The following is a 144,179-nucleotide window of genomic DNA, read 5'->3' as shown; positions in this document are numbered from 1 at the left end:
CTGGTGTGCAAGCAGTCCGGGATTGGCCTTCTATCTATCTTCAGCTGCACGTGCCACTTCAAGGAGTGGCAGGGTGTGGCAAGCAGGACTGAGCTAGTGGCCGTGATCTTCAGAGCTCAGCTATAAAAGCAAGCCCAACCCAAAGGCACACGCTTGCATTGATCTGCATTTGAATGCAGTGTAATGCTCACCGCCGACTGGGTTAACTAGCACTTACCTTGAGAACCCAGTCTTGTGTCCCTACGCTTACCTCTTGGTGTCAGTTTACACCTGCATCCATCACTGCTGAGCCTGGCATCCATTCTTCATCTTCCGGATCGCAGGACTTCAGCCCTGGGCACGACATATTCTTCACCTCCGGCATGCAGAACTCCAGCTCCCGGCACCGCAGTACGACATCTTCTTCATCTCCAGCATGCAGAACTCCAGCTCTGGACTCCACAGCACGACATCTTCTTCCTCCACGAAGACAGACCCTGTAAAAGGACAAAAGACAAGGTTAGACATACGAACCTACAGTTTTAAATACGCGTTTGCAAAATTATTTGTGCTTGTCCTGAAAAGCACACTTACCAGCTGCCGGACCGCCGCAGAATCCTCTGCTCCTCATCAGGAGTCCCTTTGGGCTCTGTTCCTCTGCTGGACCGCAATCACATCTATATGGGGAGAAAGATAGACATTGTTACAGAGCTGACAATAGGCTGAGAACAAGACAATGCCAATACTTCATGACAAACATAAGATAGAAAGACACCTACCAGAAAGGCGTGGAATCGTCGCAGCTGGACTGGACACCACGTATAAAGGACCAGTGAAGGAACTCAGTCCTCATCCTACATGCACCCCTGCCAGAAGTAGCAGGACGGAGAGTTTGCCCTTAATAATCTACAGGCGATCCTTAATGGGATGATGCATGCTCGCAACCCTTTGGGAGAAAGGTTTTGAGAGGGAATTTACTCGCCGGCCATTAAACTTACATCCTCTCATATTTACACAGGAGCAGGGTTCCAATTCATCGCAGCAGCAGCGGGAGGAAGCAGATTCGGGGGGTCCTACTTCCTGGGAGGGCAGCAACCGTGCCCCAACATCCCCGCAGAGGCCAGGTGAGCCTAACAGAATGCAAAGCCTCTACGAATCTCTGCCTGGGCGTTATGGATACCTCAGAGACTGACTTATTGGCCCAACTTTTGGGTGAATTACAGGCTGAAGTTCATGCTTCCAGGCACGAAACCAATGCCTTAATATGTGACCTTATTGTGAACCGAGAGCGTACTGATGGTTTGGAAAGACATTTACTCCAGGCCCAAGCTGGCCAGACACCAGTAACCACCAGTCCAGGTGGTTCTTCCGGGTGCAGTTTCTCTGACCCTATGGAACGTTTCACAGGCGACCCCAACAAGTACGTCATATTCATGAACCAATGCTGCTTACATTTTTTCTGCAGACCTGGGGCCTTCCCCAATGACCAAGCCAGAGTGGCATTCATACTCTCATATTTGGGAGGCATTGCAGCAGAATGGTCTGTACCTTTGGTAAATCAAGTTGATCCTTTGATTCAAGACCTAGGGGCTTTCCAGCATGAAATGGAGAAATTGTTTGCATGACACACTCAAGGACAGGCCCTGGACAACGAATTACCTTTATTCAGCCAGGAAAATCATGATTTGTTTACCTACATCCCATGCTTCAATCGTCTTATAGCTCAAACACATTGGCCAGAAGGGAAGAGGACTACGCTCTTTTACCGCAAATTGCGTGGAGAACTCAAGGACGTTTTAGCTCAAGTGGTAAATCCCCCAGAGGGCTGTGCTGAATACATCAACCTAATTGTACAACTCGATCACAGGCTGCTGGATCGAAAGATGGATCAAACTAGGGCGGAAAGACGATCGGTCTATGTGCGGCCTCGTGATAATCCACCCAAGTCACACGAACAGGCTGAACCCATGCAATTTGGGGGCCTACGGAGACCTCTCACCAAAGCAGAATGAGACAAAGGGAGTCAACAACAACTCTGCTTGTATTGTGGAAAAACAGGCCATTTTCTTCAAGAATGCCCGGTGAAACCAGCCAGGAAGATAGTTGTAGCAACCGACAAAGATAAAGAAAGAGAACAAGACTCGGAAAACTCCAATGTCCGGGAAGCGTAGGGGTCAACTTGTCGAGCAGTAAAAAGGAACCTGTGCAGACCTCACACCTACTCATGCTCTTGGTAAACCACAAGCAAACGTCAAAAGTACATGCTCTGGAAGCGTACATCGACAGCGGAGCTGTGGGAAACTACATCAACCAAGATCTGGCTATCCGAATAGGCCTTCCTCTCCGGCAAAAGCTGAAATCGGAAAATGTCACAGCGGTAGATCAATCTCAACTTTCATCTGGCCCAGTAACACATTATACCAAAAAAGAAAAGCTCTTGTGTCAGGACGGCCACCAAGAGGACATTACCTTCGATCTCATTCGTGCTCCTCAGTTCCAGATGATATTAGGAATGCTTTGGTTGGAGACCTATAACCCTAAGATTGACTGGCGGAAACAAGTTCTGACCTTTCCCCAAGACTGTTTTGATACCTGTTATGCTCAAAGGCACATCAACCCGAAGACTAAGAAAGGAACCGTACTGGGTGTTAATGGCTCCTTGCCACTCGAATACCTAGTATACCAGGGTGTCTTTCAAAAGGAACAAGCAAACATCCTTCCTCCGCACGGGTCCTATGACTGCCAAATTGATCTTGTACCCGGAGACCAGATACCCTGCAGTCAAATTTATGCTCTAACTGAGCAGGAAAAACAACACCTAAAGTCTTACCTAGATCAGTACCTAGCCAATGGCTTCATCCGTCCATCTAAATCACCTGCCTCCTCAGTGCTCTTTATTGTGCCTAAAAAGGAGGGCGACTTAAGAACTTGCATTGATTATAGAGCAATAAACCAGATAACGGTGAAAAATAGATACCCATTACCACTTATCCCAGAACTCTTAGATCAAGTAGAAAACACTTAGATCTACACCAAACTGGACTTACGAGGGGCCTACCACCAAAGAAGGAGACGAGTGGAAGACAGTGTTTGTACTAAATATGGTCTCTTTGAATACCAGGTCATGCCCTTTGGGTTATGTAATCCCACCCAAGGCATTCATGTTCTTTATGAATGATGTGCTCCGTGAGTTACTGGACGTTTGCGCACTTCTCTATATTGGTGACATTCTCATCTATTCAACTTCCAAAGAAGAGCATATTGGTCATGTTCGGGCAGTGTTAGAGCTTCGGCAACATCGACTATTTGCCAAGTTGGAGAAGTGTTTTTTTCCAAGTAACAGAGGTCGGATTTCTTGGCTTTGTTCTCACACCACGAGGCGTTTGCATGGATACATGCAAAGTGGACACTATCCTTCAATGGCGCTCACCAACGTCTATAAAAGGAGTACAAAGTGTGCTCGAATTCGCCAACTTCTATCATCGGTTCATGCCCGGTGTCTCTCAGATCGTCCATCCCATTACCACCCTGCTGCGAAAAAACAAACAATTCTGCTGGTCACCAGAGGCTGAGGAAGCCTTTCAGAAACTAAAAAGAGCATTTACCACAGCACCCGTTCTATGACACCCGCAACCAGATTTGCTGTATGTGGTTGAAACTGATGCCTCTAACATAACAATGGGAGCTGTATTGTCACAACAGAACCCGGAAACCGGAGAATTGCACCTGTGGCATTCTGGTCCCATAAGTTTTCTCCTCCCGAATTGAACTACGCAATCACTGACAAAGAATTGTTAGCAATCAAGACAGAGTTTAAAGCATGGAGACATTATCTTCTCTGTGTCAGACATACAGTCACTGTCATCACGGATCACCGCAACCTACACTACCTAAAGTCTGCTAAAGCGCAATCTTCGCGGCAACTTCGTTGGGCCCTCTTCTTTGCAGAATATGACTTTTCATTACCTATAGACCAGGAGTTCGTAATGGTAAAGTGGATTCCCTCTCGCGCATGAGCGAGGAAAAGGAAGCTTTCAATACACCGGACCCTGTGGCTATCATTCCTGAAGAGTGGATCCACAATATGATTGTCGCGACAACCTGTCTGGGTGATCTACATTCCAATTTACGACGCCAAATGAATCAATCTGCCCAACAGGAATGGCTTTGAAAAGGAGACTGATATACTGTTAAAGATGATCTACCCTATTTCCAAGGGCCACTGTACATTTCGGATAAGAAACTACAAAAACAGATCATCGCCAACTATCATGATTCCTTGGTGGAAAGTCATCCAGGAATAGCAAAAACTCAAGCTAAAGTAAGGAAACACTATTGGTGGCCCACTTGGAGGAAGGTCATCATCCACTAAATAATTGTGACATGTGGTGTTTGCGCTCAACACAAACCTCATTTTAGGAATAGACACAACTTTGACAGTGAGGTGGCCACCCATCAAAAAAAGCTTAGGGTGGATATTCCAAAGCTTAACTCTTTTCCATTACAGTCCAAAAACTTGGGAAGCATAAAAGTAAAAACAAATACATACATTGGTTAATTTCACACACAACTATTATGTATTAACAAGATACAGAAAATATACTTAAACTGTTTAACAATAGAGATTCCAGAAGTGTATGGCAGACCATAAATAACAGGAAAACACTGCAACAAGCTTTAACAAATAACATATCTGAGGAAGCATCGGTATGTCATTTTGAATCAGTGTCGGGAGGCAAAAACAAACAAATTGAGACACTAGAGTACATTAATGTTCAAGATTGGGACATAAAATTCGACAGAGAGAGCCTGATATTATCAAAACGGTAGTAACTCATGAGCCAGAGGGACTGACGAACTACATGCTAAAGCTTGCCCCAAAAGAAAGGGCTGACTTTAGCGGAACTTTATTCATAGAGATTGTGAAACAGAAACGGGAACATCATGGAAAAATGCGTTATTGGTACCAATATATAAAAAGGGGAACCGTTAGGACCCCAACAATTATCGCCCGCAATGTGCTGGGTAAAATGCTTGCATTGATACTGTTAAACTGTCTAAAAACTGGGTGGGCGGCTTCAAATCCTTTGATACCAGACAAACGGGTTTTGTTAAAGGAGTGGGCTGCAACTTGAACCTTTTCCTGATTATTCTCTTGAACGTTAGAGCCATCAAATCGAAAACAATGATATTCCTTGCTTTCATAGACCTACAGCAAACCTTTGACAGTGTGGAGAGGTATTTACTGTGGGGAAAAATGAAAAAACTGGAAAGTCTGGATGACTTGATTGATGTCATTAGAGCTTTGTACTCAGAGATGGACATTAAATCCATTCCGACGGCCACATCCATTCCGACTCCTGAGGTGGAGAGGGCAGGAGCCCCCACCACCCTGCCTTTTTCAGCCTCATCGACCATCTCATGATCCCACGTGGCACCCGCCGCCACCAACCGACGTCCACGCAGCCATCCAGCCCAATGATTCTGAATGTTGCTGGGTGAGGCTTCAGTAAATTGGCCCCAGATTGGCTATATTACATTGATTGCAGGTGGAAACACTGGCCCTGCAAAGGCCTGCAAAAGGCTCTGTTTGCCCCTGTTCGCCATGGTGCACCCCTCGCCCTTGGCGTTATTGTACTTTTTGCATGTTCTGGGCCTGCCCGCTGCCATCGTGCCTTGAAGCCGGATACACTGGTTCTGCCGCCTCCGCTACCCCGCGAATACAAAAATGTGCCTATCATTACCCGAGCCGTGCAACCTCTGTGTCCAGTGGCCTTACAAGCGCCCCCAAGCCACACTCAAAGCGTTGCCACTGCCACTCTTCCACAGAAGACATTGTCAAAGAATCTGACGCATCATCCACCCGCTCCAGCTAAGTTGGGTTACATGTGCACAACACGTATGCTACTCTCTTACTCCGGCATCCTAAGCAGCACTACCCATACTAACTACTGACCCCACCAATCTTCGCTCGTCAAAAACAGTACATCCACTGTACTTGTCGACTCACACTCCACGCTGAACTCATATGATAGGATATGTATGATGCAGCTGTAATCAGATCTATAAGGACTACATTGCCTTAGCCTCTACCTATCATTAGCCGTAGGAATTTGCCAAACACTAGCCCTCTGTTGATGACTGATCTGCCCCAAATGTCTGTATTTCTGTCGAGCACTAGCACACTCTATTAATGCATTGCCTCAAGCCTGCCTAGCATAAATCCATTGCATCTGACTGATCTGCCTGTATTTCTGTCTAGCATTAGCGCACTATATCAATGCATTGCCTCAAGCATGTCTAGCATAAGTCCATTGCATCTGACTGATCTGCCTGCATTTCTGCCTAGGATTAGCCCATTGCATTTGATTGACCTACCTCAACTGATGCCTAAACAAAAGCCCACTTCTTTTGACTGCATCACCTCCAGTCCTGACCTTATGCTCATGTCTAGCATTAGCCTATTTTTACTCAATGCATCATCTTGAGTCATGGTTAGCATCATCCTAAAGTCTTTGACTGTCATTGCTCCTTTGTTCTTGCTCAGCAGTAGTCTTTTGTAATTGACTGCACCACTGCAATTCCTGCTCACTACTAGGCCACTGTGATGGACTTGCACTGTCATAGTTCAACCTAATACTAGCTCATCTAATTGTCGTGAACTGCTCCTGTATCACATTAGTAGCACCGCTCTCACAATATGTCGCCCACATTGCCCTGCTCCTATGATATACCACCCACACCCTTCCTGCCTGCACTTTTTACAGGCATACCCAAGCCACCTGCAACGATTGCCACATCAGCTACCACCCTAGCACCTAGCCACACCATCACAATGCCCAATGCACCTCAGGATGACCGTACATACCCCTGACCTCTCTATATGAGAAATCTAAGGCTAGGTACCCGCACTGTGTACATCTCAGCTACCCTCAAAAAGCACCTAGCAAGGCAACCTCATCACTTGCCCTCTTCTGGCTCTACCCCCATGCCAAAAACCCCTAGGACCATCACCAACAACAACAACACCTCCACAAAACCAAATTTAGCACTAGCCCTACCACCCAAATCCAATGTGCCCTCATTAATGCACGGCCCCTGCCAGCTCATGCCACAGAGATTCATGACCTTATCATGGACCTGGATCTAGATGTTCTAGCCTTAACAGAGACGTGGTTACATGAAGCTTCCGGACCAGCCATCTGCCAAACGCTACCATCAGGCTACATAGTCTTCCGCCAAGATAGAACCTCCAGCAAAGGAGGAGGTGTCGCCCTTATTCTCAAGGAGTCCCTCAACTCCAGAAAAATAAAAAGCACTAAAGCAGACATCTTTGACGCTCTAGCAGTAAAAATATCCCTCTCGCCAAATGACACCATAACATTACATGTAGTCTACTGCCCTTGAGGCCCTCCCCGTGACTTCCAAGCTAACATCACACATCTCCTAGGCGACAACCTCAAATCTAACCCAAGAGTGGTCCTCCTCGGAGACCTAAATCATGGCTTCAAAGACCCCAAAGACAAGAAAGGCAAATCCCTCGCCAAAGCCCTTCTGGAACTAGGCTTTACCCAACTAGTCAACAGCACAACCCACATTAAAGGCCACATATCAGACAGGATAGCGGACCACAACTGTGATGCTGACATCAGTTCCAATGCTCCACGCCCAAGGACCGACCACCATCTATTGCATTTCCCCATACTATCTAAAATTAGAGGTAAACCTAGCCAACCTGTGCCAGCTACCATGGCAAGGTGGAATAAACTACTCACTAAGGACAGAATTCTACCTTTCCTTGAAACATCAGCTCTAGTACACCCCACATCAAACAAGCCCTCCGAACTAGTAGAGTTCTACAATGCCACATTTATGGAGGTAGTGGATGCTGTAGCCCCACTGGAAAAAAAGAGTGCTAAGCATATACTATATGCTAATTCATGATTCACTCAAGAATTTCTAGATATACGAACCGCCAAACGGGCAGCACTGACCACATGGCAAACAAGCCCCTCCATGTCCACACGAGATGCCTACCTGGCAGTTGCAAAACAATACAAAAAGGCTATCTCCACAGCCAAAGCATCTGCATATAACACTAGAATTGGGAAAGCGAACTCCCAATCTAAAGAGTTGTTCGCCATTTATAATGAGCTGACTATCCCCCTAACTTCCACACAAGCCACAGAGAAAAATGAGACATGGTGTAATTACATTCAACATGCAATGCTAGATAAAATTATAACACTCCAGAAAAAATCAAGACACAATTCGACAACTTGCCCAAGATAGCATCACCTACATCAAAGCTCACCGCCACTCTGCCAGCCTCAGATGGCCTACATGGCACTAACACACCCAAACCCTTTGCCTTTAGGGAAGTAACAATACCTGAAGTCCTACAAATCATGAACCACATTAAACCATCGCTCTGTAAAGTTGGCATCTGCCCAGCTATTCTAGTTAAAGATTGTGCGGAAGCTCTTGCCCCTTTTGTCACTACCTTTATGAATGCATCCTTTGCCTCGAACACCGTCCCACACTCCCTTAAGGAAGCCTGGGTTCAGCCATTGCTAAAGAAACCTACCCTTGATGCCGACTCTCCCAATAACTACCGACCAATCACCACCATCTCATTTCTGCTGAAAATTCTGGACAAGGCTGCGTATCTGCAGATCCAGTCCTACCTTGAAGCACACGATATCCTCGGTAAAAGACAATCGGGCTTCTGCCCTTGTCACGGCACAGTCAGCCCTGCTTGGTCTCAAGAATCAGCTACTGGATTCCATGGACAAAGGCAAATGCTCACTCCTCCTACTCCTTGATCTCTCAGCTGCTTTTGACCTGGTGGACCACAAGATCCTGTGCAAACACCTTTCGAACACTGCACATTTCTCCCATGAAGCAACCACTTGGATCACCTCCTTCCTGGAGGGCCAAGCCATGAGGGTCTTCTCCGATCAGGCATCAGCTATTCCATCCCCCATTGGATGTGGAGTCCCACAAGGATCTTGCACATCCCCCACTCTCTATAACCTCTTCACACTACCCCTGTTCAGTGACCTAGAAAAGTTCGGCATAGTGTTCACCAACTATGCCGTCGATACACAAATTCTTCTCCCGCTATCAGGTGACTATGAGCAAGACCTCAACACTCTCCAGAAAACATATGCTTGCATCCATGCTTGGATGGCAGCGAATGGCCTCTGTCTAAATGGGGAAAAAAACAAAATCCTACTGGTAGGCCCCAAAGTGTCCCTGAAAAAAACTAGATACAGCTCCTTCAGCATTGAGAACTCTTTATCACAGTCTCTGCTGCAGTAAAAACCTTGGGTGTATACTTGGACTCCACCTTATCAATGGAAAGGCAATTCAGTGCCATCTCTTCATCTGCTGCTCTCACCACAAAAATCATCAATGCTGTGAAACCTCACCTATCGTCAAAAAACTGCCTTAACATTGCAAGATTGGATTACTGTAACATCCTTCTCCTAGGCACCTCTGCCAATAACCTCAACAAACTGCAAACTATGCAAACAACGTTCTCAGAGCTGCCCTAAGTATCCCTAAGAGAGAGCAGATCTCTCAGGCTAGAAAAGATGCTCACTGTCTGCCAATCAAAGAGAGCATATTGTTCAAGGCCCTCACTATTACACACAGATGCTTCTCTCAGTCCGCCCCCTCCTACCTAACTGAACGAATACATCAGGTGCCCGTCCACAGACCAAAATGAGATCAATACTCTAACCTACTCTCAGTCCCGGCATTCAATAGAGCCAAGGCCGGCAGCACTAGATTCAAAGTATTAGCCCTGAAAGCCTAGAACGCCCTCCCACTCAGCCTAAGAAAGGAAAACTCTCTCACTGCATTCAGAAAGGTGCTAAAAAAACAAGTTATTCAACTTGACTGCACTTGAATGCTTCCAATGATGTTCGCGTGTAACCATGGAACACCTCCACAACACTGTTGAACCCTTGCAAGTCTGCTTCTAAGAATCTGTTTTAAGCTGCATCTAAGTGAATGTACTGTAACAGCGCCATGATGCCCGAGGACCATTGTGCAATTTATATATTAAAAAACATAAATAAATAAATAAATTAAAATAAGGCTGAGCCAGGCAGTACAGCTATTGAAAGATATTAGAACCAGCAGGGGATTGAAGCAGGGATGCCCTTTAGCATTGACCCTCTTCACCCTCTTCATATTTGACCTAAAAGTTGCTATGGAACCAGAAGTGGCTTTTCCACAAAAAATAAACAGGATTCCCATTGGATGGATGTTATATGTGGATAACTTAGTCGTCCTCGACCAGACACCATTCAGAGTCCAACGGAGGCTGAATGCTGTACAAGACTATGTTGACCGCAATGGACTCAGGATTAATGTTTCTAAGACTGAAACACTAGTTCTACAGAATCTAAAAGTGAAAAAGAACAAAAGAAATCAGTGGTGAATTAAATCTGTACGCATACATTTGTTAGAATCTATAAAATACTTTGGAGTGAAAATCAACTTCAGTGTGAACGATGCCCCACAAATAAAAGAGTTAAAAATGAAAGCTATTCCCCCGAATAGGAATAGTGGGAGCCATATTACATGGAGTGTGGTTCTTTTGGAAACTTTATAAACAAAAAGTTGTCCCTATCCTCTCTTATGGAGCCGAAACCATGATATGTCTGCTGTGGGAAACATGGACGGTTTTGTAGGGTTCCTTTTGGAGGAAAATCCTTAGACTCCCGAATTGTCTCTCAAGTGCTGCAATAAGGCATGAATTGGGCCTTCTTTCAATTTATGCAATAGTGGCTTGGAATTTGTTTGCCTTATTTCGTAAACTGATTATGAATGGAAGCCCCAAACATTGTGACATCTTGAAAATAGTTAACGACATCGAACAAGATTGGGTATTGGAAATGTGGGTGCAAGGTGTAGGATGTTAGACCAACTGAACACGACAGAACTTACCCAAACAAATAATCCCAGCTCAGTTAAAAAAAATATATCGGCTGAAGACTGGATCGAAAACAATTTAAAAAAAGAATGCAGGTATCCTATTAAAACATCTAAACATTGAGGCACAAGCTGTTAACATGCTACCCTTGTACTTAGAATAATTCCCTCGCCTGCATTATAGAGAGCAGTTTCTGAGATTTCAAATGAATTTGTTCCACACAAAGGACGTTCTTCTGTCCAGGAAATCAGAAATGATCACAGAGGGAAGTTGAAGATGGTGTTGCAATGAAAAAGAAATGCTAAAACATCTAATTATTGCATGTGGGGTCCATAGTAGGGTAAGATCAAAGCATTTGCTGGTCCACAGATTGAAAGTGACATCAGCAAGTGAAGAGGATTGTCAGAACTTATTATGTGGAGGAGAAGATTTTAAGAGGGCATTAAATATAAAATATATAGATAAAATATATCGCTGAACATTGGGCCTCATTACGAATGGGGCGGATAGGCAACAACGGCGCCGGTAGTGCTACCAGCGCCATTGTTACCTCTCCACCACATTACAAGTTCTGCTTGCGGGTCCCGCTAAGAACGTCTGGTAAAACCGGCATCCTTAGTGGGACCCGCTAGCAGACCAGGATGTTAACAACAGGCCCGTCATTAACAGGCCTGTTGTTAGCATCCTCCCCATTCCCATTGAGCCCTTTGGGGACTCAAATGGGAATGGGGATGTACCGGGTCCGGGTCCCAGTAAAGGGACTTACCGGCCCTCCAAAGTCAGAAATGGCCCGGTAATTCCCTATTCCTGGAACCCGGACCCTGAACCCGATATGGGGGTAGCCATGACGCTAAAGGCGGCATGGCTTCATCCATACTCGTAATGTGGCTCATTTTACAATTTATTTTTAATAAGGAAAAATTACGAGGATGATGGTGTATGAATTACTTGGTGTCATCCTGTATCTACCAAGAGTATGACACCTTTCTGCGTGTATTCAATGTTTGTCGATTGTTCTTTTTACTTGTGGAGTATTAGAGGAAATGTAATATGTAATAGGTGTTGGTAAAGGTTTTTGTGAAACTACACACCAAATAAAAAAAATTAAAAAAAATAAAAAATAAAAAAATTATGCTGGCACTGAGACTAAGAAGATGCCCAGGAGGAGAAGGATCACTCGGGAGGGACTGACTGAGCAGTCTGTTTCCCAATGGCCGAAGAGGAATAGTAGGAGCCATATCCGAATGTGAGACGATGCACAGAAGAGACAGATCATGCAGCCGAAGTTAAGCCCCAGTCTGCAGGCCCACTGCAGACACCGCTGGATATTCAGATGTTACCATGGCCTCCAGGAAGAATACAGCTGCCTAGGAACAGCCAGTACAGGCAAGAAGAAGGCAGACAGGTACGCAGGTTGCCTGGAAGCTGTGAGAGGTCTGGAGAGCTCTGGAACTGGAGAGAGAGGGTCTGAGACCCTGAATCAAATCAGAGGCAGTTGGATACTTGGCAGGAGAGTACACCAAGCAGATACAACACAACTGCGTGAGTCTGGGAAAACACTCAAAAAATAAGAGGTCCTGGGAATCTAATGAAAGACAGAGTCTTGGAACCTGAAGAGAATCAGAGACAGTTGTATACTTGGCTTGGAAAGTGAACCAGGCAGAAACGACACAACCGTGCGATTCTGGGAGCCACACCCAAAAGCAAGAGGGTCTGGAACCTTAACCAATTTGAAGGTCTGGGACCCTGAAGTAAATCAGAGACAGTGTTATACTTGCAGGAGAGTGAACCATCTAGATACAACACAACCGTGCAAATCTGGTACCCAAACCCAGAAGCAAGAGGGTCTGGAACCCTGATAAAAGAGAGGATCTGGGACCCTGGGACAAATGAAAAAGAGAGAGAGTTATATACTTGGCAGAAGTGTGAACCAACTAGACACAATGCAACATTGTGAGGGGCTTGCATCCATATGTGAAGCCAAAGTTAAAACAAAGAGTGTCTGGGACCCTGAGAGAAGCAAAGAGACACCCCAACATAGATCACATGTTTGGCAAGAGAGTGAATCAATCTAGATAAAGAAGCTGCGATTCTGAGACATGCACTCACATAAGAGAATGAGAATAAGAGGGTCAAGAACCCTGTAATGGAAAAGAGCCTACGCTTGTTAGCAGATGTGTCAAGATGATAGGATATAAGAACTGAGATGCTAAGAAATAATTCCTCCTGAATTGTATAGTGATTTAAAGAAGGCTCGGAGAAAGGAGCACAACCCTAGCATTGGAATTATAAATAGTCTAGGGAATTGGAGCACCACCTCAAAATTTGTGATCCTATGTTTGTTAATCGAGCACACCAAATTGGTCATGTACAAGAACTGTGAAAACAAACAACAGTTGCTTGACAGTTATCCAAACACTTAAGATACGAAGAAGTCTAGTGTAAAGGAGCACAACCCTAGCATTTGGAATCTTGTATTTTGCAACCTTAGTTTGCATAATGTTTTACTACTAGTGAACCTGGGAATGTTTCTGTTCTTTGAAGACACAAGGAACACTTCTTGCTTTGAGAAGATACCATCCTTGCACAGTTGTCTAATTATATTGGTGTTAGAGGGAGTAGTAGGTGTTTGGACACAACAGTGACAGACCTTTTAGTTTCGGACTTCCTGACTAATTCACTAGTTTGCCTTGAGGTAGGGAAACCCCTTGCAGCTTTATGGATAGAGAGGCCTTTTCCCAACCCCATTATTATCAATAAAAGACTTTATCCACAAACATTGTGTCAGAGATTACTTCTTCACCCTTACAGTAGCTACATGCTTATGGCAGAAGTTTGTGCAAAGTGTCATTCGAGTTGTATGTGAAAGAAAATGTGTGCGGGAGTGTTGCCACGCCTTTGGGTAATTCCAAAAGTGTGGAGTGCAAGAAGGAAAATGCATTGGTTATAATCAAATGGAAGCCTAGAAATGGTACATTCTGCAAATTCTAATACATCTAGGTTGATAGCTTACGGTGGATATATTCTGCATGCTTCCTGCTACATTCAAGACTCCACTTAACAGTAAAGGGAGCATTCTGCACACACATGTATTCCCTGTAGTGGAACAGATTCTGCAAACATAAAATGGCCACCTTCATGGACTAGACTATCTGCAACACCCATGTAAAATGCCCAACCATTCCAAGTGCTGAACAATGGCTATCACAGGAGCTGCTCTGGTGCAAAGGCTACAATCTGTACAATACATACAAGGCTATGCTTACAGAATCCTCTGAGAGCAACACACAGTTCACCCTCCTGAATTATTCCAAGTGCATCACATTGGCTAACTGCACAAGTCTTCTAAGTGTAACATGGTGGCTGCCCTAGTGGATATTTACAGAGCAAAACTTTGGCTACACTTAAAGATCATCTAATAGCAGAAGCAATGGCCACCTTTCTAATGATGTGGTTCAACACTTTGGCTACCTTCACCAATGCATCCAGTGCAATATATTCCCAAACCCCCACAATCCCTCTAAGTGAAGTACATTGGCCATCCCAGAATCCATCTAAGTGCAATACATTGCCAACCGCAAAATCCATTTAAATGCAATAAATTGCCTACCCCTAAATCCATCTAAGTGCAATACATTGCGCACCTCCAAAATACATCTAAGTGCAATACATTGCCTACGCCCAGAATCCATTTAAGTACAATACATTGCCTGCCCCCAAAATCCATCTAAGCGCAATACATTGCCTAACCCAGAATCCTTCTCTAAGTGCAATACATTCCCAACCCCCAGAATCCATCTAAGTGCAATACATTGCAAACACACAGAATCTATCTAAGTGCAATTTATTACATTGGGTAAGGAAGGCACGGTATCAAACATTGAAGACCGACATAAGTGATCACAGTTCAAGGGTATTTATTGAACTTCATTGGGTTGGTTAAGCGCCTATCTAACCTCTAAATCTAAGGATGGGAGCAAGCTACGACCATCAAAAAATAATAACGGAGTCCTAGTGGAGTCTCTGTCAAAATAAAAGGGCCTATACAAATAAACCTATTGCCAAACCTAACTTCTAAATACAAATAGCGAGGCACAACAATGTATGTTCGAGAAATTCTATCAGATTAGTTAGCAGTCGGCTTCCCTTCCCCATGTTTTCAGCATGGGACAAGGTGGCACGCTCGAGCTTCACAAACACTGTGGCTTTTCTGCCATGTGGATACAGTTCAAAGCATAGGTATCAGGGCCTTGTGCCAAAGTCTTTTTCCCAATTACAGTCTCTTTTTGCAGAGGGTCTGACACAAAAAAACAAGCAGCAAAGTTCCCTTCTTGTCAGGATTTTCACATTCACAAGTTCTTGGGTCCACTGTTCACCACGACTCCCCCTCCTTCAGGCTAGGACCCCCTTCTAACACAATGTTAACAATTGGTCACCCTGGTTCAGGCTCGGACAGAGGATCTCCCTCGTTCTGGCCCAGACCTCTTAGGCACAATGTACACAATTGGTATCCCTCGTTCGGGCTCAGACCACGGATCTCCCTCGTATGGGCTCAGACCGCTTAAGCAAAATGTTCACAAGTGGTCTCTTTCGTTCAGGCTTGGACCCATTAAGCACAATGTTCACAATTGGTCTCCCTCGTTCAAGCTCAGATCATGTAATCTCACTTTCTAAGCTTTCCTCGTTCTATCAAAAATCAAAGGCTTTTGATTGTGTGATGGATTTTTCTTAAACTGTCGTAGGACCACTTCGATTCACTTATTTTCTCATTCTCATCTTTTACCTTCGCTTCTGCAACTTCTTGGTTGGATACCTTACAGAGACCGTCGAATTAGCACACTCGCGGTGCCGGACCACTCAGTCACTTGTATTGTGTCTTTCTCTGTTAAAGTTCAAGCAACCATCAGCAGTTAAGCTTTCCTCATGTCTTTCATCACACACATTACTAATCTTTGTTCTTATGCTCTTTATACAATGTTGCTGCTTGCAATCTTGACTTCAACAAAGACAGGTCTTACATCGGTCTCCCCAACTTACTGACTGTGTTGATCTCTCTGCCGTTGCTTTTATCCTGGTCTGAAGACTGTACCACGGTGGCTGCTGCTCATCCCTGACTCGGTCAGCCATGCAGGAGGGTCCCGGGTATCTCTGACACACAATGCAGGATTCTTCAGTCTGGTTTCCTGGCCTTACGCTTTTTATTCTGAAGATGTCTGGAAAGTAGCGGTTTCTCGCCGGAAAGATCAAGGGTATCTGCCTCCTTGCACACCCTTCTTGGTTTGCCATCTTTCTTCCCTCATTCAGCTGTCCTCTGGAAAATGCTGTTCCTTCATCTACTTTGCCTCGCTCAGAGTGTGCTCTCGTGCTCCACCCTTTATCTGTGTGGGGAAGCTTATTGGAAGTCTGGTGTGAGTGGTAACCAGTAATTGCCTCACATTGCCTGACCGTGATAGTGGGGCATGTCAGGTACAATGCCTAGGTGTGAGTCTGTTTTCTCCCAGAGCGGGCTGTCCATGTGAAAGTGTTCATGAAGGGAAAGGAGGAGAGTAAAGTTCCCAAATATCCTACCGGGTGGGATGGTGTAAAGGTGTTACAGGGAGGGGGATACCACGTCTCACCATCAGGTGTCCCACTCCCCGTATGCCCCTCACCCAGGTGATCCTCCTACCATGGTCGATCCCCGCTTTTGGATTCAAAGGCGATGGCTGTGCCATGGCCACCTGAGAGAGAGAGACCCCTGGGGACTAGCAGGTGAGACACCTTCTGGTTTCTCACAATTGCACATATCAGAATACATCTCAGTGCAATACATTGCCAATCCCAGAATCCATCTAAGTGCAATACATTGCCCATGCCAAGAATCCATCTATGTGCAATGCATTGCCCACCCCCAGAATCTCTCTAAATTCAATACTAAGCCTCCTTGCACACCCTTCTTGATTTGCCATCTTTCATCCCTCATTCAGCTGCCCTCTGGAAAATGCTGTTCCTTCATCTACTTTGCCTCGCTCAGAGTGTGCTCTTGTGCTCCACTCGTTATCCGTGTGGGAAAGCTTAATGGAAGTCTGGTGTGAGTGGTAACCAATAATTGCCTGACCTTGCCTGACCATGATAGTGGGACATGTCAGGTACAATGCCCAGGTGTGAGTCTGTTTTCTCCCAGAGCGGGCTGTCCATGTGAAAGTGTTTGTGAAGGGAAAGGAGGATAGTAAAGTTCCCAAATATCCTACTGGGTAGGATGGTGTAAAGGTGTTAAAGGGAGGGGGACACCACGTCTCACCATCAGGTGTCCTACTCCCCATAGACCCCTCACCCAGGTGATCCTCCTACACTGTTCCATCCCCAGGTTTTGGATCCAAAGGCGATGGCCGTGGCATGGCCAGCTGAGAGAGAGACCCCCGGAGACTAGCAGGTGAGACACCTTCTGGTTTCTCACAATTGCTCATACCAGAATACATTTAAGTGCAATACATTGCCCACACCAGAATCCATCTAAGTGCAATACATTACCCATGCAAAGAATCCATCTATGTGCAATGAATTGCCCACCCCAGAATCTCTCTAAGTTCAATACATTGCTTACCCCCAGAATCCATCTAAGTGCAATACAATGCCCACCCCCAGAATCCCTCAAAGTGCAATACACTGGCCACCCCCAGAATCCATCGAAGTGCAGTACATTGCCCATCCCCAGAAACCATCGAATTGCAATACACATCCCACTTCTAACTATGACGTCCTGTATGATGTATTTTGGACTTTAAAGCTTGTGTTCTACATTGTAAGGTTGAGAATGCTTTTTTGTGTTTTCCAAGCTGATTCTTGTTTGAATAAAGGTGGGTTTTCTTGGGCACTTCTATTTACTAAATTTTCTTGTGTCTGTTTCTTTATTGATTATTGTTTATTGATTGGGACCACCTTAACAAAACAGCTTAGCTTTAACAAGAGTATTCTACTTGATTGTGTATCCAAGAAGTGACTTCAATTACTTCAATTGTCTAGGTATGCACACAGTGAGGTGTATTATGCTTGTCTGTGCTTGTCCATTGCACAGACAAGGAGTCAAAGGATCTCCCTGTATCCAGACCATAGGCGCTATGTCATTGATCTATAATTCCAGAAGCACATATGCTTATGAAATATTTACTTATTTCCTAGGTTTTACAGTCAGTTTCTAAACCCCCGGCCCTCTGTACTTACAAATAACAGTACCTGGATTGGATCTATTTCTGTTTATAGTATCTAATGATTGTTTCCCCTTTAGATCACACTCATATATGAATTTATTTTGGCTTTCTCACAGACAGGTGGGCACCCTCATAAGGACTTGTTCAATTTTCCGCCTCTAAGAACAGGTGGGCCATGAGTCAACTAAATGGGTCAGCTTTCCTCCACAACCTCTCTGCTGTATCTTCCACTGAATGAGGACTGGGAACTTAACTCCCGCTAGGCCTCACTTTCAGGGCACTGGTATGAATCCAAAATGGGTTCAAAAGGAGTGCAATCTATTCCTACTTTAACCTGTTGTTATCAATTCATCTTTCTCTTGATCTGTCAGTGCGCAAGCAAGTGAGTTTGTCAGTGTTCCCTGATGCAAGTGTGTGTTTAATCTTATATAAAACGGTAACCCCAACATTTTGAGGTGTGTATGCTTTCCCCAATCTAATTGTTCAATATATGCGACAGGACAGTGTTCCAAATGTGACATCAAAGCAGACATACCCCTCCGCAGTCATTGGGCATTTTAAAAAAGGAGGCAGTCTGATGGGAGTAACTTCTACACCCAGTTTTCCTCCCATTTAAATATTGCAACATTCTCAGATAATGAATTCCACACAATTACCACTTTACTAATTTGCTCACCAGATTCCTCTTCCTGGCAAAAATCAAGTAGTGCAATTTTTATCATGATAATACCATTGGCTAATTACTTACAAATTTTGACTCATAACTAAATGAGTCAAAAAATGGGAATTTTTTCCATCTCAAAGGGAAAGACTCATCCCTGTAGACGCTGTGAAACATGACACACCAGCGTGCACCATTTATTTGCAACAAAAATGCCAATGTGCCTAATTTGCATACTTAAAATGACCTGGCACACATTTAATTGTTCATATAGCATTTCTAGATGAACATTGCAAAATAAAAACATTCTTTCTACAAGTTTCTGTTTAAGACTGATGGGCTCACATCTGCAGTTGTGTCTGTTATCAATCGAGCATATGGAGTCTTCAATTCTTTAGGTGGTAGCTCAAGGCTAATATTTATGACCCAGAGGCTTTGTGATGATAAGGTCTTTGAAGCTTGGTTCTTCTTTTGCTTTGTGATTTTTATTGCTGCTCCCCTTGGCCAATTTCCAGGTCTGAAAACTTTTCAGATTAACCTTTGTTTCTCCAGGTATTTTCTTTTTCTGCCTTCATGAGGGCCTCAGTGTCAAAAGTGAAATTATATCGTGCCTCCTATTGCAATAAATATATGACTATTGGCCTAGGCCAAGCTGCTCGAAGTCGCTTGCAAAAGAATCCGTGTTGCGAGGTCCTGACCTTAAATCAATGTAAGCCACCATTTTAGGTCAATCCGCCATTTTAGGATTCGATTTGTAAAAGTCACCCTGTGAGTTAAAATGGTGGACGATGTCATTCCAGAATACAACATGGCCGTCTTGACCCCTGTACATAGCTAATATGTAACTTGCCTGCAGGCCACTTGTTGAGGTCGTGAACTGAGACCTCGTCCTTCGTTGACCTGTGTGTAAAATGATTACTCGTGCAATGAAACTAATTCGCGAGCATATGTTGAAACAATGTATTCAAATACTGAACGTAGAACATCTGTTTAATTAAACTGTATTAATGTTGAGAAGGCCTGCATGGAAAATCTTACAATACACAGTTATTGCATAGGCTTGTTGATACATGTATTAAAGGCAAACCAGTTATATGCGGTTGTTCGAGGCATGGCACGAACCCTAGATCGGTGATGTATTAAATGGAATATTAACCCGAAGTGGGGCTGGACATCGTGCACACCAAGTGTATAAAAAGTGAATGCATTCTAATGTACAACGTCTCTCACTGAACACACTGAACCACATTGGAGTTCGTTGTGTTGTACTGAGGGCCGATAGCTATCTGATTTTGCTCTGTTTTTGTAACTAGATTCAGTATAAAATAAAGTACTTTGTATGTTCCTTTGTAACCCGTGTTCGGTCTATTTCCTTTTGGGGTACTCAGCCTCAACATTTTGATTTTGTTTTCACATCAGGGGATTGGAATGTAGATTGGGCCCCCTAATTATAGGCTTAATATCAGGTCTAGCCTCCCCATGACTAAGTTGCTGACCAGTTGTTATCTTTATGGCTGAGCATACACCAGTTTATCCCCTTGAGAAATCATGCCATCTGTTTTCACATCTCATTTTGGGGGTGATGGCATGCTTGATTCAGGTTGCTTTGTCTCCATTGCCATTTTTAAAGTACATTTTTCTGTGTCCTTAGATGTTACATTTTCTATGAATGCAGTTTATCCATTTTTAGAAGTGTTGCTGTATGGTTTCTGATATGTGGACATCTTCATCTACAGCCTTATAAATTATAGTTTTATGTGAGGACTGCAAAACCTATCACATGTGTGTTCACGTGTGTTTCCCAACTGCTGTAAGCAAGCTGTAGCGTATGTGTTGTTTTTAAAATTACACATTGTTCTGCATCTTTTCTTATGTGTTCGACTTCCCTACAGGTTGCCCCATTTAGCATGTCAGGTGGGGACAGGAGTGGGAATGAAAATACATCTGGCCATGAGGAAGAATATCAAGAAGATGCGAGAGACCTATATATTCACAAAATGATTCTGAAGAGAAATCACCTAGTCCACTAGGCCGAGATAGAAAGACACAATCCTCAGCCCGGGAAGAGCATTCTAAAAGTCTCTTCACAAGAGGGAGACTGAGAGGATTCATCTAGGTCATCTTGGAGAAGAGAAAGTGTTTTGTTGCATTCCTCAGAGGAAGAGACCCGCTGTTATATGACCACTAAGGAGGTAACCTGGGAAAATAACCTTGAGAAGTTCCAGGGAAAAGAAAATAAAGAAGGGCCTGTGTCCTGTGCATCGCCTGTGTCCTGTGCATCTAGAATGCATTCCCAAAATCAGTACAGTAAGGGGGGTCCATATGACAATAGGGAATGGGGTTCAAGCAGAAGCTCTAACTCTGAGGATGAGTGGACTCAGGTTAAAAGACCCACAAAGGTTAGATCCCAAAAGAGTTTTATCAAAGACCCCATAAAGGAAGTAAAAGGCATGAATGGTTGTATCACCCCTTATCACGAAAACTCAAAATATTCGATGTGGGACCATCTAGACTTGTATGAAAAAATGATTTCCTCATTTAAAATAAGGAATGATGTCCCGTGACCTTTCCACCCTCTTTGCAGGGTGGGAGGATTAAAGCCACCATATATGGTCTACCTATAAGACGGTCATTTTAAAACACTTTCTTACACATAGATTCCCAAAGTGGCCCATAAATCTATTTACAATATGGTGTCTGGTGAGGACCAATAAGCAAATAAAAGGTCCTAGATTTGCTTCATGCATTTAAATGGACTTCTTAACGAGTAAACGCCAACAGTAGGTGTTTCACCTTCCAAAATACAATCACTAAATTACTGACGGACTCCGATGATACACAAAGTCTCAAATGGGTGATTTCCAAAACTACAGGCAGTTATGAGGTAAAAAAAACCTCCAGAAAGTAAGAATAATCCCAAAACTCACAAACCATTCACAATATCTACCACCACGAAAGTGACAGAGGTGAAGAGCACTTCTCCTTTGAATCTGGAGTTGGGAGTTAAAACATGCTCCTCTCACTACCAGATTTAATGACAGAGGAGGTCCTCTGCACAGGCCCAATCAAGTGGTAATCAACATGTGTTACACAATACAGACCCCTCATACTACAGTACATATATAAGTTCATGGTATTTGGTTTCTAGGCCCATCATGGTCTACAGATGCACTCGACCACAGCAGGGGGAAATCAAATTCAAGGAACAGCTGCGCTGGAGAATCCTATTCAGATTTTCTAGTGGGAAAGAAATCTAACACCCCCTCCTAATTAATATTTCCAAAATACCATCCTAATTCAAATTTCCAAAACAACGTTCCTCTTTCTTTTCCTAGATTCCAGGACAGTAAAGTCCAGCATTATGGAGAGTGGAGACCCATAACAAAGGGTTACAGCAGTAATTCTCAACAATACATGAGCTACCTGGCTAGGAGGGATAGCTACCATTCCAAGAAGCAACAAATGTATGACCAAACACCTCCCTACCGTTCAGAGGGAGGAAAAAAAGATCTCTCAACTTGAGCGACAGTTCAAACTATTGACAGAGGACATTGGACAGATGTTGGAGGTCCAACAGAACCCTCATACTGCCTATGTTCCCCAAAATGTCCAAAAGTCTGGGTCAGGTGCCCCATGTAGACAATGACAAGAGGCAAACAATCATGAAATCAGTGTCATAGAGGAAGAAGTAAAGGGGGATTTGTAGGAAAAGGTGTGCCAAGCCTTTGAGAAACTTCCTTTCTGACCTATAAAAAGAGCCCTAAATTAAATAACGAAATGTTGGAAACTAGCAGTGGCAACTCTTCCCACAGGGAAGGTGAAGCAAAAGACAAGAGAATAAGAGTGAAATTCCCAGAAAATAACATTAGAAATAGTCACCATTGATAGAGAAGAAATACCAGAAATGAACGTCTTTTCTTTCAGAGATACTATGACCCCCCCCAAAAGAAAAGTACATAAAAGAAAAGACCCAGATTCGGATAGAGACAGAAATTAAGAACTGCAAAGAATCCCCTAGGCACAAATGCCAATTTGAAAAAATAAACACTATAAACCGCGAAAGTCCAGAAACAGTAGACGTACCATCCATCCTAAAGGATTCTGAGGACTGTCCGCTTAAAAGAGAAGACAGTGTTTGGAACGTGGGTACACCTACACCATATTTAATTTCCAAGTGCTTGTTTATTTTGACAGTTTGCCAAGCCAACTCACATGAACTTGATGTAAAAGAAGGATGTGCATACATGATTGCGACCTGAGGTGAAGTTGAAGAAATAAATGACATCAACAAAATTCATGCCGATCTATCCAATAACTCAAACAAGGTCGATTTTGCACTCCTGTCTAGGTTCAAGGTAAGTGTGATTTATCAGCTCTGGTAGACACAGGGTCACAGGCGACCTTTATTTCAAATCAAACTTTTCACCATATCAATCTAGGAAGGGGAAGAGTAATACAACTCCTCTCAAACCTCTTCTAGGAGAACTCCATAATGTTGATGCAAATGATATTTTTGTCAATGGGATTATGTATATAGAGATCAAAATTGAGTGACACCATTTAAAATATTTGGTGTTTTTGACTCCAGAGGGCACATCCTCTTTACTGGGGAATTTCCTTCGGAGTCTGTGGCTTCTGATTGGATGTGTGTAGAAGGTTTTCTAGACACAGGCAAACCGTCCCATCAAGTTAAAGAGGAGTGCTAATTATGTCAGCCTGAATGTCACTTGTCACTTGATTGGACTATACCCCAACCAGATTGAATTCCATTTTCAGAACAATCAAGTTCATGAGATCACCATTATCTCCGTAGAGGAACAGCGTGGTAAGGGGACCTCATCTCAACTCCAAAACATGAGTCACACTCCCAACAACAAGTAGTCTTCCAAGTTGGAAGGTGATACCTTGAAGTTCTACTTTCAGGAGGACTCCCCAACAAATCCAAAGTTCTCCTGCAAAGAGTCCAGAAAAACATATTCACGATCTGACTGATATTCAGAAGAGGGACTTCCCCATTCAGATAAACAGAGGGGAAGATCATGAGCTTGCCAGAGTCTGTTTTAGCAATGGAAAAAGCTCCATAAGTGAAGCCATGTTTAGATGACTCAAAAAAGATCAGACAATTCCCCCTTTACATTAGTTATGAAATCTACTCTTGACTCCTTTGTTCTATCTAACTACCACCCTATTTCTCTTCACCCTTGTCTCTTTAAACTTGTGTAACATGCTGTTTATTCTCAATTCTTTGCCTATCTAGATCACAACTCTCTTCTTTCGCCTTTGCAATCTGGCTTCTGTCCTCTTCATAATGTTTTTTGAGTGAACAACTGTAAGAGATACAGTCTAATTGGAATATGTCCAAGTTCTTAAAATCATGAATTGTTTTAGGATTTGAATAGTATGAATGAATGTATGAATGCATGACTTTAGTATGTTTTTTATAGATTTAATAATTAAAAAATGTTAATCTATTTTTATTTTTATACTTCAGAATGAAATAAAAATAATGATTTAATATTTGCAGTCCAATCTCGCTCTCACCAATTTTTCTTAACATCCTGGCACCACCTCTGTTCTATAATATTGTTCTACCTCAAGTGCCAGCGATAGGTGAGGTTCCCACCCTTTGGGTTTGTTTTTTCTGTCCTCTTCACTCCACATAATCTGCCTTAGTAGCTGTTTTTGATTCCCTCCTTTCTGCTGTCACTAAACACTCTGCTCCATTTTCGGACTACTTGATCTTTCTGCAACCTTTGACACAGTGGATCATTCTCTTCTCTCTTCCCTCTCTACTCTTGGCAATACTGGGTCTGATCTTAACTGGTTTTGCTCCTACATTACGGATCATTCTTTTGCTGTATCTTAGACTTCTTCACCAGCGAGGATATGTTCTTGGCCCTTTCTTATTCTCTCTCTACACTGCCCCACTTTCCCATATAATTGAACCCTTTGTTCTATCTTTTCATTTGTACGTGGATGATAATCAGATTTGTTTCTCATTTTCAGCTTTCTTTGATTCCAACCATAACAATATCTCAGAATGCCTCCAGGCTGTTCAAGCTTGGGTGCACTTGTGGTTTCTCCATCTTAACCCTAAACAAACACAACTCATCTTTGTCCCATCCTCTTCAATTGCGCGTTTACCTTCTCCCTCCTCTATTCTATTTCCTCTTTCGGACATCCCTCTGACCTCCTTAGCTTGCATTATTGGAGTGATCTTTGATTCTAATATGACTTTTAACTCCCAAATGTGTTCTACTGCTAAAGCCTGTTGCTTTCAGGTTTTTAACATTCGAAAAAATGCACTCTTTCCAAACCTTTGCACTTCCAAACTCCTTATCTCTTCCTTGGTTCTCTCTAGACTAGAGTGCTGCTCTGCTCTCCTCATTGGTCTTCCTGCTAACCATCTTGCTCCCTTGCGCTCTATCATTAATCCCGCTATTCATATTTTGTTCAGTCTTCCTCCTCGTACTTTTAGCTCTGCAACTTTGCATTCTGTTGCTTTCACTTATTACCTATTGTTTTCAAAAGTACACATGGTCTTGCTCTGCGTTATTTTGCTACCCTGGTCTCATTCTATACTCATTCCTGTGCTCTTCATTCCTAATCTCTCTATCTTTTGGTTACCCCTATCCCCCACCTGTACTGCTTTTCTTTGCCATTCTTTCTCTCCTCGCCCAATCATCTTTCCGCTCCTCCCTTAAATCTCATTTATTGGCATCATAATTTTATGACAGTATAATCCTTCCTTTGCTTAATATATTGTACCGTATTTATATGTTCAGCACTTTGGTTGAAAGCACTTTATCAATTCAATAAATGAAATGAAAGCGTCAATCCCCAGAAAAAGAAGGTTCAGGCGTTACCTAAATCAAAGAACCCACAACTCTGTATGAGTTGCAAAACCTCCTTAGACTGACTAATTATAGAACAAATGAATTGAGGAGTATGGGGAGATCACCCTGTCTTTGGTTCACTTATTGAAGGCAAGAACGAAGTGGGAATGGAGTGAAGCACAATCCGAGGTAGTAAAGCTCCTTGTTTGCTTATCCCATTAAGAATAAGGAGTTTGTCTTAGAGAATGGTTTATCAGACACCTGCCTGATGGCGTGTTATAACAAAAACATGACAAACGCCAAAAGTTAATTTCCTATTCAAGTAAAACATTATACTCAACAGAAGAAATGTTTAATGATTCTGAGAAAGTGCTACTGGCAATGATGTGGGGATTAAAATCCACTGTCATTGTATCCAGGTGGAGCACATCAGAGTAGAGACTGCCCAGCAACCGCCCGCATGCATGAATCAAAATCCCTGTATTATCAGGGAACTAAGGGTGAATCAGGCATATCTGCACAGCAAGAATAGTGTGCCCAACTGATGACACCTGGGATACTATAGAGAGAGAGATATCAAGTTCAAGTTTCCTTATCATCACCTAGTACTCTTGGGGGAAGTTTTGAGGTCATCTGTCAGTGGTTAATGATCAAGACTGACATCAGTGATGTTTCCATAGAAATGAGGACTTCTGTGTCCTATGTGGTGGACACTTGAGTGAAACTAAGCAGATTTCGAAAGGCTCTGTGATATGTTGTTCCAGACCTAGTCTGGATAAACACTCAAAGGGTGCTGATGATGATGGTAATAGCAGGTAGATCCCAAAACCACATAACTAACAATGGAATACAGACAAATTGAAAGTGTTTCTGAAACAATTTTAAATAAAACACTGCACAAAATCACTCTCTCATCTGCAGGCCAATAGACTAGTGGAGAGATATGATTAAGTATTGAAAAGTATTTACAGGCAGCTGCGGTTGGTCACCCAGACACTGTAAAAGAGGTTGTCAAGAAGTTAGAAGCTTATAGAACCAGAGCCCATTCACTTAGTGGGTCTGTGTCTTTCATCCTGATGAGGGGGAGAATTGAGGATCAATTAAAAGACCATGGTGGTTGTTCCATAGAAACATTTATTTTAAATAAAAAGCAACATATCATGTGCTTGATTACAAAGGAGCAGTCAAAGACTCCCTATTTCAAAAGTATATCCTTAAAATAAAGCACACTGTGAATGAGACCTCAGAAAGCAGTCAAATTATGATGGGTTTGAAAATGTTGAGGTAGGCCATGAAATGCACATGGAGTGGCACCATATTCAGGAGTCTTAGAAGTATTGGCATGGGGCCAAGGGAACTGTGACCTTCTGCAATCAGGACAATCAAACCCATGTCACAGTTGAACTGTGCATGTCAGTTAAGTGTTGAACAGAGATCTGGACCACATGATTGCATAAAGGGTCAAGGACTGGCAATATTTTCCAATTGTACTGCAACCATTTGAACAGCAGGAAGTAACTATATATCATGCAATTAATGTTTTAGTTGATTTGGCTCATAGATTTATTTGCAAATTATTTATATATTAATATTTGCACTCTTTCAGTTTGTTACTGGTCATTTTTGTTATCATTAGGGTTAGGAGTGGTCACCCCATCTACCCAGATCCAGTTTCCTTAGACATGTGTATGTATCAGCTGTTCCATTTGACTGAGTATAGTGAAAGTAAGACGTAGTTTTATATATTGACAAAGAAAAGGTCTTCCTGCTCACTTTAATGAACTCTCTTGTGCTCCCTGGATGCAGAACGCAACAAACTTTCTGTCTCAAAGGTTAAAAAGAATGGACAATCGTAAAGCAATTTGTTGATGAAAAGAGATAATAAGAGATGTTTTAATCTGATTTCCACTACTCATATCATCCCATCTATTGTTCATTGTTGTAAACGATGTTAAACATATGTCATGCCGGTTCACAAAGGTCCAGGGTAAGCAAAATATCGGCACATGCACGTGCAGACTGTAAATGGGTAGTGACATTTCTGTATATACAGTTGATCCCAATTATTGCAATAACATTCTCATTTTGAAATGTATTTAAGAAAATCTAGGGCCTGATTTCTGGTTGCAGTTTAAATCTACCACCTGGATGAAACACAATAAAGATATGTGGCCCGTTTATATGGGCCAGACATGCGCTTTAAATGAGTCTGTACAGATGCAGCTACAACCTTCTCCTCACACTGTGCCCTTTCTCTACACTTGGCATCCGCCTCGTTGACCTTAACTGTCAGTCTTCACTATGCAAAGCTTCAACGGTGTTTTGTTTTACAAGAATAATTGAAACATTTTCATAGACCACCAAGTCTTGTTCGGCGTGAAGTGCACATCCGCCTTATGGAATTTTGAATGAGTTATTCAAAATATAGCTAGATATTGATTAAATCATAAATAAAAACATTCACAGAAAAAGAGTATTCTGAGATGGTTGTGTATCCAAAAGCTACATTTACTGGTCTTGATAATAAATAAATATAAAAAAAATTTGATGAGGTCAGACCTACAGATAAGGTGTGTACCGGCCACTTTTACTACCTAAAAAAGGCAAATATGCAACAAAAATTAAAATGGGGAGTAAAAATACCCCCAACCAAAAATGGGAAACATACACATTTGACCATATGCCCTTGCATTCACTCACACAACTCCATGGATATGTTCGGACCAGCAGTGCATGTAGTACCACAGGAAGAAACTGCTATTACTGCATGATCAGAGGAAGTAAACAAGTATGGTTTAATGTGTATGTTAGCCAGATGCAAAGAAATCATTTTTTACAAAAACATTCTCGTTTCCCAGTTAAAACATATTTTTACTCACTTGTAAAATACTCTCATTGGGAATTGGAATTACATGTTTACTCCCTAAAAAATCATTTTACTTCCAGTTTAAAAAAATAGGGAGTAACAATCTCCCACTTCAAAATCTTATCTTGAGCACTGGATTAGGTCATCTGTTGCATCTCAGTTTGAGTGTTATGTACAGACGAGTTCTTGGTCAAATGATGATACAAATCTGAATACTCTTCCTTTGATTTGTGAATATTTCTATTAATTACTTTGTTATTTTTATAAAGCATATTGAAAAATCCATAAGGGTTGAGCACTTTTTGCATAAATTAATATTGGTTTCATTATTATGAAAATCTTACCATAACCCCATAGAAAGGTGTGCGTATTATAGCCTGATAAGCCATGGGAGGGGTCATCAGTGGTGTAATATCCCATCTGCAGTTATGGCCAGAGACAAACCCCACGGCCATGATTTGGGGAAGGGTCATAATCACCCCTCCCATGGTCTATAAGGCTTATAGTACGTAAGAGCAATAGTGATATAGATTTGGAATTGTGGCGTAAGTATACAAGTTTTAATTGCAAGTAAAGTAAATAGACAATATGTGTTTGTAAATTAAATGTGGTTTAATATTGTATTACTTAAGTACTTACGTTGTCTTTATAAGATAAGGATTTTAATTGTACACTTGGTTGAACTGGAACTGTTTTAACATGAACAATGCATTAGGTATAATGAAAAATAACCATTTTGCGATAGAAAAGTGAAAGTATTTTCTCAGGTTTTAGCATGTTTGCATTGCATTGGGTATTGTCTGCCATTTTGAAGGTGCAGTGAAAAATAAATCCTCCCAAATCCTTGGAAGAAATGGAAATGGCACTGCTACTTGTTGAATGCAGTTACATTGTTTCTTCTGTCTTCCAGTGTGATTCAATACAGAATGTTTGGAATGCAGTCAATACCAGTAGATATTGGCTGCCTTCCAAGCATTCTAAGTGGCTGAGAGAAATTCAATAGTGACATTGATATGTTAATAATGAAATAATCCCCACCCATGAGTAATTCACCAGCTGATAATGACCCGGGGACAAACAGTTATTCACTTGAGCCTTAACAGCGGCCCCTGTTGCTCTTGCCAGCCAGTGAAGCCGTTAGGTGGATCCCACCATGGCCGCCATGAAAATGGAAGGCATGGCGGTGCGGGTGATGTGGGGAGGACCATGGCAGTGCTGCAACCCTGATAAGTATGTGCAAGCCAGGGAGGCAAGGGGGCAGTAGAGAAGGAGGGAAGATGGCAGGTGGGTTTGCACCGAACCTGGGCTTAGACTGTTATGATTCTGGCCAGGTTTGGAGCAACCAGATTGGCTGTTTGAAACCACACAGGTTGCTAATGAACATTGACAGCCAAGGACAACAAGGGCATACCAAACTGCAAATTCAATGCAAAGTGTGAAGAAACAGGTTAGTGCAGGAAAGTGATCCAATGATGGCAGGAGTAAAGATATAAGGAAGAGGCATGTGAGAAAAAAGGGTTATTCAAGTGATATGGAGCATGAGTGGGAGATGTGAAATACAGCTGGTAAGGGAAAGAAAATGGGAAATGAATGGGGTAGATGGGGGCAGGGAGCAGATACGAGAAATAGACGAGGAAAGGTTATACAGTTGAGAGTTTAGAAGCAAGTAGAAATTATCACACCTGTAGAACAACAAACAAGAATGTTGCTGAAGCATGTGAAGGTGATAGAAACCGTCCTAGTATTGTTAAATACATGGTGAAATACGTTCAAGCAGAAGAGGGATGAAAGCCTTGAGTTATTTATGATGAGCTTGAAAATATTAATAGTGTAGTAGTTTCCTCTTAAATTATTTTGTGTAAATCAAGAGTATTAAACTTTAACGGGGAAAGTAGACATGTTCATATCATGTTATTTGTAGCTTAGGCAGACAAGTTAAAACACGACAAATGTTGGTAAGCATTACCAAGGAAACTTACTAATTCCTTCAATATTCGTTAAATGAGGTTTGATTTGGCTGTAAGGCGCTGAGCTGAACTACTAGTGAAAAGGGACTTTACAGGCAAACATGTGAAAGCTTATGGGACAGATAGGGCAGTGCTGACCTTGTCTATGCAGCAAATATTCCTTGCTAAAACTTATATATGAGGTTTAACTTGAATTTTGCAATTTTGTAATATAGTTCACGTCTGGATCAAAAGTGAGATAGCAATCCCCTAGCAAGCATGTTGGGTTTATGCTCAATGGAAATGGGCGACAGAACAAGGGTGGCTGGTGGAATGTAACGTTTTGAGTAGATGGAAGCACGAAGCATTAGCAGTTATCCTCAACTTGTCCTAAGAGCTGGACCTGTGATGGCCACTCCTTTAATAACACTACTTTTTACAGTTACCTATGTCTGCTATCATGCCCACATTACTGCTAATGCAAAGGGCAATGTTCCACTGCATGTAGGAGCCTAAGGGCAACACAATCAACCTCTGGGTTCCAGAAGGTGGGTAGGAATGCAACACACGTCAGACATGACAAAGAAGTAACACTCAGGGCTGCTCATCTTCAACTCTCGGTGCAGGAGGAATACTAAGATCCAATGGTAGGGTGAGGCTTGTTGTTGTTCTTTTGGGTAGTGGACTGGCCCCAGGCACTGTGTGTGGGTCCATGATTGATTCCTGCTATCATCATGCTCAGGATAGTGCGTTGAAGTATGGAAACATATGTTTTAACAGAAGTCTTGATTTCCGGTTAGCATGATAATTAACAGTGCTGCAACAGTATTGGTGCTTATTCCCCCATGCCCTCAAATAAGAGGAGTGTGGATAGATGTACATTTTAGGCAGCATGTCCCTGGTTTGTGTGTGGAAATATGCACACAGGGAAATGAGCTGCAACTGCTGGATATTATGGTCTGGCTGCCACCCTGGTAGGGGTCACAATTTGCCTCTAGCACATTTATATGTTGGGAGGCATGCTGCCCTGTCTATTTGTCCTGTGTGGAGAGGTCTCAACAATGCGCTATGCAACTGGCCAGAGAAACATCGGCTATAATGGGTATCTGCACTTTGTCCACCATTGAGGTTTGTTAACCACCTTTTGCGACACTATCACTGGATCATCTCACTCACCTGATATTTGAGATCATTGCTCCATGAGCCATTGTTGTATTGGATACATCTTGAGCTGCATGTCGGGAATGATGTAATTGCATGACACCATCATGCCAATTAGTTTCATAACATGTAAGCAATTTCTCTGAGTGTTTAATATGGCAGCTAGCATTTCCTTCTTTTTGGCTTAGCATAAGGATTGGCTTCTGTTTGTTGAATGAGAAGCCCAGTGGATGCAGGAGATGTATGGGTTTCCTGTCTGTTTTAGCGACAAATTGCTGCACTCTTTCGCAAATAAGCTGCCTTGCACATCCAAAGGGGGGTGGGGGGGTTGCTCATAGGAGACCTTGTATAGGTTATGCCTGAGCTATACTTTTAAACACAAAAAGAGGGACAGGAAAACCTAGTGTTTGGCTGGCTGCAACTTATACACCAGGCAAATTTAACTGTAATTGTCAGGGGTTTTGACCCATGTTCGAGTTATTATGCTGCAACATTTGGGGCTTTGGGCTCAGAAAATCCAAGATGGCCGAAAAAGGCCACATTTGCGCCAGGATCCAGGAAAACCGTGCAGTTTTTGCGCACACCAAAATGGTCGCCTGACCTGCCACCCACCAGTGCGAGCGTGATGGGCCAGGAGTGCCATGAGTGGAATGTGCCAAAAGAAAAACAGCAGTGCCTGTTAGCTCAAAAACACTTTGAAAACACCTTTGTTTCTCTAAATGCAAGCTCAAAATGCCTATTTTAAACATTGCAAGATATTCAAAAATCTCACTGAACACCAGCAGACATTTGGCAGAATGTAGTCTTGTGTGCATACAAAATCTGGAAAGATGAAGAGCCCAAAATATTGTTCATAATGAAACTGGCTGAGCTGTGGATGTCAGCAGCCTAAGTTAAATTGGACTGAAAGACACTAACATCTAAATGTTTAAAATAAATGAGTGACCTACTGTTGAGTGTCACATAGTTTGCAACTGTTAAATGTCATAGTTTTGAACTTAGAATCATCATTCTAGCTGCATGTGTAAAAATTGTAAGTTTGATTTGGATGAAGAAAAACTGGGAACAAAAGTGACATTTAACTGAAGCCTGGTTTGAAGAGAGTGAATTCTGCCCGGCAACTACCCGCGACAGGAGTTGAAACTTGCTCAGCCACTCTTCCCAGGCCTGGCTGCATTCTGCTGCCCCCACCAAAAGGAGATGACACCTCCCTGATTGAATCAGGGGAGGAGCACCTAGGACTGGAGGTAAACAGAACAATGAGCCTTCCTTGGCTCAGGCAAATGTTAAATTAGGGGGGTCGTAAATGGCTTCCTCTTGAGAGAAACGGGGAGGGGCAGTGCCTCTGTGAGCAACTTGAGTTGGAGGAAGTGGACAAACCAGAAATTCCACCATGTGCTTTGGGAAACCACACCCCTCTGGGCCAGAGCATAATTTTTAAAAGATGGATAATTCATAGTACGGACTTGTCAAAATTATATTATTAATATCATTATTCTTGTGATTATTCTGTGCACATTTTAAGAGGTGTTAGGACTCTGTACCATGTCCTGAGGCAAAACCCCATGAATTATGGAGATGCAGACACAGGGTTCACGCTAGAAAAATGAAAATTTACTGGAATATGTGTAGAAAGGCGGTGTACATCTGTGTAATTTTTGGTAAAAATCCAATATTGTTAAACCAACTAAAAACGAAAATAAGTTGCCATTTTTTAACCCTGGCTCTTAGAAACATCAGAGTTGGAACAGAGACCTACCCGAAGTAATATGTGATATGTACATGTAATGTCAACCACTTGTGTATTTGGGAAATATGTTTAGTTATGAAAATGATTTTCTAAGGTAAAAGCAAAGGGGAGTGTTCTTTCTTTGGAGCCATAAACATGACGCCTGATGACATAGGATAACTCACTGCTCCCTTCTCAAATCAGTTCAAAGAGAAATCCTTGACCTAACAAATCATGAGTGGGTTGGGCATAGAAAGTTAGCATCCACACCCATTTTCAAAAGACATAAAAAGAGCCACTGGAAGCCAGACAGAGACATTCATTTTCCAACCTTCAACTGAATACCTGCGCAGCACGCTGACGGAGAACTCCAGAAACCAGAACTCCAAAGATCCAGACTAACTCCAGAACAAAAACTCCAAAGAGCTGAACTCTTCAGCAGGCCTCAAAATCTTTTGCAAACTATTCAACCGCCGGGCTGTGCGGTTTGATGCTTCCTAAGAGTCCTGTGTATCCAGAACAGAACCAGTACCCAGAAAGCAGTGCGGTATCCAGAATCCACTTGATCCAGACCAGAAGAACCAGAGACCCAGACCAGACCTCCGTGAACAGAATCGGTGCCTGATTGACCCGCCGAGCAGAGAGAACCGCAACTAAACTTGTTGACCAGATCCATTCCTTTCATATTTATAGTGTGAGTACCCAGCTAGAACTGTGCAGAACCCATCTCTTAGCTTAAAATAATCTGATTCAAAACATGTGAACCTGTTTAGAACTGCATCATAAGAAATCGTGTGTTCCTCCTGTTGATTCAAACCTTTCAAAGCGCATCTGTCATTCCGAAACTGTAATTTCATTTCTGAAAAACTACCTTTACAAAATCGTCCGTATCTTTGGAACCGTGCATCCTAGGAACAAAATTTTTTATTGTAAAGCTAAGATTCCCAGCTTTCCAACAAGCTCTAAACCGACTTGCTACTCCTTATAGCGCCTCCGTAATTGCGCTTGACACACCCGAACAAGTTCATTTCATTTCAACCACGTGTAGAAAGATCTGTCCTTTGCTTCCATTACTGAAATACGTTTTCAACCTGATAATCCCTCATTAATCATTGTTAGTGGGGACCTGAACTGATTTAAAGTATCTCTCACTCACCCTGAACCTGTAGAGGGAATTAAAATCAATTTTAGCATATTTCACTCCCTTGTAAATCACCTGTAAGTCTTTCGCCTGTGTTTCAAAATCATCCCTGGTGCTATAAGCTTGCTAGGGGGGAACTGAATTCGTATTGTACTGTGATTGTATTCCTGAAGACTGTGGCCCTCATTACGACCCTGGCGGAAAGGGTTTTACGCCAGCGTAATGCATGGCGTACCTTTCCGCCATACTACGAGTTCCCGTAGCGCCATGGTGGTTTTTTCGCCTGGTTTTTCCGGGCGGAAAAATCCATGGCGCTACGGGACCTGTTGTTAATTACGCCACCGTAATTTACGGTGGCGTAATTAACGCCTTCCCCACTCCCATTATACCCTATGGGGCAAAAATGGGAAAGGGTAAATGGGGATTGGGCACTTACCGCCCCGCCAAGGTCGGAATGGGGCGGTAAGTCCGCCAACCCCCATGGCGGAGTTGGCAGCTCTGCGCCATGGACCATGGTGCAAATTGCACCATGGTCCTCCGCCAGGGTCGTAATGAGGGCCTGTGTGTGTTACTTCCATCTCCTTACATTGCATAGGGGGGGAGTGAATTGTCAGAGACAAAGGCCCTCATTACAAGTCAGGCGGTGGAGCACCATGGTCCATGCCGGATTCCGCCATGGTGGATGGCAGAATTACCGCCCCATTCCAAGGTGAGTGGGGCGGTAATTCACCATTTGCCCTTCCCCATTCCCATTTTTGCCCCATAGGGCATAATGGGGATGGGGAAGGCGCTAATTACGGCACCGTATATTACGGTGCCGTAATTAGCACCAAGGTTGCTTAGCGCCTTGGACTTTAACGCCTGCAAAAAGCAGGCGTTAAAGTGTGAATCAGGCGTTAAGGGTTAACGGCGCCGACGGAGCTGTTAAACCCTTAACGCCTGACTTGTAATGAGGGCCAAAGTGATCATATTATCTTTTGCTGAAATCATATCAAGTTTATTCCTGTGTTGCTTCTTTTCCACCTTGCATTTCCTTGTACCATATAAAGCATTCTCAGCTACCTTATCCTCTATACTACTCCTAAGTAATTAAACCAGTGTGCTAGTATAACATCATCCATTGTTGATCACTGTCATATGTCTAAGTGTGATATCAAATATTAATTTATTATAAAAGTGTGATATATCTATTGTTTAATTTTTCAAATAAACCTTTTTTTTATTTGCAAAACAAACCTACTTCTTGGCTCAGTGGGGTCAGGGGGATTCTAAGAGAGGGGCGTTATACAAGGGTTCATCATCCAGATTATAACTTGTCATAAAAAATATATAAATAAGGGCTTCCCTTGAGCAATCCCAGACAAGGCACTGACTTAGTGGGAATGCTTGATTGGAGTCATTAACATAATCAATACAATTTTTCTGGAAGAGACCGACTTCTTATATACTGTGTGAAGAAGGGAGGAACAGTGTGAGCAACAGAGCAATAATTTATTTAGAAAAGAGATACCTTGTGAGATGTTTTTTCTTGAAGGATGTCCTTGAGGAATGTAGTACCCTCATCAGGCTCCTATGATCTGATGCCACATCTGGTCACCACTTTCTTTAATAGGTCAGTGTACTGAATAGGATCTTCATTTGGTGAAGTGGTCACAGAGGGCTCACCGTCATCAATGACCATTGTAAACCATGACCAATGATCTAAATAAAGCACTTCAAGCTCATATATGTCATCTTGTTTGACTAATAAGGCGTCAACATTTGCGGCTATGTTATGCTTGGGTTTTGGTTTTATTGAGCTGATATCCTTCAGCTACAGTATCTTGCCCCCTATTTTGGGCTTTTGGTTCTTGCTTTCAACAAAAGATGTAATTTTTGCCTCTAGAAAGGCAGTTATTGCACACACAATGTGCGTCCTTACAAGGGAACAGGGAAACGTTTAAAGGGGTATGCTCTAGGTGTATTGAGGAGATACTGGGGAAAGAACTATGGGGGATTAGAGGCATTACAGAATGCCAATGAGTAATCTCAAAACCCCAGACAGACTCTCCCTACTGTGTGCCTTCTCGCTAAGAAGAGGTCAATAAAGGTCCTCGATTTGCTTCCTATATACCGCTTGGTCGATGTTTAAACTGTGTAGTGTCTATGGCCACAAAGAGTCAGTGAGTACTGATGAAAGATGCATATTATTTACTCCATGTACATCCAGCCAACAATGGGAAAAAAACGAATTTGAGGACGTTGACAGTTCCTCTGCATGTAGAATAGGAATAGTGTTACAGGAACGCTCATGTCAACATGACTTTTTTGAATTGGAAGAAAAGCAAGATGTAATCCTCTGAGCCAAGCACTACATGGTGCGCTGTTGAGAGCATGTGACTCCAAGCAAATTTACAAGCCTTCGAAATATATCTATAAAGGCTTGTGGCGTTGGTGAACAAGTAGTGCTGACAAAAGGGTATTGCGGCTGTATAGATCCTCAACATCTCCTAAATGTTCGATTCCTGCTGTCTTTTAATGAGAAGAAGAAGGATAAAGAAAGAAGGAGAAGAAGGAGGAGATGAAGAAGAAGGAGAAGAAGGAACAGGAAGAAGAATACATTGACAGGTAATTAATTACATAATGTGGCACTCAGTGAGACAGTATACATGGTGTGCCGGAATTGCATATTTGGTATACAACGTGACCTGGCATTCATAATTTCAATTATAAAAGACTACATTTCAGTTTGGTCCACAAGACGATGTAGGTACCTGAGAGTGAATGACAGCTCAAATGTTGTATCTAGGGCTTTGTTACGAAGTTTGTGCATGAAGGTTATTAGTGCAAAATGAAATACAAGACTATTAAAAAAGGAAGAGCATTGAGTGTTAGTTTTGCCAATACAAACTTTAATTTGTATTCTACAAAGGTCTTAGAATAATAGTCTTTCTTTACAAAATGAAACATTACAAAAATACTGACAATTTAATATGATTTTTTTTTGATACAATTGTTTCTAGTTGTAGTTATTTTTAGTAAAAAAATTACTACCACAGAACTACAATTTTTTAGTCGACTAAAAAAATTAGGTCTTTGCTTCTTTAAGCAGCACAATGTAAATTACACAGGTCATGACACAGTTTATATTCATAGTGGATATATCTAAAAATTATTTCAGAAATAATATTTTACATAGTTATTTTGTATGTTTTGTACAATATTTATATAATATATATATTTATATAAAATCATAGCTTGCTATAATTGAAATGATAGGACGGATTTTGTTATAAGGTGCAAATGGCCAATCTATAATGGTGAATATGATCCCTTTTACATTTTCGCCCTTTAACAATATTCAATGAATGTCTAATACTGTACATTTGCAGTTTCAATAACTTTCCCTTCAGCAGAAAGATTGGACATTGTCCTTTTTTATCTACTTCAATATTTGCTATGGTGTAAGGGCTCAAGGTACACAGTATGTGGTGAATGGACAAACTATGACTGATCGCCTGGTCCGGCCGTTCCGCCCAGCAGCACGTGCCCGAATGCAGGATCAAAGTTCAATGGGAGTCAATCCCAAAATTCATAGTGCTAACAGATTTAGCAAGACAGACCACAATAATTTCACAGAATGTGAAATCCTGAGGGTGGCATCAAGGGCACGCAGAAAACTGCTGCATGTTGTCATTTCTGGAGGTCTTCCCTTATGGCAATCTGCAGCTCAACTGATGTTGGAGCGACGAGTTCACACTTGAAGAACTAACAATTTTCTGTTAACGTCAAGATATGTTCTTTAGAAGTGGAAAAGGTTTGGGTGGTAGATCCATTCAGAAGAAAATCTGGTCTTACACTGGAAGCTTCTTCTGCCATGCAATATGTAATTGCGCCTTGTGCATCTCAAAAATGGGCTTACTTCATTCTGAACCAACATCACAGTATGCATCTGAGGCACAGACAGGATTGTGGAAGAGGTGACTCCATGGAGCAAGTCCTACAACTAATTCAGTGCTATATCCTGTCTACATAGTGCTATATTTTAATGTCAGCCTTCTTACTGCACAGAATTACTGCAACCTAAACAAAAAATGGCTTGCCCTCAATAACAGTTCACTGCTCTCCTTGGCGTGGCAAAAAGTGTTCATTATAACATGAGCACTTAAGAACGAGTTTCACATCCTGAAGTCTGGCTCCTCCAGTATTTCTTTTGTTTGGGTTAAAAATGAATGCAACCCATTTCATGCATAGATGTGAGCTAAAGGCCTCATGGCAGACGCTGCTTCATTCAAAGAGAGGTCTCTCCCTACATTCTACTGTCTGATGAGATTTGAGAGCAACAAGCAGTTGCCTTCAGCAGTCCTTTCACAGTCGTGCTCTGCAGGCCTCACACCATATTGTGATGATTGTTTCGCTCAATGATGTCCACAGGTGAAAGGATTTCCCGTCTGATTGGAGGGGGCTGGGATGCCTTTGCCTTCGGTTTGAAGAGGTCAGACACGTAGAAGACCTGCAAATTGAATTAATAATATTTGATTAGGGAATATGCAACAATATTTCACAATTGTCTTCCAACGCTGTTCAACAGTATATGTATTCAAATAGAGACACTCTTGGGTGTATCATCATGTCAAATCAACTACACAAAAGGTACATGCAATACAACAGGAAACATTTGATTTCTAGGTCATATCCAACAGATAACAGTGATAACCAATTTAAGATTTTGGTTTTTTGCTGATATATTGGCCATTTCAGGGCACATTTCATTGCAAGAAAAGGGTACTCATCAAAGATTCCTCGTGAGCAAATTAGAACCTTTCATGGCATGGAACAGTCAATCAGTGAGCTCAGAATCCTGGCTACATCTAGCGTTACATGACAGTACTCTAAATTGTCCGATGGCTACTCTTGGTTGCTCCGCTCCCTCGATGTTTCCCCCATTGCCTTGCTCATCTTATCAACAGCTGCAAAATAAAAAATAAAACTTTACCGCTACGAATCTTCATTGCTCTGCTTATTCGTGGTTTGTGTTTCCCAGGCACAATAAAAACAGAAAAGAGTTGTTCTCTTTGAGCGGTCTCCCTCTGCTGTTATCATGGCAGACATCCATTTATGTTGGGTTTATTTCGTTTTAAAGAATGGGTTTGTGGTCCATGCACAAACAAGTTCATCAAAATATAAGGCCATGCCACCAGTGTGCTAATGGTGAAAACGGTGACACGGCAGTCATGCCTGTTAATAACGTGGGCGTTTTAAAAGCCTGTGCTGTGCTGTTAAATTTAGCTACTAGTATGGTCAGTGAGGGTCGAAATTCCTGGAACAGCTCTTATGTCTGCCCAGTATTTAAGAGGGGTGACAGGTTATCCCTGGAAAACTATAGGCCCATATCCATAATGGACGCAGACTCTAAAATCTTTGCTGCAATTGTTCTTGGACATATAGAGGACTGGTGTAGAAATAACAACATACTTCACATATTGATAATGGAGAACAGCAGTAAGAGAGAGAGAGAAAGAGAAAGCACAGAGAACCAGAGGGGAATCCCAAATTGTCGAAATAACAGAATGAGAAATCTGACGCCTAACAGAAAGGGAGGGAGAATAGTGAGAACTGGGGTAAAGAGGGCTCAGGGTAGTGCAAGGAGAACAAGGGAATGTAGGGTTACAGTTACAGCCCCTAAGTGCATGTTAGGCCTGGAGGCAGTGCAGGGATGACTGATCAAGAAAGAGGCTGGTACCCAGTGAGACTCTGAGGGTAGCCAAGCAACCAGTCGGTACAGAAGACAGGTAGGTCAGCAGGGGAGGGAGAGAGAGAAAGCAGAGGAGAAGAGGAAAGTGTTAGCAGCTTCCGGACTTCAGGTGGTACGGCACAAGTTTGAGAGGGGCAGGGAGGCCATTCCAGATGGAGGCAACTGCAGAGGAGAGACATCTACCCCCGCTCTCTGCCTGGAGAAGCATCTAATCCTTAGAGAGTTGGAGGTAGCTGAGTGAAGGGCTCGAGCAGGAAGGTATTTTGGAAGAGCGTTGGATGTAGTGCGTGCTCCGGCCCAAGAAAGCCTTGTGGACAATGCAAAGGGTCTTGAATTGGATTGTTGCAGCCACCGGGTGCCAGTGAATAGATTTCAGGATGGAGGAAGATAAAGGAGAAACAGGACTGGTGAAGGTGGTGGGTGGCGACAAAGGGACATGACAATAATTAATCCAAAACTAAAGATTAGGGGGTCTGTGCTGGGCCACACTGAGAAATCTCATCCTGAGTAACCAGGTTTTTGACACTGTAAACTCCCATAAAAAAACAATCTGGGAAAGCTCCTGCTGCCAGCCTATCCAACACATAAGTATTTTATAACCTTCCCTCATTTGGGCATTGCCACACTCGCTGGACTCATTTTCACTGTTGCAATAAACTATCTGACTCCAATTCACTGTTACAATATGTAACTATTCCACCTTGCAGATTCAAGAATGTTGAAAAGTATACAAAGATAGCAAGTAAGGGTGGTCTCCTGAGATTCCAGTGACAGATGGCAATGAAGGGATGGGAGTTTCAGTCATGAGCATCCTTCTTGCTAGCCCACAATCACGACCAGGAGTGGCTGGGGAGGGGCAACTTCAAAAAGATGTCAAGCGCACTCGAAATAAAAATGTTTGGACAACCTTGACCTATACAGCGATTTGACTGGCCGTGCACTATATTTCTGCATGGAATTGGGAAACTTGTGAATTATGTTGAGGTGTGGCCATTAGATTTGGCAAGTACACTCAATTAGAAGGACACAATCATATTTCTGTAACTATTGGCTAGTTTCAGCTGGTACCAGAGTCTTTCATTTAGGCCTGTAGTACTTAAAATTCTTTTCAGTATGTGCCTGCATTCATTGAACACACCCGCCTCGTATATCTGCACTTTTTGAATAGCAAAAACTAAAACTGCTAAATAAAAAACCTATATATAATTAGACTTGACAGCTTGGCAGATCCCCATTCCCCTCTTGGCTGAGTTAGTCATGCTGACTGGCCCGTGAGAACCAATGGGAGGAAGAGATACTCCACCACCTTTTCCGGGATACTCCGTGACACAAGCTCCAGGATGTGAAAAGGTCAGCGCCCATCAATCCAAGACGGCAGGAAGACAATGCAGCGCAAACAAACGAAATACTTGGAAAGGGGGAAACGTTTACACCCGCTGTGGCCGCCTCCCCAGACTAAATCAAGCCTTTGCAGACCACACAGGCAAGACGCCTGCGTCATATGCGTGACCCGTATGAGGCACGCAGCGCCGCCAGATCACACGGGCAGGAGAGCACATCAATGGCAATCAAAAGAGGTGCGACCAGACAGGGAGGACGGACTAAGTGTTGCTCATCATGACTATCTCGTCCCAATGAACGAGTTCAACAGATGCAGCGGTTTTCAGCTGTATTGTGCGTTTCAGTGGATAAATGTGCACAAGCGTTTGTTAAACCTCCGCTCTGTGACTCAGATGAACACAACTGCATTGTTTGATTTATATAGAGTTCTTCCAGATGCTTGCTTTGAAAAATCAGCGGCATAAGATTAAACAAAGACATACAAAGGCAAATGCACCGAAACAAGCACCAAACGAAAAGATGGCATGTATCTACTTCTTCTGTCTTTATTGTAAATCGGCGAACATCACGTGCAAGACCCGTTTTATTTTTGTGTGCTATTTTTTTGTCTTTTAGTCCAAATATCTCGTCCTTTAAGTAATGTTTCTTTTGACCCGATGTCTGCTAACGAAGTTGGCCCTTCGTGATGTTGTAAACAGCACATGCCCATTTTTTTTAATGTTGTGTTAATGTTAAAGCATATGGTATTAAAAGTGTTGCCTAGTTTAAAAATTCCATCTAATTCTGAATTTGGAATTTCCAAGGATATTTGCAACCTGAGGTGCAAAGAAAGTAAATGGGGGCGCAATGCATGCAATCCAAAATTATAATTTGGTGGTATTTTAAAAATATAAGACATTGAAAATGCCACAATTTTACAGTTGATAGCTGTATGATAAGTAATGAATTGTGGCTGCTTTTCTGATGCACAGGATGTTTCCCTGTTTCCCCATGAACTGAGGTCATGCAAACATTAGAAGGTTTGTATGACCTTCCCGGGCTAAAATACTGTTACCTTCGGCTAAACAATACCCCTTTCTGCACAATGCAGCCCAGCCCATCCAGCGTGTTCTTAGGGCGGGCTTCTTCCATTTCCTGCAGAAGGTGTACCCCACCCAGAAGGAAAAATTGACAGCGAAGGGATTGGAATGTGAACTATAAACCAGGCGGAGATCTCATTTCCAGTTCAGAATCTAATATCTTTTCATTTTTCATAGGACGGAAGGCCTCACCCAAGCGGAAAGGGGAGAATTAATTCTGAAGCACGTTTGATCACCAAACAAAAAGGAAGCACTCAGGCGCATGGTTTCTAGCACGCGATTCTCAAAAAAGGTTCAAAATCTCTTTGAATATTGCTCGTTTAAATATACATTAAAGGAACCTTGAATATTACAGAAAAAAAAGTAGCCGCAACCCCCTGGCTGCTTGTGCAGCATTTCACTTTCCTTCACTGCAAGGAGGTGGCCATTCAGAACCCAGAATGCCTTATGTGTGTATTATTGTTCAGAGTGAAAACTCAGATGTCCACGCACCACTGTCTTGGTTCCATGTTCTGATTTTGCCTTGGTTCCGGCTGACTGTACTGACGAGGAATACCTTGTTGCTTGTAAGGAGATGCATTTTCAGGAGCTTAGTGAAGTTGGTTCTTCTTAGAAGGCTACTGGTATGGTTGTTTTAGGCACAGTATACTGCCTGTGTATATCCAACGATGGACAAGCTTATGTATTGTACTGCATGGTGGCCATAATGCTTGGAGGCAGGCCGACTGGCCAGAACTCCCTGAGTTTAGGCCAATAAGAGTGGCCTGAATGTTTTAGCCATACTAATTGGCGCAAAAAAGGATGTATCTGAACAATTAGAGTGGAGAAAACATTCCATGCAATCAGAGCGAGGGAATTTTTGATGAACTTTGCATGGGCAGAACATTACACCAGTTCCAATTGGATGGAACTCATAGGACCTTGTTACAAGTTTGGTGGTATTCTGATGGCAGATCCACCGGAATACCACCACACAGAATGACTGTTACCACCACTTGGTCGGGCGGATTTACCGCCAGATTACAAGTGGTGGTAGTTGGTGTTAGTCCCCATTAATTGGAGTCCATAGGACTCAATGGGGATTTTTGAAGGAATTACCACTGGCGGTATTGTGCTGATTTTGCTGGTAAGGTGGAGGATCTACCTCCAGCTTCCTGCTGGAGGTTTTTCCTCCACCTTACCTCCAAACTCGTAGTTGGGCAGTGTGATATTGCAGCAGTAATGTGGCTGTAACAGAATTACAGCCGCATTAATGCCGATTTTTAGCGCACTGCTCAACTTGTAATGAGGCCAATAGCATTAAGTCAGTTCACCTACTGGTAGGCAGATAGTGTTATCCTGGTCTGTGTTCCACCACTTCAGACGGAATGGGGATGAAGGATATCTCAGGGGCAACGAGTTTGTCTTGGAAGCAAGACAATGCAGCGAAACACAGGTTCGAATTCCATCCTGCTCTTAGAAACCACTCACAGGTAAGTGCATTATAAAAGGACAATTATAAAAGTAGAGGTGGTAGAGGGACCCCTACTTTGCTCAATGGGGGGGAATTGAGGCATTCCACCCAGTCCTGTATCTTAAGGAACAAGCCACAGTGTTGAATTTGATTTGAGAATTCACTTTGGAGAATAGCAGCTGGAAAGGCATCCGTAACTGCCAGCTCGCAGTTTTGAACTTTTTTCTATTTCCATGTTACTTTATGTTTTGCTTCACCAATGTAAAGGATGTTACCTTAACTGATGTTACAGGAGTCACCTGCACTCTATGGCTGTTTCCCACCTCTACCGGCTGGGTAATTACCACCACGTAAAGGTGGGAGCCATCACACGTGCATAGCGGGGCCCGCCGAATGATGCAACAAATTATTTTACCCATGTCAGGGGTCAATTGCATCTCATAACCCAGGAATCCTAAATCCCTTACTATAAGAACCCAACAATTGTGTTTCTTGATAAAGCACTATGGACAGCGTGAGAAAAACCAGGCAGCTTTCTCTTTTCACCCACCCAATTAATCTACTCTGCCACAGATACTATTCTCCTCGAATAACTCATTTTTCTTCAAAAGCTGCACACAACAGTGTTGCTCTTTTTTGTCTGAACGTAAAGATTCTCAGCTTCCTTAAGAGCCACTTTGTTTGTTGTTTTAATGTCATTATCCAGCCTCCTCAATATAATTTAGGAATGGTATAATTATATAAACATACTGCAGTCCTTGACTATGGGGGAAAGTAATTTATGAGAGAAAGAAATCACTTTTTAATTAATTACAAACCAGTAATTGGCTCCATACCAGTGGTACTGTAGCCTTACCCAGTAAACCCCCCTGACCAGCTGCCAGGTGTGCTAGGCACTAACCACTTTGTATATATAGTGTACATATTCTGTGCAAACGTGCATTGTATTGTAAATAACTATAACCTTGCCTGTACATTTCCGTCTCTTATAGTCTATGCAACTCTATCGTTTTACGTATCTGTCATCTGACTTTTACTATATTTGTAATTGTATATATTCTCATGTACCTTTGACCTTGCCTGTAACCTAAGCTTAAAGTCTTCATGTACCTCTGCGCCCTTATACCGCTGGGTCTGGCGCGCATTATAAATAAAATAAACAAACAAATATGCAATGTTAAAAAGGTGCAATGTTTTCACATGTTACGATGCAAAGATATCCTGTGCATTTTGGTCTTGGTTTCTGGTTTAAAAAGGATGCTATCGGTGGTGAATGGTGATTACGTTGGATAGAGGACACGAGGCAACCAGCAGAGCAACCTTCATGAGACTGCAATGCTGCCAGCGTGTCCCCATGATAACCCCACGCTGATGGAAATCAATGCAGCAGGCCAGAGTGCCGTGCTCGACTCTGTCTCCCCATTAAATAAATTAATGAGGAAGCAAATATAGGCAAGCGAGGCAGACTGGCATAACACAGCAACATTCAGCCCTGAGAGTTCAACTACCAAATAAGGCAACTTCAAACACGTTTGCTGCTAAAATAAAATGACACCCTGCACATGTATACCAATGAATGTACATTAAATGTTTTCCTGCTCCAGTTCTGAGCCCCGTTGCCATGTTTTATTAGTCTCACGAGCCTGCAATAAATACATGAGCTGCATTTGTTAATTCAGCAGCCTGGCACACAGAGTGCCCTATGTGTGACTGTGGTCCCTATCGCGAGGAGGGGGGGCACAGAGCTTGGCATTTTTGCAGAATGATATCAGATCGAATACTGAACTGAGAGCCCTTTATTGGCACGGGGGGAGTACGACATAAGTGCCCCTTAGCACACATGAGTCCTTCTGCGAAGCTATGCCACAAGTCAAGTGTTGCCAGAAGTGGAAGCCATCCCACAGATTCAGCGGGGACCGCCAAATGACGTATGCGCGTCAGGGGGGAATCGCCTCTCGTTATCTCATAACCTAACGCGCCACTTCCCAGAAGCAGGCGGAGGAAGAGGTAGGGGCTGGGAGCGCTTGTGTAAGATTTTCGTCATCAGTATGGGGCCTAGTTCCTCCTTTTTTTCTTGTGAGAAAAATGAGGAGAAACTTGTCCCAGATGGAGATCTTGGAGAGAAAGGCAAGACACAGCTTTACTGGAAATTATTTGATTCCTCGGGGGAATCTTCTGCTTGTTGGAGTACCCGATATATCAACTATGCCTCCGAGTCGGAGAACAGGCTTGTGCAATGCTGCTTTCCACCGAATCTGAGTCTTTCACATGGATCTTCCACCAACTAGTGCATTTGCAATGTGCTGTAGATGCAGAACTTCTGTTGGTGCTAGTAGGTGACGCTAGGTTGTTCATATGGAAAATCAATGAGCCCTCCCAGTTGTGCTGCCCAGTAGGAACTTGGTGAAAACAGAGGGTGTCTATACATGTATGATCTCTGCCCTCAACAAAGGAGGCAAAGTCAGAACTTTACCATATGAGAGTACCTTGGATTAAGCCCCCCTTGTCTCAGACCTTGTCTCAGATCACTACCTCGAGACATTGTGCCATAACTCCAGTTGATGCACTAAGACAATGGAAGCACCGTGCACCCCTAAGCCTATAGCCCTAAGTGTGTAATTTGTAAACACCAGCTTGTGCACAACGCCATGCCGGAACTACTGAGGCACGTTTTGCCTTTGTGGCCACAATTGCGATTCTTTGTGACCTGCACTGACTTCCTCTTAAATACAACTTCTCCAGTAGGGTCTGTAAGGTTAAATGGGATCCGCCGTTAATGCCTCCACATTTGCAGATCCTGGCAATGCCCCACCATCCCCCGAAGGACAGAAGATGATTAAGTCCAGAGAGTCAATTTGCCCAAGGATAATGCACCTGCATTTAAGAGGTCTTCCAATCTCAAGTACACTGCAGGACATGTCTTGCACTGTTCCCTATGCTCCAGGCACCTACAAAGCGCTACCTGTTTCTGAGCAAGACTTTTTTCCCACTCGGCTTGCTTCGCATGTTTTACTTGGACCCGTGATATGAATGTAAAGGACATAGTCAATCCTGTCTGTGTGAGTGTCAATATTGCCCAAGTTGCATTGCCAGTTATTAGAGAAAACGCTGCCATCACAACTCTCCAGCCACTTTGGAGACTATTGAATTGAAGGCACTGTGGGTACAGATCCAACAAGCAAATGAAGTGCCATCAAAATCTGTAAAATGTGTGTATAATTATTCACATACCATACATTTTAATGAAATTCTTCCAAAGCAAATCCCATCCAGGTATATTTTCCTCTGGCTGGCATGATCTTTTTTGCAAGTTTGGCAGATGTAGTAAACTCTCCGACCAAGCTTCCCTTCCTGGCCTCTTATGAGAGTTCCAGTGTCCTAAGCCTTCTTTTTTGGCACATGTGCCTCTTTGTGACCAAAATGGTGCATTGCCTTTTCCCGGGCTTTCACATAGTTGTAATTATTATTTAATTCCAATACCCCCAAACAAAAGAAGCACAATTTCCAGGTTTACTTTTGGCGTGTGTCAATGCGGAAGGCATGGGTTCACCAGTGTGGTTATTCTGGATCTCGCCCATTGGTTGATTTTAAAGGACAGCCAGTGGCTCTCACCCGCGCCTCCCATCTGCTCAGATCATGGCTTGGTATCAATCAGCCCTTCTGATCGATCAAATCAGTGCTCAGGTGTGGGGAATACATCCACCTCATGAGGCAATATGCAGAAAGACACAGGGCCTCATCACGAGTTGGGCGGTAGGCCTTAAATTGGGAAGTAATGCTATTACCGCTGCATTTAAGGGTCCGCCTAGTCAAAAGTCTGACAGCATTTACCCCAGCTCCAAGCTGGGTGTAAATACCCTGACTTAACACCCACTCTGTCTGTGCACATCCGCCTGCTCCTGGGCAAACCACTTTAGCTATCTCTGCATGCGTGACTTTATGTGCGGGTGGCTAGCCGACGGTTTAAGTACATGCTTGTGGCATGGGACAATCCTATGCAGAAAGAATCAAGGCAGGTCTGATTCAGCCTTTCTTCCTTTCGAGGGCTAACTTGAGTACTATTAAATCTAGTTATAATATTGGCTGTCAATAAAATGGTTAGAATTGGGAGGAGTCTGCCAAAACAAACCAGATATTATTATCTTCCAAAACACATGAGCACCTAAAAATAGGATTTATTCAATATCAAGTGCTATAAAAAATGAAATTATATCGTTGTATGTCTTCCTACAGCTTTTGGAATGTAAATAGTCACATATGCCTGTACCGGTAACATGGCCTGTGACGTGCGAAACTATTCATAGCAATGCAATAAACCTAGGGCTGCCTGAGGCTTGTAATCGGCCATTTTAATCATTGCATGCATTAGTGCAGGCAGGTCATTGTGGCTTTTCAGGTTACACTTTACCGTGCACTTTAATGTGCACTTTAACGTTCACAGCACCAAAATGAGGTCAAACTCTCATGACACTCTAAGACAGTGCTCTCCCCTTTTTTTCTCACAATTAATTAAAACTGGAAAAGTGAATGGGAATGTGGAAACTTCACTCAGTAGCCTGAGGTAACAGCGAATTCCTGGAAGCCTGCATCTATTTCGTAACTCCCGGAAGTTTACGGCTTTCGCAAGCTGTCTGTTTGCATTTGCTTATTAAACACCGTTCCTGGTTTCCAGTAACTGTTGACATAGGAGGTCACACACCGCACGTCCCACTGCCGCAAGGTAAATCAGCAGTCCCGGTGCCTTCACTTTCAATACAAGGGGGCAAAGGCCTTGCTAGGGGGGGACTGCAGTGACACAATTCCTCCGGAAATGTGCCCATCAGCAAGGCAACATGTATACACATCTTTGACTTCGAAAAGGCCACGTTATTTCATTTTTTCAGTACTCTCTACAGTATAAACACTGTATAAGTGTACAATGTCACACTGACTATTAATCATATGCAGACAGGGGGTGAACTGGGACATAAGAGGGAAAGACAATGAATGTTTATGACATCCCAAAGCAGCCATTTCCTAGGTAAGTTTACATCATCACAGGAAAGTCTACTTACTCCCGCACAATTCTCTATTTCCTTGCCCCCGCCCCCATGACTCCCAGCTCTGACCATCATTTGCAATCTGTCAAAGGGTCAAGAATGAGCACATCCGATCTAGAGCCCTCAATGGACAGGAAGTGCAGAAACGTCTGCTCGCGCATCCGCGCCACCGTTGTCTTTTTTTTTTTACTCGCTTCGTTGTCAATAGCCTTCTTTATTATTTTCCTTCTACTTCCTGTGCCCGCTCCTGTCAACTTGTCTGTCGCGCCCAGAGACAAAGGGAAACCAGTGTATGAAAATATGATTCATCCCTGGCTCTGCTTCAAGGAAAACTGGGACAGGATTGCTCAGTTGTGAAATGTGCTTCCGAATTTACCACAATTTCCTATTCATTGATCATTGACGATTTCCCATAATGATCTGTTTTTCGAGATGAGTGATAAAAAAAGAGCCCGTCAAAAAGAAATACCCACAAATGTATTTAAATCCACTGCGTTACACCATACAATTTTGATGTGAAACCAACATTAGGAAACAGCGTCAATGATCCAGAAACTTCGTCCTGCGATGAAGTAGTCAACGGATTCATATGTTTGCGAATGCACATATACAGCAGAAGCACCATCTCACCAACTGGGACCTGATTACAAAAAATGCAATTTTGCACAGTATTTGCACTAGGGCAAAGTTTTCCTTGGCGATAATACCTTCCAAAAGTACACCTGCACCAGTGCAAAGTTTCTGTAGTCTGGCCCCTGATTCATTTTTTGTTGTTGCCAATACTGTTCGCACATATGTCAAACCTGCAACTGCGTTTGCAAGATTATATTATAATTCCGTGTCTCCAATCTTGGGTTTCAGAATTTATTTCTCTGGAGTTGGGCTCCACCTCCCCCCACAAGAGGTCACTTGAAGGAAATCTTGAGTGCCTGGCGACATCCCGTCTGTCATGGCCGACGTAACCGTCATTGAACAAAGCCATGCTTATGTAATTCCGTACATGTTTTTCAGAATGTTGCAATCTTTGTTGATGTGATTTCGCTAAGTAATGCAACCAAAGAGGAACCAATTAAGTGTGTTCAGACACCGCGCTTTAAACGAACAAGAGCCAGGCCTGGATTTCCAAAGATCCCACACAGCTGTTCCTGGAATCTCTGACTCTCTTCCCGCTGCTGTGACCACAGAACCAGTGCTGTCTGCACAGAGAGAGAAATGGTGAAGAAAGAGAATTCACTTTCCACTTTGACGTCAACGTGGAAGGTGAGAGACACTCAGATTAATGCTAATTGCAGGGACTTCTGATATGTGGCCATTAGAACATCCTTCATGGCCTATAGGCTTTAGCAGAAGCTGCGGCTGAACAGGATGAAACTTGCAAATGCTTTCCAATTGGTTCACAGCCACGTTCGGGTCCTTTTGTCTTATATCTCAGGGGCAACGTGCTTGCCTTGGAAGCAAGACAACGCCGAGCAGCATGGGTTCGAAACCCGATTGAATTATTTTTGGTCCCTTTCTGCGAACGTGAGCTTTAGGCACTATGCAGGACAAGGCTGTTGCCGAAAAACATGAATTGTTAATCATGTTTACAATACTTAGAGTACATTAGTAATGATTGCCTTGTGCATCGTAACTTTAATGCAATCTAAAGAAATAACCGTTCACGGGTAGAGGCCGTTTGCTGGTTTGCAACAGTTTTCCTGTTTCACAGTGCATTTGCAATCATTTAGTACAGTGGTGAGGTTTTCATTTTAAAACATAAAAACAGCATACGTTGGTATACGTTGGTGGGATGATTCCTCAATTAAGTCCGATGGGGCTTGGGTGGAGGATGGGAGCTACAGTGGTCCCCTTGTTTCATTAAGATGCCTGGCAAGGGCATGTTTTTCATAAAGTTTTTAGAAGGTGGAGTGTGGCATGCAATGGATACCAAAGTAGTTTTCCTTGGGATCGGTTCCCCATTGCCCACATGTTCAGACTCCTTCCCAGAACACACGCGTTCCATGCATCCTTAAGCAGGATTGGTTGGACCACTAAGCTCAGCCACTAAGTCCCACGGGTTCCATGCGCTGACTTGTAGGAACAGGCCCTAACGGGTCATAAATACAAATTCAGTTTTTACATTGAATGCAAAACAAAAATAGAAGCTCACATGCCAAGAATGAACGTTACTATTGCGGCCAAGAGAACGCCACCGGAGTCTCGAAAGCACGCCCGGCAAGTGTGCACTTTCTCTGGCACTTGGTTTGCATCAAGGGAGCCCAAGAACAGGAGAGCACGTCCAAGGACTGATGGTATTGTGCCAGTCCCTCCCCCAGCATAGCCCTACCGGGATTCTGCGGATTCACGGCACTACAACAGGGAATGTGCTTGCTCACACTCCTATGCGCACTTATCCACTTTTGTAAATGAGCAGAACCGCGGAATGCTGAAGTTTACGCTACGTGTGTGCACCCTGCGCACATGACATCGCAGAAATATTTTAAGAATGGGTCCCAGAGGAATAAGAGCTGGGAAAGCCCTAAAAAGGTTTCTTGGGTTGCAAAAGAAAATTGAAATCTTCAGCTGCTAGTACCTTCCAGACAAGAGAGGAGGAGAATGGTGGGATTTGGTGGATGAAATGCGGTTATAAGAAAATAGTAGAAGTGTGTATGAAATGGATAAAAGCAGAGGCATGTGTCAAGTAATCACTATCAAACACAACCAGAACCAATGATGCTATTATTTCAAGTGATATCTGGAAAGTCGGGGGCCACATCAGCCAGCAGAGCTGGTGATTGGAAGAGGCGTATTATTGGGGATGCTTTTAATCTATTTGCGCTTTTTACATTTTTTTTTTATAAAAGTTGAATTTAGAAGAGGCATTGCAGCTCCAGCTGATATTAAGCATTTGAAAAACTGCATGGGCTAAATATTGTCATCAGAAGGAATCTCACTGAATAAACCTAGAGGTGTGGCAAAAATTAAGCTCCATTTGAAAAATAATCCAATGCATGGTTGCAATAGGCACTTTAAACAATGTAAGTACAGCACTAGCTGTTACTGATATTTGAAAGGGCTTAAGTGTAAACTCTCCCATGGCCATAGAGGAAATCTGTTTCCACAGTGCTGACGTCAATAAAGGGATGGCCAAGGGCTACTAAGTGATTAAAATGTCAGTCCCACTTTACAGAAAAATAAAATACATTTCAAAGCAGCTGCTGCAGTGAAGTTTCTCTGCGTGCATCTGGTTCCTTGCAAATTAAAGAACATCCTGATGGATTCACGAGGTTCCCAGAAGAAAAACAAAAATATCTGTCCTGTGAGGCTGCCAACATGTGGTGTCCAGCAGAAAGATGTTTTCCCACCATCAATGTTGCATGCAGAAGCAGGACTGGGGGTATACATGTGTATGTACCAGGAACATCCATGTTCCACACATAAAACTCTGACAACTTGATCAGCAAATAGAACAGCAGTTCATCGTGCATTTCTATTGGCTGATTTGCTCTGTGACCATCTTGAACAGAAATACTCTACATGTCACAAACAATGGTAAACAGCACCATAGCTTTGTAGCATAACAAACCCCGGTGGCGGGGTGAATTAAACACTATGCGCAGAAAGTAAGAGCTGCATCAAGCATTATACATTAGACTGCAGGAGGTGCGAATGACTTGCTCTGTGAAGCCATGTGTGAGGCATCACAGACCAAGGGTAGCATATGAGGGCTCCTTGGAAGACACTGAGGGTGCTGTCAGCTGTTCAAACACACTTGGTGTCAGGATGTCCCATTGAAGGGGATATCGGTGGAGGGGCAACTTGAATCGTCAAGTCAAAGAGAGGTTGGCAGTAAGATGTGTGGTCCAGTTGTTGATTGAAAGAGAGGCCTTGTGGTGTAGATGGAGATGGCATTGGCAAACATTGACTCATAGTGTGGGACCATGCCAAAGGATGGACTTGATGCTAGAATTCAGTAGTCACACAGGCATCAGTGATACAATGTGCAGCCTGTTTGGTGTCAGTGGGAGGGTGCAGGTGGGTCCTGCATGATTAATCGGAGTATAATTGAGTTTCGATCTGGTGATAGTGAGCTCTCTTCGTCAGGTCTGTAAATCAATTGGTCAGATTGGAAGGCGATGGAGGATGGAATGAGGTTAGTAGCAGTGGATACAGGGAAGTAGATGGGTTCCTCCTTGACAGGGCTGAGCGCCAGTATGAGAAACCGGAGAGATAGTAGGTCAAGCACATAGGGGGTTGACTTATAAGAGAGATTATTACCCAATGCAAATTCCCCAAATAGTAATAATATCTGTAGGGCCGAGATAGATAAGGTAGATGTGTGAATGGGGCCCGATTTTAGTTAACGATTCTTGGGTAGCTCCAGCTAGCAACTTTAGGACTTGTGGAGTCTTGTAGCATTCACATTTCTCAGTGTATAGAAGAGATATAGAGGAGTAAGAAAAGGAGAACGGAGAGTACGAATCGATTGAATTAGTGTGGGGGAGAAAGAGCGATACAGAGAGAGAGCAAGAGAGCGAGATACGGACAGACAGAGGGAGAAATGCACTAGGCCACCAGCATGCATGATGCATGGGCCTTCAAAATGTCTCCTTGACCTTTAATATGTAAACTGACATCAGTGTGAAAGAAAATGATCTGCTCTCGCTAAAAGACTTAACCTGCAAGTGAAACAAACATGTGCAAAGTCAACCTGTTAGGCTCTTATACAGGCATGGCATAGGGATTTTCCAGGCACTGCCATAATGGTGATAAGTGGCCATAAAATGACAACAGCTGGAAAATAGTATGATTACCTGGGCATATGATAGAAGTGCCTGGTAAATACCTATCCAATCCATATACGAAAAGCCACATCTCTGTGTTTTTAACAGGACTTCAGTGCAAGGAATAGATATAAATGAAGTGCTCCAGGGCTCCAGGGTACCCTTGGTTAAGAGAACAGTAGTGCATTTATTGCTGCAATTAAGCCATTACCCCTCGGAAATCTGCTTAGAAATATTGTCAGACCAAATATTGATGTTATTGCTTGATAGAAATTGCTCAAAGAGATCCACGGAAGATGTGTTTTTTTATGGAGAGGGCAGGTAGTGCGTGAGTTTGGCCCTAGGGATTAGCATGGCCATGGCAGTTAAGGGGTGTATAAACAACCAAAGAACCCACTCAAGCTGTGTGTCCCTCCTCAAATGTCATCTCCCTCCTATCTGTATTTTAATGCAGTAGTTTTGTCATATAGGTGGCGCATTAGTGATACCTTATATCCGAAACTAAAAGGACCGGATAGGATTATAGTGTGGCCTCTCTGGGCTGTCCTGGACTCTATTGGTTGAATGCCCAGGCTGGCTCTTGGTCAAATAATATCAGTTTCCAAACCACAATCCATCTGAATTCCATGCTTCAGTGAAGGAGCACAAAGCTTTTTATTCGGGGTACTGTAGAGTGCGTGCACACAGACAACCGTCTGTACCTATGCTTATCTATGGCTAATTATGCCTTGAGGGCTTCAGCGGCATCCAAAGCCCTTCAATACAGATATTTTCAAAGCATGCATGCGTCTTGTTCATGCAAAACGCCTAGAAGTTAAACAAGCGTGGGAGCCATACTTACTATGCAATAAGCCACGAGTGCTCCTTGTACGAATCCTGCCAGCACGTCGGAAGGGTGATGTTTGTGGTCAGACACACGAGACAGCCCTGTGTAAAATGCCAGCATGAGCAGGGTAAACTGAAGGAGCGGGCGCAGGAGACGGGCACCTCTCCAGGTGAATCTGGCCTGCAGATACAGCTGGGAAAAGAGAAAGTAGGAGGCATTAGTGTGGCAAACTAACACATGCTGACAGTTATTGCAATAGGGATTCTCATGTGAGTCATCACGACTGAGCATGCATTCTGAGAGGTCAGGCGCAATCCCACTGATATCACACCTACTGAGAGTCATAACTTGTTTTAGGTTCTTTGTATTTTTACATGTTTTTATTGGCATTTATATAGTTACAGTTGTGCATTTCAGTTTCCATTTTGCATGCCTACATTTAGGTTAACAACAAGAAATAACCATTAACAAACAACTCCCTACACGTGCCGTGTGTTACTTATAACCTCAGTTGGGGCAAACACTTCGGCGTTTGGGGCTCAGTCTGTTCGCTCCTCATGTCACCAGTTGGGGAATGTCATTTGGGTGCCTGGGGCCGACTAGGCTTTGTTTTAGGTTCTTACTCACTGGATGCACCGCTCCAACCTGCCAACTCGCATCCTGCACATTGTAAAGGGCTGAAACAATCATCTGCACTAAGTACAACACTCAACACATTCCATGCTGTGTGTATCCTTCCAAGTGCAAAGAAATGCAATGCAAAAGTGTTCTTACTGCACTGAATGCTGTAGCAGCTGTTCTCCCAGAGGCAGGGGGGATGTGTACTTACTTAAGAAAAGATGGAGGTGCACTGCTGCTATGAAGGGAGGGTTTTGCTTCTCACCCTGCCTCCACAATACTTGAGTGTATGCCATGTTATGATATGCCACTTTCATACTGAGGCATATGAAATGATATGATATTGTATTTGTATCGCGCTCATACAAAAGTGTTTCCGAGCGCGACACATCAACAATGTCTTACAGCGCCAGGGCTTATAGATAGTGGACTATAGATATCAAATGGTGAATGTCTGTCAAAGGCCTTATTCATTGCAAAACAAATTGCACAGCCGGTGGCGTTATGGATGTTGTGTATGCATCACTACCTATACAGTTGCCACTTTGCAGCACTTTAAGTATCAGTATAGCCAGCTAGCAATAACATGGTCCTCAATCTATTGTCCTCTGATGGGTGAAAGGTTGAGTCTGCCCTACTGGGATTTGAACCCCTGACCAGCAGGTTGGACACAGTTCTCAGCAGTGAGTGCTTAGGTTACTGAGATAGTCTTACTGGATTGTGATAGTAGAATGTACACAGGTTTTGTAAAACAAATACAAAAAAAAGGATTATTCTAATAGGGAGATAAAATTCGGATTCCTTTAAAACATGCAAATACCACGCACTTCATGCACAAAATAGTAAGTAAGATTTAGAAACGTTTGTGTAGTAAGAACTTTAGCCAGAGGAAAACATGCTGTCGCAAAACCGAGGAAAAGAAAGGACAGTGGATTGACACAAGTCTCTTACAAGACACAGGCCCAAGAGTGAAGAATTCTGAATGACGTCAACTGTGCATTGTCCATGCGCAGTTATCACCTTCTGGCTTCCGCTGTAACTGCAGCCACAGCCCTTTCCCCAGATTCCTGTGGGAACTGGGGAGGGCGAAGGGCAGGAGCAGCAGGAAGACCAGGCCTTCTGCCCACAAATCAAAGCTGCGAGAAGGAAGGCAGTCCAGGAGTGCTCGTGGATGTGGCTGTGCACTCAAAAGCGACAGCTACCTTCCTGTTGGCGAGGAAGGAAGCTGGGCTGGGCCTGGGCGGGCTGGGAAATGGAAGCGGGGCAGACATTGCTATATTTACACTGTCCCGTCTAAAGATACCATGAGGTGCTCATGGGAAGAACTTTGCCGGGGTTTGGAGGTGACACAGGCCATTTGCTATCACTGCACACCCTTTAAGAGGCAGTCTACTAAGAGCAGTACCCACAGGTTACAAAACTAATGAACACGAACGTGTGACGGAAATTATGCATCTGACAAACAAAAAAAAGCCACCAAAAACAGATATTTGGAGATATTTGAAACAGTAAACCTACAAACGTTGACTTCTCTATAGAAAACCTTATACAGACAATGGGCCTCATTACAACCCTGCCGGTCCGGTAACAACAGTGCCGGTAGGCTTACCATCATAGAAATGGAAAAGGGACTTAGTCCCTTTTCCAAAAGTGGTGGCAATCTTTTCCTTTTTTTCCTCTTGAGAGATTGGTGCCGCGCAATACGTACAGTCAATCGCACTAAAAAAATAAATAATAAACATTATGAACCCTGGGGTGCGAATCGCTGTCACCCAGTTGCCGGGGCGGACATGGCCGTTACTGACTCCTAGCCCTAGCTGAGGCCCTCGCTATGCTCGGGACTGCCTAGGCTTGGGCTGGCAGGCCCTTACTGGCCATGTCCACCCCCCAACCTGGGTTGGGATGATTGCCATATAGTTTTACACATAGCCATCCAGACTGAAACACCTGATGTACTCCAACACCTCTGCCACTAGCATACAGCAACCACCACCCGAAAAGAATCCGGTATAGCTGGCTACGCATAGACTCTCCTAAACAATAGCAATCGATCTCTAACCCTCAAGAGCACCCACCCACGTGTCTGACCTCTACTGGGCTGCCTAGTCGGGCCTTGCCAGCCACCTAAGTCTTAGAACAGCAACATGCACACACGCATCTAACCTAATCCTGATCGAATCTCCAACCACATCGACTACGGTCACCAAGGGCGTTCCAATCAAGGAAAAAGCGCATTGAGGCCCCACAAGTGGGCAAAGAGCGCTATATAATTAACCAAACACAATACAATATAAATCACAATCACTGGCATTGCTGTGGGAAACCTTCCAAATTCATGTTTTTCAACTTGCTACCCACCGCCCTGACCCCCCGCCACCCACACATCCTGACGTTGTGGCAATCGCTGAGCAAACCATCTTGTTTGTTTCCTTTCAAGAGCATTGGAGACATGATGATTTGCACCACTCAAGTTTTCAGACACTGAAGCAACTGCAATTATGTGCATATCCCTCATTCTTATTATTAGTATCCACATTCGTCCTTACACAAACTTGCAGCCATTGACGTGCTGCTTACAAGGGAAGTTAAGTTGACAGAGTTGACAATGGACTGTCCTGTATCTTCCCTTCTGAATCATGTGTCTTTATATTCGTCTAACCTAAGTTTTTATGCAGGGGTCTACAACCGGTGCCGCTCTACGCTTTGTACTACGACTCCCACAATCCCTCATCATTGGCTATAATGGCTAGGGGTGATGGGAGTTGTGGTTCTAAACATCCGGAGAGCCAAAGGTTGCAGGCCCTTCCTTTAACTCGTGCCTGACCCAATTAATATTTACATATAAAGGATAACTAGATAGCTCTGTTATGTTTCCCCAGGGGATACCACTACTTATCTTCCATGTTTTCTTTTTTTAATGCAGAAATAGCAAAGGGTACCATGTTGCTGAGCCATGGCAACCAAGTAACACCATAATTGCATTAGACACACCCCGAGAACACTGCATTGCACGGTTAGGCTTAAAGTATGTACAGTAATGATCAGGGTGTCTATAAGTGACATGCGGCCTAACATGTTTCCATAAACCTCTTAATCATTCCACTTGCGAAGTGCTCTTATTATTCATCTTGGGAGCCACATGGAGAAAGCCACTACGTTCTGCTTCCGTTGGAGAGGCAACTGTGAATATGACCTCGCGAAAAGCTCTAATATTCACGATAGTAACAGCCGAAAGGGCCGGAATTCTTGCAGACTCTGTGCTCCTCCGCGTGCGCTTATTTATGCTGTTGCCGAGTTTAGGCCCGAGATAAGGCCGCACACGGCCCCGCTGCCCTGGAAACTCGGCCCGGAGAACAATGGCCGCGATAGCAATCGGCCCAGCGTGGCACAGGCCTAATCTGGTCTCTGAGGAGAATGCCAAAGCATATTAAAGGCGCGCTGATCCCTTTTCATGTGAGGGCAAATTGTATTAGCAGAAGGCTGGGACTACAAAGGCAGAGACAGGCGAGCAGCCGCTGGTGATCGGCTGAAAGCCTTTCAATTAACTGTGTTCAACACGCAAATGGCTCTTTAATGATGTACTGACACTTGCACGTAGCCACACTTTGGGACGCCCTCTGTAGGCACGGGGGATGCGTAACGGCGAGGATGTATGTGTTGTACGTTTAAATGAAGAATTCAAAACCTATCGCGGATATGAGGCCCCTCCGTTGCATTGTTAGCAAAGAGCACTTTCAAACGTGTAGCCTGGCATGTTCCATTCTAGATATGCGACTACAAATCCCAGCATGCAGTTTGCTGTTGGCTAAAACGCCAGGACTGGAATCAGCAACCCGCATTTTTAATGGGATTTATTGTTGGTGTTATGTACAGCGGCACACACAGACTTAACCATTTCAGTGCACTCAGGAGGCATGGCTGGAGAGGGGTTAAAGGGAGGGAGTGGACAGGAATAAAAGGAGGGTAGGAACAACATCGTTCATAGTATTCTAAACATGTATCATCTTCCCTCTATTATTATGATTATTAATATGATGATGATTATTATTATTATTATTATTATTATTATTATTATTGTATTTATTGAGTGGGGAATAGCTTAGTGAAGCAATGGAGTGCTTTACAAGGAGGTAGACCACAGAGAGGGAAGCAGAGCTACAAGAGAGAGGGAGCTAACACCGATGGAGAGGGAGGGCTGCCACTTTGTCCCCGCAAATGGAAAGGAAAAGGTTGTGGGGAAGGGGCAGGGGGGGGCAGGTCCCCCAGTCCTCGGTAAAGTGGGGAGTGTGAGGACCTAGGTGTTAGGGAGGAGATGTATCCTCTCATCTCATTCCCTGTTACTTCTGAGGTTATCGTTCATTGGTCCTCCATTACTGCAAGTTCTTCCTCCCTCCATTGAGAACCATGGTTAGCTGTTCTATACTCCAGAAATATCTCGTTTTTCATCTCCTTTTAGGACATGTTCATATTAAGGTTCCATCTCCCCATGTCTGTTAAAGGGTGTAATCCCCCTTTAACTTAATTAAGTCCATTCAAACTCCTCTGTTGACTTTGTTTCTGGGCACCCCATCAGCAGACTACATTAGCACATAATGTATGCTGCTTCTCGAAGCTTAGTAACTCGATGTGCCTTCCCTCTACTGCAGGGGTCTGGAGCTGGTGGCTTTCCAGATGTTCTGCACTACAACTCCCATGATCCTACACCATTGACTATAGTGGCTATGGCCGATGGGAGTTGTGGTGTAAAACATCTGAAGAGACAACGTTTGCAGACCATGCTCTTCTGCAAACTCACCCCTCCATAGCCTCCATTAGAGTAGGGTCACTTTCACCTCCAACCTGTCAATAGGGGTGCAGATGTCTGCTCTTCGGAGGAGTACTTCTCTCTCCTGAGTCTCCATCAGCACACCTTTGCACATTCTTAAATCCATCATCTCGATGTTCCAGGTCACTACCTACTGTCAAGGCTCCCCAGCTGCCCCATGCCAGGCTTGAGTAGCCCACACATTCCTGCTTTCTTCTTTGCATTCTGGTTCTTGGAGTTTTGCTTTTACCATTACAAATGCATGGCTACAAGCACAAGGATTCAAAGTGAAAGACCAAGGATTGGATGAGCAACTCACACATGACATGAGAAATCATGAGACCTAGGCACCTTGCCAGTCTGTGTCTCACTGCGTAGCAATTGGCCTTATGTCATCTGTGCCATTGCATGCTAGTCCTAGATTTCCCGCGCCCGCAGCACTGTGCATTGGGAGACATGCTATGTTTGTGTTTCTTATTATGAGCCGTCAAGGCCCAGCATAGAAAGTGCTACCTGATAAAATGTCAGAGTTAGCTCAGTGTGAAGACCTAATAACGTTGCTCTGCCGTCCAGCTTAAGGCAATATGAGTGACTACCGAGAGATGTCCACCTACTCGGGGAATACCCCCATAGTCACACCCCTCTAACCACCTCCAGTTCTTCTGCTCTCTATAGGAGCCTTTGGTGGCATGACACGCATCACCAAATAAATAAATGCCTATTCCCAAGGCATTTATTTCAGAGGTTATATATTAGTGTATGATAATGGCCTCTTAGGCAATTTTAATCTTCATTAAAGTCTCGGAAGGATAGCTCAGGGGCAACCCGCTCGGCTTGGAAGCAAGATTATGCAAAGCATCAAGGGTCCGATCCCCGCGTCCGCGCTTAGAAACCTCTGGGTATTAAGCACATTATTAATAACCCATTACAAAGACAATGAAAGAGCAGTTTCATAGTGAGTATGGTAAGTCTGTCAGTAGTGCAGCAACTATGAATAGGGTTGCCGGCCATTAACTGCAACACATAAGTGCACGGAGAACTGATCGGGGCCTCGAGCGGCAACTGGAAAAAGTTATTTGGCTGCATCTGCTCTCTATTTTCATTATTAGTTTACATTTACAGAGAACTTGCCATCACAATTCGAGACGTTCCTGCCCCATCATATTTGACTCCTAATCATGCCGACGCCTGTTCTCAGTAGAAGCTGAGACAGGCTCCAAATTTTAAAGTGCTTGGGCACATTTTATGCTAGTGACGCAGTCTTCCCAGTCATGGAGAGTGCATCAAAATATTGGCTTTTGCTATCAAGAAGGAAAACATAAACTCCCAGCCACATGGCGTAAGCCCCTGCCAAATGGTTTAGCAGCAATCGTTGCTGGCTGGTAGTTGAAGGAAGGCAGACAAGCCTCAGACATTGAACCGCACTGGTGATCGCAGTTAAGTTTTGAGAAGAGAACTCTTGAAAAAAAAAGCTTATGATAAAAGGCAGCTTTAATCAAAGGAAAAATATGCATAGGCCACATGCATGGCTGCAATCCCACTGCGGTAGCTTTCCTCAAAAGGGTGCATTGACAAATGATAACTTCACCATCTTGATCCAGTCCTAACTAAGGCATCCATAACCCTCTTATCCACCTGTTCATACCAATTCTCACAGCTAAACTTCCCTTCCTCGACGTCCCATGTCCCTTTGTACGCCTCATGGTTTCCTATCTATACTTTCTTTAATTTCTGTGGCTCCCTGTTTTTTGGTCTTTGACCTATCTTGTCACCTAGATGATCTGCTCCTCCTTTCGACAGGTTTGAACAAACTTTACTTCATATGTGAACCCCACTTGATTAGCTCCTAATTACACCTGCCCCTATCCGTCCAATACGCAGGTAAGGAATCTTCATTGGTGATCATTGCAGCCTCCGCCAACCTGTCCGGCTTAACCTTCGAACTTACAACAGGTTAGACACCTTCTCTGAAACTGTGAGTATTGCAGCCACAACCACCACAACATCTATCAGAACCTACACATCGCATGGAAGGATGACAGGCCTGCTGCACAGGGGTGTCCACATAAAGTGAGCAGTTGGCCCAGCTGCGTGTCCCTGCCAACCAATCAACTGATGGAGAAAACATAACCTCCCAGCGGGTGGGTGCCGGCTCACGAGGGCCCTATGGTGGCTCATAGCAGCTTCCCTCCACTGGCAGCCCTCCTTGTAACTGCATAACTGTTATAGTGGGTCATGCATGTCACCCTCTGTGGCCCCGCAATAACTGTCATTGAGATGCAGGCTGATGCATGGGTGAAAGGTGGCAGTGTTTCTCCCTCCACATACCTCTAACCCTTATTAAACACAACGGCAGGGGCTAAGGTGAATGCAAGAGAGAGGAGGCTGCCCATCGACTCATATGTGCATGTCTCTGCACCTACATTCTTTTAAAGCAGAGGTGAAAGGATGGGGAAAATCTCTCTGTTGGAGCTCCTTCCTCAAAATTTGACAACAGTGCTGAAAAGGGAGAGGACACTATTCCCTCCCTCTCGCCCATATCTCCTGCTCTGTGTGCATGATACAATGTCCTCACCCCCTGCCTTTCACACTCCACTAAAGACTGGTTAACCTCTGCGACCTTGACTTGCAAATATGTAGAGGTTAGGGAGGTTTGGCAGAGAAGAAGAAGAGTCAATCTGATCTGAGAAATTGAAAACGTACACAAATTTAATGTTATGACAGCTGGCATAGCAGTGAAGATTGCCCTAGCCTCTACATTGTTTCTACTGAGGGGCTGAACAGTTTCATGGTCTAATTATCCTTATTATAAAGACCAGCAAAGGCGTGGAGAGCAAGTCCAATGAGGCGCCTGTAATGGATGGTTTAATAATAATAATTTAGCATTTATATAGCACTACGAACCTTCAGGAATTTGAGTGCTGCTTATTACCCATAGTGTGTGGTGCTCATTTATCGACCCCGGAAGGATGAAAGGCTGAGTTTGGGCCCGCCGGGATTCGAACCTGCATCAGCAGCTTCTTCACAGATGTCAAAGCGAGCGCTCTACTCACTGTGCTATCGGACCGGCCTGCAATGGTTGACTAGAAGGATTATTTCACCACCTGGATCCTTTTATTCAAAATGAGGAAACTGTGTGAACTCTTAACACGGTGTGTTATAAGCGCGGCCAACATTCCCACGCCTCAAAAGATCTCTAACAAAGATGGCCACTATGGAAATGAAAAACAGAGTACCTTCCATAAAAAAAAAGTGTTTTGCTGATCGTAGAAAAGGCATCCCCAGTGAAGACACAGGATGAACTAAGAACAGGTACTAAAAAAAAACAGGGAGGTCCACAGAGCCCGTCAGAGGGTTGTATGACAGAAAGATAACATTGGTTAGGAACTATATTTTAAACAATCTGCCCAGCTAATACGCACCTCCCAAAGTGCAAATCATGCATTTTATTGGTAATATGTACTGATAACGGAAGATCAATCCTAGTATGTTATGCACTGCAGCAGCTGGAATTGTGATGTAATAATTCCTGGATGGTGCTTTCCAGTGTTTGGCTGAGATACTTGGCAATCCTGCAGCTGCAGAAGGTAGGGCAAGTCAAGTATTTTGAAGCTAATTCGTTCATTCAGCATGTTCCAACTTCTCCAAGAGATGACTCACTGGATGGATATCTTATTTATGGCACTTCGAGTAATAAAGCAATTTCCCGGGTAGTTTCCGAAGGTCTGGATGAGCAAATATACTGCCGCTGTAGATAACAAGTGCATTGGTAGGTCCAAAGTGTGGTAGCGATAGCAACCAAGGAAGAGGAGTTCGGGACAAAGCTGGAAAAATCTTCCAAATCTCGATAACACCATATATATATATATATATTTCCCAATTACAGAGGCACAGAACCTGTTTTTTGTAGAGCTGCACTCCCATCACGGAGGTTTGGTTTCACCAGAACGCGGCAAAAATTGCCGAAAAAACGGGTGAAAGGCACTCAAAACAAAACTGCTGAACGAAGCTTTTAAGGGTAGAAAAAACCACTCCTGTGGCTTGCTCACAGTAACTCCTCCCTGTGTTGGGAGTCTATTTACACACCAAAAGTGAAAAGTGTCGGCCATTTTTAAGAGGTAAAGTATATGCACATTATATTAAATGCTTGCCCCAAACTTGATTGGTGTGTACCAATATTATTACGTTGCTCTAAGATGTTTAAAGAGCAACGTTTCATAAGGCTACATCATTTATTTTCAAAATGTCTTCATATTATTCATTTACACCCCTGAACAACATCCATATGCTCAGTGCTTTGCAATTGGACATTTTAACATCGACAGCAAGTCAAAATGGTATATACATATACCTTACATATTCCATAGATGTAAATCTAGAAACTGTAGAGGTGTAGTGGGATGGTCAGAAACAATGAGTTACACTGCATAATATATGCTCATTTGCCAGAGGTTGTGCTCTCCTGCAGTCTGCACTCTGATAGCATTCTCATGCTCGAAGTCAGTGTCATGCGGCAAAAAGCAGTATGATGGATTGGCCACACCATCTCTGCACCGATTTTTAATTCATGCTGAATATTACATAATAATTGTTCGCCTTTTGGTCTCCTGATCATGCCGTTTTAAAAGTGCTTCTTAGTAACATAATATAGGCTGTAGGTTTCTGGTTTGAAAACAGGCCTAATGTATGCATCCAAAATCCCCTCCAGGTCATTCCTGCTAGATATCCTGGCTATAGTGTCTATTTTTAAGATAAACCTAGGGTCCACCCAGTTTCCCTCTATCGGACCGTCTTATGTTAAACATCAAAATCATAAAGGGAAGATCAGAACTGCACGTCCTACAATCCATTGAAAACATAGGGCTGGGTGGCACCTATAGATCTGTATGGGTCATATTTGCAAGCATGGCTATGCGTAGAGTGTGGACAATTTATCCCTCAAATTCACTTCAGCCTTGGAGCCCGATTCATGGAATTCTGTGCACATAAAATCGGGAACTTGCACGTCAAACTGCATGAGAAACACTGCTCATACATTCATGGAACCTACTGTGCAGGACTTTTCCAGGACTTGCGTCGAGTTTGCGCACGCTCAGCATAGCTCTGCAAGCAGCCGAGTGTCTTGCTCGAGACGCCACGCAGTGAGTGGGCGTGGCCTGCCTAGGCACCGGAATAAGGGGTGGAACGTGCAAAATGGAGAAGAACAAGCCAGAAACTGGGCTTTACGAGGGACGGACTGCAGGCAGTCCAGAGCACGCCCACAAATGCGCACAGCAAAGCGTATTCATGGATGTGACCACGCAACCTCTTGCCTGCAAAATGCCCATGCAGTGCCCTTGAAATCTCTGCCACCTGGATGCAGGCGTACTGACTTGTGTGAAGGAATCGCAACTCTGGAGGTGAGTTTACACGGCAGATTTAGGGGTGCGTGCACGCAGACAGGGTTCCGATCGTACTTAGTGGTGCATGTACGCAGCATAGCGAGGTGCAGGGACTGTTTACGGGGTTTCGCATGCAGTTTGACTGGAAAAATAAATGCTTTCCTGGAAAACTGTATGTATGTCCTCAGGGTGGCGGTTACATTTATGCGGGACCCTGCACAGTGGTGCCGAGGTGCAGGCTTGGAGACCTCACGCACTGTTCAACGGATGCATGTGTTCGCCCCTGGGAGCACACAAGTGTGAGTGAATGTGGATGTTTTGGCTTTGCGTGGGTGGGTGTCGGGGGTGTTCTGGCCGCAAATTTGCGTATAGGCCTACTTTGCGGGAACTATTCCATGAATACGCTGTGTGTGCATTTTTTATTATGCATGCTAGGTCGCACAGTGTCGTTCTCAGCACGCAGACACTGCGGGATAAATGCATACTTTTCCATGAAGGGGGCCCTAAAGGTACGGCCTGATGTCCTGCTTCACGATCTCCCATGAGACAGGCCCCTCCCAGCTTCTTCTTCCAAAAATGTGTGACCCATCTCTCTCCTAATCTTTTGAGACTCTGCTGGCCCAAAAGGAATACTTTTCCGACTCAATCTAGATTAAGAATATGCAACCGGCTGAAACGCTTCAACCTGTCCTGTCAAAACCAGGTAAACGACACGGTTGCTCAGTGCCTTTCCCTTATCAAAAGAACTTTGCACGAAGTGTACAGACACCCAAACATAAGTTCGTATATTGGGGGTGACAAGATACAGTACCCCCTTCGAGTGTGACAACGCGCATCTACCAGGAACTGCTCTCTTGGAGATCTAAGGGATAGACTGCAGAAAAAGTTACCTTGTGCTCTGCTACCAGCCCTTGTCCCATCTCCCCTTAATTTTAAACTCGCTTTAAAATTCACAATTGCTGTACATTCCCATAAAAAGGGAAGCCCCTGGTCCAACCAGCACCACTCACCCCAGGAAAGGCTGCTGATCAGCACAAACCCCAGTGCTGAACATAGACATGCCTCTTCCTCTGTGACTGAAAGCGCCTAAACACTACATTATGCGCTGCACGTGTGTTATATTAGTCTGCCGGTTGCAACAAAAGAAAATGACGACTATTACTGTGGTCGCCTAAAGTACATTCTTGGGGAGCGGCCATTGTGAGAAGGTGTGAGCATATGCACAGGTTCCTTATTGGCTCTCCCAATATCCCTGTGATTGGGTAGTCTGTTGGGAGGCTGAGGCATTGTTATTCTTTCAAAACTCCCCCGGCACTGACCAAGGCCCCAAACCCATACTGTGCTTCCGAACCGATCTCCTCTGGGGCAAAACAGATGTCCTGCAATCGCCTGGTAAGGTGCACAGCCTACAATGCATTCAGAACTGCCTAAAACTCTACACTAGTATTGGCTGAGCCGAGTCTTCAAACAGGAACCTTTGATTTCGATTTGAAGCAGCACTACCAGAGATATGATATGATAGGTTATTTATAACGCGCTTAATACCCAAAGATTTCTAAGCACAGACCCAGGGATTGAACCTGTGTTGCTCAGTGTCGTCTTGTTTCCAAGGCGAGCACGTTGCCCCTAGGCTATCCTCCGGAGAACCATTGAAACTCCTCAATATGATAATAACTTATTTTATTTAAAGAGAGCTTGGTAAAACAGTTCCACCATTTTATGGAGCATGGGTTACTGTGACCAAGCTTCCTGCTACTGCCCTTCACTTACTTCACAATGTTAATGAGTTGAGATGTGCACTTGAAGTTCCATTATTTGCAGAATGCTCTAAAAGTCTCCTGTTACATAACCGGCAGGGCCCGGGCAACCTGTAATATAACCTGGAGGACCCAAGCAACCTATAACATAAACTGGAGGACCCAGGCAACCTGTAACTTAAACGGAAGGACCCGGGAAACCTGTAAAATAACCAGGAGGACCTGGGCAACCTGTAGCATAACCTGGAAGACCCGGGCAACCTGTAACATAACCTGGAGGGCCCGGGCAACCTGTAACATAAACTGGAGGACCTGGCAACCTGTAACATAAACCGGCGGACCCGCACAACCTGTAACATAAACTGGAGGACCCGGGCAACCTGTAACATAACTTGGAGGACCCGGGCAGCCTGTAACATAAACTGGAGGACCCGGGCAACCTGTAACATAAACTGGAGGACCCGGGCAACCTGTAACATGAACTGGAGGATGCGGGCAACCTGTAACATAACCTGGAGGACCCGGGCAACCTGTAACATAAACTGGAGGACCTGGGCAACCTGTAACATAACCTGGAGGACCCGGGCAACCTGTAACATAACCCGTAGGACCCAGGCAACCTGTAACATGACCTGGAGGACCCGGGCAACCTGTAACATGACCTGGAGGACCCGGGCAACCTGTAGCATAACCTGGAGGACCCGGGCAACCTGTAACATAACTTGGAGGACCCGGGCAGCCTGTAACATAAACTGGAGGACCTGGGCAACCTGTAACATAACCTGGAGGACCCAGGCAACCTGTAACCAAACCTGTAGGACCCAGGCAAAGGCTGTTTAGAATGAAGCTTTGCTGCTGGATGGAGCTCAGGTGGATGGACAGCCCCAGCTTCTACGCCGAGCTCTGCAAACAACAGCGGCCTGTTTGATTACATCTGTGCAGCTAGAAGGCTGCAGGGTTTCCGGCCCCAACACTTGGAAGGGGGTCCAGAGGCAGGCGACCCTTTGATCTATTGCAGATTCGGCGACTTTTTAGCTCGGAGGCAAAAGATTTACAAGCTTCATTGGTATAGATTTGCAATAACATTATTCTTATACGTTTCGCAAGTCATGCGTTAGGGGCCCGCATTCTGTTAAACATCACACAATCGGTTCTGTCATGATGAATGGTGCCCCTCCAATCTGCCAGGAACTTTGTTTAACCTTGATGTTTTAATTAAAGCTGCTGCCCTTCTCGGTCTATAAATAGAACTCGCGTGTTTTTCGGCCTTTAGGGACTCTACTTTGTAGGCAGTGGAAGTAGTGGTGTGTGTTAATGAGCAGCACACAACACACATTCAGACTCTGCAATAGCAGAACTGTTGTTCAGGGCCTTTATGGCTGCTAAGAGTACGGCACACACATACCGCTGTGCACATGTGCGAGGTCACTTTGCGGCCACTCTTGTCACATGCAGAGCCACGAATGGCAAAGACCAATTTTGCTGCACTGCTAGCGTGCACATGAACTCCATAGTCATAACACATGAATGCACTGTTTCTACGATAGTGTTTCCAATGAACAAGAGTGGGAAGAAAGATACTTTTTCCATACCAAATTGACAAAGGAGAACTGTTGTGGTTTTCACTTATTGGCTGCCTTTAGGCTTTCTTTCCTCTATACCTTTAGCTGTCTTCTTTCATTCTCTTCCTTAGTGCCAGTGCTACATTAGATACGCTATACTGGTGTCTGGGCACGTTCCCCTTCTCTAATACTGTAATACTACTTCTTCCACTTTCTGTTAGTGCCGTCGATGCCTGGATTATGTAGGCCACTTTGTCCAGTAGTACCGTAATTCTTCTTCAACTGTCTCCATTAGTGCCAGGGTACTCTGATCCACCTTATTCAACAGTGCCTGATTACTCCTTCCGCCTTCTCCGTAAGTGCTAGGCCACTTTCTCACCTTCCTCAATAGCCCTAGAAGTATCCTTCCACCTTCTTCATTAGTGTCAGGGTACTGTAATCCCAATGTACCCAATAGTCCTGGGTTACTCCATATACCTTCTTCATTAGTGCCAGGGTACTCTGGTCCACCTTATTCAACAGTGCCTGATTACTCCTCTGCCTTCTCCGTAAGTGCTAGGCCACTCTCCTCAATAGCCCTAGAAGTATCCTTCCACCTTCTTCATTAGTGCCAGGGTACTCTGGTACACCTTATTCAACAGTGCCTGATTACTCCTTCTGCCTTCTCTGTAAGTGCTAGGCCACTTTCTCACCTTCCTCAATAGCCCTAGAAGTATCCTTCCACCTTCTTCATTAGTGTCAGGGTACTGTAATCCCAATGTACCCAATAGTCCTGGGTTACTCCATACACCGTCTTCATTTGTACCAGGGTACTCTATTCCACATTGGCCAGTGCTCCTGGACCCACCCACGTCCACCCTTCCCCATAGTGCTAGGTCAATCTATTCCTCCTTTGCCAATAGAGCAGAATTATCCTTCTACCTTCTCCATCAGTGCCAGAGAACTCTGTTCCATGTTCCCCCAATAATACCCAGGTTACTCCCTAAACATTCTGTATTTAGTGAGAAGGCACTCCATTTCCACCTTCGCCAACAGGGCAGCAATACCCTGTCCACCTTCCCTATTAGTGCCAGGGTACTCCAGTCAACCTTGCCAATAGTGCCAGATTTCTTCTTCTGCCTTCTCCGTTACAGACCGAGTCGCATCTGCACCACCTACACTTGATCCAGAATATTCGTTAAAAACATGGTACTCTCTTCTTCCTTCTGCACTAGTGCTAAAGTACATCTGCTGTCATTTCCATTCAGGGTTATGTTTTCACCTTCTGCACTCGTGCCGTCGCTACCACAGTGCTCCTTCCACCACGTCCTTTACGGTACTATTATCATAATGTCCACTGATGCCAGCCCAGTCTTCACCAACCACTCCATTATTGCCAAGTTCCAATGTTCAATATATTTGTTGGTGTCAGAGTAGTCTTACCACTTTTTTCATTAGTGATTGTGTAAACATACCAAAAGGTGTGTATCTGGAAATAACAGGATTCACACTATGCATGCCGCGACACATTTCACAGTCACATTTCCCCACCATGCATGTAAAAAGTGGCTGACGCTACTGCACATTTCCCGGCCTGTTTACTAAAAGGCAAAGGAACAACATCAAAATCCACCAGAGCAGATGGTAGACATGGGCCCCGCCAGAGAATCAGAAGGCTTGCATAATAAATGAGCATCTATCGAGCCTCAAGCAAGAACATTGCATCCTTTAGAAAGCCAATTCTTCAAGGTCAACCTTTTCTCAATAATCATAGCTTTAGTAATCTACGACTTCTTTCTGAGTTTGGTGGTATTGCCTCTGGAAATACCACCTCTTGCATACTCCAATAACTTAACTGCACTTGGAAAGTATGTGGTAACAGAAAGGGTCTGCTGAATTCAGTGTCATGTGAACTCTTTAGTTATTCCCTAATTTGTAGTCTCATTGGACTCGATTGGGGGGATGCGATATTACCCAATGGGTAATACTGTATGCAGTAAGACATTTGCAGGCATTTCAACAAGTTTTGCAATGAAACTCGTAATCTGGTAGCACGGTAAAACAGACAGTTTTTCCAAATACCACAGGTATTTTCTTGCTCTTGCTATCATTAGGAGGGCTTTAGAATAACTAATGCCCTAATTTTATTATACACGTAACTTGTTTCATTTTGATACTTCAGCGGAATATTAATATGACGAATCCGCTAAGTCATCACGTTTTAGCAGTTTTTAGGATTGTTTCGATCCTTGTGCGTAGTAATTGATAAGTCTGGATTTCATTTTTTTTAGTTTTAAAATTTGTATTATGATTTATATTGATCTGTTTTTATTCTTTAACTGTGCATGTTTCGCTTCTGAAAGAAAGACTTTTCAATTGAATTAAATTGCAATACTGGTTGGGTTACTACAACTGCCAAACTAGTAATGAAGCCGCAACTCTGGCCCACACCATTCTGGAGCTTGAGCATTCATTCTGAATGATTAGTGCTTCAGAAGGACGAGGCTGGAAGCCAAATCCATCACTACACCGAGATGCCCCTGTTAGATATGCATTAACCAAACAGGTGCATGTAGTTTGGGAATAACCATTGCAGCCAAGAAAAAGACACATTTAAATTTGCAATGAGTTTGCTTAATTACTGAGCAGGAATTCACAGGGTTGGGACGATTGTTCCATTCTGTTAATGACTCACATGTCTCAATATTTGTTAAGAGTATTCTGTTGATTCTGCCTTTGTCCTTCTTATAACATCTTATGAATTGGCTATTAGAAAACTGCCAATGAAATAATTTCTATTGTAATGGCTAACTGTGACTTGCATTTTCCATCATTTTCCATTATTTTCATCCATTGGAAGAGGGGAACACCATCGGAGGGTCTCCGGCGCCTTACAAGGTTCCAAGGTTAAAAAGGTAGAGTGTGAAACAGACGTAAGGTTAGAATCCAGTCATGGGTGGCTCAGCAATTCATCTTTCAGAAGGTCCATACATTGAGTAGCTATTGTTACAGTGCTTAAAAGCAGGAGGAATCTGGCGTGAAGCACTATATATACAGACACACACCTTATTTACCATTATGATTATGATTATGATTATTATTATTATTATTATAATGAAACCTTGTCTGAAAAGTGTACATTTGAGTCCTTTTCGGAATGTCGCAAAAGATTTCCATAGCTGGGAGCTTAAAACGTGAATGCACTGACCCGCCGTATTTGACCGCTGTTAAATCAAATATGCTGGTTTTCAGCACCAGAAAATAAAATAAAAAAGGAAATATTCTTTCAGCACAAGCCTCAGTGATTCCTCAACTATGAAGGCAGACGTGAAAGGGGTAAAACACTTACCATCAAATAGAGCATGGTGTACATCGAGAAAGATGCGTGCCCTGAGTAGAAGGACTTCCTGTGAAGAGAAAAAAAAAGAGATACTGTCAATATTAATAATGTAGAATACACTCCATATATACTTAGTGCTTTTAACAGTCGCAAGATAACAAACAACGAAGTAACACATACACACGAAATATGACTTACATGCCGAGTAGGGAATCTCCTGCGAGATAGGGACTTAGAACAAATACATATATATTGACTAAGGAAAAGTTGATGACCGCATGGTGGGTTGATAACAAAGCTCTGCTCATCCTGACCGTGACAGGTTTACATCTCCATAGAGTCAAGCCTTTCCAACTCCCGAACTTGAAGGAGACCAACTGCGATGGGTCACAGTAAGTCATGACATTGCATCTGTGGAAACCCTAAAGAGGTTTTGGCACTACTCAAAAATAACTGTGTTGCTGGAATTGTGGAATGCGGTGGTGGAACGCATGTGGCAGCAGAGGCTAAAAGGACATCCACCCATATTATCATCACAGGGGAGAACAGGTGGTAGTCAGCCCGCCTGCTGCTGCTACCTGTGGATTCCCCTTTGTATACACACCTCATGGATATGGGGACAGAAGTACTCAGGCTTGAGCCCTTTAAATTGCCCCTTCCCAAAGGATTCTGATTCCATGCAGGGAATCCTTGTTTCCTCCTCCCTACCATAGACAGCAATCTGCATAGCAGCCAATGATGAAAGGCGAATGCTGCTTCTCTAGTCTGCTTGGCTTTAGGTAGCAGCCTCTCCTTTATTCATGTTGAGTATGCAACTTACAAGACCAGCCATCCTCCCTACCTGATCCCACCACTGCTCCCAGTGATGCATAATAATGTAATTGTGTATATTTACATAGGACTCCCCTCTAGTTTGAAGCACTTGCTACTTAGATCAATGTTACCTTTGTAATTCAACAGTTTCCTTATCTTTTTTTTCTGTTTGTTTATTGTTGTCCCACTTTGTGAGAATCATCATACACTGGGTTACCACTTGCTCTCATTACTGTACTATTATACAGGCATCCTTTGTGGGAATGCCTCTGGCATCCGTAAATGTGTTATTGTAAGGTTTTTCTGATCTAAAATGGCATCCCTGTTCTTCAAATAAATATAAATACAAACAGCACTGCTGCCAGACACCCACACTCAGGATAACAGGTGGATGCAGGGTCAATACAATGATTCCTAGATTCAATGCCTGTTCCCTGTATCGACCCCCGGAAGAATGATGGGCATAGAGATCACTGCAGGGTGCTAACTAACCAAGATCAAACTATGTCACTGTCTCAGCCTGAAATTCCTGAACCCCAAATCCTTAACATGTCTGTTTCTGTATGCAGCATGGTGAAAGGGGCACATTCTCAAGAAATGTATATTTCTGGAGAAACATGTTCATTTGGGGATTGAAGGGATGTATGTAGTGTTGTGCATAGAATGGTCTGGAGTGGCAGAAAGAGGAGTCTCAGAATGAACCTATGTGAGCAATGATATTGGAGGAAAGGGTCCATACGTGTGCCATGACTGAGAGTGAAGGGTTGGAATAGGTAAAAGTCAAATGCTATAGCTGAGAGTTTGTATAGAAAATGGAATTGTAGTAATAAGTCAATTTGAGTATGGGCAACTTTTCCACAGAGGATCCAGGCCAGAGTACAGAAGTCAAGCGACATCTGGAACGTGGCTCAGGTTCTCTTGCAGAACATCTGTGTACAGCAGGTCGGCTCAAGCTGTGATATGGCCAAGGTATGGTGGAACTCAGCAAATGAGGGACTTATGCGGAGAAAGTTGGGGTTCTCTGACATGTGAGTTATTGATTCATCCTGAGTGTGTAACTCCAAAGTTATCACTCGGGCGACAGTTTATAGGCAACGATTAATGCACAATAAACTCCCCATGATATTGGTAACCAGTGAATGGAGGGAGAAACCAGAAATCTCTCAGGATATGTGTGAGTACTACATAAGACATGAGTCTCATTGGTAACATGGAACAGCTGAATTCTTTTTAGAAAACTATGAGTTAAGAACTCAGCGAACTGGCCTACGAGAAAATGACCATATAACAGTAAATCATCTGCATACACAAAACTCGCAATCAAGTAGAGTCTGCTGCATGGATTTTTCTGTCTCTTGTGTTCATATCTAAGCAAAAAAGAACTTTATAAGCAGCCACTTCCTCCATTGAGGGATGGCTCCTTATTTGCGCATCATCGCAGAAGCATCTTTATTTAAATATTTACAATGTATTATATAGTGCCACAATCTCTCCGGGTAGATCCAAGAAACTGTAAAAACAAAGTCTATTCAAATGTGTAGAGCAGTGAACGCATGCCTCATCCAACAATGGTATGAAGCTCAGATCCCCACGCCAAACAAGCAAACCAATCAAGAGATTTAGCGAGTTAACTCGCAAGAATTAGATCCTTCATTTAGGCAAGGGCCATCTAATACCCGTGCAAAGCTGGGGACCGTTGGCCTGCATTCATGCGATGACCTACATACCCGCGCTGTTGCGCAGACATCAAGTCGCTGAGATGCTTTGGCTGGAGATTATGCAGTGGAAATAATGAAGTGCCTCATGCTAAAAAAGTGCTTCCCCGTTAACAAAAACCCCACAACTGCTGGGATCCGTTGGAGAATTTGCATATCAATGAACAGTGAATAGCGCCATTGTGTGCGAGTGCACATGGGGGACTCAAACTGCACATGGGAAGGTTTAATAATTTCTTAGAGAAAATGCACAACCAACAGGACCGGTGATGCAGATAACTGATCTTCATGACTGGCGCGCCCACACACTCAGGCGCACAACACACACACACACACTCTGGGATACACGTACTGGCTGTTGCCAAAATGCCGACTGGCATGCATCGGCTGGAATGGAGAGTAGTACTCAGGCTCAACTGCACAGATGTTTGCAGTCTTCTAGTGATTGACTCACCTGGCTTCCGTAACTTTGCTTTCGCTTTCTCTGCACTCATAGTCTTCAACGTAGCCGAGGGAGCAGTTCACCTTTGTAAAATCTGGATTGCAGACAGCCAGGAAGTGTGGACGCAGGCGGCCCACAGACACCTTGGCAATGTCAGTGAAGGACTGGCTGATGGCACACCCAAAGGCGAAGCACCCGACTTGCTTGTAGAGAGCAGCAATATATGGATTCTGGATGAAGGAGTGACATCTCTCCTTCAAGTAGAAGATTCGGTAAAACTCTCCTGTGATAATCTGGGCAAAAGACAAGAAGTACAGAGACATTCATTATAAAGAAAAAAAGGACCTCATCAACATTGTCTCAGTGTTAAAATCCAGCCCTTGCCTGTTGGATCCCCTCGAAAAGCACCCAAACGTCCCGTATGCTGAGGATTGATATTTGCAGCACTGCTAATGTTTAGTGATCAGCTGAGCTGGTCTTCATCAACAGAGAGTGCTCTAGTGTCAGAATTAAAGACAGTCTAAACTGAGTTCAATTGATGGGAGATTAAGCTTCTGACCATCCTGTTATTACACCTACATTGGAACCCAGTAACAAGTAGCAAGTATTAAAGTCTCAAAATAACTTCATTACTTTAAGAATAGTTCTCAGAAAAGTGACATTTATAATGATCTGCTTTATTTGTTTTTAGACCCCTGAAAATTGATGGGTTCAGCTGCAAGAGCAAGATGCCTATTGCTCTGTGGTTATGTTGTGTTGTTAGGTCAAATATATTTCCATAGTACATGCCCATCGTTTGTATAGCCCTTTGTTCTGTGAGATTGATAACCATTTATCAAAATAGCAACACAAGACAGTTTTAGGGGGTTAATACAGTTACCAATACTCCAGGACATTGAATTAAGTCTTCCAGTGGGAAGTGGCTTGCACTGAGAAGACACAAGTCTACGGGTTGATTGTTTTTGTAATCTGGCACTTGCGAGTAGTAAAGTTGTTGTGGAGTGGATATTTGCAGGGTGCGCGGGAAATAACCAGGACCACTGTATCAATCTCTTCAAAAAGGTGTGTTTGATTTTGGAAGACCTGGAGTAGTAGCATAAGCTAACGGCTCCTACATTTATGAGCTCCACAGAAAGGCTGTGAACACAATATGGGTGGGGAAAGAAGTCAGCATCCTAAAAAGGATTACTTTTCTTGTTATGTGAGCTGTATTGCCATGGCGGTCTGCAGATACCAACTGCACCAGCATGGCCAAGACCCAAATTGCCCATTCACCACAAACAAGCATTTTTTTCATTTCCTTTAGCGTATGAGGAACGAATGAAAACAGACTGCAGTATGCGCTAGAAAGAAAAGTGGGAGCATTCAAAATAATAGAGCATGTGGTAATAAAGTTGGTAACCCCCTTGTCATTAGTCACCCCCTTTTTAATATTGCCACAATAAGATGCTTCTTTAAAAAAGGCATTAGGTGGATCTTATGAAAGCCGATTAATTGTGTTTTACAATGAAACCTGTTCACAGAGGTGTTTTCCCTTTCCCCCAAAGTGATAAACAGAACTCCAGATATGACTTTGAAATTGGAGAAATGTATTCTCTATTTTTTGATGTTGGGTGTAAAAAGATTATTAAGGATAAAAAATGTAAATGTCAATCCGAATTAGGGTATTTTTAGGCAAGTAAATATATATTTTAATTCGAAAGCATACTTCATTACATGTGTGTAAAATGAAAAGATCAGGCAGTGATTATATAAGGACGCCTTCCTTTGGCACTGCTCTGCTGGCACCATTGATCGAACCCATCGATGGAGCTGTGTCGGTGGAAGTAGGATACCGGCTCCTATGCTTTTGTCAGTGGTTTTCTTATATTTACATTTCTACGTCCTGTTTTTTTGGGATTATTTGCCTACTGTTCCTAGTGAGTGAAAGTGGCTGTTGTACTGCTTATCTGTTGTGACGGGGAGAAAACCTCAATACTCATTCATTGAAACAACAGCCGCTCCTCCCCCTGTAAACTAAAACACAAAGTGGGTGTCTGCAGATATTGGGAGGAGGTCTGGTTCAAGGAGAATGTACTGGTCTAGAACTATGACCCTTGTTTTCCTAAATCCTTTCTCATTTAAAGAATCTTATTTCAAAGACAGAAATGCATGGCTACCTGTCTAGTTCATGCGGAAGGCATGTCTATGTTAATAGTCATTACGAGCATTCATCAAAAAGAACAAGTGGCAATAAAGGGAGCTCGTGCTCAGTAGACTACAGAGAGCATTCAATGTTATGGGCTATCCGCGGCTTTTGTAGGGCGTGCATGTTCCGCTCCTGTCTAAAGAAGATTGGTCAGGTATTCTATTGCAGGCCTGAGGTCCTTTCCTCAGGGTGCTTTTCAGGGGAGTTGCTAGGTTTGGAAAAGACCCGGGGCTAGGCTGATGTCGGAACTGTTGGGACTGGGGGCTAGCTAATCTTTTGGCTGTAGCTCCTGAGATTCTATCCGGGGCTACAACCAAAAGATCAGGGGCTATAGCCCCCTTAGCCCCCCCCCCCTAGCAACGCCCCTGGTGCTTTTAATTTCATCTTGGTACTTCTCAGTGCGTTACTGGCAAACTGCAAACGGAGGTGTCCGATGCCATTCTGTGAAATAGTTAACATTTGAAACTTAATTCTACCTTCTACTTCTACGGGAAATGATTTGTCCGATGTTGGTGCATTGGGAACTTGCTTGCTGACTATGACCACAATGCCTGCAGACGGGGTTTGCACCTTTTCAGACTGGCGATATCTTTCTGTAGTTCTGCAGTTCAGATAAATGTCCATGCAAGATGCTTTGCACAATTATAGGGTAGGCATTTTGAAAATCATATTGGATGGCACTGGCTCGGACCGACAATTTGATTTGCTTGATCGTTTGGCAATGTGGACACCAGTGTGCACCTTCCTTTTCCATCCACGCATCAAGTCATCTGAATTGGGGGGTGGGGGAGGAAATCAGGTGCTCCACTGTCCGGTATTGGTTTAACACCCACATTTGCACTTGCACTTTCTCATGCACTTGCGCTTTCTTAAATGTCACTGGGACTAGTAAGATTGCTGTTTTCTTTTTTTCTGTTCTACCTTGTTCTCCTCCCTTCTTGCCTGGTCGCGCTCTGAAACACTTTGTGTATGAGTGCGATATAAATAAAATAGTTAATTTCATTTCATTTTGGCAACAGTGCACGAGTTCTAGCCTTTTATGTAAATTAGAGCAATTTTATATGTAACACACTTCTCTGATTGTTGTCCATTAGATAAACAGCAATCTGTTCTTCAGCTTGCTTCCAGGCATGCATGGATTCTACCAATGCGATTTGGGCAATTGGTGGGGTGCACCATGCTACCATTCAATGCCCACCATGGCAAGAAGGGTCCTGCATAGATGGCCAGAACAGATACAAACTGACAATACCATCAAGTCAGCATCTTGCTGTACCCAACAAATTTTCCATGCAGATATCACTCCCAATGTCGCTCTTATACTCTTTGACTTGAGGTTGTGATTTGCACAATAACACTTTCGTACATTACTTGTATTAAGCACTGCTTCCATGAAGAACAAGTTCTATTCATAATCCTGAGGAGTCCAAACTGATCTGTGCTGCACCTCTTCTGACGAATGCGCTGTTTTTTTCTGTCCTTAAGTGACTAGCGCGCAACTCTGCCCCTTTGAGGCTACAAATATATTGGGCTTTCAGGATAACCGTTGACTAAGTAAATGGTTTCCTATTCATGTGGGTGCCCCTGAGGACCAGCGTTGAGCACCACTGATTTTAGCCACCGGGGACTATTATATCTCATGTCTATGAATCACCATTAACACAATGAGTGACGTTGTGTGACGTCATACTCTAGATGCACACTTTTTTAGGAATATACACCACTCCTCTCCTGTATTTATGAAATCAAGTATTGTAATATGCAGGCAATTGCCTTGATCTCCTTGAGCGAGGATTATCAATGGCCATGCCATCGCTTCACAGAGGCCTACTCTAAAGAAGGAATCTTGAAGCATAGTGTTCCCTGAAGTATGCTCTCTACCACTGCCCATGTCTCGTAAATGATTTGTGGGAGAACAAACCAACAACATGCACACGGAAGATGCAGAGTTCAGACTGGCTTAAATCTGCAGCAGATGCGACCATGTGCATTGAGCACCCGAGGATGTGAATGGAGATTCTGACTTTCGTGAGGATCAACGCTACTGCAATCACAATCTTTGGGAATTTGTGATGATAAAGAGGTAAGGCACTGTCCCCATGCATCATTCCGTTTGAACTTTATTGTTATGTTGCTAGAAATAAGGCAAGGACCATCCACGGCGAATCAGGTTTATTGGATCTGGAGGGCTTTGTATCGTTAGAAAAACCGGCTGCCGGGTGAACGGGTTTCTTCGCCTATTTAATGGTAAGTCCTGGCTTTGTAAGAGCCACTATTTTAAGCAGTTCTACCGACGGCCTCTGCATTTATATGAATCTCAGACTTTGGAAGTAAGTCCAGTTTTCTAACCAAGACTAGGATTGTGTTTTTGGCATTTCTTTATGCACACCTCACATGTGGCCACAGTCTCGTGGATTTAGGATTATGTTCATTAACTGGATGTTTTTATACCTGTGCAATAAAACCAGAAAGGCTTTTTCCTGCCTTTTCTGTCCACCCTGCATTGTGGCATGTACACTTAACTGGCAATAAAAATACCTTTAGGCCACTTTGGAAGGCAGGGGACTGCCCTTCCTATCTTTTAAAGGTTTGGCAGTGTGGATGGAAATGAACACACTGGCCTCATCTTGCAATTAAACTGGGGAATGAGAATGGATTGATCATCACATGAACCCCAAAAGGACTCTTAACAAGGTGCTAGCTTTCTCAATAGCCGGCATAAAAACCCTCCACGAGTCACATAAAAACTCAAAGCTCGGTTTTATTGTGAATGTCTGGGAGGAATGTGGGTAATGTGTGTGGCAGCAGAGGGACTGTGCCTGCTGTGTGCCTCTGTGTGGTCCGTTGTAGAACTCATTCATTCCACCGCTGAGTAAGGATAAATTCACACAGCACAAAATCAAAGGATTTCATTTTCAAGACCTTGTGTGCATTTCAAGGGCATTTCCACCTATGAATAATATGTAGATTATAAAATGTGTGTTCAAAGCCAAGCAGTCCAAATACATGTAAGATGGCATTTAGGCAAGAGGTGAGGATTTAAGGCACAGGTCTGACTAGGCGGGTACATTAGTAGAGAAGAAGAGGGGACTGAGGTTGTGCAGCCCATTATTAGAGAGAAAGATGGAACTACGGCTGTGCAGTCCAAATGAATGCTAGGTAGTCTTTCCGGCACGAGGCTGAGCATTTAAGACACAGGTCTGAATAGGGCAGTACATTAGTAGATAAGAAGATGGGACTAAGGTTGTGCAGCCCATTAGTAGAGATAAAGATGGGACTAAGGCTGTGCAGCCCAAATTATTGTGAGGTGGTCTTTTTGGCACAAGGCTGGGCATTTAAGCCACAGGTCTGAAAAGGGTAGTAGAGAAGAAGATGGGACTATGGTTGCGCAGCCTAAATGAATGTGAGGTAGTATGCCTGGTTGGGGATTTAGGAAAAAGGTAAGACCAGGGTGGTACATAAGTAGAAAAGACGATTGGCCTGCACAGATAATGAATGTCGCAAAGCAGAGGAAGTGGCAGGGATGGAGAGAATGGCTTCTGAGGATCTTTATCTCCATTAATGTTTCTCAGTGAGCTAATTTTCTAGGAGTGAGTGGGTGTCATGGTTTACCTGCAAAACATGTGGATGTGTTAATGTACGGATGACTAAAGGACTGTTATGAAGGCAGTAACAGGATTATGCTTGCTGATGACACAGAAAGCTGACGGGCATGGATCCATTTAGCTGCATTGTGGATATGACAACCTCAGGGACAAAGATGGCTGCCATCACTGCCCACTGTGCACCACCTAATATGGTGGAAGCCATGCTCTCAGACGTAGATTAGATTCTAACAGCATGGTGGTGTTAGAGGATGGGTGTTTGATATCGCCACAAGAATTAGCAGTATGCCCGTTTCGGTCACTTCTTGCGCAGCCAAGATCATTGCCTCCTCACAACCCAAATGTGACCCTTTTAGTCTATGCAATTGTGTACATGGCATTGGCCAAATTAGTAACTACTCCAAAAGAATGGTATCATCCACCAATATCGGATTTATCAGATGGTAGAGGGTAAGTCATTATGCCATGTCCCATTTGAGAAAGAGAGATGGCACATTCAACATTTTAGCAAATTAGTATTGCTAGCAGAGGGTGATCTGATTGGGCAGCTACCAAGCTGTCCCATTTTCCATGGCATTTCACTAGTGGTTGTACCTCTTCTTACAAGGTGCAAATACTTCTTCTTCTCATTAGTAAATGTCACCCTGATAATGCAGGGTGTTGTATTCAATGTAGTGTATCTTACACAACGTATTTAAATGACTCCAGGGAATGAGCCAATTTGCTGTACAACTGGTGTGTTGCTTTCACCGTGACTCTTCTTAGCTTAAGACCTTTTTGGTAACTTCTCTTTGAATTTCCAAGCTATGCTCACCTGCTCTCTCTTGACTCATTTTATGTGCACTTTGAAAACATATTGGACCTAATTCACAGAGTTGTTTTATAATAGTGCAATCCCATTGGAAAACGCTCTGTGAATCAGGGCCATGGTTTCTAGTTTTCCGAGCAATATAGTGCCAACAAAGTATTTTTTATGCATCAAAGGAACGCACAATTTCAAAGGTTATCAAATTTTAAGAAAACCTCTTAAGACTTGTCCATTAGTAATAAATGTGTGCTACCTTTATGCTATAGTGTCCACATATGTCCTGTTTTCTTATCTCTACTGCCATAGATTACACTATAAAAGACCCACGTTCTTAGCATTGCATTATGTGAACACCCCAGAAGCTTTTCTGCATAACTATACTTCTGAAAGGGGTCATGGAAGGCCTATAACAAACAACAGACCCTCCAATGAGCTGAAAATGAGGCAAAGTGGTGATCAAATTAAATAGATCCAATTATATAGTTCCAGAGGCCAATGCCTTGTGATCTAGGTAGCAGGTAACACACTCCTAGCTAAGGCAGCACAACTTATCTCTTATTGGCAAACTGGATTTGTCAGTGGTCATTAACATTAGCAGGAGACGTGGTTGCTGTTCCCCATCACCGCCCCGAGACTCAAGGGGCGGGTGATCTGTCAATTTATTAGGACAGATGGTTTGCACAGTAGTGTCCAAAGCAGGTATCCTCGGTTGGTCTCTGTGCCAAATGAGGTTTGACAAGTTGATGAAGTGAAATTTACTGAAATTAAATGAAGGCAACATTAAGTATTATAATAGAAAGGTTGTGCTCAATCTGAAAGAGAAACTGCAGTCTGTACAGAAGAGACCCACCCTGGAAGTATTGTCTTACTCTTGCAGTCCTCAAACGAGTGATCAAGTGCTCATTGCAGCATTTGTAGAGCGTGACATGTAGCTTCACGTGTTCGATTGGCGCTGTGTCCTTTGGGCCTTGAATGCTGCAATACTACATAGACCGTTAGGATATGGATTTCACATGAAGTCAGAGAAATTCATGTAAAGCACAGTGACCCCACCCTACTCAATAGGGGGTGTTTTACTATAGAAATCAATTATAAGGCTGATTAAGCGACTCGTGTGCCACAGCATCTCCTTTCGTCGGCATGATGACCTCTTGAATGTGTCATGCACACAGCAGGAGGTTTCCGTGGTAATACAGGTAGATGTGTTGGTGATGACTAAGGACTGCAGGTCGGAGGAAGCCTACAATGCAGACAACCCACAGAGGATGATCTGATCAAAATAGCACATCCAGCCTGATCCAAAAGATCTAGTTAGGTTTTACAGCACAGCGTACAGATGGGTAATATCATGGTGGCGAGCTCGCGATTGCAGCGGCTGCTGACTTTACACAAGAGTGGGTGTCTTGGATTCTGAATTCTATTTGAGCTTCACTAGCATTTCTTTATTCAGGTGTTGGTCCATCACTCTACACCTTCGCATGCATGTGGCTCCATTACAGAAATGTCCTTCAAGGATTTTCCCGCTGGAATTGTGAACACGCTTCAGCTGGTGCATAAAATGGCCGCTCGAATGTTATGTTACTGGGTTTTATAGCGCTCCACTACCATTTATTGGGTCTCTTGGCATTCTGCTGGATCTTAAAGAAAGCGTGTTGGATGTTTTTAATAGGTAAAGGGGGGGAAGGGCAATGAAAGATAGCTTTGCTGCTATGTCGATGGGTGCCATTCAGAAGTGCAGAGGAACGTGCCCCTGGGGGAATTACCACTCACGTGATGCGTCACATTATCTCTGTGGTCTGAACTAGGAGGGTCGGCTTCAGCTCAGCTTTGTGCCCGGGCAAATTACAACCGTGTATCTTTGGGGCCAGCACATAGCCTGCAGTACAGCAATCCAACACTAGGAGCAAAAAATGTACAAATAAAATGCGGAAATAAAGATCCGCAATTGTTGTGACTTCTGCTAGCCCTGCTTTTAGGCATGCGCTGAAAGTGATCTCTGCTGTTAACTGCTTACAGCTTTTTTTTGTTTGTTTTTTTAATCTATATTGGTGTTTCCTTAGGTAAGGGACAATTTGAGCGAAAAATAAGCAGTGACTTGCCCTTGCCTTAGTAACTTAACTACACAGGGGGAAACCGTGTTTGACATTTTTAAAGAACAGCTACGATTGTGAGTGTGTACATACCCCACCCCACCCTCCCCCGATTGCAGCTCTCGTTAATGAATTGAACATATGCTGTGGGTTGTAAATTGGAGAATTAGGTCATCATTGAATGCCCTGCTGTGCACTTAAAACTTTGCTTTTAACTTACGGAGCATGTGTAACCTAACGAGGGTCTTGAAGCCCGCCACAGAGGCGGCCCTGACAGCGCTAAATAAGGACTTCTATTATTTTGCCGGCGTCGTTTCGGTTGCTACCATATTCCAATTTCACACCTAATAAAGAGTGAACATGTTTTAACAATAAATGGGAACTCTTTGATCATGTGACCCTCCACGTGGCACTACCTTTACAATTCTATGGGTGACCTCATGATTTGCAAGGGAATTCATACTAGCCAATGCCAGCATAGCAGACATGTGTGTTCATGGGTTTCCAATGCCATCTCAACCGAATGTTCTTTAGAGGTGCATTGCTTAATTATGCGGCCACTGTTCTTAAGGTATTTACATGTTTTTTTTTATTTTTTTTATAAACGTGTATGTTGTCCCGTTTTTAAAATATCATAGATTTATCAGTTGTCATCAATGTACCCCATGAAATAATTATTCCATGCAATCACATAATTTGTTTAACGTTTTAAAATATGGGGAAATTAAACTACCACATGTTTTCCCATTAATACCATACTGAAGAGGGATGTACAAAATGTGCATGGAGATGGGGCATATGCTGTCCGAAAAATTGCAAAAGAAAATATTTATTTGCCTAATAAAGGTATCCTTTCAAGATTGCATTGCTGTTTCCTGATTGCATTCACGAGAAAACATTTGACATACTTGGTTATCAATACAGGCATTTTACATTGGATAGCTATTAGAAATGGCAAGGAAAAAAGAGTTTCTAAGGCAGGGGTCTGCAACCTGATGTTTTGTACTACAACTCCCACTGGACTTAGCAGGCACACCCAATGGCGGAGAATCATGGGAGTTGTAGTACTAGGCATCTGCATAGCCACAGGTTTCAGAGTCCTGCTTTTAAGGCATACAGTAAAAGGTTTATTAAACCAGGGAGGGACATGGAGAAATGCCTATTTGAGTGCCCGCATGAACCTATTTAGAGCACATATTTTGAATCATCATTACAAATGATGAATACAAAAGATTATGCAATGCATGCTAATGGCAGAAAGTAAAGTTGCAGCGTTTCGGAAATGCCCTTGTTTCTCCATCAAGCTTTACCATTAAGTGGCCAGAGTGATTGAAGGCTGGTTAAGAGGCACAGTAACCTGCTTTCAGAAATGGCTTCCATGGGCAATGTCTTCATTTAGGATTGCTTTTTTAACAAAAATTATTTAATTTGTTTGTGTATATTATTGTATGCGTAATCGAGTATGGAAGGGTGCACCAAGAAAACCGTACTGACTCAATTGATCTGAATTAGAGCAGCCAAATAAAAGGTTATTTTTAGTTCCACAACGCACACGCCATGGTTCTCTTTCTTACACATGTCATACACCTAGAAAAGTGCACTCTGTGACTATATAGAAATAAATAAATGTTGATACTAGTAACCTTTGCAAAGCTATCATGTCTGCTTTGAGGATGGATTTGACTATGGACCTATGTGTTCCAGTGTTTTGTATTGACTATGGTATTGTTGTGGTATGTTTATTTATTTATTTATTGTATTTGATTGTACGCCCAAACCCTGGGGTATCAGGGCATAGTTTACAAGGATGCTTTTCATGTTCAATGCAGGAATCTGAAATACAATATTCTGTATGGACTATCGAGTCATCTGCCTCTTGCCGCAGACACTAATTTAAGGATGGGTATCTGGGATCAGCCTTGGGCATGCACATTAGTAAACACTGTTTAAAATTGTGTTGTGCCTAAAAATGAATAAACACATGAATAAACAAGTGCCTTGCCATTTCTCAGCACTTCCATGTAATTCTTTGGCAGGCGTTCTGTCCCGAGAATCGAGGTAATACGTCAGTTTCAGGTTTCTAGTGAGACCGCAAAGTGATTAACTAGTTGGTTAATTGTTGTTTTTGCCCCACGTGTTTCCTGTTTGAAACCCAGCACCTCCATTGATCACTGTCTCTCTCCGTGATCTGAAACAGATTTCAGTGGAGTGACAGAAGGTGGTTTCAAGGGTTCCCACTTCGACCATGCCAACTCCCCCATCAGCTGAGTGACATTAATGTGTGTGGGAAGGGTATATGTTCTGTGTGCATTTAGGTTTATATTCGTTAACAATAGAGGCTAAACCCCTTTGAATGTGAAATTCTGCATTCATTTTTGCGAAAATACTGTGTCATGTTTGGCCAAAAAACAAACAAACTATGAAATCATGTATGAATGCTATGAGCAAATCGAGTTGGATAAATGTGTAACCTACAATTCGTTTTTACAGAATCTAATAGCCGCATCTAGACATTTTCGGTAAAATGTTGCGGGCCGCTTCCACTTTAGGTGAAGTTGTGTCACAAATGGTGGCAAGGAGGCACATTTTGGTGGGCTTGGGGAGTTTTCTTTTATCTTCTTTTTTTAATAATATGATAAGCTCCAGTCAATATTCAAAATTCAACAGATGTGTTGTGGTTCTAGTTTATTTGTGTAATTGTTCTTAGGGTTTTTGGAACTCCATATAAGTGTAATTAATGAATGACTATGAATAAACCTAGCAGGGCTGCACACTAATACTATTCCAAACAACTTCTAGATGGAATGCCCCCCTCTCTGATATTGCACATGTGAAGACATCCAATACTAGCACAGGAAAGCAAATGCACACTGTTATGAATGGGTGCACTGTAGCCCAAGAAGTGGATGCCAACTGTGCCAAGACATGTGATTCTGCAAGCAAGCAGACTCTACAGCAGACACTGCTTCATAGGACAAGAACAGGGACCTCTGCAGAATGCAATGTCTTCCTAGTGGCAAGGTAAGGACAGGATGGGTGTGTTAGCTATTAGCCACTTGTGGAACAACAAGACCCAAAAGTGCAATGACCGAGGGAGCATCTTATGGATATGCCCTGCAATGGCAGTAGGCAACACCTGCGCAATATTCCCCGTACAGGCGCTGTTGCATCAGTCCAAGTCTGTAATAAACTTGATCTTATCAACAGTTTCTTGGACAGAATTCAAAAGAAAAGCATTACTTCTGGAATGTGGTCACGGTATTTAAAATAAATGTTTCCGGGTGGTACATAGATTTTCTGGAGCTGAAACTGATCTTTGGTATGAAAATATTTTCCCCTAGAAACGTCCTATTACTTTGTAGATAGTACTACTACTAGGGAAGATTATACGCCATAATTTCCCAAAATACAAAGAAATATCTTGAACATATAGTTAAATAGGCTGTAAAATGCCACACATTGGAAAGACATTTTGTGTAGTTCCATGGTCAATTTGATGTATGTAACGGCACTCCCTGTTCCCATAATTGTGTTAGTAGCATTAATTTACTATACAATAGCTAGTTGTCTATTAAACACTCCCAGAGACCTCTTTAAAACTTGTACTGCTCTTTTGACCTATATGCGCATATGCCATTATTCCTATAGGAAATCATTAGGGTCCCGGCAGTCATGTATCATGAACCATGTTATCATGGTCCAAAATCATGGTACAATAACGACTATGAATGTGCTGACATTATTGCCCAAGGTGACATATATGGGCTACATACCTTAACATCGAATTTCTCTATATTATTGAAATAGTTAATTAAAGACTGGCATATTTCTGGAAAACATCTTACATTTTCTTGCCTTTTATGGTTCAGACTTTAAAATAAGTTCTCGTTTCGGCAAACATAACATTTTATTACAATGCACACAAATAACATTTTTGGTGAACCCTCTTTTAGTGCACACAATTGCCGATACAACATAATGAACACCACAAATAGGTTCTGAAACAGCAAAAGCATGCAAAGCAGCACCAGTCAATTTACCCCAAATTAATAGTTGTCATAAAGAATGAAGAAAGGCAGAAGGCTAGGACCATCTACAAAAACCACACACCAGGGGACGATTTACATTTATTTGCCAGCTTTTAGTTCAAGAAGCTTTTCTTTGAGGCTGTTTATTTTACCAAATTGGTACAGGCATTTTTTGTTTTTGTTTTGCCTGTTATTTTCAAACGTATGTCCAATTAAATCGCCACCTTGCTTGAAAGGTTTTGGTCAATCTCTGTATATCTTAGAAAAAGAAGGTCTGATTTCTAGTTCAAATATCCTTCTTTGGCCTTGCCTATAATCTTGGGAAAGTCATGTTATTACTCTAAAGTGTTAACTGGGAGCACCTCAAAGCTCACATGTGTGGGATTGCTATATTTGGCTTCTTGTCAATCATTCACATACAGTAGTATTGATTAGCTGGTTCTCCGCAGGATTGTCTGTTACTCTAGCTTCGCAATGACAAAAGACGCCCCTTTGTGTGTGCTGAATGTAACGGGCACCAGAAGCAGGTGATTTAACATGCCAGAGAGGGCAGAGTACATTGATTGTTTGATTGCAGACTTACAGCAAGGATGGCAATGAGAATGCCAGCGGCGCATAGCACAGCATCATTAATGGTTTCTCCTGGCTTGGATGGGTACTTGATACTTTGATCATCGCAGTAAAAGCCCCGTCTGTATGGCTGGATTGTGCTAGTTTCAATAACCAGGAAGGGCAGGCCAGCTAGCGAAAGAGCAAGAAAGACACAAAAAGAAATCAGTGACATGGACACACATGAAAAACATGCAGCACTGACTCATTGGAACACTGCAAAGAACATACACAACTTTTCAGAAGGTGCTTTTGTTTTGGGTTGCTTCACTAAAGGCATTGTTCGATGCATCAAGTTTCGTTGCACATATGTAACAAATTTGCCAAAATATACTGTGCAACAATAAATTCAGGAGCATTCATGGCCATTGTGTATGTTTTGCAGGGTCCCAGTGGCTATACATGTGCTGGTTTTGTAACTTACAGATGTGATTGTCAGCAGAACCCCCACTGAAAGAAGCACACGAGTAGGCACAGTGCTTTTCATAAAGGCATACTTGATGGAGTCATCACTGCAGTAAAATCCCCGTTCATAAGGCTTTATGTGTGAAGATGTGTTCATCAGAGCTGCGGGGAGAGCGACTGTGTAAAGAAATTGTGGAGTAAATGTGTTATTATAGTGCATTAGCGAACCATGTCATTTTTGATGGGTTAAATTGTAAACAATGTTACAATGTTACATAACCGAGTGTGACGTTAAGGATTGTGACGTGTGGCCAAGATGAATCATGTGACAGAAGTCACTTCTTAACAAGCACATCAGAACCATTTACAGGACACCCTGAGAAATGACATCAAATTAATAAAATATACCAAACTTTCTAAAAAGGCTCATCTTTTTCATGACAAAATTCTTTTCTTTCGTACATTTTTCTTTCGTTTTTATGAACCATGTCAGCTAACATGTTGAAGGTGAGGGGAGAACATTCTGAAGATGTCCTTCTGCGACACTCATGATTTGCTAACTGGGTGAGGTAAGCATTCGCTGTGCAAGTCATCTGCATCTGTTTGACCAAAGTTACTCCATGTGTACAGTGCATTATTGAAAGTTTTGCAGCATGCTGTGATTTGTGGGGAAAAGGTACAATTCATACCACCAGCACTTGTTAACTCAGCACATAGCCCTTCTGCTCAGAAAGGAACGCGTTTTGTGGGAATTACCAATGAGGCAAATATCTGTGTTTGCTTCTCTCAATCTTGTGTAATCAACGGGGCACCGCCGCTGAATGATATTTGCCGTCAAGTTGTGGAAAAGCTACCATTCCCTCTGGGCTTCACCTCAGATGTTTTATTTCTTTTGGGGTCACTTTTAGAAAGCCTCTAGAACTGTCAGCAACAGAGTGTTAATTTGGTCTCTGCTGATACTGGGCCTCATTACGACCCTGGCGCTAAGGGGTCTGCGCCAGCGTTAGCTGCGCGGACCCCTTACCGCCAACTACGAGTTCCTGGAGCGCCATGGTCATTTTTCCGCCCGCTTTTTGCGGGCGGAAAAATCCATGGCGCTCTGGGACCTTGGTGTTAATTACGCCACCGTTTTTTACGGTGGCGTAATTAACTCCTTCCCCACTCCCATTGAGCCCTATGGGGCCGAAATGGGAATGGGGAAGGGTAAATGGGTCAATGGGGACTTACCGCCCCGCCGACCTCGGAATGGGGCGGTAAGTCCGCCATCCGCCATGGCGTAAAGGGACTTTGCGCCATGGCCGGAAAGTCCGTCGCTGGTGGAAAAAATCCGCCAGGGTCGTAATGAGGGCCACTGTGTTGAACTGCCTTTGGGTTTAGAGCGGGCATGTGAGCTAACAAGAGATCTACTGGCAATAACATTTTGAAGGCTGTAGTAAAGCTAATTCAAAGATAGAATCACGCATATCATGTCTGTGGGAATATTTACACAGTGTCATTCGATTTGTATACACTGAGTAATCAAGCACCATCAAATTATACCATCCATATTTTTCGTAGACATTGTGCCTCATTACACGGATGGCGGTGAACCATGGCGCTGTTAGCGCCATGGTTCATGCCGGTAAAATACCGGTACCGCCTTGGCGGAAAGGGGAATTACCACCCCATTCCAAGGTTGGCGGAGCGGTAATTCCCCCTTCCACCATTGTCCTTCCCCATTCCCATTTTTGGCCCATAGGGCTCAATGGGAATGGGAAGGCGCTAATTACAGTACCGCAAATTGCGGTACCGTAATTAGCTCCCTGGGTCCCTTTGCGGGTTGGTTTTTAATGCCTGCAATATGCAGGCGTTAAATCCCCCAACCCGCAAAGGGACCTCGTAGTAAGGCAGTAAGGATTTACCAGTACCGGTATTTTACCGGTACCGGTAAATCCTTACCGCCATCCGTGTAATGAGGCCCATTATGTAAAAACATGCACTACGGGTTGTGTTAAAAAACTGGTATGTTGGCAAAAGGATCAATACGCAGGTATGCACTTGGAACAATCCAATGAGGACTGTTTTCATTGGCCAGAAATGTCTGATCCTAGACAAGGGTCCCAAAGCTATGGAGGAAACAGTTCATACACTTGTGTATGTGGGCGATATAACTAAAATATCATATCATATCATTGTGCGGGGTAAGACTTTGAGCAGAAGCATCATGGCAGTGAAGGTGACTTCTCCAAGCCTCTAGGACCAGGTCAGGATCATCTACAAACTTGGTTCGAGTGAGAGGGTGTTCATATGTAAGGGTAATAGGAAAACAAAGGTGAACAATCATTAAGATCAATAAGGCATATAGTTGGTGGAAAGGTATATTTGAGATTGGGGGTGATGGGGGCTTCTTGGAGTGTAAGGTGAAATGATTAGAGAAAGCAAAGTTAGCAAGGTGCAATAATATGAAGATCAAGAATAGTAAGTTTCCGTAGAACCTTGCTTTTAGGTCTGTGCTATCAACCTGGTTTGCAACCATTGCATTGCAAAAACTCACAACAGCTCTAGCCAGCGTAATCAGTGGTGGGGATCTAGAGACTCGTAGTGAGTATTCTGCATATCAATGGTGCCTATACTTGACTGGTAACAAGCCACAGACACTATCAGATACCTCAAGGATGTATTGCTCTTACGCAGTACGATTTAGATTGATGATTTTATTAACGTTGGAATCAGTATTGGTGAGGGCCATGAGAATGAGAACTTTCATTTGTTATGTAAGCACTATAGACCCATACCATCATCGATATTTGCTCTTTCGTTCTCTTATTAAAGATGAGACTATGGGCATATTTAAGATATATGTTCCACTTCTAGTTTAAGGCATTAAAAAAGCCTTCATATTCGAATTACCCCTTTTTTCCTGTGGGAAAATATAATGGTGTCTCAGGGTTCAAATTAGGACTGGATAAGCAGAAACTAAAAGCAGCTCCTGGGTTTCAGTGTTAACCAGTGACCTGGATCTCCCACTGGGGAATGAGGAGCTAATTCACAGCGTTCCACAAACTTCTGCGTAAGATGCAAGCGTATCATTTTGTCCATAATGTATGGCCCCTTATGCTTCAAAGATCGTCTGGATCCTAATGTGCATTTTTAGATTTTCCCAAACACATATTGTTAAATTCACATAGATGTGTTTGTTTGGCATCAATTGTCTGGCAAGCCAAAAGCAGCTCCCGGTAGCTGTTGGTGTCAAGATAACCAGGCTCTTCTAGGCCACAAGCAGGAGCTAAATAGCTCCCAGCTCCCCTCAATTTCGAATCTTGTTGTCTCCTATTTTTTTAAACAAGTAAAAAAAAGACAGCACAGGGACATATGTATAATGCAAATAAAAATAATAAATGAGTTGAATGGCCTTAATTTTAAACATGGTGCCATAACAGACGATTTCATTATCAACCGCCATCGCCACCCCACATTTTTTATAACAAAATGAATTAAACTGATCCTCGTAACTACCTACATATTTTGAAATTGGCTACTTTAGGCTCTTGAGAGCCAGCTCGCTGCTCCTCAGTGTTAGAACCTATGGTATTTTAATAGAAAACTGGGACCAAGTCCGGACCCCGTGACATCATCTTAAGAAGTAGGTTCCACCTCATCCCAGGGACCGCGCAGGCCACACTTACGTGGCCTATTGTTTTTTTTCTGTATCTTCTCTTAATAGTTTTCGTATGACATGCCTGCGGGCCACATGGTGCTCGGATAATAAAGCACAGCTGAAGGCTAAAATGGCTCCCAAAACATTGTGCTCTTTTTTATTTAATATCAGAACTTCTGTTTCTTTGGCTCGCCGCACCAAAATGTACATTACTTATTATTGACAATTTTACTACGCGAACTGACAGCGCAGTTATTATGCATGTACTCGGTGTGGTTTTCATTTCCTTAAAACAAACAAAACAGTTAACACACACAGATGGGATTGTTTTGGTTGTGTTTGCTCTAGCTCGGGCTTGTGGTGCGCATAGGATATTTTCAATTCAACGCTCCCTTTTTTTTTACAGTGAAACCATAACCTCAGGTCCTCTTGCCTCACATGGGAATGATGGAAACCTAAATATACCCTCCGCTGCTACATGCACACCGCTTTGAAACCACGCTTCATGGTTTGCAGCTATTTGATGACTTATTGTGAATGAGAGATGGTTACAGAACTTACCACACTGGGAGCGGGGTAGGAGTTTACGGGTGGTCACCACTAACCCAAGGATTCAGGGAAGAGGTTCTTGGGTATTCCGTGCTGCAGGACACGAACAGCAATCTCAACGCATTCAAAACTTGGCACTACGGCTTTCAAATAGTAATGAAGACGGTTTATATGGGCCAGAGTGCAAAATGAATTTAAGCTAATCTATGGACTAGGAGGCAGGGGTGCTGCTAGTTCTGGGAAAGACCCAGGGCTACGCTGATGTCGGAACTCTTGGCTAGCTAGCCTTTTGGTTGTAGCTCCTGAGATTCTATCCAGGGCTACAACCAAAAGACCAGGAGCTATAGTCCCATTAACCCCCCTCCCACACCCCCCATAGCAACGCCTCTGCTATGAGATCTAGTCGACACCTAATCAATCAATGGTACTCATCAACAGCATAAAAGATTATGGCGACGGCGTTGATTTTCATGGCTGTGACCTGCAATGTGGCCAGTCTGATTCTTGACTATTGTTCTGCTGGTGGCAATAATGCAGCGGCTAGCAGACATATTTTCCAGGGTTTCAAGCAGCTAAACAAATAATGCTGGATGTCAATATCTACCTCTGGTGGTACAAAAGGGGCCGGTCATGACATATTTACATTTCAGGGGCAGGATATGAACCAGGCAAACACCTTATGCATCACTACCTGGGTGTTTAGGCACCACATGTAACACATGCTTTTCATTGGGCTTCCTGGGTAAGGCTGTGAGCATTTTCATACCAGCCCAAGTTGATTTTGGTGACAATGTCCACCATTTTTGGGCAGCATGTTGTGAGTAATGATTACAAAGTGACATTGCGTGTGGCGGTAATGCAATTGTCATTGCCAGTCATTTATAACCCAACAGCTTCTGGGCAAAATAATGTTACTACCAGACGGTATCTTCCCTTTCTGCAATAGGCAGTATTTTACAAGTGCTCGCTATTGTTAGCACCCTTTCTTTAATAGCGCCTCCAGTGTCTTAAACTGGACCACTACTCCTACTAAGGTTTAGTCACTAAAGTATGTGCCAGCGTGACGTGTCACAAACATGGTTATTTTATTAGGCATTATACAAAAGGGCCGCAGTTTAATTTATAGTTCTCTTGTGAATTCTACTGTTCACATTTATTTCACAAATCATTCCCCCAACAAGTGTTAATGCCCTTTGGGACAGACTGGAAGGCGCGCACTTCTACGAAGTGAGAAGCGTCTACTTGCTAACAAAGTCAGACACACAATAAAACAGAGCTCTGGGAGGTGGTCGCTGTTTTTCTTAGAGGCCCACGGTACGCCAATCCTTGCACAGCTTTAATAAACAGAGCTCAGACCACCCACTCTTAAAGTTTCAAGCAAGGAGGTATTTGTGTGCCACGTATCCAATTACTGTAGTTTAAGGTGCAATCGGGAGATTCTCCCTTACAACAAAGTGCATGCACACCCATTGCATAAGTTGTCCTATTGTGTACGCACATTCTAGTCTTGATTTTAAATGGCGCGCCTCGAGTGCTGCTTTACTCATGGAAAAAATACAGCAGTTTTCATTTTTCTTTTTGGTGAAAAAAAAAGAAAGTTAATACGGAAAAAGTCCATCATCACATTCTATTTCCATGTTGGAAAATGCAGCATTCTCAAAAATGCAAGGATGGCATATATGCCTCTGTGAATACGTTGAGCAAAAACCTTCAATTCATAGTCTGGACCCATTGGTATGTTGTCCTCTGGATTAGTTAGCACAGGACATATGTCCATCTGCCTCACTTATGTGTTACATGTATTTGTATTGACAGTCAATAATGACCTATATCAATGGCTAACTTAGACGGGAGTTCATGAGATGAGTGAGTGAGTAGATTAATGTGAAAGGCTGAGAAGTCATTTTGCAGTACTTATTTGTCCCACTTGTGGACATGCATGTGAATTATTCCTAGTACTATAAGCAGAACGCAGTACATTTTCCCACAAAGAAGTAGACAAGAAAACACTTTTAAAAAAACAGAATGGACAACAAAACGAGACCTGGGTGTATTGCTGTGAATGAAGGCTGCTGAAAAATAGGGGTGTCTAGGCGTGCCGCGGAATGAGATCTGGCACAGTGGGCATCCACAGATGAACAATACAAAACAATGACATTTAAAAAGTCTTTCCAAAACATGGCAAACTGAGGAAACAGGTGGACAGGATGCTTAGTAAAAATAATAAAAACAATCTAACTATTTTTAAAGAATTGCTTCCACGTTTAAATGATAGTTATTCTTACCCAATCTAACTGTACTAGACTATTGGCTTTAGAAGAAGGAAGGGCAGAGTTAGCCCTGCCGAACTTAACTTGCCAGGCTACCTTACCGTACAAGAGTCGATCAGGGAGATCCTAGACAGAAGGGACATAGGCACAGAATTTGGTGGAGAACAGAAAAATTGTGTCTGACCCTCAAGTGGGCGTCAAACAAGAGTCGATGCGTAGCATCTATACCTGCTTCCCAAGTGCATACTTCATGCAGGCATGCCTACCCAAGACCACCAGTGAGTCTACTTGGAGTGAAGGAGATGCTCATTACGTCGACACAAGAGACCATGCTTAGTATCTATACCTGCTTCCCAAGTGCATACTTCCTCTAGGCTATCCGAGACGGACTACCAGTGAGTCTACTTAGAGTGAAGGAGATGCTCATTAGGTCGACAAAAGAGACCATGCATAGCGTCCACACCTGCTTCCCAAGTGCATACTTCATGCAGGCATGCCGACACAAGACCACGGCCACCAGTGAGTCTACTTAGAGTGAAGGAGATTGTCATTATATTGACACTAGAGACCATGCGTAGCATCTATACCTGCTTCCCAAGTGCATACTTCATGCAGGCATGCCTATACAAGACCACCAGTGAGTCTACTTAGAGTAAAGGAGATGTTCTTTACGTCAAAACAAGAGACCATGCTTAGTATCTATACCTGCTTCCCAAGTGCATACTTCCAGTAGGCTGGCCGAGACAGACTACCAGTGAGTCTACTTAGTGTAAAGGAGATGTTCTTTACGTCAACACAAGAGACCATGCTTAGTATCTATACCTGCTTCCCAAGTGCATACTTCCAGTAGGCTGGCCGAGACAGACTACCAGTGAGTCTACTTAGTGTAAAGGAGATGTTCTTTACGTCAACACAAGAGACCATGCTTAGTATCTATACCTGCTTCCCAAGTGCATACTTCCTGTAGGCTGGCCGAGACAGACCAACAGTGAGTCTACTTAGTGTAAAGGAGATGTTCTTTACGTCAACACAAGAGACCATGCTTAGTATCTATACCTGCTTCCCAAGTGCATACTTCCTGTAGGCTGGCCGAGACAGACCAACAGTGAGTCTACTTAGAGTAAAGGAGATGTTCTTTACGTCAACACAAGAGACCATGCTTAGTATCTATACCTGCTTCCCAAGTGCATACTTCCTGTAGGCTGGCCGAGACAGACCACCAGTGAGTCTACTTAGAGTAAAGGAGATGTTCTTTACGTCAACACAAGAGACCATGCTTAGTATCTATACCTGCTTCCCAAGTGCATACTTCCTGTAGGCTGGCCGAGACAGACCACCAGTGAGTCTACTTAGAGTAAAGGAGATGTTCTTTACGTCAACACAAGAGACCATGCTTAGTATCTATACCTGCTTCCCAAGTGCATACTTCCTGTAGGCTGGCCGAGACAGACCAACAGTGAGTCTACTTATGATGAAGGAGATGCTCATTAACGTATAGCGGTAGCCACTTAAAGAGTAATAACATTGATCATCACCGCACAAAATGCATCGAAAAAGGCGCTTTTCTCCCAGAAATGATCGTCAGTCACTTTTCCTGCACATAACAAACTGGGGAAGTCTCTTAGTTACTTCCTGCTCTGAAGAGTACACAGGTCAGTTGCCATCTGAATATCTTCCACCTGTCAGACATTTGTGCTCAACAACAAATCTTGGAATAAATCATGATCCCTACAACATGAAAGCCCTTGATCTCAAGGAATGGGCCGATCTGCAACCCATCCAGGTCGCTCATCACCAGCTCCCGCGGAGTAGACCAAGCACAGTGCCCTACTCTATCTATCTAATCTTTCATAAAAACTCCCCAGTCTGTTACATTATCAACAGCCACTGAAGGATACGGCATCTTTACTGCATCTATCATATCTTACAAAGACATATACTATTCACTTGGAATACACCGTTTGAAAAACGGAAAAAGTACTGGTTCTATCAAGAAGACAGTGTGCTCTCTAACTACCAAGGTCTTTTTTCAAGTACCCATTTAGGTTATGCTGTTAAATAGTTATACTGTAGTGGTTTTAAGGCACCTGGCCTTGTCCGAAAAGTAGCATATTGTGAACCTACCAGGGTATCAACAGACTTTAGTCCAATGGTCTTGAAACTGTGGGGCTGCCCCCCAAGGGGGTCTGAACGATGATGTCCTGGGGGTCATGAGGCTCTTTGAAAACGAAGTACAGTCACTGCTTTTAATAGAAAATATAAGCAGATATGCCATCTGGGGGTGCCAATTAACAAAATATTATCTGGGGGCTATGCACAAATATTTTTACACAAGGGGGGATCATCAACAAAAGGTTTCAATACCACTGTCTTGTTCTGTGGAAAGGAAGGGGAGGTGGTGCTAGAAAAGAGAAACTAGACAGAGAGGAAAAACAATTGCAATGAGAGGGACGGGACATCGTTGTCGAAGTAGTGATGCGTGCTTCTCAAATTCCATACGTTATCAGTAAGCAGAGTGTAGGACTCAGGAGAGTACAGCCCAGATTACCGCCGAGTTGCATTGTGATGGCAATATCTAGAACCAGCGAAGCGTGGTACTAGATGTAGTCAGATCGTGAGTGGTTGCATGATGGTTTGAGGGATGCTCAAGTGGGCCATAGTAGCAGCAAAGATTTCCAAGAGTGGGTATGTCTGTATAAAACTGAACTGAGAAGCGTACAAGAAAGCCATGCCTTCAAGACACAATAGATTGGAATCCAGGTGAACATTCACATTCCAATTGCTATTTTCACTGGAAAATGTAATCACAGATAATTGTCAGAAACAAAATGGCCACATTTCTAGAAAATATGATGCATAAAACAGTCTGCTCTAACTATTGGAAGAATGTATGTTCTTTTGCCCTGTTGCTTATTCCATGCCAAATTGCAGTTGTCATGTTGCAATGGTTTCTAATGCGTCCCAGTGTGTTTCGAAATAGGACAAACTTTGACCTAGGGCTAATACTGTGCAAACCTGAACTTGCACCGGTGCAAGGTTTCTGTAATCTGGCCCTTCAACGTTATTCTGATGAAATGCCAACGAAATATGAAAAAGAGTGCCCCCAGGCAATATTCAGATCTGTTTATGCGGCATGGGCAGATGAAAAGCATACTTCCATTTCCCCAATAACATACATCATATTTATCACTAACAGCCATAGCCAGCAGTCATTATCAAGTGGCATATGTTATTTATGAGTGGTGCAATAACCTAGGAACAGTCTGGCAACACATCCCACATCTGGCAAGTTGTGCTCACCAGATGTCATCAATATAGGAGCGGGCCCTGCACTCAGGGCACAAAGATGCCACTGTAGCCGGGTAGGCGAGTGGCTCCTGGGATTTCATAAAGGAGTAGGCAGCGGGCAACAGCGAAGCCATTTGGGATGGGAAATTCCTACGTTCGGAGCAGCATCAGCAGTTTTCAATGGTAGCACAACAAATGGAGGTCAGCGCCTAAAGCAGCGGAATTTTGGAATTGATTCTGTTTCATCATGACATTCTTCAAGTCCCTACATAAACAGCTTAGCTATGTCTTTCATCTCCACTACACCGCTCCGCAGCCACAAAAACTGTTTCAGTGCTAAATCCCGGACAAAGTTCATAAATGCGGTCTTGAAGCCGAAAACCTCAGGAGTGGAGCGAGTTGTATTTTATTGGCAGCGACTTGTTCCCAAGAAGAAACAGGGATTTTCCCATTGAAAAACGCTTTGTGAATCAGGTTCACAGTGTACCCAAGTTGGAAGCCATGAGCCATACCCTACTGAGGAAGGTTCTCAGCACCTTTCTCAACACTGCGTATGTCAAATGCTCTTTTATGGTGTTAGAAGACAACCAATGATGTTTACTGGAAATGATTGCCCTGGAGTGAGTTTTGCTAGCTCCTAGTGGTATTTGGCTAGAGCAATTTGTTGTGAGGAAGTAGAGGCATCTGCCTACTCGCTTCTGCTGAGACATTTGGTAAATCAAGCAAGCATTAGGCCTCTTCAGCAATGGGTCATGCCTTTTATTTGGTTAATTCATGCATTCGTGATCACCATATGTTGATACCGTGAGCAAGACCTGAAAGGCCTCCCTCAATGACTTTCTATGGCACAAAGTATACAGACCAGCTCCATGGCAAAAACAAAATAGAAGATAAGTGGAGTGCCAAACACGATAGCAGTATCCATTATCTCAATTAACGGAACGACCAGAGAATTATGACGTGCTTCCCTCACCAACAGGTTAAGGGGAGTACCAATAGAGCAGAGCACTGGAAAAGTCTCAATGGCCCTCATTACGACCCTGGCGGAAAGGGGTTTACGCCGGCGTAAACCATGGCGCCCCTTTCTGCCTGAGTACGAGTTCCCTTAGCGCCATGGTGATTTTAACGCCTGCTTTAGGCAGGCGTTAAAATCCATGGCGCTAAGGGACCTTGTTGTTAATTACGCCACCGTAATTTACGGTGGCGTAATTAACGCCTTCCCCACTCCCATTATACCCTATGGGGCAAAAATGGGAATGGGGAAGGGTAAATGGGGATTGGGGGCTTACCGCCCCGCCAAGGTCGGAATGGGGCGGTAAGTCCGCCAACCACCATGGCGGAGTTGGCAGTTTAGCGCCATGGACCATGGTGCAAATTGCACCATGGTTCTCCGCCAAGGTCGTAATGAGGGCCAATGTCATTTTGTGAACAGCATACCCATGGGTCAAACCAATCATTGACATTAGACTGACATTAGACACAATTTTATTTTCACACACCCGGAGATCAGCTCAGCAGGAACCCATCACCCGCCAATAAAATGGAAAAGAGACTAGGACCCTTTCGGACGACGGCGGCCATGGAAAACACTTGCATGGATATGTTCCAAAATGGCTGTTGTCATCTGAAAAGGGACCTAGTCCCTTTTCTATTTTAGTGGCAGCAGTGCGGGCGCTGAAAGCACTATTGCAGCCGGGAAAGGCAGATTGTGATTGGTGAATCTGTCTTTCCCGGGTGCGAATACAAATTTAGCTGTTGCTAAATATTTCAACTATGCCTTGTGGTATGGTGGGGAATCTAGTCATCTCAAACAAATCCTCCCAACATAAACACATTGGGCCCATTCAGAAAGAAGTTCCTATGAGTAGCTCTTAGACCTGGGCGAGGGTGAGAGGATTCACAAAGATATCACTCCTAACTGGGAGGGAGACCCAGTGGCTCCCATTCCCATAGAGGGACCTACCAAAAACATAGGGGAGAAATAGGACTGACCTAGGTTGAACCACAGAGGGCATTCGAATTAACATAGAGCAAGTGGTGACCGAACAGAACAACCACAGGGCCCAGGGAGCTCCAGGGTACAGGGAAGAGGTCCCCCAGCCCTCAAGGGACCCAGCGAGTCGATGGTGGATACACACCAGGATGTGCCATGGGCAAAGCGATGTAGACATCCATTAGTCTGAACACAGGGGGGTGGAGGAGGTATCACCACTAAATAGCCCTCTGCTAACAACCCACAACTGTGCACAGAATATAGGAGTGAGACCCTTAGCCCTCGACAATGCACGACACTGGCAGGGATATGTGCCAAAGGTGGTCAAAACTGAGGGGTACGATAAAGCAGCACCACTAACCGACCCCATTATAAAACCTCATCCCTCTGCTTATACCTCTCAAGCTCTAAACTAAACACAACCATGCCTCTACAGCACAGCACACTGCATGCACTTCACTACACTGCAACAACTAAACAAACCACGCATAGCCTCGCACAACAGCACATGACAACTACCGACCGAAAGAATTCACACCTACGCTGACGCGAACGACGTAAACCGAACTGAAGCTGCCAACAGCACATCACAGCTCTTGCGCTTTTTTCCCACTCAGTGCCACTAACGTACCCCCACCACACCTTAGCTTCTTGCTTTTCAGATCCGCCAGAGCACCAGGGGGACCACTCAGGCGGTGATAGTGGGTGGTATAAATATCCTTTAAAATAACTAACTAAATTACTGTAAGTCAGGAGCAGGACAGTTAATCGTAATAAGTTTAGAGTTTCTCATGGTGACTTATTTGTGGATTAAATAGATCTCTCCAGGAGTAAGTGACGTCTACGTCAGTTACTCGTACTGCCGTCTTTGGTTCATGCCGTGGAACACCGAACGGAGAATTCAGTGTCTCTTTAAAGGTTTCAGCCAGTGTTTTATGTCCCAGCTCCCTCCATATTCCTATTATAAACATGGAACCCTGCCCTGTATATGCCAGCAGCCACCTGCACAAATAAGGCTGGCATGTAACCCTGTAACAGAATACAAGCCTCAAAGGATTTCAGAAGTCTCAAGCACAGAAAATGTTCACTAATCACTTTTTAGTGAATCGTGGATTTCCTTTCTGGGCATTTTCAGTAGAGGCGTTGCAGAATTAAGAATTATAACAGAAGTCTTTCGAGCGACTGGAAATGAAACTTTTTCACACTTTTTCAAGTTTCAGTCTTGTTTCCATGTGCCCTGCCAAGTGGCAACACGTGCTGTACTCTGATCAAATGGATGAAACATACAGGCCACTCAGACAAAGATCAAAGCAGCGCTGTTGCCAACATTCATATTTTCTTTTTATTCAGCCGGCAAGAAGCACATTCTGGGACATCAACAAGTTATTCCTCCCACCCCCAAATTTCCTTTTATTTAGCGAGTGCACTAAATGTTTTGATCTTCCCGCAAGCTCATGTTTAGCCGCTCAATTATGGAATGAAGTAAATCATGAAGTTGTTTTTTCTGCCCCTTCTTATGAAACCTTGAACTGCATCTGGAAATGCAGAGGGTGTGGAATGAACCCAGTTGAAGTAACTTCAGAGGAGGCGACTTTTGTGGGACCCCAATGCATGGTGGCCACTGTGCTTCATTAGAATCACGTCCTATGTGCCACTGCTGTCGCCTCACGGGACAGGCCCACATCAAACGACTAGGCAAGGTAACGTTCTTTCTTGGGGTAGTGCCTTGAAGCAGGGGGAGCTGAGTGAGCGAGGTTACATCATGAAATGCAAACTATGGCCCCTTTGAAAAACTCTACTGTAGTAGCTACCATATCGAGGAGATGAAAGCCCAGGTGGGCAAATTGCATAAATGTTATGTTACGTTGAATTAGTCCGTGCACCGCCACCACCCAGGGGCAGTTTCCAGGCGCTCAATGGGGTATGAGCTTGGAGGTGAAGGTGGGGTAGACTGCTTTCCCCTGATGATTGCAATGTTGCAGAGGGTCTCTGGAGCGTGGATCCGCATTCCGATATCAGGTCCTTTCCTCAAAATGTACCTATTTTTAACATCATGGATAAAACATGACTCTTTGCGGTCTCTTCACAGGCACCCGCGGAGGCATTTGATGTTTACTAGGGTTTTCCTCATAGGTGCTGTGAGAGGCAACGATGCAGTATGGTGCAGAGTGCTACCAAATCTAAATAAGTGAATATAAACGTTTGGCTAACAAGGAAGCCCCTGTAATTCAAATGTAACGTGCTGTTAGTTTCGACACTATTAGCGAGATTCACAAAGCGTCTTTCAGTGGGCTTCCCCGATTGGGAAACGCCATGTGAATCAGGCAATATGCATTTTTTAATGAACGTCAATCCCTATCAAGTCATTGCTTCCCTTGCAGCTCGTATGCAAAGATGACAGCCATTATCGAGAAAATGTTCAAAGTCTCTTCTTAAATGAAGTGCTAAATGAACATAGGGGAGCAGCAATAATTAGGGTTGTATTCGTAGAACTCAGTCTGTATGTGAAGAATAGATTGAACAGCGCTTTTGCCAGACTTTGGCTGCCTCACAGCACTGAGGGCGCCTGAAGAAGGGAGGAGAGGACATATGAGGAAAGGAGAGAGCTGGAAAGGGTGACCAGAGAGGTAGTAAGGTGGCTGTAAGGTTTTCATGTGGTAAGTAAAAGTCTTGGGACCTGATTTACAAAAGCCCTTTTCAGTGGGAAAACTCCATTGCAAATCACTGTGTAAATCAGGCCTATTATTGTGGGCAGAATTACACAGCTGGCCTAGTGAACATTATTTCAGAGTTTAGGAGAATTTGACATTCATTATATGAGATGGGCTCTGGGAAATGTGCTATTTTGACATGAGTCCTTTACGGTATTCGGCATTATCCAAGAGCTTGGCCTGGCACCATCTAATCAGTGACACAGAAGGGCCTCAGCAGGGAAAGTGGGTATCTCATGTGTAACTAGAAGGCATGATAACACGGTGTGTTGACAGATTGCACTGCCATTGTCTTCCACAACTATTCCACCGGAACAGGTCTGAACCCTTTGAAAAATGTCAGCCATTGCTGAAACTAGAAGCCTGAGACTCCAAGGAGATATGAGGAGAATGGAAACATGATAAAGCTCTATCTGGAACTGATTAGGGCCCCTCTAGACCCAGTACTGACAGAGGGATGAAGCAGGGGAAAGGAAGCCTTTGCAAGCTGTCCAATGATTCTTTGAAGAGGTTCTCTGGGGAGAAAGGTAGCTTGGCCACAACTTTGTATCCATTTTAAAGTCATTGTCTATTTGTTCCATCATTGGCAGTGTTGATAGGTCATTTACTGCTGAGTATGATTTACATTAATATACAGGCATTGAAATTGACCAATGAGGCAGGTGACATTGAGTTAACGATGATTTGTCAGAGCCCTTGTGATTGCTCATCATTAGTGATGAGGTACTTTGTATTCACATATTTGCAATGACTACGCCTATGCTGATGCTTGCTCCCTGGCTCCCCCCTGTGGATTGCTTTGCGACACCCGTGAGTTCATTAGTCTTACTGGTGATTTATTAAATGTAAGAATATCTTCAGTTCATGCTAGTTATCGCAGTGTTGCGTGCCAGCTAGTATGGTTTAGCCTTGTTGCTTCAATAAAGATTGTTTAAATACACAATAACCCATGACCTGTGTCAAGCATCACAAAAAGCCAGCTCCTTTGATGTCACGTGAGTCAAAGGCTGCAAAATGTCTATTTCACTACTCCTGTGCTTCTGGTGAAATGATGCCACTGATTGAATAATTCTTTTTTCAGGAACATATTTTGCTGAGTGTTTGTATTTTTATGGATTGCAGAGATAGGCAGCTGGGGAGAGGATTTGGATAATGCGTAAGACCAATTTAGAAAATAGCAACAAACCCAGATGGGCAAGTAAAGCACAGTTATATATAAAGGTATAACAGTGGCACACATATATAACTAAGCAGCTGTGTCCAGCAATGTTTTGATAGTTGAACATCTGCAAAGCATGCAGATCACAAACCTCAGTCCAGAAAGCCTTGGAGACAATTGTGTCAGTATATTTTGGAGAAGACAGGTAAGGAGCCTGGTGTTGCACAGAAGATAGTAGTGTGTTAAATAGACATGGTTCACCAACAGCGAGCATGTTACCCACTTGTATGGCAGCAGCAGTCTAAGTACATAGAGAAGGACTACTGACCAGTCGTCCCTACGTTAAAAGTTAATAAAGAGCACAGAAGATTGATGTGTACTTACTTGGCCCAACAAGGGAAGTCAAATTGTTAAGTTGCTTTCACTTGAAAAAAGTCAATCTCCCCATGTAACTTGCAACTGTACTACCTCATACAGCATTCACTTATTTTGAAATTCCCCCTAGCTTGGCAACAGGTATTCACGTAATCTTCTAACTGATTCTGTCATTTTTGTCCTGTGTCAAAATGGCCGCCCTCTGGATGGCATTCGTTACGTTATGGGTGTGCTTGTCTCATTGAGGGGACCAACACGGCAAAACATTCTGGATCTATCCAATTAATGTATACAAAGACATAAAAGACCACTCTGCTACATCTGTCTGTCAAACATAATATTATTTAATATGTTATGGGAATATTGTCAAAATGTGCAGAGAGACAGAACAGAATTTAAGTCATTTTGGAGAGAGAGTCCCAGGAATGCCCCTCCTCACCCCATGAACATGACGAAGAGTCAAAAACGCACAAAGTCACTCACCATTTGGCCAGGCACCAGGAGGACCAGTGACTAACATGTATGCAGAAAGATATTCCCTCAGACAGTCGTTCAAACCTTATCCAGTGAATGTCTCTATGGATACAGGTGCTCCAACATTGGTCATGGACCCAAATGCCTCGATGGATGACGTTGTCTATTGCCAAGAAACCATTGTGCTGACATCATTAGTGACACCACAACATAGCCACGTTAGTCATGAAGTACACTTGCAACCACGCACAAAGTTACACAAACATACAAGCGAATACATGAAGAACATGCTTGCACCATTCTGTAGAGGACAGATACATATACATACTGTCAAAAGCTTTTATTATTTTTCTCATTAGCCAAGTGCAGAAACGCTGAATGCAAGGCAATGAAGAGATGCAGAGATGCAGAGCAAGCTTGCAGATGCTTATGGCAACTAACACTATGGAACGACAGGATCACATAAGGAGCCAGACAGGACGAAATACGACTAACCTATAGGAAACATAGCATGGCGTAGAAATGTAGAAATCATAGTATACGTATAACGAGGAGCACATAACGCCACAGGACGAGAGACCAGGGAAAGCAGAACCATACTGCACAGAACAGGAAGGCCAGGGCACACAGCCAAGGTCAGAGACAAGCAGAACATTCCAAACCTAAAAGGGCAAGGGGCCATCTGCAGAAAAACAGAATAAATCGTCAGAAACTGCAGACCAGAAGAGCTTGATTTTGTGGTCCTCAACCACGTGGTGCGGCTGAACTAGTCAATGGTTATTCACTCACGGTGGGAAGACGAACAGTTCTCAGCACCACAGACAAAAGTGAAACATGAACAAGTTAACAACATTGCAACATGGAGAGTACTCTCACAGGCAAAGTGGTATTGCTAACAGATACATTGAGAACACATGGTCATTCTCATCACCTTGAAGAGGTGCACAGAGTGCTGAGAACAGAGCTGGGTGCCAAGACTTCAGAGAGCAGTTCCAGCCAATCAGGGGACAGAAATCCAGGAGTAGATGGCAAGGGGCAAGGGCAAATGGTAATCCTGCGACCCTGTAACAATATGATAGTTTCTTGGGCAAGAGGCAGGCCAGCCACCTGACATGAGAGGGCCAATAAACTAATAAACTAAGATCCATAGGGGCAATCTACATGGTATACCACCCCGATCACCCAATGGGGTAGGTTTTTTGGGGAAGGGCCCATGTTGTGACGATAAAACAGCTTGAACGGGTTTGGGAGCGGGGACTCTGGAGATTTCTGAAGGTCCTGTATGATCCCTGCCAGTTTTGGTAATAAACAACAGTCTAACTTGTACTTGGCTGAGTCTTCTATTTGTTCTGGGGGAAGGGTTGTTGCGCCCCGAGAGCTGAACGGGTAAGCTCATAGTAACCCCCAGACCTCTGGCACACCACACTTCACTAACAGTTTTAAACGCCATTGGTGCCTGAATTTCCTTATTGACAAGAAATTGATCAGAATGTGGTGATAAAACATTATCACTGTCAGTCAACATTATTAAAATTTGATGTCAAATATTATTGACTGATTTTATATGAGAAATGTCTGCACCTTTTCGCACGTGAAATTGACAGACCTGACACCACTTAATTTTTTTTGCCCATAAATATTTGTCCTAATGGTACTACCATTTCATCACCACTCTGAAACTGCAGTCTGCAGAGGTGTGGTGCCCTCTCTTAATTACAAGATTTTAAAAAAGCGATAACACAATCCCCACAGCACCACACATCAAAGGTATAATTAAGGCACAGAAAAGGGGAAAGCTCTGCTTTGGCTTGTCCACTGTTACTATAAATGTAAAATGTGTCATTTTCAATGACCGGATATTGAACAATAAAACCCTTCAAACATGCTTGTCGGCACTTCCTTCCTAATCCTACAGGCATGTTGTTTTTAGAATGTATATCGCTAGTTTATATTTCGGTACCACAGGCTCTTAAACTTAAATACAATTTTGAAACAGTTACTGGCCCAGCAAACGTTTCTTATGGGATGTTTACATTCTTGTTTCCCTGGAAAGGCTTTCTATATCACAATGATAGTCATTACTAGGTTTGGGTTGTATGAACATGAAGGTTTTAGACGCAAGCTCCTAGTTTTAGACAGAACTCCATAGCGTGAATGTCATTGTCACAGTTCTTAGTCCATCCCGGGTTTACAATAGTGAAGTTGGCTGATGTCAGCAGACCTACACAGCTCAGTTTCTTTTTTTTTAAAAACCCTTTCAACACATTTGAAAGGTTTCGCGTCGTGTTGAATCATGAACACTGTTTGTGCTTGTTAGCAACATTGTTTGCAACATTGTATATCTTGCATTCTGCGGGTGTCTGACACTCGTTGGTGACATTATCAGTGAAGACAGTTAATCTTTCATTGGATAATTTCTGTGGCAACGCCAGTCTAGGGACTGCGTCACGCCACAGGAAAGCAGGGTAAAAGAAAAAAAAAACTCGAGTTCGTTCACCTGCGGGCTTTGGGGAGCGGGGAGCCCAGCCCAGGATTTTAAAAAAATGTGCTCTGTGGGGCCATAAAAAGTTCAGCCTAATTGCTGAAGGATGTGAGTGAGGCACGCCCTGCATACCGTTGGAGAAATAAAACCGGGTTGGAAAAAAAGCTGCCAGGAACTCAAAGCACACCCACCATCTTGGATTGGTCCTTATCCGGAGGAAAACAAAACCGCACCATACTCTATGGTATTTCGAACACAAATATGCATGTTACACCGTTCTGCTTTTGCCATAAATATGGTGTGCTTGCACACTGCTTCACCAGCGCACAGCTGAAAGCCAAGCCAAGGCCCCCCAGTTGAAAAAGCTCCTTTGTTTGTGCCGTGGGGTTGCCTGCTAAATCTTTGCATCTTGAACTTGAACCCCCATTCACCCCTCACCCCAATGCTTTTCCTCACTGCAAAGCTTTGGCAGCCCAAGAGCCTCCCTAGTAGGCTTGTGTCCCAAAGGTACGCACAAAGCCATGGTGCTGGGGCACGTCCTATCCCGGGGAACGCTTTATTAGTAAGACAAAAAAGCATTCTCAGAAGGGGTTTCAATTGTGAAGTGTTTTTTTTAAAGGGTTGAATTCATTAAAATGTTCAAAGAAGGAATTCTTTGGTTGCTTGCCTCCTCTTGAAAATGATAGCACCAATCACCCAGAAAGGGTATGCATAATAAACAATGTCAGGGTTGGTATGTACCATATCTAGACAAATTAACACAAGCTGATGGAAACACACTAACAGCTTCTCGCTGAATTAGAAAGGGTTTTTCATGGGTTTGAAGTCAACACACGTTTTTTAAGGGACAATCCTGGATTCTGCATGCTACCAAATCCTTGTGGACAGTTGACACCTGGCATGTCATAAAGGTAGCCTACACCCACTACTGGCTTTTTGTAGCCAACAGCAATTGACACACATGAAGTTGTAAGCTTATCTTTATGAAAAAGAAGATACACCACAAGTCCCAATGTCCACACTCTGGCCGAGGTTGAAATTGAAGCCAAGGGAACAGTTGGAAGCTATGCTTGTAGTTGTATGTCTTTGTGAAGAGGTCTGCAACTTTCGGCTCTCCAAATGCTTCCGACTTCAACTCCCACCAATCCACGGTGATCTGTCATGGGAGTCAAAGTCCAAAACATCTGGAAAACCAGTTTACAGACCCCTGTCTTAGTGTATTTGATTTTTAGTTAAAGGGAACTACAACGGTGGCCACTTAAACTATGGACCTCATGACAGTGCTTTAGTGCTGGGATGTTTACCAAAGGTTTGCCTTGTTTAAGCCGTGGGTTAAGGGCACATAGAACACCTCGCACAAATTCCAGATGTGTGTTGCTACTACAGTCAACATTCAATAATGTATAAGACTACAAAGCAAACCTGAACTAACAGTACATCAAAACTTCACAAGACTGACTCTACCTACAGTACCTTTCTAAGTTATCTAAAAGGAGTGTGAAGTAGTGGGGCAGTCTTAGTTGACAATTACATGTGTACGTTTACAATGTTTGTATGTGAGTCTGCATATTCCACTCTACTGTGATTACATATTACTGCTGGTGGCATTGCAGTACTGCTAGTAGTAAGAAACAATCATGATCCTTTTAGGATTATTTTTAAATTAATTAATTACTGTTGGTGTTACCCATATTGTCAGGCATAGCATATACCAATTTCAGGGATCGATTCACGGTCCCTCAGGGATTTCCACCTTCTACACATTCACCTGATTGTTAAAGAGCACCAGCTGATATACATTTTGTGAAATGGCAACTGGTTTTGATTCCGACGGTTTACAATCAGCTCAGAACCACCAATCTTATTTCCAGTGGTAATTCCAACCATTTGTTAGTGGTATTTCCCTCTGTAATCTGGATCATCATTGGTATCTGAATTACAGTCAGTGCTAAAGCATTTATGACAGGCAGTAATTTCAGCACTGGTGGTAATGGGATTTCCCCTTTCTCTAATGTGCAGTATTGTTCCTCTGGCAGTAAATATCTCTTACCACGACACCGTCCCTTCCATAACAAGGATCGTGGCTATGTTGAGGCATTCATGCTTCTGGCATTGCCGGCTGCGGATGAAAGACTCATTTCTATGCCAAGTGTGCAGGGTCCTAAAAGAAATGTAGGTGGGTTTTCCAAAGTGCCCCAACAATACACTGACTGCAGAAACCTGCCAAAGGGACACCTCATGGACAAAGTCTTGGGCTTAAGTCTTCAGGAATCAGAAAGACCATGCACGTCCCTCGCAGGGGATTGAGATGCAGGCAAGGACTTTGAAAGCTTACCCGCATGCTAATCAGGAGACGCTTCAATTAAACCGCTGAATAGGACTCCCAACAATAGGCCAGAGGCACACTGAACCCTGTTCACATTGCATGGCCCTTCTCTCAATGGCTTCTGTTGCCATGGCTTTTAACTTGATTATGGAATGTTTACACGAGTAACAAGTAGTGGCACTTAAATGCAAAGCACCGATTTTTAAGCACTAACTAAAAAAATAAAAGAGTAAATATAAAATATGCGGGTGTATTTTTAAGTTGCAAACTCCTGCTGGCCAATATCACATTCTGCTCTGGAGTGAAAAACTTTAACACAATAAAAAAAATCAGTTTGCTAGGAGAAAAATCAAATTCCCGCCACCTTTAAGCGCAAACGTGGGAACTGAGATGTGGAACATGGACGTCAATATTTTGAACTATAGTGTCCATTTAAGACACGCCAACTGAAAGGAATAAAACACATTCAGGGCTCCTTTGTGGTTCGTAAAAAGTTGTGAGCAGCCTGAAGCATCTGTTCTGGCAAGAGTGCTCTGGGTTCTTGTCCGGTTGCTATGGACACTGCACCCCTTCAAAAAGTATCGTGGGGGCTTTTGAAAAGCATTGGTGGGAAAAAATAGCTGGCACTGGCTGCTGTTCTTACTTATGCAGGCCATGAGCAGGCCACGCAGCCCGCTTTCATTGAAGAGCTAAAATGCATAGCATTATGCGCCATGCTTTTTTTTGTTTTAATTCTTTTTTTTAAATGTGCCCAATTAGATCAGGGGGGTTAATCAGCATCTTGTGTGCTTTTTTTGTTTGCTTTTTTTTTTTAAGTGTCACTCTGTTCTCGCTTTGTTCTGGGAGAAACATATAAGAAAGGGAGTGTTTTTGTAAACGCGCCATGGTTGACCATTCAAATTCATGAAAAATGGGAAGCCATTTGTCAAAATTAAAAAGCGACCAGAAATGGTGACGCTACCCCGAATGTTGCTGTAGAAAACAGAAATAAGGCCCGACGTGCTGCTGTCACCGGAAGCAGTGTGCTAAATGAAAAGAAACCAAACAGATTCTATTTTGACTATTTTCACAAAAGCCCAATATCAAGGGCAATTTCATTACCTCCATTGTGTGCAATGACAAGCTGTCATTGTGCAAAGTCAATTCTTGCCAGTAGCCGGGAGCCCCATGTGCTGCTTTTCGCAGGTGAGGGACGGCATTGGAACTTTGCCAAGGGCTTTTGGTTTTTCCTTCCTAACCTGTTGATAGGAAACCCTTTTCTATACCTCAGATTGCTAATAAAGCTAACCCTCATCTCTCCTATTTTAACACTTTCCTCCAACTCGACTTGGCCACGACGGGCCTCTTTTACAAAGATTTTTTTGAATGGGATTTTGCCCAATGAAAAACGCATTGGTACATCAGGCCCTAAACCTCAATGTTCTCGGGGTCCTCCTTCAAATTGTGATTTCTTATACTTGCATATTATTTACAAGTAGCAGTGGACCATATGACACAACCAGTCCTAAGCATTCTAGTAACCCTTCAATGCTATTACATGCATTGCCTATAGAGTTTAACGGAGTTCTGGATTTGTCCTCATTACTGTAGTACACTTTGCAGGCCCATCAGCTGATACGTCCAACAAACTCGATTGGGCACATCAAATTTCGAGTACTAATCAGAATTCAGAACTTCATCTCTTGAATGTTCTTCACCCATAGAACGTTCATCATTACATACCTTCTAAACTGTAAAACGTACATTGAGAATCATGACGTTATTCTATTTCATCCAGAACAGGACTGCGAGACTTGTCCTTGGCCTCAAGGCCAGGAATCGTATCTCTCCAGGACTGAAATCTCTGCACTGACTCCCAGTGGCTGTGAGGATTAAGTGAAAAACCCTATGCATTGGCCACAAGGCCTTCTGGGGCCTGGGGCCTCAATACCTCCAACTCTCTCTTTCTAAATATCTTCCTTATCGAGCTCTTCACTCATCCGCCACCAACTCCCTCAGAGTCAGTCGCTTCTCCAAACAACAAGTTGGCGGTAGATCTCTTTCTTCGGCTGAGGCCTCCCTCTGGAACAGCCTCCCTGCCTCCCTGAAACTTGAGGAGAACCATCTCCAGTTCCAGAACCACCTCAAGACCTTCCCCTTTGCTTCTGCTTTCTCTCCTCCTCTCCCCTGCTGAACTCCTGACTGAAACTGCACTGGTCACCTGGCTACCCTCTGATCTCGGTCCAAGGTCCCCTATCCCACCAGCTGCACACCCGCCCTGCCTCCCGGGAAACACCTGCACTTGGGGGCTGTTTCTGTATCCCTACAGGCCCCCCAGCTCTTGACACTTGCTGTCTGCACTTACCCCTGCACTTGCCACAAGCTGGCCACACTTTTACCTATTGTTTTTATTTATTTTATTTATTCTTTATTGTTGGTCCTATGTATCGCCCCTTCCCCTCCTGCACTTTCCCTTTCCCCCACTCCCCTGCACTTGTGCGATCTCAATGTCAACTGGCCTAGTAAGATCGTTGTCTTTGTCTTTCCTCTGTTCCCCCTGCCTTGCCTCGTCGCGCCTTGTAACACATGTATAGGCGCGTTATAAATGCCACATCATATATCATATGTTCGAACATAAATCCATGTTACCAGCAATGAGCTCAACACCCTTTTTACAATGTACATTTATAGCAGAACAAACAAAATACAAGTTAATAAAGTGCTTCTCTAAAGAAGTGTTTTTTGTATTGCTTTAGAAGTCATCTCATCGTGGCGTAACAAGTGAGGTCCACTGGTAGTGAAATCTACAGGTGCAAATGTCAGTCGTCCTATTGGAAAACTGATAAAAGTCGACCTCCCGGAGGTCGCCTTTCAATATTTCTCTTTGCAATGGCCTCCAAATGTCGACCTTTTCCAAAGCACACCCCGATTTTTATATTGTATTTTTGAATTGATTGGCAGCTTCTACATGCACCCCTTTACCCCTCAGCACTCCCTTTCCCCAAATACCTATCTGTTTCCTTTAAAGGCTCAATGTTTGCCAACAATAAACCAATCCCTCTTGTTGATTGATTTGGGGTGATGGTTAAGATTTGGACAGTAGACCTTTGGAATGGTCCACCTATGGCAGGGTCACAAAAGCATTCTGGCATTTTGAAGTCAATTTTTTCAACTGATATCAGGTCCAAATCGCAGCCCATGGCATCACGTAGCTATAAACGATCTTCCGATAACCAGTAAGTGAGCCCAAGATCACAAATTCTCTGCTCACCCTCCACTTTTTCCATATCCTTAGAGTATTCCTATGGTTAAAACTACAGGGGTCTATGCCTACGAATCCACACTAAGCTAATTATTAGCTCATCCTACTACTATATATGAATCTTTAAAGAATTCAGACATCCCTCCAACAAATGCTTTGGGCCACCATTGCTACAGCCATGATTTCCTCGAATCTTGATGACTAATCCACTAAATGAAGGTGCTCCCATGACCATTATTTCACTGATGCAAATTCTTCTAGAAACAAACAGCCCAAACTATACCCAGCCATACCGCGGCAACTCCTAGTTGACAAACCTGCATTGGCTTCCTGGGGGTGGTGTTAAGGTGCCCACTTCGGTTCACAAAGGTCATTGCGGGAACTTATGCGATCTGCCGCAAGTCATTGTTTAAACTTGACATTCCTTCTAGCACATTAGGTGCCTCTGAAACGTCTGAGCTGATTGTCCAAAAGCTGAAAGAAAACTCGGTTGGTGCATGACCTCAATTGGTACAAGGGGACAACAATTTGGAACAGGCTCCCTTCAGAATTAAGACATAAACTCAACTTAATAAAACTCAGTAAACTTCTGAAAACTTATTTCTTCCAAACGTTTTTGAAAAACCAACCAATGACTTCTGTGGCCCACAGATATGTTCTTCTTCTTGGTTGCCTTCCTCTCTAGTACACACACCACCGCAGAACCTCTCTGTCGACAGCACTAATAATTGCATATACATAAATTAACATAATGTGCTAGGTGAAGCTTTGTCTGATCTAGGATTGGTTGAGCACACCCGTGATGCATGCATCTCTCGTTTCTATTCAAAGCCCCAAACCTAGCTGCCCACTGGCCAGCAGTCTGAGTACATTTTATGGGCCGCTGTATTCTGGGACTGGTATTCCTGCTGTAGGAAACTAACCGATGATGTGATACTTACAAACACCTTTGCTATTCAAGTTCCTACCCCTTGCTGGGTATCGAGGCAGAGGCTGGATCACTAAATATACTTTCCTATTGTGTTTTGGAGTGTTCCATTTTGGTAAACCCAAACCCTCCACACAGGAAGATAGCCAGTGTGTCAATCTATCATTTAGTATAAGCCAATGGTTATGCAGGGTTCTAAATTGAGGGGAGCTAGGAGCTATTTAGCTCCTGCTTGTAGCCTAGAAGGGCCTCGTTAGCTTCACACCAACAGCTACCAGGAGATACTTTTGGCTCCCCAGGGCAACTTGATACCGAACAAACACACCTACGTGGATTTAACTCTGTATGTTTGTGACAATTTATAAATAAGCATTAGAACACATCTATACAAAATTTAAAGCATAAGGAGACATAAATAATGGACAAAGTGATATGTTTGCATCTTACGTGGAAGTTAGATTTGCAGAACTCTATGTACTAGCTCGTGGTTCCTGGGTGGTAGCTACTGGTCACTGGTTAATTCTGGATACCCAGGTGCTGCTTTTAGCGCCTGCCTATCACATCTTCATTTCTTTCCCTGTTATACCACCTGAAGGCCCCCTGCTCTAGAATTTCCCTGCTCACTTCACTCGCAACCACAGCTCACTATCAGACCAAGTGAACTCTATCGCCATCTATCTTCGTGCAGTGGGATGCCAAAGCCAGATATATGCCTCTGCTAATACTACAGTCAGAAAAAACACACATGAAATATGAAACAGAATCTGTTAGGAGGCCCTGAATTCTGCCCCTAAATACATTCCAACGTCAGAGAAGGCCTTGAAAGGACCCGCTGCTTCATTGGCCTTCCCATGCTGGTAGGTTCGAGGTTTCTGTTTTGTCTGGCATCGCCAGGAGACAATGTTTTCCTTTTAATCGGCACCACTACTCCGACCCGTCTCCGTCCCTCATCACTAACCCTGTAAAATGAGTCCAGATGTTTTTATAAATGGTCGCTGCTGCAGCAAAGCAAACATTTATGTGAACCACATTAACTGGGCGTGCATTTTAATCCAATCTGCAAACCAAAATAAGAGGAATGTTGAGATTCGTGTTTATGCTTGCAAACATGCAGCAATTGCTTAGGTGTAGTATACTGTACAGGCAGCCAAGAGGCATACAAAGACTGTAAAGAAGCTGTTGGGTTCTCATCCTGTTGGACTATGTCTGGCTTTCTTTTAATGTCACAGGGACTACCGCCCCTCACTCCCCACCCGTGCACCATTGCTTGCTTGCTGCTTTTAGTTCCTTGCCGTTTTCTCAGGCCATTTTGCTTATATTACTACATGTCTTGCAGCTAAAGGTATCGTCTATTTGGCAAAACAGCGTAGCTACATGTCACTTGTCCAATTTTTGAGCAGTGAATGGTTTTATTTGAAAAAGAATAATCAGCGTAAATGGCGATGCCCCTTTTAACATAAGAATTAGCCCCCACTGAGAGAGACACGAATTCTTTCAGTCAGGCGAGTAAGATCGGGCAAAGTGGAATTAGAAAAGGTAGTCTTCTTATTTCTAGCTTTTTGGGATTAAAAACAAGCTCAAATTACACACACATGCCCGAACTTGTGAAATCTGGGGAAGACAGTTGCCTTTTGATTGCACTTTCTCAGAAGTAATCAGTTGTAATCCTCAACAAACCTGTTCCAGATCAGTATTATGACTGGGCATGCCTGCACGCCGGCATGAATAGATGTAGACACAAACACACACACACACAGGGGCGTTGCTAGGGGGGGGCTAAGGGTGCTATAGCCCCTGATCTTTTGGTTGTAGCCCCGGATAGAATCTCAGGAGCTAGAGCCAAAAGACTAGCTAGCCCCCTGTCCCAACAGTTCCGACATAAGCTTAGCCCTGGGTCTTTTCCAGACCTAGCAACTCTCCTGCGACACACACGTTCCGAGAATGTACCTTGAGTCTTTTTAATTAATGTACAGTTCTTGCTTCTGACGCGTTTGCTGTGAGCCTGCATCATGCAGCCCCTTTCTGTGAAAAGTATCTTCCAGTGTTACTAACCTGCACTCCTTCCTCAATATTGATAGAGTGAGTGAGCGAGTGAGTGAATGATGTGGTAGAAGATGTGACATCCACCTGGTCTTGCAAGGTCCCTGAGAGAACTAGGAACGTTTTAGTAGCATGTGAAGCCCAGGAGACCGCAGTCTCAGCTTCTTGGTGTCCTGGCATACCTAGTGTCATCATATCCCACAATGCTACCTCCAGAGCACTCGTTGAGCTTCAAAATCAGTACTCGTGTGTTCCTTCTGCCTTGCATATCAATCCTCTTGCACATTCTATAATGCCCAACACGGCATATATTGGCTGCCACCAGCTTCCATGGCCTGTTAATTATAAATTCACTGAGGGGCAATGCTCTGAGAATAAACCCTGTGTCACCCAACAGACTGCCTCCTTTTTTTATCAGACAGGCCTCCATATAGAGCTACACTGTTGTTATGCCAGTTTACAGCCCAGATGACCATGCAGGATCCCACTGCAACTCTGGGTAACCTGCTTGCCAGTCTTCTAGCTGGCCCACTGTGGAAATCTCAACAGAAAGCACACCCAGTTGTCTTGCCATACCATTAGACCACCCCGTTTGAATTGCCTCCCATGACGTTTCCAGTGTGAAACCAAGCCACAAAAAGATGTCCACTCCACCCTGCAACAAAGCGATGTATCGTCCACTTTTACTCACTAAAAATAGGCAAATACTCCCAGAAAAGAAAAACAGGGAATAAAAATACTACCAGCAAAAAATAAGACCCAGACACACAAGGAGTGTGCGCCCCTGCTTTCACCCACACAGCTCCCTGGACATGTTTGGAATAGCAGTAGTGCACGCAGTGCCACAGGAAGAAAGTGCTAATATTAATGGCTGGTATGAAGAAAAATGCACCTTTCAAACTGCATGGACAAATAGGTACAAAGTAATATGCATTTCAAAAACATTTCTGTTTTACAGTTGAAATGTATTTTTACTCGCTAGGGATACGGTGTCCATTGTTTCTCTCTAAAAAACATTTTACTCCGAACTTTGAAAAAACACAGGAAAATACTCCGGTTTCAAAATCTTATCTGGAGCACTGGGCCCAGCGTATGATGCACCCAGACACTGTAGCGCCATTGCAGGCACACACTACTGGAACATGTGTGAGCAGAGTAATTGGCATCCCAGATTTAGGACAAGCTTTCCAAAACTGAAAGAATTAATGCCTTAAAGATATAGGTGGAGCCCCTTTTATTCAGTTCAGAGATGTGCCGATGCAGTTCAACAACGTTGCTGAGTTGGAGCTTATGAGTCTCAAATTACAATGCACAGGTTTTATTGGGGAAATATGGTGACTCTGTGCACGCAGAACTGACTCATTCCAGAGCTAGATGCGGCTGAGGAAGGTCTAAGCTCCCCCAATTATATGTTCAGCACCTCTCCTGCCCCATCCCCCACCGGCCAGATAAGCATTCTCCTGGGGACAGTGTTAGACAGCCTTTGGTCTTCGGGCCTGTTATCATCCGCAGAGATACAGTGAGCCTGGCTCAGAAGTCTCCAGTTACCGCCTCGTTTGACATTCTGTAACGACACGGGGCGGGAAAGCTGTCTGTGGGAAGCGAGGGGGCTATTGTTTGCATTGCAATGTTTCAGGGTACCGACCTGTGTGTGCTCCACGGGGAAAGGAATCTTCAGAACGATACAGAGGCAGCGTCAGTTTGGGGCGTTGCCACCCGTTCCACGTGATGGCTCCCACCAGCCTGGGATCCCGAATAACTGGGATACGAGTTAAAGAGGAACGCTTCCGGAAAGAATGCAGCCTTCAGCGTGTTTGAACACGTGGGGCCTGTTTCAGATGTTGTACATGTGTCATTCCCACTATGGCCGCACTTGAGTGTGATACTTTGTGTGAAGCATGGAGGTTTGTGAGCCATGATTGTGATGTAAAACCATTTCAAAGAGTTATTATTCTTTATTTTGTTAATGCCCATAAACTGAATTGTGAAGGCCTGGCACACGTTTCTTCTGATCTGTACAACTGAACTGCTTCTATGTAGATCATTGACTTGTGAATGCTGGTGACGCTCTTTTTTTACGAAAGTACGCTCCTTCTGACTTTTTCGCTCAAGACACCTCCCACCACAAAGATCTATAGATTCAACTGTCTTGCCTCTGCTTGAAATGGCCCCAACAGCGCACTACAGACAGAATTGCAACAATGCGCTCAGCCAAGCGCCCAAAGCCACATACAGTAAGGGGGAGATGTGCAGATAACCAGGAATCTGCTTCAACTTTTGACCTTCCCCAAAGCATGTGCATTCCGATACAGATCAAATGCATACCTTTTGGTTTTAGATACTAAGATCTGCTCCAGTTGGGCTCATCTGCTGCAGATTGACTGCATTTAAATGTAGGGCAAATCTCTCCTTGATTCACTGCTATCCTGCCCCTCGTGTATTGGGATTGGAGTTTCAAAGGCTGGTGGGCCTGTTAATGGAGAGGGACGCTTTTATATATCACACAAGAATGAAATTGAGTGCACCTGTTCCAAGTTTGCCACTACAAATAGCATCAAATCAATAACATGATTATACCCCGTTTCAAGTAGCCACGTCTTTCCCTGCGATGCCCATTGGGAAATAGAGGACATGTTTGCAGCATTGCAACGTTGATTGAAGGTGTGCATCAGAGGTGAGCTTGCACTACCTAGTTGCTTCCATCTGTGCGTAGACGGTGATATGAAATGACTATGCATCTGCCCATCTGTGTCTAGTTGTTGTGTTTCTGTGCTCTTGAAGATTGTGCTGTTGCCTGAGATGGTCACATTTGATTCATGGATGGGAGATGTTTTTTTAGTAGGCACACCTGGTAATATGCTGCAGAAGAGGTTCAGGTCCAATTGGGACTAAGTCCTGGAAGTCATACATATAACACTCCCACAAGATCGCCAGTGCTTGACAGTTCAAAATCCTTCCAAAAGAAGTCAAACCTACCAATACCGCTGCTGCATTACACACAAGCAACCACAATGCTTCCCAGCTTTTAATCCTTGAACCCATAGAAATGCAACCTCTGGCTCTCCACATGTTTTGGACTACAACTTCCGTCATCCCTATCAAGCAGAGTCAATGACAAGGGATCAAGGGAGTTGCAGTCCAAAACATCTGTAAAGCCACACATTGCAGCCCCTCCTACCCATCCCCCCCTCGCCGCCTGCTTGGTGGTATGAAGCAGTGTAAACTGCATGCAAATCCATGTGAAACACTGATAAAGTGAATGATTGTGTACTTAGACTTAACATCAACAGATATTTCAAGATTCCGTTTTGGGATACATGGTTTTCACGTCCTTACATCTTCAGGAAATTAATGTAGGTCTGTGTATGCATATGTTGACTGCATGCAAGCACTGTGTTTCGCATCATCACAACAACGCTGGGTAGTTCATGCTACACTGTACACGTGTAGATTGCACTGTGCCTAAGATGACAGTGTGTGCCTCGTGGACAAGGTATAGAAACGTATGTAATAGCATTCGATCATCCTCTCTTTGAATAGTTTGAGTCTTGTACTTTGTTCTGTGCCTGGCACGCTCTCGCTCAGTTGACCGGGACAGTGTGCACAAAGTTGATGTGTCTGTGCATGCAAGCACATGGTCATGCACGGGCTTCACGCAATCCAGTCTTTTTTTTTTAGTTAATGCCCCTGTCTCCTCTTGTAGGGAACTCTGTGGTTCCGATGACGTCAAGCATGATACATACAAGTGTGGTATGCTGTTAAACGAAAGACGGCCACTAGTGATTTCTTACTCGCTGGCCTCATCATTAGGTTACCTCCAGTCTGTGGACCCGGGTCTAGATTCAGTGCTTGGGGAATGCATGAGAGCGATGTTTGGGGATCCTTTCTGAAGGCGTCTGCCCAGAATTTTCCACCACTATTTATTTAATCTATTAAATAAATGGCATCTAAAAAACGTGCTGGTGTAAGCTTCAGAAGGAGCCATGGCCTTGCTACCCCGCTTCCCGCATGTGACTGTTTGGAAAATGATGATGTCTCCCTCCTTAATCTCTTAATGTCTTGAAGCCCTGTAATAGAGACCAGATGAGCTGCCGGGCGCATCAAAACAGGATAAAAGCAAGAGAGAGCTACACTAGTTTCCTATAATCCAATTCCATAGTCCTAGATGCTCTGGAATTTTCAAAATGAATTTGGGATCCACTGTGTTATTAATGTTTCCTTTAGATGCCAGATGACTTGCATCCATGAAGCAATTAACTGTTAGCTTTAAAAAAAGATTTCCAAGGCAAGTATTCAATTTTAGAGAAGTGGGTTGAGAAATAGAAATACGCCTATCACGATAATGTCACAATGCATATGAATTCCCTTCACATGTGGTGTTGTGTGTTAAAGCCAACCTTTGAACAACAATCAAACAGCAACGTCATCATCCTTCTCGTCTCCCAAATCCACGCTATGGAAAAGGGAGCTGTCTCGTGCCACGCATAAAAGTTCCCTGATATTAAACTTGCTGAGTACCCATGTCAAGAAATCCTCTTATTGAGGTGCTATAGATAGGTCTTCCCCCAATTGCTGAGGTCACTCGCTCTTTGTTCAAACTTTCTCCAGTAGATAATGGGAGAATTGTAGCGCTGCAGAACCGGGTGTTAGGTAAGAACCATCATGGCTCCTCATTGGCTAATGTACGACAGCTGATGCTACAGGGCCTCCAGCATTATCTTCGCTTTCTTCTGTTCCCTAATGGGATTTTCCTGTGTTTATGAGTCACATACCATGGCATTCTGCACGTCCTACATTCAATCCCCTCACACTCCCTCTATGGCATAACCTCTGGTGCAGTTCATTTACAAGCACAAGAGCAGGTTATTATATGAGATATTGTTTATAGAGAATTCAGCTCCAGTGTAGAGACGAGATGAACGCTGACCAATGGGGAGAGAAGATGGATTGTGCCTTGAATAATACATTGAGTCGAGTAGTGGGGATCAGAGTGAAAGATCTCAAGCAAAACTCAACACTATTCATCACATCCAGTCCAAAGGGTTTCAGTGATCTGCCGTCCTGCTTTACCATGTGAATCACATTATCCCACCATACCCTGACCCATCATCCATTGCATGTGTCAAGTACCTATCCAACTTGGAGACACAAGACGGGGAGGGGACTGCAACCTTTGATTCTCCAGATGTTTAGTCCTGGGGCTCCCACCAGCCCTAGCAGGCAGGATCAATGGTTTCAGGATTATGGGGGTTGTAGTCCAAAACATCTAGGGAGCAGCAGGATGCAGACCAAGGGGCGATCAAGAAATATTCCAGGGAATACAAGCGTGCTGTGCGGAAAGAGGAAGCGCTGATAGAGATACGCCTTATATGAGCACAGATGTCATGTGTTTGTTAATAAGGCACTATGCTGATAACACGGTCTGCGATGCATACTTTTCCACAATGCCTGGTGCCACGTGACTAACCTCGCGTCGAGGGGGACCTGCATTATCGTATAAGGGGACTTTGGATCGCAACCCACTATGTACTGGTACTGCCTCTTGCTCTTTTGATGAGACATGATCACCTTTCCCAAGCCTTCAACTAACATAGCATTCAACAGAAATATTTCTTGAGCTTCTCGTTCGCTAATTATTTACACTGAATACAAATGCATGGACTTGTGTGAAAGTTTGCACCAGACCACAAAAAGTTCCGGAAATTGTTCGTACTCCGGTTGTTGCTGCTTTGTGGGATGAGGGACAAAGAAAAATGATTAGCAATCCAATTTTTCAGTGTGAAATAGATGAATACAATGTGGTGCTCGTTGTTCCCTGTGTTCTTTATGGTAGACGCCGGAAATTGGTGCAATATCAATGCACTCCATATTGTTGGTGAAATGGTTTATATGCAAGATGTGGTCCTACACCTCCCAAATGCTAAACGTACCTTTCAACAACATCTCTATGACCCCACGCAAGGGTTCAATTGCGCACTATAAGAAGCAATGCGTGGATTTAACAGTAAAGACATCTACAAGAGCGAGAAGACAAGAATCCTTTCAAAACGAAGTCAACATGTTGGTTGTGCAATGGTGAAAGCTGAATCGGAACACAACACAAACTCTCTCTCTCCCCACCTCCCCCCTCTCTCTCTTTCTCTCTCCCCGCCCCCCCCCCCTCTCTCTCATTGCCTGTCTCTCTATATATATATATTTCTTGCTCTGAGGCTCCCCTTGTGGATAAAGAGGGGGAGCACAATTGCATGCTGGCCCTGCTCTTCTTGGAATGCACATACAGTGCACATTTACTGCACTGAGTAATTATTAGTGGTAGCCATTTTTGAGCGAAAACCCACCACAACTAAACTTTAATTAAAGGTTTCTATCTGACGGGCGCATTTTCTACCCCTACCTTTTTACAGCTCACTTTTTCACAAAAATCAGCTAAGAGATGTGAAGCAACATTGTTATGCAATTCCTCTAGCGATGAGACAGTGCTAACCATACCTTGAAAGTTGTGTGACATGTGGGGAAAATGCCATGTGCACTCGTGAACTCTGCTGCCATGGGATTGAATGACTAGCCACACTATCAATGGACCCTACATGCGACTCTCAGTGGACCCTAAGCGATAGCTCTCAACCTTTTTGTGTCCCCAGTGCTGTTGAAAACAGTCGATTTTGTTTTGGGTGCGTGAGAGCCCATTGAAGTGTTTGGGTGAGTGAAAGGTTTAGGGGTTAAGTGAAAGGGCTACCTGGCAGGTGACACCCACCCAAAGCGTGTGAGTTGGGAGGTATCCCTAAACTCGTGTGGAGGTATGGCGACAGGTGGAAAATGGCATTTAGGCACCTTGACAGACCTCCAAACAGCTTAAGTGATGTTTGTGTCCGCATGCATTTCACATAAAAATATTTCGGCAGTGTAGGCATGACCAAACAGTCCCGCGTCTTTGAAGCACAATCGCCCTAACTCGGGAGAGAAGTGAGAGTAGAGGGGTTACTGGGGACACACGCGCATTCAGAACCGGTCATTTAAGTTTCAAGCGAGACCATTCACAGCTGGATTGCGAACTAATTGTCACCCGATACCTACTTCCAAGTTTGGAAATGCCGTCTAATTCGGCAAATTAGACTCTGTTAATGAGGAGTCACGTGGCCGTACACGCCGCGGGGATGGACGGCCTCCATGTTAGGCGATACTGGGCCGCACCCCGCCCCCCCCCCCCCCCCCGTTGGACCTTTAGAGTACAGGTTTCGGTGGACATTAGGCCCTTCACAACTCGCTGCTGCATGACAATGCATGCGCGTCAGATGAAAACAGAGGGTCTCCTCTCTGCTCACAGCGCCATGGACTTTTCCCATGGAGAGCAGAGCTCGGCTACAGCGGTGGCGAGCGCTTAGCTCAGAGCACCGCATAATGACAGTCTTTCCACGGGGAGGTCAGCCAGCATACAGCTGCATTCTTTCCCGCTGCCTGCCGCGACTGCGCACGCGCGCGCGCGCACACACACACACGCGCGCGGCTAGACGTGTGCGTGAGTTCCACGCTCTGCGCCGTCGAACGCCGACGCTTCTCGGTGGCACAGTCTGCTGGACCTGCTGTCGTTTCTAATAAGATTTGCTCGGTTTACTTTACAGCAAAGCAGCTCAGAAGGTGTCTCTTTGTCTGCCCAGCGCCAAGCTTCTCTTATCTGCCCCTAGGAGGGCGCCTGGACACTGTCTCTGCAGCCCGAGGCCCTGCGCAGACGTGTTAGTGTTAGCAGTGCCCCCGAGGAGGTGGGGATGGGGACAGGTAGTGATTGCTGCTTGGAGCCTTGTGCACGGATGTGTTTGAGATAGAAGTGGCCCCCAGCAGGGGGCAATTCCCGGATTCTAGAAGTCTTCTAAAGACACTAGTTAAGTTGTCAGTGACCCATGGAGGGGGAGGAGGCCAAGCCACTTGTTATCTGCTACCTGATTCGCTCTGCAGACACACGTTACTGTTAGAAGTGCACTTACAGGGACACAATAAGGATGCCTCTGGCGTCTCCGGGCCTACGAAGATACATAGCTGAGGTTGCAATGAACCCTGCAAGGCTCCTCCAGAGCACGACCTCTATTGCCTGACGTGCTCTGAATGCACATGGCTGAGTTTACGAGCCCCTCCAGGGCACTGCCTCTGATCGCCTCGGGAGGATAGCTCAGGGGCCACATGCTCGCCTTGGAAGCAAGACGTCACGGAGCACCACAGGTTCGATCCGCGGTTAGAAACTTCTGGGTATTAAGTGCGTTATAAATAACCTATCATATCATATGCCGAAGGCCCTTCAAGACACATGGCAGAGATTACAATGGACCCCACAGGCAGCCTCCGAGGCATTGCCACTGATGCCCGAAGCCCCCTGACGGCACATGGCTTATATTGCAATGAACCCCACAGGACGCCTCCAGAGCACTTCCTCTCATGGCCAAGGCTTTCTATATGCCTAGAAGAGGCCTGGGGCACGGTTCGTGATCGCCATGGCACCCGAATGATAAGCTTCAATTATCTGTTGAACCCCAGGATGACACATGGACACTAACTCAGATGTCAGGTGGCCTTCTGCAGACACATTGGAGTTAACCATGCAGGAGGTTGATACTATGAGCTCTGAGCTCTCCCTGGTGTTCATGTCCCCCACGGATACATTTGAGTTAGCAGTGCCACCACAAAAGTTAATGTCAGGGCACTCTGTTCAATCTGCAGGTTCTCTGCGGACACAAAGTTGGGATATCATGGCACACCACAGAGGTGTACAGGCACGGTCAGATGGTCTATATGCCTTCTGTCAACATGCTTCAGTTGGCAGTTCACCCCAGTTGGACGTGAGGGCACTCGCAGAGCTATCCGTAGACAGGTTCTAAGTGACCAACGCCTCACTGGAGGACCCAGAACACTGTGCCTGCTGCCTAGAACCCTCTGCAGGCCCATGATGGGGGTCACAAGTACACCTCCAGGGGACGGGTTTGGGGGGTCTGATGCTGAGGGCCCTCTCTAGATTCATGTTGGGAGTTAGCACTGTCCCGTCAGAGACACTCAAGACCACTATGCCCACAACCCTCAACAGATGCATATTTGGAGTCAGCAGCACACCCTCAGCAGGACTGCAGGCCAGCGTGCCTGATGCCAGGACGCGCTGCGGACACATGTTTGAGTCAGCAACGTTGGGCTCATTTGTCATTAGCATTCACAGTCTCTGCATATGGCTTTAATGTTCTCAGACACAGTGCCTGTTCCCAATGCAGCCCACATGTTGCGCTCTTTGTTTTGCAAATCCCTTGAAAACTTTGAGGCATAGAGCCGAAAAAACAAATTGTTCACTTCGTGCCACCCAGGCTACTAATTCAGTGTACCAAATGGCGTGCTCTCAATGACTGCACCCTGCTGCATGCGTGCCCCTTATTTGGGATTAATACAGCATGATTTTAGTGCACCATGCACCCCTGTGACTAGAACACTGTGAGCATTGTCCATATCCTCCATCATGCACACTATACTGTGCAAAGGGATATCTTCTAGGTACATGCATACATCATTTTGCATCTGAGCTTTTGCACTGTCAAGAGTAATTACAGCAGTGTTGAAGGAGAGCTATGTTAGTGAAAATGTGAAAATTGACTTGCTAGCTTGCTGTGGATATAGTGAAGGAACACCACAAAACTTAAGAGGGGTTAACCACAGAAGCTATAGCTGATATATCCAATCTAATGGTACCAAGAACTCTCCATTAATGTGCGCTTTCTTTCAAATGCCAGCATCTGTCAACCATCCAATGGGTAATCCAATGCAAGACACCTCGGGCCTGATTGTGGAACTTTAAGCGCAGTGCAAAGTCACTTTGCACTACGCCAAAAGTTCCATGAATCAGGCCCATGGAGTGTGTAAATGCAACCATAGGCTATGCTGTTGCTGCTGTCGCAAAAGAAGAAGGGCGAATATTAAGATGGCCACGTGCCACTTGTAGCAAGCACCCAGTGCACACCACTGCCATCACTATCTATCTACTAGCAACAACCGGGGACCTCAAAAAACATTGACCGAGGCTTTCACGATAAACACATAGGGCCCTATCCATGGAACTTTTTGCACGGTTCAAAGGGACTTTGCACTGATGAAAAGTGACTTTGCACTGCTAACACAAACCCTGAATAATGGAACTGTGCAAAGTGTATTTTTGCAGTGCAAAGTCATTTTGGCATTACAAAATGAACTTTGCACTGCAAAAATACACTTTGGACGGTTCCATGAATCGGGGTTTGTGTCGGCAGTGCAAGGTCACTTTTCAGCAGCGCAAAGTCACTCTGAACCGGGCAAATACTCCATGAATCGAGCCCTTGGTGTTTGTATGCGCCCCCTGTCTATGGCTACGTGGTCGAGCTGGTTAGCTGCCACCCTGCTATAAAGGGGTACGTTGTCCAAAAGTTTGAGACGTGGGGGGAACAATGAGAAATGCGCACCTCAGTTGCAGACGAAAAGTGTGCACTTAATACACACACACCAGAAGTACATAGGCATGCATATGAAAATAAAGCTCTGTTTTTTGTTGTTGTGGGGTTAGGTCTCGCTCGCGTCAGATGTGGACTCGGACCTTCCACGCATCTGTTTTGTATTCGAGGCAGACGGGGGTCCCCGTTGCTTTACTAACACCGTCCCAGAGAGAAGGCGAGCATCCTGTTTGCACTCTGGGAAGAGAATAACGCTGAGCTCTGCGCTGAACATCAGCCCACCGGGGCCTGCCGGCCTCGGATAGTGTGTTACTGTACTTGCCCACATCCACTGTAGCTGCTCTGTGAAGGTAACAGGGGCAGCGTTTGTCTGCCACCACCCTACCCTGGAGGGCTCCACAGCTGCCCGTGCCATCCTGCCCTAATAACCGACTACTGCGGCCCGAACCCTCAACCAAAAGTTTCAAACTTGCCAAAGTACAGTGAGCAAAAAACAAAGAGGCACAACTCGGAGCTGCGATGTACGGGTCCCGATATCGTGGTATCAGGAGACAATCCGTGCACAATGCAAAGAAAACCAGCAGGACTCTGCACACTGGCACCCCACCGCCAAAACATGCAACTGTACGGTTTACAATGGAGCGGGATCGGCTTTCAAACAAAAAACAACCGGCGGAGACTCGGGGTCTCGGGTGAGAGAGGGTCGCAGAGCAACAATACTCACAAACATGAAATGAGGAACACAAAACAGAGTCCGGCAGGGCGGCCGTACTCACCCATAAGCAGGCAGAAGACGTCTAGGCAAATCATCACCACTTTCTTGCTGCTGTTCTTTGCGGGGTTGTTGTTCAGCGCCGGGGTGCCCCCGTTCCTGCTCTCTGGGGCCATGGCTTTGTCGTATTTGTAGCTCTGCATGTTCGGCTGAATTGCGGTCCCTGTCCGATCAGAGCACACGTTGCCCGCGGGCAGCAGCCGGCGATGCTCGCAGCGGCGCCGACCTTGGCCTCGGCTGGTTTAGTTTATAAGTAACAAAAACGCCTGGGAGGAGCGAGGCACAACGTTCCTATCCCTGGACGAGCTGCAGAAAAACACACACCGGCGGGTTCACAAGATCCAGCTTCGAAAAGTTCTCAAACACTGGAGGATACGGACTCAGGCGTCTGGGCAAGTGTGGGAGGGGGCTATGCAAGGGGATTCCTGGAGTGTGCTGGTCTGCGGCCCCCCTACCGGGTGGTCGGTGGGTGAATGGAGTGGGGCAGGGGGTGGCGGAGCTCTCCTCTCGTGCACAAAGCTCTGCTGCTCTCCCTGCTGCTCTCTGCGATCAACAAGCCCTCGGCGCGGGAGCTGCACTTATATTTCACAAACTCTTTTCCACCCCCTTTTCTGATCCTCGCCTCGGCTCTGATGGGATTTCGGCGGACAGCCCCCTTCCTGAGGCTGACTTTTACATATGATAATTAAGGCCACATTTTGTTCCTCCTCTCCCAAACTTTGCAAAAGTTAACCCTCCGACACGGTGCTCGGCAGCCTCTAGCGTTCACAGTGGGGAAGTGAAGGCGAGTGGAAAATACAAGCACCGCTTGCAAACGGGTCCTTACAGATTTTGTATACATTGTACAACTTTTGAGGATCTAAATCTTTTCAATTTTTTTCTTCTGCAACTTGCCATAAACGTTTTTTTCAAGGTTTTGCTTCAATTTCCTACCCGCCAATTTGCCATTCTTTGGGAAAATTAAACGAACATTAAACATTGCGAAATAATAGGTTCGCACGTACTTGTCAAACGATTGAGAGTACCCGCGGGGGGTGGGTATCGGGTGAACAGAGCAGGGGTTTTTCATACATTTCCCCATGACGTGCGAGGCCTGAAAGTATCTGCTCATATAACAGGGAAGAGGTATAAGGGGTATACGGCTAGTAACATTTTTGAAGAAAAATAATAACACATGGGGGGTGGGTGGCGAGGGGTCTCCACAAACACAATGACATGTGTCAAATATCAGCACGCTGCACCCCTCCACGTGCGTGCTTTTATACAACTCTCATGTTTCATAATGTATACATGCAGAACAACAGGTAACACGCAGCGGATGTCTGTGCTGTGTGTGTCAGGTATGGAGGACACATTCAAGAACAGACAAAAAAGCACGTGCACGGCACGGCTGGCGCGTCGTGAACCTACAATTCCTAAATCTAAAATGCAATGATAGCGGCTGTCAGGATATTAGGCATCTGGGTAGATAAGGGCACCCTGGACCCAACCTACATAACTACTGCCAGGCAAATAATGTCCAGAAAAGGCAAACTGTATATTCATTTAGCCAACAGCAGCAGTCAGAGACGAATTGTTTTATAGAGGCACTATACATATTTCCGCACTCGCCCGCACGCTCACTTGAAAAGGAGAGGATAAGATACATTTGTCATATTTTCGAATTCAGCTCCCCTCTAGCAAGTTCCGAAGTGCGAGTATCTCCGAATGATAATCAACAATAACAGACACACTGTATCCTGCTTGGGGTTCTTAACATGCTTTATGACTGGGGTTATCTGCAGAAGGATTATGGAATTTGAGGTAACTAGTGCGGGAAATGTGGGTCTGGCAGTGGACATTTTTGGTTTTTACTTCCAATGGCACTGGGTAACCATTTACTTAATCTGCTTAATATTTGTATAGACAATGTTACTCTATTGCCATGTTACCAGCTGTGCCCGACATATCATACACTGATCTCGCACTCCCTCTCCCCCTCTTTGTCTGTACGCTCTCATTCTCTTTTTCTTACTGTGTCTCTCTATCTCACACAATGGGCCTGATTTACAAAAGCATTTTACAATTGCACAATCCCGTTGAAAAACGTTTTGTAAATCAGGCAATATGTCTCTGTCTTTCTCTTCGAGAGTGACAGTCATGTACTCAGAAGCACGTTTCCTATAGTCTGTTTTGCTGAGCATAGCATATTATAAGAACCTACAATAACCATATAATGTTCTGATAGAACGTTATAATTCCAAGAAAGGAAGCCTACTACACTCCTATTGTACTCTCCCTTAAAACGCCTGTGAGAAAGGTTATGGAGACAAATACAACCAATGTGGGTTTCTGTCTGTTTTGCATAAAACCAAAGAGCATTTTGGGAACATAAGAATTATACATCGTATTTAAAGTTATTGGTCAGTACGTTACTTCATCTTCTTATATTCATAATTACTTCGTTTTTAGGTGCATGTTTCTCTTAGTACTTCAGTTCAATTTTCAGTCTTAAGTATTTTCATATCGTTTCGGCATAGGTTCAAACATCCATATTGCTCAGAGCTGAATTCTGGCATCTTGGCAATGGACATCTTTCCTGGTAGCATCCTTCTTCTGCCCCAATGTGAAGGTATATTCTGAATGGCTGCCTGAGTGCATATCGTTTTTCATACACTTTCAAATGTTACATGGATTCATGCACGGGTTCCCAAATGTAGCTCTTCGTCTGCTACACCAATAGGACGGCTGTGAGGCGGCAGGGATCAAAGAAGAGCATCCACCTGCTCCTCTACCTTCCCTACTCTGGTCGAATTCCGACCACACCCATCTTCTCCTCTTCTTCTGCAATTCATGCTTCATCTTCTTCTGATACCTGAGGGTTTGGGCATTTATTTTTTTATAGTGTAAGTGTTTTAGTTTACATTTAAACTTTTATCACACTTTCCATTTCATTTCATTTCATTTCTTTTCCTTTCATTTCACTTTTATGTCATGACTATCTTTAAGTCCTTCACCTCCAGAGGTATATGTTTGTTTATTCACTTAATTTATCCAGTCTTTGGCGTGTTTTCCTCGACTAGTTCATCGTCTTTTTCTTTGAGGATTTTATCCAAAAAGTTTACACCCGCACATGAGAATCTGGGATTGTGTCCTTGAATAAAATAATCCCATCGTTCCTCGTCGTTGCATTGGGTAATTTTTAACATATACCTTGATAGCATTCGCTTTCTTTCCTTTGAAATGGCAGTGCAGTTCGTCATGAGATGCATCGGTGTCTCTAGTTGCCACTTGTTTTGACAGAATCTGCAGCGCCCTTCATTTGTGCCTCTTCCTCCAGTTCTATTTTTATAGCCATTAGTTGGGTAAACTCCCAACTGGATTTTTAAAAGTGTTGCTCTATGTGTGTAAAATGGAAATTTTGCTAGATACTCTGGAAGCATGTTTCTTTTTCTATGTTCAACTGCCATGTTTTTTATGTTCTTTTGCTTCATCTTGGCCTCTCTTGTTGCAATCCAGTCCTGTCTCATGAGCTTTTCTTTTACTTTATTGGGGTTTGTGACCAGTTCTTCTTTAGATGAGTCCATTTTTGATAGAACCTGCGACCATTCTCTTTTCCATTGGTTGCGGTAAGTTGAATTTTTATCTAGTCCTTTGGTTGCCAGTAGTTTGTAGCTCTCGGCTGGACTGGCTTCACAGATTTTCCTCAGCATACATAATGATTTCCATTTCATTATGGCTTCAAGTGACTCGAGCCCCAATTCCGCTCTTATTGCCACTATCGGAGTGCTCCTTGGAAGCTTCAACACTGGTTTCCAAAATCCACTTTCCAGTTTAGACCATATTTTATATGATAGATTCAATCCAGCTTCGCTCCCATATGCTAAGGAGGGCAGAACTTTTTGAACATAGAACATTCTTACCGGTGCTAGTGAAAATTTTCCATATTTACCATCTACGACCCTTCCTTGTGCGCTTAGACTTCTGACTTTTGCCAGCAGAATATCTTCCCAGCTCTTTTCCACTGTTGAGGCATTGAGTCCGACACCCAAGTATTTTATCATCTCTATTCGTTCGAGAGGTTCTCCTTCTATATGCCAGTTGAATTTTTTCATTATGGCGTTGTTCTTGCCATTTATCGTCATAATCTTTGATTTTCCCACGTTGATCGTCAGGTCATTTTTTGCATGTAAGTCTATAGGTTATTTATGAGTCGTTGCAGCCCGATTCTGGTTTCGTCTAGTATTACTATGTCGTCTGCATAGCATATTATCAACACTTCCTGGTTGCTTATTTTCGGGCTGAAGTGTCTTGTGCATGTTGTTATTTCTGGTATGTCCGCTAGAAACAGTTTGAATAATGTGGCTGCAAGCGGACAGCCTTGCTTCACACCCTTGTTGATTCTGATGTTGGCCGTCAGATCCCCTCGGTCGTTCACTCTGATTTGGGTGGTCGTATTTTGATGTAACGCCCTTATTTTAACAAATGTAACATATAAAATAAATATCATCTCATCATATTTTCTTTTTTTCGGGACCCATATCTTCGTCACTCGCCTCAGGTGACAAGCCTTTTTTATATGTTCATCCACACTCCAGATCATAAATCGACAATCCCTGGCTGCTGAACAGAATATCCATCGTCCCACTTACCTCTTCCGATCTTCTGGATAGTAAAACTTTGTTCCTGGAGGTGCAAGAGAACTCTTCTTGATGTTTTCTCAAGTACTTACTTCAGTCTGCATTTTATCTCCAGTGCCACTCTTAACGTCAATCATTATCTTCATTCTAATAGCTTTCTTGGCTGTCTTCTGGCATTGTCCCAAAATGATTCTTATGAGACAGAATACTAGCATCACTAATACTAATATTGCTCCAAGTAATTTGAAAGCAATCGCCAACCAAGATGAAATCCATGAAAACAGAGATGAGAACCAATTGTCTCCTTTTGTTTTTGATTCCATTTGTCTCCTGTTGTTTCATCAGCTTACTCTTCCATCTTTGTATGCAGGGTTGTTAGCATCATTATTGCTCCTGTCAGGGTTCGATTCTCTCCATTAGGAGATGGTATATATGTACAGCAACGCGTCCGACCATGGCACAAAAGCCTCCTTCCATTGATGTTATTAGATCCAGAACATACCTGTTCTGGAGGGTCCACAGCATGATGGCTCTCAATTCTTCTTTGATTGCATTACATCCTTTTATTGTTGCATTGAATGTCTGCAGCAATTCCCAACTAGTGATCTGCAACCTCTTGGCATTCACTGCTGCTTAGCGTCCTGGTATGAATATAGATGTCATTATCATGGCGGTCCTCCTGAATAATTTGTATTCATCAGGAATGTCTTCATAAGCCTTTATTGATTTTGATGAGAAATAGTTCTCTCATTTTAGCCATTGAATATAAAATGATTTCTTCCTTCTATGGTATTCATTCATTTTTGCAAACTCCTTAATATGGAGGTCACTTTGGGGAATCACTAATGCTGGGATGTGTACCATTACAATGGAGCACTCTCCTCCCTAGTCTTTAGGCAACTGCATGTAGGCCCTGGATCTGCAGGGTCAATATCGATCCATCAACACTGCAGTTCCTTCATTAATTCCTGGCACTTCAACCTTTATGCTTGCCAACATGGACATTGCCATCATTCATGAAGCAGTTTGTTGCATTCTTAAATTGTAATAGGTGCACTGGTCCTGCTTGTTGTCAACCGAGGTTAGCAATTTTGCATAGTTGGCCCATGATTCCAGGCATTCATCATTAACCTTTTGCACCTTGCGGATTGCTGCCTTCTTCAAGAAGTGTGCAGGGCATGATTTTAGTTAATCTTCCCATCCAGTCCTGATTCTTACACACCTATAAACCAACAGCTGTGTTATTTTCCTGTATCCTGGCTCTACTCACATCATAGAAGCTGGCTATATGTAGTGATTAGACTGCAGTCAAAGCCGCCATTTTATAGGAGCTGGACATTGCTGTCATGAATTTAGTAAGCCCGGACACATGAAGAGGAAAGGACGAGAATTTTGTCACAGCAAAAATAAGCTGAGATGATGGAAGCATCTGGCAAGGTTGTCTGGCCTGTTATCAAAACAGAGACAAAAAGAAGATCCAAAATTAGGATCCTCCCGTCCGCTGCACACTTTCAAGTATGGTACATAACAGTCACAATTTCAATTCAATGTAACCAACATTTGGTCTGACCAATATTAAATCAGCAGAACATTTGTTCCATTTTTATAATAAAAGATAAGATTTAATAACAAAAGAAACATCACAAATTCAGTGTTAAGGTCTGCTTTTTGGCTGACGTGTTTTGAGGTAAAGACCCCTTCTTCTTGAGCCTTACGGACTGCAAAAAACATATCATATAAAAGCACATATCAGTCTTGTATACACTCCAAATTGACTTATGATCTATAATACCAATAATATCGAGAGCAATCCATCAACTTTCCCAACAAAGATGTACTATCTCATTGAACATGTTTAATCCGTCTAGTAATGGAGCCAGCTAGATGTGACCCTATTAAGTTGACACATTGCCAATCCAATTAAGTCACTACAGGTTAGCCCATGTGTGTAAAGTATAGCCCTTATCCATATGCGGTAACCCGGTGTGTCAATAGTGAAAGAGCCAATGTCGATCACCAGTATTTTCTTCACGCAGTACTGGAGGTAAGGGGGAGAGGTTATGCCGAATGTCAATTCCTAGAAGCAGGGAAGAACCAATGAACATATATCAGATGCTGGAAGAGTCTCTCATAGACATTATCCATATTCTTGATTGTTAATTGCCCAAACATTACTAACCTTTCTATAGATTCGCCTCTGTGCACCTGTGCTCCTTAACGGAATCCAAGTGTGACCCAGAGTTTCATCCCACATGTGCTTGAATATATTGCTATGTAGCACCACCACCTACCTGCGATACATCTCAATTTGATGAAAAAGTGTGCTTGACTCTTGAGGAAGGTGAGACTGAAGATCTTTTTCGAAAACCAGCCACCCATTGAATCACCATTACCAAGTGCCTTAAGTGGAACTACAAATCGAGCCAGGGCTCATCGAGGGGGCGTGGCCTAACAACGGGGGTCTTCATGGCCCATTAGGCCACGCTCCCTTGACGAGCCCCGGCTCAATGGGCTACTGGCACCCCTGCCAGGCAGCCTTTTGTAGAGATTAGCACCCTCTCCCCAATGGAGTAGCGGGTGCTGATCTCTGCATTTATTTTGTATATGCTTGCCTGGCAGGGGACAGCGCCTCGCCTATTCAGCCTTAATGGTGGCGCTGCCCCTTGCCAGCTGGGGAGGGGCAGCGTCACCATTATGGCTGAAAGGGTGAGGCCACTGGAAGCAGAGGCCTTTTTCCTAAAGACTGAAACTCCTGTGAATCCGAAGGGAGCTTCAGTATTTAGAATGCAAGGCCTCTGCTTCCAGCAGCCTCACGTTTTCTCCATAATGGTGGCGCCGGCCCACGTGCATCACTTGATTAAAGGGATGCCTCGCAGGTGCGGCGCCCCTATTATGTCTAAAAGGCATTTTTTTCTGAAGCCTGAAGCTCTCGCTCACGAGCGAGAGCTTCAGGCTGTAGAAAAAAATGCCTTTTCGTGTAGTGGCCGGGGCTGCCATGGGAGATTAGTGGGCCCCGGCAGGGCCCCGCCTCAAAACGAAATTTCGTAGCCTGCCGGGGCCCAGCCCCGGCAGACCCCGGCCCACTTAAAGCCCTGCTATTACCAATGGATGATAGATTGGAAATGCGCCCTAAGAGCGAGTTTGATCCTCAAGTACAAAACTAAATCTTGAACTTGTTCGAGAGAAGTCTTGTATCTGACCTCAGTAGGATCAACTACCAGCGATCTACTCCCTTGAATATTAAGAACTGTCAGCTTGAGCATGTTGAAACACTTGCACATGATTAGGAACTCACCATTAAACCGGCCAACAAGGGGTGAGCCATTATTGTGATGGATACTGCTCAGAGCACCAATAGGTGTTTAAAGTTACTAATTGATGAATCTAACTACATTAGATTGGATAATGATCCGCTCAATGAAATGAAGATCCTCATTGAGAAAACAATTGAGAAAGCACCTCACAATGACTGGATCAGTATCAAAACCCATCAAGTCTTGATCAATCGCTTCCCAATAACCCAGTGTTCTATGGTCTACCAAATATCCACAAGGATCGAATACCCCCCCCCCCACTATATACCCCCCTATAGTAGTCAGAACGGATAGCATCTTCGACCATCTGGCTATCTCCGACTGCATTCTGTTTAGTTTAGACGCATGATATTTACTTAAATATACAATACTGGTGTAACAAACCCAAAGGGGAGAACCCTGGTAGGTTGTCGGTTTTGTGTGAACGTGTCAACAAAGGAAACACTTAAACATCTTACTGTATATTGCAAGTATTTTGATATGCATCTCAATTCTATGTTTGGCAAGATTAATGTTAGCTCCACGTTGTGTGGGAGGGAATGGTTGTGGATTCGTTGTATGTGGGGCACAAATGTAACGTTGATGCTGGCTTTGACAAAATTATTGCGAGTTATTGACGCAGAACTACAGCAAAAGTTAGCTATGTTTCACGGATCATTATGTTGAAATGCACACATTTGTCTACCTAAGTACTTTTGGAAAAAGACACGTGAAACATTCTGATGGAGATAAATGAATGGAATATCCCTGATTGTATATGTTAAACAAACACACAAGTGGATAGGCTGAAGTTCATGAGCATCCTGTGAAATTAGAGAGCGAGAAAATAGTCATACAGAGGACTAAGAGCTTCTCCTAACATACTTACAGCAAAGGAACACAAAAGCATAACTATAATACTACATCTTGAGGCCATCAGTTGAACATGGGGATTTATTTCTTTATATGAATTTGATGTATTTTGGTTATTAATAGGTTGGAATTTCGATCAACCAAGCCTGATCTTATGAGAAACATTCATTTTAATCTGAAATGCTTTTTGTATAAAAAATGGAATAATATGAGTGTACTAAATATAAGCTTCATTCTTTTAATGTAACATATGAGACTGCAAAGAAGAAAACATTGTAATTAAGAAAATGCAAATGAAAGGTATTGTTGTAAAAAAAAGAGATAATGAATGAATTGTTGTAAAAGTTTGTTAAACGAACTAAACACAACAAATAAATGAAAAAAGAGGTACAATTGCTCTTTATTTCCAGATTCTCCAGGCAGAGCTTCCAGATTAGCAAGATCATTAAGAAACATTGGAGTATACTTCATAATGACCTCATGTTATATAAGCTGCCTTTAAAAGAGGGAGGAATTTGAGAGACAAATTGGTTAGGGACGAAAAACCCTTGAGAAGCCTATCGGGGTAATTTCCCGGGGGCCGGCAGGGCCGTCCGCGGACCTCCGGGTCTGGGGAGGCCCCAACTCCTCCCGCGTCCCAAAAGGAGTATGAGGCACGCAAAAGAGCAAGGTAGATACTGCTGTTTACTACAGAAACAGGCAGGGACGAACTCTCAGACCAGATGCATCTGGGAGGCTCTCATCATTAGTGAGCTTGCAGGCCCTTCTTACCATTGTATGACACGCTACGTGCGTCACCTGTGAAAACTATCCGAAAACCTAACGCCACTTCGGGTTAGCTCCCCTAGTGGTAGGATCAGTATAGTTACCTACAGGAAAGGGTGTTATTGGGCGAGGAAGGGTCAGGTGGTACGCTTGGGCCATCCCTAACAATTGCTACAACAAATTTGTTACAAGACGACACTTGGTGATTGGCTAGACTATATTGGCGTCATGATGCGCCCCTCGTATTCTGATTGTTTCATCCGCGAGCCCCCAAGCCTGGGACCATCGTTGTTCCCAGCTCGCGCTGTACCTGGTGCTGGCAACAATGTGTGACTATGTGTCAGTGACGGACAATGGACAGGTCTGACTAGTGGCTAGTGTGCATGTCGTGCCCATCGCTGTAGATGTCCAATTTGTCACTATTGTTGCAGACTGTGTTCCAGACGTGAGACCCCAGCGCTCTTCTGTCTCCCGTAGGCTTGGCAGCATATCAGGTTGGCTTGGTCACGTGTGGTGAGACCGTGGCTGGAGAAGAATTATGAGCATTTGATTTGTATTTCGGCTCTGAGGAGCGCTCAGCAGTGGCAGGTGTAACCTTGGCACGGCGAGCGCGGCATGTAGAATGCAACATCGCGGCCTTGGCTGTGGGCTGTCGTTGATGCTCGTTCGGCGTGGTCAGTGCTTTGCAATTTTTGTCTGAGAAGCTTCTGCCTGGGGACTCTTGCTTTGCGGCCTACCTGGGCCTAGTTTCTGAGTGGCGGTACATGATCTATAATATGGGGGTCGCGAGGGGCGACAGAAGGTCAGATGCATTAGTAGGTATGTAGGGTGGCGTCTTCATGGCGTTAGTGGCGAGAAAGCATCTGCAAGCATATACACGAGCTCTTCAGGCATCTTGCGTTTCTGCGGTGCTGTAGGTGGCCTATGTGGAAAATAACAGCGATGCATGTCTGTGGGTGTATACGGTCCTCTGTGTCATAGCACTGAGTATGTTCTTTGTGTCGGTTGGTGTGTGAGTGACCGATGTGCATGGTGGCACGTGTGTTCTTTTCTGTAGGCTATGTTGTCATGGCATCTCTAAAGATGATGGCGTTTGTGGTTACTGTCTAATCGAGTTGGCCCATAAGGTCGATGTCAGTTCCACCTGAGGTTCCCGCACGTGGTTTCATTAGCGGGCAGGCTCCCTGGCCCTGTGGGGTGTGGCCACAGTGGATCTTTCCATCTGGTGTGGAAGTGAGCGGGTCGAATTCCTCTTGCGGGGATTGCTTGGGCCGTGACATCCTAGGCCATGGTTTGGATGAGTATGGGGGAAGGGACTCTCCCATCTTCCCTCTTCAAGCAATTGCTCCTTCAAACTAAAAAGAAGAGGACATTCACATGCCTTAGTTGCACCCATTACAACAACATTTAGTTTAGTTTAGTTTATTTATTTGTATGGCGCACCAAACCCTTAGGTATCTGGGTGCATTAATCCATTTACATTTGTACAAAATATGAATACAGGTTACAGAAACAATAGGTGGCAAAGGCATTAATATGAACTTTACAGCATAGGTAGAAACACAGGCAGGAAGTAAGACAAGAATTTACAGCTTAGGCAGATACACAAGTAAGAAATGAGCACAGGAAACTATGTGCATTCAGGAAGGTGGCGGCAAGTGAAACGTTTGTCTTTAGTTTAATTCCTTGGTGGCAAGCCCATTTTTGGCATTTGTTCTGAATAGGGGGAGGGTAGGTGCATTTCTAATGGCGGTAGGTGTGGAGTTCCACAGTTTAGAGGCTAAGACTGGGAAGCTAGCGCCTCCAGATTTCTGGCGGTTGTACCTAGGGACATGGAGGGCATGTAGATGGGCCGATCTAGTGAGGCTGTTTGATTGTTTTTTTGTGAATTTAAAGACCAGGTAGTTGGGTGCGGAGTTTGTAAAGCATTTATGTGTAAGGGTTAGTGTTTTCAGGTAGATTCTGTTATTAATGGACATCCATCCAGCATGGCGCCTAGTCTCGGATATGTGGTGGGAGCGGGGTATGTTAAAGGCAGCTCTGATAGTGTTGTTTTGCAGGACTTGAAGTTTGTTTAGATTTCTTTTGCTGGTTCCAAGCTAAAGCGCGTTACAAAAATCTAGTTTGGAGAGGATCAGTGCTCTGGCTACGGTGGAGCAGCTAGTAGTGAAGAGAAAAGGCCTGCAGGCATTTATTAATTTGTAAGTATAGGCTGTGGTAGAGGCTACAGCGTTTACTTGTTTAGTCAACGTTAAAGAGGAGTCAACATAGACACATAGGGTTTTGATGACTTTGAAGACCAGGATGTTAATGCCGTCAATGCAGAAGGAGTTCAAGGTGGTCTCAAGTTTGTTGAATTTTGCTTGTCAGCCAGTGCATAGGAGTTCCGTCTTCTCATCATTAAGGCAGAGGCCATGGGTGGCCATGCATGCCTGAATGATGAGGTAGAATTTATTTAGCAGTTTCGAGTATGTGTCATGGTTACCAGAAATCAGGATCAGAACTTGGGTGTCATCAGCATAATTAATGTAGGTGACACCCAAGTGGTCCAGATTGTCAAATAATGGCTTAGTTAATATGTTATGTAGTGTTGGTGACACACAAGAGCCTTGCAGAACTCTGCAGGTCACTGGGGCGGATCAGCAGAGGAGAGGGGCGAGAAAACCCTCATCGTTCTGTTCTCTAAGAAGGATTGGGTCCACTCGATGGCAGAGAAGTCAGCTGAGGAGGCGACGTGGTAACAGAGAACTTTATGACTGACCAGATCAAAAGCGTTGATAGATCTAGGAGCAGAAGGAGTGTTATGTTGCCTTTGTCAATTTGCTCGTCAATTTGTGTTTTTAGGTCTATTAACACCACTTCCGTGCTGTGTCTGGGCCGGAATCCTGAGTGCCGCAGACCTAGGCAGTTGTTTGTTTCCAGATAGGCATGCATATGGAGATAGGCTGCTCTGTCAAGAACTTTCAACAGAAATGGCACTGTAGTGATAGGCCTATAGTTAATGGGCACATTGGGATCGAGGTTGGTTTTTATTAGTAGGGGGAGAACCCAGGCATACTTGAGGTTGGTAGGGACTGTTTTAGTTTCAAAGGAAGAATTAATGAAGGCTGTGATGGCTGATGCCAGATATTTAGCTGTATCTTTGATGATGGCCGCATGGCATATGTTGCCCTGGCAGCGAGAAGGTTTTAGGCTTCTGATGTTGTTTTCCACTGCAGTGATAGATATTGGAGAGAATTTGAAATGGTTGCCCAGGGTCTGTGTTGGGCTGTGAGTCTTAATAGGTCTTGCGTCTGTGTTAATGCTAAGGTTTTTCAGTTAGATCTTGGCTTGTAGCTTAGAGATTTTATCCAGTAGTGCATCTTGAATCTTAGTGCACCACTCTTTGTCTTTAGCACAGGACTCAGGAGGAGGGTGGGTGTTTCCAGCTCTCTAAGGATCTTAAAGAGTTCTTTGGAACTGGATTTAGCATTGTGTATTCTATTATTATAGATTTCACTTTTCGTTTGGAAGATGGCTGATTTGTAATCCTTAGCCAATTTTAAGAAGGCGTCTCTAGTCAAGTGAAGGGTAGGTGTTTCCAGGCCGATTCGGCCTTTCTTTTATCATCACGTAGAGGTTTGAGGTTTAAGATGAACCAATTATTGAGGTGGGCTTGAGGCTTGGCTTTCCGTGATTTTAGGGGGGCAATCGTGTCAATGGCTTGGAGGAGGATGTGGTTGTAGAGGTCCACAAAGGTAGATGGGTCAGTAGACGTCTTGGAGTAGTTTAACAGAAGTTGTATCAGTGGAAGTAAGTTTCCAGGTGTGATATTTTTATTTTTTCTAGTTATGGCGGGCGGAGCTATGAGGTTGGTAGACGGGGGGCATGAGCAGGGCTGAATGGTGAATGTAATTGCATGGTGGTCAGTCCAAGCAAATGGTGAGTTGTCAAGGATGTTGGTTTCGCAATTAACGTCAGCAATCCAAACGAGGATTCTGCCTTTGTTGTGGGTTGGATTGTTAATGCAGTGGGAGAATCCTAGTTCCGTTATAGTATTGGCTAGAAACAGGTCTGAGTTGTCCTTGTTGTCAAGGAAGCCAAGGTTAAGATCGCTCAGGAGAAGAATTTGTGATCCTGGTTTGGTACCTGTGGCGAGGAGTAATTGCAGATCGTCTTCGAATGTGGAGATTAGTCTGGGTGGTCTATAGATAGGATGAATCTTAAGGGTGTGAGAGGCCAAGAGAGGGAGTTTCCCAGAGCGGAGTTCGCCAGAGGGGAAAGGAAGGTGTGGGAGGGCTCTGAGGCCAAGGTCAGTTTTGCTAATGAAGGCAATACCACCCCCTTTGGAGGATTCTCTGTCTAATCCTATGATGGTGTATTCGTTAGGAATGGCTAGTGCAAGGGAAGGGCCTGCTGCTGCATGCAGCCAGGTCTCAGTGATGGCCAGGAAATCTAATTGATTGGGAGTGATGAGGTCTGCCACGTCTAGGGCATGGGCTGATAGTAACATGGGATTGATAAGGGCGTCTATGACGGCCAATTTAGGCTTGGTGAGGTTGCTGCTGCAGGCAGCGCTTTTCAAAGAGTATGGAGAGTCACTGTTAGTGTCTTTCTTGTGTGACGTCCTGCAGTTAATGCTGATCATGGTATTTATGGGTTTGATTATGATTTTGGTGGTTATTGTAGGGGTGTGAGCATGGATGACATTGTAGCTTAGATGCAGAGTTTTGGAAGTTTTAAAGGGCGAGACAATCTCACATCCACATACCGGAAAAAGATTAAGCTGAGGTATTTTACAACCTGCTTTAGTTTAGGTGTAATCTACACAATAAAATTCCCTTGTGGAAAGCTATATATTGGACAGACAATGAAACCTGCAAAAGAGCGTTGGACTGAGCATAAGTCAAACATAAGATGCATCAACCCCAGGTCTCCAGTTGCCAGACATTTCTTTGATCAACATAGCACCATAGCACAATTGAAATTCCAAATACTCGAAGTTGTTAAACGCCCACAGAGAGGGGGGAATTATCGGTCACTTCTTTTACACAGAAAGAGATGTACTGGGTCCACTTATTGGATACTGTTCAACCAAAGGATTTAAATGAAGAATGTTCCTTAAATTGCTTTGTATAACACTTATCAATTTTATGAGACTCTTTGACCTGGATCTACCTGGGGGATATGGTCGAATTAGTCACAAAGTGTCCACAGGAATAGTGCTCCTGGCATTGGTTTGTGTAACATCATTTAATTGAATGCAATATCTTTTCATACATCAATACAGCATATAAGAAATCGATTCATCCATGGGTAACTGCAGTCACAAAGTATCAACCATACTCTGGCTCACAACAGTGGATTAGTGGTGCTAGGGTGTGGAAATGGATTAACAATGAGGGTGGGCAGCTAATAGCTAGATTATGGATGGGGAAGGAGGTGTCTGTTGAACTTGTAATCAATTGTACAACATGTCTTTATAATGGTATCATGAGACTTGGTCTATAGGACCAGGATGGACTTGTTGCAAAATATGAGTGCATCACATGTATATGGCAAGAATAGATTGTGCATCCAAGTAAGGACACTAAATGATAACGCAGCCTAGTGAAAGATGAGATACCAATAGTGAATAGCAGTCACATCCTCAGGAAATACACATCTCTCTGCATTGTCTATGTTAGAACAATGTCAGGTACCTTTGCGAACAGTATGCCAGCCACATAGATGCTGACCCTAGGGAGTGGAAATAGTGTCTTTATCCCTGGGAACTAAGGTTGTGTCTACCTGCCTCAACATTACAGTCTAATCAGAATAGTAGCACAAATATAATGCTTTGTACGAATATTGATGGAAATAAGTGACATGATGCTGTAAATTCATATGCAGGACGCCATTCCAAGATGGTGTCCATGTTGTAAAAATCATCGATGGTAGTCAATCTTCGAAATGTTGCACTTCGGAGTCTATAAGCAATGCCATAATGTTGGGTGTCACAAGCATACAGCAAGCGCTGTTGCCTTGGAGACAGACGCCATTAACCTCAGAACACAGCGAAGCAGTGGTCGCCTGTCCGAAGGAGTGAGTAACACGATCCACAGGAGTAGATGTTTTTAATCTGAGCATGTTAGCTTGCCATGCTTCATAAGTAGGATATTCAACTTTAATAGTGTGTGTCGTAATCGCTGGATCAGAGTCATCCATAGTTGCAGCTCTGTACTACACGCTGAAACACATCTGTTGGGAGAATGGAGTCTATCAATGCAGAATAGAATGTAGGGACGCTTAGCCAGAGCGAAGTCCAGCAAGGGGGTGAGTGTCTGAAATTTAAGTAAACTAAATTTCTGTCCCTTAAAATGGTTCACCTGTTGAGTTTAACATTTGACTGCGAATAGAGTAATATGAGAATAGACGTCCTGTGAGGGGCGAATTAATGGTATTACCTTGCCTATTGGTGGTGGTGCTACACAGAAATATATTCAAGCACATGTGGATTGAAACTCCGGTGTCACACTTGGATTCTGTTAAGGAACATGGGTGCGCAGAAGTGAATCTATAGAAAGGTTAGTCATGTTTGGGCAATTAACAATCAAGAATATGGATAATGTCTATGAGAGACTCTTCCAGCATCTGACATAAGTCAATTGGTTCTTCCCTGCTTCTAGGAATTGACCTTCGGCATAACCTCTCCTACTTACCTCCAGTACTGCGTGAAGAAAATACCGGTCAGCGACATTGGCTCTTTCACTATAGACACAGGGTTACCACGCATGGATAAGGGCTATACATTACACACAGGGGCTAACCTGTAGTGACTTAATTGGATTGGCAATGTGTCAACTTAATAGGGACACATCTAGCTGGCTCCATTACTAGACTGATTAAACATATTCAATGAGATAGTACATCTATGTTGGGAAAGTTAATGGATTGCTCTCGATAATATTGGTATTGTAGATCACAAGTCAATTTGGAGTGTATACAAGACTGATATGTCCTTTATATGATATGTTTTTTGCAGTCTGCAAGGCTCAATAAGAAGGGGTGTTTATCTCGCAACGCATCAGCCAAAAAGCAAACCTGAACACTGAAATTGTGATGTTTCTTTTGTTATTAAATCTTAT

The 144,179-nt window shown here is 43.8% G+C and overlaps 1 protein-coding gene across 2 annotated transcripts; it reads right to left on the bottom strand.

Annotated features, from left to right (window-relative positions):
* Window positions 1-37,324: 37,324 nt before the first annotated feature.
* PLPP3 (phospholipid phosphatase 3) lies at window positions 37,325-128,136 on the bottom strand. Of its 2 annotated transcripts, none has more exons than XM_069642113.1 (6): window positions 127,528-128,136; window positions 88,853-89,010; window positions 75,113-75,393; window positions 72,140-72,197; window positions 54,705-54,881; window positions 37,325-38,946 (listed from the first exon to the last, which is right to left on the bottom strand). In XM_069642113.1, exons 1-6 carry the CDS (start codon window positions 127,664-127,666, stop codon window positions 38,824-38,826), a joined length of 936 nt encoding a protein of 311 aa, XP_069498214.1. In that variant the 5' UTR covers window positions 127,667-128,136; the 3' UTR covers window positions 37,325-38,823. The 2 variants fall into 2 exon arrangements, with proteins under 2 accessions (XP_069498214.1, XP_069498213.1); XM_069642112.1 differs by lacking the exon at window positions 88,853-89,010 and adding an exon at window positions 88,403-88,560 and having other exon boundaries at window positions 127,528-128,128.
* Between the last annotated feature and the right edge of the window lie 16,043 nt (window positions 128,137-144,179).

Source organism: Ambystoma mexicanum, chromosome 1q (genome assembly GCF_040938575.1).
Source record: "Ambystoma mexicanum isolate Mex_15411 chromosome 1q, UKY_AmexF1_1, whole genome shotgun sequence".
In the NCBI taxonomy this organism is placed as follows: domain Eukaryota; kingdom Metazoa; phylum Chordata; class Amphibia; order Caudata; family Ambystomatidae; genus Ambystoma; species Ambystoma mexicanum.
This window is presented reverse-complemented; position numbering and strand designations above follow the sequence as displayed.

Bases quoted from the DNA above. Each gene is read 5' to 3' on its own strand.
- PLPP3 (XM_069642113.1), bottom strand. From the start codon at position 127,666: ATGCAGAGCTACAAATACGACAAAGCCATGGCCCCAGAGAGCAGGAAC. The intron at 89,011-127,527 runs GTGAGTACGGCC...TTCTTTACACAG, and splicing joins CGTCTTCTGCCTGCTTATGG to TCGCTCTCCCCGCAGCTCTG. The intron at 75,394-88,852 runs GTAAGTTACAAA...TCTTTTGCCCAG, and splicing joins TTCTGCTGACAATCACATCT to ATTATCACAGGAGAGTTTTA.